Below are 136,090 nucleotides of genomic sequence, written 5' to 3'. Positions count from 1 at the left end.
GGAGGTCAGCCACCAAAACTGGGCCAACAACGATTTCTGAGGGCGAGAGCCGAGTGTCCTTTGAGGGGAGGACCTCGGGTGCAGCATTTAGAGAAAGAGAGAGGCACAGGGAGGTGGTCTGGAAACCCTCTCCCAGGGCCGCCTTGCTGGAGTGGGAGCCCCCGACCCCACCCCCGGCTCCTGTGGAAGCTCTGTGGGGCTGGACTGTGGATGATGTACCTTTTGGGGCACTCGCCTGTCCAGGCCTCAGCAGCGGGTACCATCTCAGGACACGGCCCCATCTGTCTGCAGCCTTCGGAGGCTTTTAGGGACTTGGAAAGACCCTCTAGAGCACCACAAACATACGTGCACCGGAAACGTGGACCCAGAGGTAGACAACCCACACCCACGCTCAGCGGAGCAGGCTGCGTCTGCGTCCACACGAGGAATGACTCAGCATTAAAGCGGGTGGACCTGGAGGGCATTGCGCTGAGTGAAAGAAGCCGATCACAAAAGACCACACATCTATGATCCATATCTATGAAATGTCCAGAACAGGCAGATCCACAGAGATGGAAAGCCGCTCGCGGCTTGGCGGGGCCCGAGGGAGGGGGTTGGGGCGTGCCAGGTAAGACTGCTGCTTGGGCAATGGAAACATCCGAAAATGGATCACACTGCCAGGCACACAACTCAGGCATCGAACACAGGTTCAGTGGCTGGACTGTAGGGTATGTGAACTGTATCTCAATCAAGCCATTGAAAATAGACAAGAACGCCCTGTGCCTGCCCTTTCTGCCCTGTGTGACATGGGTGTTGCCACTTCAGCACAGCTGGAAGTCAGGGGCCACAGCCTGTGGCTTCAGTCAGGACGGTGAGCAGCGGCAGAAGTGCTTGGGCTGGGATCGTCACTCAGTACCTCACTGCTCGCCTGCCCAGGCCTGACTCCTAGACCCCCAGGGACAGGCCAGCAGGACTCTCCTGCCTGGCCAAGCTGACCCACTGAATTTGGTGGGTCACCATTCATTCATTCGTTCACTAATAATTTAGTCACAAGAAGGTCAGGAGGTGGGAGGTGAGCCCCACGACCAAGGTCCCTAAGGGACCTGATTCCTTTAGCTTCTGCTGAGTTTTGAGACCAGGGTGGGGTGTTTCCCTAAGTCTGGGTCCCCTGCTAAGGGCTGGGGGCCTGAGGGAAGGGGGCAGTGGGGAACACACCGAGGCCAGAAGATATGTGGACAACCTCAATGTGACTTGGGGCTCCTTCTCAGCAGAGAGACCTGGCCGGCCATCCACTGCAGTGTCACTTTAGGGGTGCATTTGGAGCTGGGGCGACAATGTGACGCGGCCCAGGGAAAATTCTGCTGGCCCTTGAAAGGCAAAGCAGATGCTGAGGAGAAACTGGCCAGATGGGTTCCAGCTCCCTCCCGGAGGCCCCGGGCGGCTGGGCCTCTCCTGGAACTGCTGGGTCACTGTGGGCCACGTGGCCCAAAGCCGTCAGCCGTCTGAGGAAGGAGGCCCTTTGGCGACAGGGCGCAGGGGCCCAGAAGGCACTGGCCCAGCCCCCACGGCCCTGTCCCTCGCAGACCTCTGGGTCTCAACCTGGGTCTCAACCCTGGCTACAACCTGGGTCTCATTCCCTCTTGCAGAGTGGCCCATGGGGCACATGAACAGCAGAGGATGGGACCCGGGGGCAGTGCCGTGGGCTTTCGCTCTCACCCTCAGCCATTTCCTCTCCTCCTCAAGCTGGGCTGGGAGTGTCCAACAGGAGGTCTCCACAGGGGAAGGGGAGCCCCGGGGGCCCCCAGGGTCAGGCGCCTCTCGCGTCCTGGGCCCCCTGTGAGGGTGTTCAGCAGAGGTGAGTCCACTCGAGTTCCCTCTGCAGAAGCAGACGGGCTGTTTGGATCATGTGGGGGTTTTGCCCAGGCGACCGCGGGGACGCTGTTGCCCAAGTTGGTGGGGGCCCAGGAGACCCTCCTCTGGCCCCCATGCATGGGGGGGTGCACAGTGGGGCAAGGCCAGCTATGCAAGAAAAGGGGAAACTGAGTCTCAGAGAAGCCAACATGTGGGGCCCATGGTCTCAGGGGCAGAAGGACCCCACCCCCCGCCCTGCCCACCAAGGCAATAGTCCTCTCCCTCCCTGAGCCTCAGCTCAAGCCCGGGAGCTCCTGGCTGGGGAACGGGGGTCTTTCTAGCCCCTTCTCAAGCTCTGTGCCTGGGGTGAGCACAGAGCAGCCCCCAACTGACAGTCCTCTTCCTGAATTTCTGTGTCCTGCAAGGCAACCCCCACCCCCGCATTCCCTCCCCTTGCTGTGGGGCCCTGTCCAGACACTTCCATCTCACCCTCATTCCCATAGGGCACTGTGCTGAGCCAGGCAGGAGGGGCTGTGCTGGCCCTGGGCGCCGGGGAGACCTAGGACACTGCAGCTTGGGGCCCCTTCCCCCTCCCGTGGCAGGAAGAGCGGGCAGCAGCCGCCCAGGCCTAGAGGGGCCCCTGGGGTGCGGCAATGGGGAGGGTCTGCAGGCCCAAGCCCTGGGCAGGCGGGGGAGCCGTGTGTGTGTGGGGGCGGATCCTGTTGGAAGCGAAGCCGATGAAGGATGAGATTCCCCCACCGGCCTTGAGTTGGGGTCCTCAGGGCCGCAGGGCCCCATGAATTATTTCTCTAAAGAAAATACCGTTGCCTAGGTCTCCGGTCCACTTCCGGACCTTCCCCGTCACTTTAAATCAACACTGAAGGGCGGAGTTTGCCCGGACCTTCACCCGGCAGGCAGGCGGAGGGGTGCGTGAAGCCGCCATCCTGTCCGGTGTCCCTCCTATCGGGTGTCCCTCGGGGTGGAGGGGCTTGGCTGAGCCAGCTCCTCACTTCCAGCTCCCCTAGCAAGGCCTCAGGGGCAGCCCCCCGTGGAGGGAGGGGGCGGCCCTCACTCAGACCACAGCAGGGCCGCGCTCCAGAATGGGGTTCCAGGACCCAGTGGTCCCCTCCCCCAGGGGCGACGTGGCTGGTTCCCTTGCTTGCTCCCCAGCTCTAGGCCCAGCCTCTCTCTCAGCGTCAAACCTACACACACACACACACACACACTCTCTCTCTCTCTCTCTCTCTCTCTCTCTCTCAGTCCTGGCTTCCATGCGGCCTCATTCCTTTTCCACCATCCAGGGAGCAGCCAGGCTGCCCGATGGGATTTTTAGTGCAGAGCTCAGACTCAGACAAGGAGGGCCGCAGACGGGTCTCAGGAACGGGACAAACAGGGGCCACTCAAACCCCACCGGCTGCAGGTCTCCAGAGCCACTCCTTCCCCGACTCATCTCTCCTCACGGTCCAAGCCCTTGGATAGGGATTATCCCCGATTTGGCCCCCGTTTCCTGTCGCCTCGCTCTGGCTTAGCCTGTTTTTCCCAAACACCACTTCCTTTGAGCCCCTCTGCAGCCCCCTGCCCACTGAACACCCACCAAGCGTACCCAAGTGGGGCTCGGCCTGGACAGGCCCTGGGGGGCACACACGCTGCAGCCCATGCCGACCACGTGCACTCATGGAAGCCCTCCTAACACGCCTGTGGGGGGAGCTTAGATGCAGGTACTCAGAATTGCTTTCTGGGTGCCCTTTCACAGGCACACGTCATACCCACACTGGAGTGAGAGTCCTGGCCTCGTCTCAGGTTCAGGGGACCAGGATTAGACATGTGGCCGTGTAGGCCACAGGTCAGCCCAGGCTCGCCCTCTGTGCAGACAGGCTGCCAGGCTGCTGTGGGTGCACTTGGGGAGCAGGGCACCCCGTGACTCGCAGCTCAGCCTCGGCCTGCTGTGCCCAGACCCAGGGACAGAGGAACGGAGCCTGTGCCCCTTTGTCCACATGCAGCACTTTATTTGAGCTGTCAGTTGGCGGATCACAGGCCGAACCACTCGGGGACCCCCCCCCGCTGGGGGTCGCGGGTCTCCTTGCGCTGCTGGGCCTCCAGGAGCTGGTCCCGGATGTCGTCGTCAGCAGAGCCACCCTCAGGGCTCAGCTTCTTCTCAGGAAACAGGTCTGGGAACGTAAAGGTCTGTCCATGCGCCTGTGGAGAGAAAAGCCGAGCTCTGACAGGGCCGGCTCTGCGGCCGCCAGCGGGGGGAACGCAAGGAGCCCCTGTGGAGCCTGTGGGCCGGCGAGGCCACCGTGCTTTACAGGAACCGTGGCCCGACCCGTCTGCCCAGGGCTCGGCTCCCACGCTGCGCCCCCAGCAATGTCCCTGCCTGGAAAAGAAACACCCTGGGTGGCCGGGCTCCCGCCTTTGTCTGGCACAGAGGCCCTCTGCGTGGCCGTTCTCCTTAGGAGTGCTGTCTGCAGGCAGCCTGGTCAAGCGCGGGCAGGAGAGAAGTGAAGGAACCGGCCCAGCAGCAACTGGTGTGCCTGAAACTTTTTCCACCTAAAAGACCTGAGTGAGGCCCTTTCCCCACATGACAGACCACCCTCTCCCGCTCAGAGCTCGGCAAATAAAAGAAGTGTGTGCGTGCAGCAGTCTACACACCAGGACCGGGCTTCACGTTCACGGCTTTTACGCCTCTCACTAAAGGCTCAGAACGTGCCCATGTCCACCCGGACCCCCAGGCGGAGGCTGGGGTGCCAGCCCCCCAGTGTGGAGGAGGGAGGGAGGGTCCTGGCTGCAAAGATAAGAGCTGGACAAGAGGGAGCCCCACACAGGTAGAGCGGGGCGGGGGCGGCAGGGCCTCTGGGAAGTTCTAGCGGTGAGATCAGCTCAGCGTGCTGGGCTCTTGCAGACCCTTGTTTTGTGAAGAGATTTGGATGTGGGCAGGCAGCCAAGTGCGAGCGGACACGGCCCCATGCGCCCCCCGAGAATGTGAGGTTTATACATTCGGGTCACGTGGTGCACAGAGCAGGCCTGGGGCGACGAGAAGCAGCCGCGGGCGCTCGGTAGCCAGCCCACGGGAGGGTTATCTTACACATTTCAAAACTTTTTTTCCCTTTTTTAAAATACCAAAGGGCAATAGTTTACATGCGGGGCTGGCTGCCCAGAACGGGGGTTTATGTTTAATATATCGAGGTGATTCTGCTAGTTTTCTGAGGTGGGGGAAACCCAAAATGACATTTTAAATATAAACACAGAGATGGCAATTTGCAATCGCTTGGGAGAAAAGCGGAGGAAACGGTGAAAGGAATTGTCCGTTCCTTACAGGCGGGCGATAGCACAGGGTGGGAGCCGACGGAGGCCCCCGTTCTGGAGAAATTCACCTTGTACTTTCAAAGTAAACCCCTCAACGCTTCCAAACAGGAAAGCAAGCTGACCATGGAAAAGTACAGGGAAGCAGGAAAATGTCATAAAAGTGAAGAAACCGGCCCAGGCAGCAACCCCAGGGCCCCCGAGCCATTGTCTGCGGACGTGCTCCTGCTGGGCCCGCGAGGCCCGGCCGCTTCATTCCTACGCGCTGTGTAAACACCAGGCTTCACGCAGCAGGTCAACGCTCTGTTTGTTGTGTGGGCCATGGAGGCCCTTGCTGGATCTGGACTTTGGGCCAAAGAGATGTTTATCAGGTTGTCAGAGGGGGGGAAAATGTGGGACTCCCACCGGGTGAGACCGGCTTTTCCGAAGCAGCCAACTCAAAATAAATCTGGTGATTTAATTTGTCTTTCTGGTTGACCCTCTGTGTGCTTTACAATTAGCTCTGTTTTTAGAAGCCCCGGAGCGGGCCCAAAGGGACACTCCGGCAGAGGACGCCGGCCTCGGCCTCAGCAGACAGGGGACAGAGGACGGACCCCTGCACAGGGTGTGGGCCCAACCTCCCGGCCGTGTGCTTGCAGGCCGGGCAAAGAGCTGCTGGAGCTGAGGGGATGGAGGCGGGGGGCGTTACAAATTTAATTTTGGAGTGGCAGGAACTGTGCCCAGCAGGGACACCCTGTGCTCCCACTGGGGCGGCCTGTCTCTCGCTGCCTGGGGTTCACAGAGGAAGAAAGGCGGCCGAGCGGCAGCTGCAGACAGCAGATCTAAGCGCTGCTCAGTTCGGTTTTCATGAGCAAGGGGGGGCCCGGGCAAAAATGTGTGAGGCTCGGATGACTTGTAACTATAGCTCTCCTGTGAAGGGCCTCGTGGCGAATGCGGACATATGGGATGTCAACCGGCGTGCCATGACAAAGACGGATGGCCGGGCCCAACTCAGAGGACACAGGCGTCTTTCTTTAGAAGGCCAGCGGTGCTGTCTCCCCCTGTACTGGCTGATTTTATGCACGGCAAATATTAGGCCAAATAATTACGGGGCCCCTGTTTAGGACAACAGCTGTGACTGTTTTTCAGAAAGGCTGCCATGTTGACTCGCTCTCTTAACAAAATGCCTCCTGAAGCCCGAAATAGGCCCGCGGGGCTGGAGGGTTTTCACCATAGCGCTACTGCCATCTAGCGGCAGGCCGCCCGTGGGCTCCCGCACGCGGGCTGTTTACACAGAAACTGGAGAAATCGGAGGAAGACCCCCCAGGTTTCAAACAGCAGGGGGGCAGTTAATAGAGCCTGCGAGCAGGGCCGTCCCTGGCAGGTTCCCACGGAGCCCGTGGCGGGCCAAGGCTGCCCGCCCAGGTGAGAGAAGACCCTGCCTGGAGAACACAGGGCCTGGTGTCCGTGCAAAGCATATCTGAGGAAAGTCGCATTTCTCGGGGCAGCTCGCACTTGGAAGAGCCCGAAAAGGGGGCTTTCAAAATGTGCATCTTACTCTCCACAGCTCTGGGTTTGGGTCGGTAAAGGCCGCAGACGGGCCAGACCCTTCCCCCAGAGCCGCTGGCCAGGCAGGAGACAGTGAAGACAGAACCTGCAGGAATGTGCTGGGGGCCACAACCCGGACGGGAGGGGGTCACACCAACCGGGTCTGGGATCTAAGCCCAGGCGCCCGCAGCAACTTGTACCCGTGGCATCAACAGCAATTAGCTGCCTCCTGGCCTGGGGACAGTCCACGGACAAGCTCTCCAGAGGAAGGCGGCCTCTGCCGCTCAGCTCAGCATGATCTGGTTTCTTTCTGTCAGAGCCCAAATCCCCTAGGCCTGGGTGGGCCTGCTTTTGCCCACAGCACGTTCAAAGTTCAAAGGCTCGACAAGGGTGGCCCCTGAGAAGTTCCGAAGTGCCCCAGCCCGTCTCCTCCCACTGGCTTAACTGTGCTTTGAACCCCAGCTCCTCACGGGCTTCACTGCGGGCTTCACTGCGGATTAGAACTAAGGCAGTGGACCTTGAGATCCTGCCCCCAAAGGCCTCCCTGGCCCCCCAGGCTGGGCCGTGGTGGAGGCTGCACAAACACAGCCCCCATCAAGGTCACTGCCGGTCAGGACGAGCTCCCAGGACGCTGCCCCTGCCGCCCGACCCCACGCCCTCGTGCGCTCACCAGCTGTACGTAGGCCACCTTGTAGTCTGGTTTCTTCAGCCTGACATTTCTGTGATCCCTCTTCCTGTTGGAACCTGTTGGGGGGAGAGAAACTTTACTGCCGGCACCACATTTTCAGTCCAACCAATCCAGGAACCCACTTTCTAGAAAAAGACAAACACGGTAAGAATTAGTTTGTCTACAGATGACAGCACAGCACACCCTCGAGGGGGCTGCTTCAGAAGTCCTGCCTGTGCTCACGCTGGAAGACCCAGACCTCGCATGTCTGCTCTCTGCAAAAACCCAAAGGTGTCTGAAATCACTCGAGGAACCGACTTCTCCCATTGGCACAGCGTTCTCGCTGGCTGTCCTCACCTTAGACTTAGGTCTTCAGATTCACAGCGCAGGGACACAGGTGGCGAGGGAGGAAGGGGAAAGGGTTAAGGGGATAAAGGCAGCGCTTTGTGGCTGGGCCTCTGGGGCTGGCAGCCGCCGCGTGCTCATGGCGGCCGCAGCCGCGGGGCCAGACTCCCGGCTCTGCTGTCCCACACCCAGCTCTGCTCCGTGTGAAGTGTGACCCCAGAAGTCACCTCAACACCCCGTGCCTCAGTTTCCTCCTGTGCCAAGAACCAGAGTCTGCGAGGACGGTGCAGGCCAGTGGCTCAGAGAAGCATGGCCCAAGTGAGCCAGGGGAGGGGGACCCACATACACGGCAGGGCACCAGCCCGGCAAGGCACCCACCGTGCTGCACTCTTGTCCTCACGGTGCTCACGGGCACGTTGTAAATGCGCTCCAGGTAATTCCTCAGGTCCACCCTGGTCATCCTGGGGAAGAGCACGGAAAGGGGAGTCTGACCAGGCTGAGGGCAGAAGCAGCCCAACCTCCGGGGCGAGGGCACAGCCTCACAGGTGACGTCAGGGAAAAGCCAGGGCCCAGGCCAGGCTGAACAGACCCCAGGGATCCAGCACTTGGTCCCCACCCAGCGCTCTCCCGTTGACACGCCAGCATGAGGGTGTCGGAGGGACCGGGCCCCCAGGTGCCCTGAACTCGGTCAGTCCCATTCACCCGCCCGCTGGTCCACGCTTGTGAAGGCCAAGAGGCCAAACTCCCAGGAAACTCCCGGGGAAGTGACAGTCTGCGAGTGCCCCCTGGCTGCCGGGAGCCCAGCCCGGTCTGTCTGCAGCTGCCACCCCACTACGCGGTCCTAACAGGCACGTCCCAGAAATGACGGTCTTTGGCAGCTTAGGCCCCGTTCCCTTTTCACCTTAAATGCATCACAAACTCAGGCCCTTGGCCTCTCCTGCTCCTACCCCTGCCCCTGAGAGCTGACAGGACCCTGGGCTCATACAGAAGCTCAAACCACCCCTGGGCCCACGCCTGCGGTGGTCACATCCTAAGGTCCAGGGCAGTACCCTGAAGCTTGTGTGACAGGGAGGCTGTGCCCCTTCGGTCCACACACGGCCCCATAAAGGAACCATCTGGAACACGAAGGTTTTGGCGGCTGTGGGGAGCACATCTGGGGACATGGCCTCCTGGGAAGAGCGGTGATACTCCATTCAACAAGAGAGGGAGCAAGCAAGGAAGCCCGTCTCAGGCTGGCCACAGCTTCTCCAGGGGGAGGGAGCCCAGCGTGGCCTCTACAAACACCAGGCCTCGGTCAATATTTGCAGAGCCCCGTGGAGCTGCCTGCAGTGTTTTCCGTAGCAGGAAGACGCCGGCCAGGCCTGCGTCCCCCCCACTCACTCCATGGGGATCCGGAACTGCACGGTGTCGTCGGGCTGGGCCGTGCCGGGCCGCACGAGCTGGATGAAGAAGTTGGTGCGGAAGACGCGGAGCTGGGGGTTGCCCAGCTGGTACAGAGGGTACCTGTGAGGGAGAGGTTCGTGTCCACATCAAACGCCCGGAGCATGGCACTCCAGGAACACCCCCCGCAGGCCCCCATCGCCCCGTGCTCCCCAGGTGGTGCTGCCCAGTCCCCGGGCCCCTGCACCAACTCGGGGTAGCGTGAGCAGTTGACCCCAAGGCCAGCCTTTGAAAAGGGCCAATGGATGATTCAAGAAAACAAACAGAAGCCACAGAGAGCATGTCCCCACACCCCCTACGCGCTTGTGCAAAGCGATAGTCCCATAGGCACACAGCCCCAGCGTGGCTGTCACCATCCTAGAAGTGGGCCTCACGCGGGCAAGGCCACGGATGTGCAAATCACCCACCAACTTCTTCTGCCCAGGTGATGGGGAATGGACAGAACGGCCGCCTGACACGGGTTCTGCCCTCACAGCGCGGATGGGGGCCGAGTCCACCCCCCCCCGTAGGAGTGCCAGCTCCCCCAGGATAAGAGGCTGAGGGTAGGGGGGGCAGTGTTTGCAGCTCACCAACTTCGAGTTCACCGCACCACCTCCTCACCCCGAAAACCCCCCGAGCAGAAGCAGCGGGAAGATGCAGCCACCACCTCCAGCTGGACCTGTGCTCCAGGGCGGCTGGCAGGCCAGGAGGACCAACTGCCAACCGGACCCAGCCAGGCCTCGGGGTCCGGGGGTCTGCCGGGAGCCCAGGGGCAGGTCTTGGTGGAGGGTGGGTGTGGGGGTACAAGATGCCGTTGAGGGTCTCAGCCATACAGGTAACCAGTCTGTAGCGGCCAGCACGCAGCACCAAGGAAAGGGCTCATGAGGCAGAATTTCACTCTGTCCTTGCCTCCCAAGCATGGGGAAGGCGAGGAGGGCCAGGGCATCGAAGGTCTGGGTGGGATGCCCTGAAAGGAGCAGGGCTGAGTGGGGGCCGGGGATTTGGACAGTGCTGGTCTGCGTGGCTGGGGCAGGCACGGGGGGGGGGGGGGGGCCCACGGCAAATAAGGGCCGTATAAAATGGCTGGGTACTGCCTACCCTCTACCTGGGGTCTGCGGGTGACCGAGTCAGCACGTGGCAGCTGCCCCAGCAGAAGCTCCTTGATTGACGCACAGCCCTTGTGCAGGGTGAGCACCGGTGAGGGGCTGCAAAGGAAGGGCTTGCCTTCTCAGGGCCCCTGGGGGCCCAGGGCCTGCCTCATTCTACCCTTGTGGGCGTTCAGGATGACAGCTGGCCACCCAAGGGGTTCTTTTTCTCCCCTGGTGACCAGCAGCGGGGCAAAGGCTGGGGCCTATGGGTAACTGTGAATGCTGGATCACTGGCTTAGACCCCTCAATCTCTCCCAACCCCCCAGATTGGGGCCTGAGGGGCACACTCAGCTGCATGTGGATAGAGGCCCAGTGTGAAGGTGGGAGGTGAGAGGCTGCGGAGGACGGCAGGGGGGAGTCTATTCCTTCCCCCACACTGAGTGCCAGGCCCACTCCCAACGCCCTGCCTGAGGCTTGGGACCCCCCAGCTCGAGAACAACCAGTGCTGCTGACCGACCACCCTCCCGCTGGGTCCTGGAACACAGCTCCCTGGGCCTCCTTGAGGCCCGGCTCCCCTGTGGGGCCCATCCCTGGCCTCCGGGTGGTTTCGCCCACCCCCCTGCCTCCCTGACCGCTCCCGCAGTTTCGCAAGCACCTCAACCTAACATCTCTCAAGTGGAGATCTGAATTTCTCCTCCCTCCTCCAAACAACAAGCTGGCTGGCTGCCACCAGCCCTCCCGCCCTGTGGCCCCGAGGGTGACTCATCCATGATCCCACCCTCTCCCTCACCCCACCCGCGTGGCTCCACTGCAAATCTCCCCTCCAGGGCCTCCCTGGCCAGCGAGGGAGCACGTGCACTCACGGCCAGGCCCGCTGTCCTGGTTCCCTTCCAGCCCGCACAGCCCTGGCTTCCAGGGTGGCCTTCAGGGCCTGGCCTGGCTTGGCGTTTCCACTCCTCGAGGCCCCTGCCCTTCCCGGGCTGCTGAGAAGGAAGCAGTGTCTCCTCCTCGGAGAGCCCTGCGGCCTTCACCCCAAATCCACACCCTGGCAGGTCCACCGAGTCCGCACCGGCGCCTGCACCACAGGTACCGCTCAGTTGGGCCACAACGCGCTCACCGCCGCAGCCGCACCCGGCCAACTTGGGTGCGCGCATGCACTCATTCATTCGTTCACGCATGCATGCATTCATTCACGGGGGCCTTCGTGTTTACAGGGCCATGAGTGTGACCTGCTTAAATTTCGGGTGGTCGAGGACCAGGGGTCACTGCGGGGGAAGGGGGTGCTGATAAGCCCAGCACGGCCCCGCCCCCTCCGGCTGCGCGGGCGGGGCGGGCCCTCGGGGGCGGGGGCTCCGGGGGGGTCGGCGCTCCGGCCCGGACCCCGGAGGGGTGCGCAGAAGGGGCTGCGGGGGGTGGGGCGGTGCCGGCTGCCGAGCCCGGGCTCGGACCACTCCCCGGCCGGCTGCGCCCGTCCCCTTCCGGGCCGGGGTCCCCGGCCCCCTGATCATGCCCGCGACCGCGCGCCCCGCCACGCCCCGCGCGGGCCTCCCTACTCACAGCACGTTCCGCGCCATCGCCGGCTTCCGGTCCGCGGGCGGAAGGAGCGGCGCGCGCGGCCCGAGTGGCCCCCAGCACAGCGTCCCCTGGTGTCGGGAGGGCGCGCGCCACCGCCCCGCGCTGCCCGGCCCGCAGCCCGCTGGACCTGGGCCTCAGCCTGCCCGCAGCTGAGCCCACTCTCCAACCCTTTAGCCGCCACTGCCCCACCAGACTGGCCTGTGCCTCTCTGCGCCCCACAGCTCCTTACAGGCTCTGCAGAGCGGGGAGAACATTGGAGGGGGGTGTCCAGCAAGCTGCAGGGAGAGAAGGGCCCCAGGAAGCAGGGTTAGGGTCTGGCTGCTGGGGGGTGGCAGAGGACTAGGCCTCCAGGGTGGGGGTGGGACCCCGGGAGGGTGGCGGGAGGCTGGACCTGGTGGAACATGCAGGCGGCAAGTGCTGTGCCTCTCTGAAAGGCGAGCGTGGGGAGGGGCTGCAGTGCCCCCCACCCCCCTTGGCCTCTATGTTGATGGAAATGACATAAGTGGGTTCACCTAGGGTGCAGGTACTGCCCTGAGGAGGGGTAGCGGTGACAGTGGCCTCTAGCCTGCCTGCTGGGGAGGATCAGGGAAGGGCAGAGCTGTCCCCTGCTGTTCTCCAGCTCTCCCTCCCCCCCCACACACACACATACACACTGTGGGATGCAGGGGGCCAGGTTCTTGTGGACCCTTGCTGGAGGAAACTGTGCTGTAAGGGCCACTGTGCCTAGGGAGGTGGGAAGATGGATGGAGCCGGACAGGGGGCCCCCCGGGGCCAGAATTCTGGGGCCATGTTCTACCTGGGAGGTGAGATGTTACCCTCAGAGATGTGGTCGAAAGTTGGGTTCCAAGTTGTGTGTGGCTGATGAGAGGGGCGGTCGCAGACGCTGAGCTGGGTTTGGTGGCACTGCTGCTCCCTGGAGAGCGGGTAGAGTCTGAGGGGGATGGAGGTCCTCGATGCAGCTGGCGGCAGTGATGGCGTGTCCGTGGTGCAGACCTCACAGCACTCAGGCCCTGCTTCTCTGATTATATGCCACCGAGTCCTCCTCATAAGGCCGGGGGTTTCTGCCCCTTCATTCTTCCCCTTTCCCTTTTGCCAGACCCGTCCCCTCAATGCATAGCTGGCCTCCTTCCCAAATTCTGCAGCATGGCTCCTCCAGGTGAGGCTTGCCAGATAAACACCGGACACCCAGTTCAGTGTGAAGCTGGGCTAAACAACAGTGGTTCTCACCATCAGTCAGGTATGCTCTTCCTTCAGGGCAGGGGCGGGGGGGACGTGCCCGGGTTTCTTCTCTAGGGGCCTCAGGCAGTAAGCCAGACAGCAGGGCCTGGGTCCCTGTGACCCTGAGTTTCACTGATGGCAGTTCTGCCTCAGTGCCTCCCTCGTGGGTGGGGTGGTTCCCTTCTGATACGAAGGCACAATGGATGTCAGGTGACCCTGTGTGTGGCTGGTGGTCAGACTGGTGAGGCTGGCACGGGTACAGGCAAGACAACACCGGCGAAGGAGGAAAGCTCACTCCAGTACTTCACTGGAGTGGCTTTGGGACTCTGAGCAGACCACACCCCCAGAGCCCAGGTCACCTGGACAGCCCAACAGGTCCAAATTGACTGGACATGCTGAAGGAGTATTTGCCGTCCATGTCCAGACCGAGCCCCACGGGGTCTGCCCACTGTCATGGCCCGGCTGAGGACGCCGCCCGTGAGCCCTGTGGTGCTGTCCCAGGGGCTCCTGGCACCTGCTTGGCACCCGAGCCTGGCTTCCCGGAGGCATTCTGGTTGCTGGAGGGTCTGGCACACAATGACAGATGGCTGTCACCACTGTGAGCAGCCTTTGGACACCCAGGGATAAGATGTGATGTGTCATTTGTTTGCGGAGATACTTATGTGGTTACAAGGTTTGTGCTTTTTTGTACATTTATTGCCTTTGTTTTCCTGAATCTGTGACTTGTCTAGTTATGTCTTTTGCTCTTTTTTTTTTCCCCAGGGCGGGTATGGTACGGGCCGAGTTGTGCTCCCCGAATTCATTACTGAAGTCCTAAGCCCCAGCACCTCAGAATGTGACTGTCTGAAGAGATGGGGTCTTTCAGGAGGTGATTAAGGTAAATGGAGGTCGTACGGGTGGGGCCCTCATCCACTGTGACCGGCGTCCTCATCAGAAGAGGTCAGGACACAGACACGCACAGAGGGACGACCGTGTGGGGACACGGGGAGGAGACGGCCGTCTGCACGCGGAGGAGAGAGGCCTCAGAGAACCAGCCCTGTGACACCTGGGCCTCGGACTCCAGCCTCCAGGACTGGGGACAGCGAGTGTCTGTGCTTTAAGATATCATCTGCGGGGCTTGGTTGTGGCCGCCCTGGTCCACCTACCAGGGTGTCCATGTTTTCCTGTGGATTTCCGAGTGCATTTAATGTATTGATTACATTTCCCTTTGTCTGTCATATTTGAGTCAAAATGTTCTCCCAGTGTATCATTTGATTTTTAATATTTTTAAAACATCTCTATTGATGTGTAATTAACATACAATAAACTGCACACATCGAAAGCACCGTTTGCTAAGTTCTGGTGTACGTGAGGGTGAACACATCTGTCACCCCCAGAAGTGTCCTCAGGCCCTCCTGGTCCCTTCTGCCATCCCTCCCCCATCTCCAAGCACCAGTGTGACGTGGTTAGCTTGCATTTTATAGAGTTTTCCATAAATGGAAGCATCGTATGTACTCTTTTTTGTTTGGCTTCTTTCTCTCAGCATAACTATTGTGAGACTTGTTCGTGCCTTGCGTGCGTTGGGCCTGCATTCCTTCTGGCTGCCATGGTATATGGACACACCACAGCTTGTTTATCCATTCACTGTTGACGGACATTTGGGTTGTTTCCAGTTTTTGACGATTAAAAACAAAGCAGTATTTACATTCATGTGAAAGTCTTTACAAGGACAAACATTTCCTTTTCTCATGGGTAAATGCTTCGAAGGAGAATGACTAGATCACATGGGAGGTTTATGTTTAACTGTTTAAGAAAAAGGACATTGCCAGCTGAAGCATTTTACATTTCCGCCAGTGAGGTGGGGTTCCTCCACAATCTGGCCGACATTTGCTGTGCTTGGCGTTTGCAAGCCATTCTTATAGAGCGGCATCCTGTGGTTTTATTTTGCATTTCCCCAGTGACTAAGGGTGTCGTGCAGTTTTCACGTGCGTAGTTGCCATTCATTTGTCTTGTTTAATGAGGTGTCAGCTCTAATCTTTTGCCCATTTTTAAAAATCGGGTTGTTTGTTTTCTTATTATTAAGGTCTGCACTTTTTTGTACACTTATTGTTCATTTGAACTGCCCCCCCCTTTTTTTATTCTTTTTTTTTAGAGTTCTTTATATCTTCTGGATCGGGTCTTTATGAAATATTAGCTTGGCAAAGATTTTCTTCCAGCAGCTGTCTTATACTTTCATTCCTCTTTCCAGTGTCTTTTAGAGACCAAATTATAAGAGTTTTTCATGCATTTTAAGGCTCTGATTTGCTTTCTCAGGTATTGTGCTTTTGGTATTGTGTCGAGGAAGTCTCGGCCTAGTCCACGTTCACCAAGATTTTCTCCTGTGTTTTTGTACTTCTGGTTTTACATGCAGGCCTACGATCCAGCTGGAGTTAATTTTTGTATATAGTGTGAGCTGTAGACCCGTTCTCCTCCTCCTCCCCTTCCTGCTCCTTCCTTCTTCTGCACGGGGACATGCAAACATCCCAGCCCAGGCCACTGGAAAAGCTATCATTCCTGCACATGTGTACGTTTATTTCTGGACCTCGTTATTTTATTCTCTTGATGTGTTTGAATATCTTTACACCAATACCAGCCTGTCTGGGTTACTGGAGTCTTACACTAATTCTTCAGATGTCAGTTCCACTTTATTCTTCTTTCTCGGGGTCCTTTTGACGGCTGTAGATTCTCTGCATTTTCACACACGTTGTAGAATCAGCATGTAAATTGCTACATTAAAATACCTGCTTGGGTGGCGTTCACTCTATGGGTTAAACTTAGGGACAGCTGACGTCAGAACAGTATCGAAGGAGTCTTCCCATCCATGGCTACCATGTCCCTCGTCCTTCGTTCTGGTCTCTTTTCATTTCTCTCACCAACATTTGATATTTTTCAGTGTGTAGCTCTGTCACACCCTTTGTCACATCGGTCCCTATTTTCTGGTACTGTTCGTTAGGAAGTGGCCTTTTCTAAAATGTCCATATCCGACCGTTCATTGCTATTTTACAGACATGCAGCTGACTTTGTATATCAACCTTGGGTCCTGAAAACCTTGCTAAACTCACGGGTGAGTTCTTGGAGCGTTTCCTGTGGGTTCCGTCGGATTAGACGGCGAGGTTGTCCATGACTGAAGCCACCCCCCTTCTTCCTCCCCAGTCTGTCTGACTTTTTTCTTGCCTAGTTGCACTCGCAGGCACCCCTGGTACCGTGCTAGGTGGAGGTGGGGAGCGCAGACGTCCGTGGGTTGGCGCTGACCTTAGCGGGAATACTCTCAGTCTTTCCCCACGAGGCACCCTGTACTACGGATAGAAGGTTTGCCGAGAGCTGTCTTTAAATTAGAAATGAGTGTTGAATTTTGTCGAATGCTTTTTCTGCACCTATTGAGATGATCATATGGACTTTCTTTTTCGGTTTAATAGAGTGAATCACTCCGATTGGCTGTCCTGTGTTAGGCCAGCCCTGCCTTCCTGGGACAAAGCACACTTAGTCTGATGTGGTATCCGTTGCACGTGGTGCTGGGTTCTGTTTGCTCCTGTTCTGTTTAGACTTTTTGCCCCTGTGTGTATGGGGGAGGCTGGCCTGTGCTTCTCTTTCCTTGTACTGTCTTCGGCTTTGGTCCCTGGGGAGTGCCGGCCTCAGACACTGTGTTGGAAAGTCGTCCTCCTCTTCAATTTCTTTGCAGAATTTGTATGTAGTTGCTATTATTTCTTTAAATATGCCAATGAAGCTGTCTGGGCCCGGAGTTTTCTTTGTGGGAAACTTTTGAACTACCCTTTCAGTCCTTTGGTAGATAACAGGCTTACTCAGGCTATCTTTTTCTTTTTGAGTGAGCTTTGGTATTTTGTGTTTTTCAAGACATTTGGCCGTTCCATCTACCCTGTCAAATTTACTGGCCGAAAGTTGTTCGTGATACTCCCTTATTACTCTTTTAATATTTGTACGATCTGTAGTGATCCCTGGTAAATCCCTCATTCCTGGTAATTGTTAATTTCCATGCTCTTTTCCTGATCAGATTAGTTAGAGGTTTATCAGTTTTTATCGATATTTTCAAAGAACTTAGTTGTGGTTTGATTTTTAAAAATTTTCCTGTTGTTTTTCTGTTTTCCATTTCATCAACTTCCACTTGATCTGTAGTACTTCCTTTCTTGTGCTTACTCAGGATTCATTTGCATTTCTTTTTCTATTTTCCTTCAGGTGCAAACTGAGGTCACTGGCTGAGCCCTTTCTGTAGGCACGTTCTCAGCTAGGCACCGTGGTGTGAATTTCGCCCTAAGTACTGCTTTCCACACAGTTCCCATGTGCTGAGTTTCCATCTTCATCCTGTTGAGAACACTTCCCAGTTTCCTTTTTCATTTTCCTTTGACTCAAGGGTTATTTAGAAGTGTGTTATTTAGATTCCAAATATTTGAGCATTTTCCAAGGCTCTTTCTGTTACTGATTTATAATTTAATTCCTTATGGTCAAAGAACATAATTTGTGTGACTTGAATCCTTCTCAACTTATTAAGTCTTGTTTTATGGCCCAGAACATGCTCTATATTGGTAAATGTTCCATGTGCTCTGGGAAAGAATGTGTGTTTAAGTGGAGTGTTCCATAAACATCAGTCAAGCCGTGCTGGTTGGCAGAGTGCTTCGAGTCTCCTACACCCTTGCAGAGTTTCTGCCTACTTGTCCCGTTTACTGTGGAGAGGGGTCTTGATACCTGCCTACAATTGGGGATTTGTCTGTTTCTCCTTTCAGTTCTGTCATTTTTCGCTGTGTGATATTTCCAAGGTCTGTTGTTCCTTTTTAACCCATTCGTGTCTTTCTGTGTCACATGTCTTCCTGGCAGGCAGCATCGAGACCTTGTCACAGGCCTTTGGGTGCAGCAGACCAGTGGTCCCCTTCCCAGCCTTGGACGGGTCCCTGCCCGACGTGTGTTCATTGCACCCTGCTGGGTGCCGGAGGGGCCCCCCGTGCGTCCCCAGGGCTCTCTCCCTGTGCTCTATCTTCACCTTTCAGACCCTTGGTCCTATGAGATTTCATTGCCTGGGCCTTCCTAGATCCTCAGCTCTCTCTCTTCCCCTCAGGGATCCTGCTGGGCTTCCCCTCAATTCCTCCTTCCTGCACGGAGGCTGCAAACGGGCAAGGAAACGAGCTGGGCAGTTATAGGACTCAACCTGACCCATTCCCGTTTCCCGGGAGTCCACCGCCTGATGGCCACTATCTTGGCAAACACGTTCTTTCGTGTATTTGTATGGTTTACTTTCGTTGTTGTTTGTTTCTCGGGTTGTTTCAGGCAGCAGGATAAATGTGGTCCTGTGGTTCCATCTTGGCTGGAAGTGATGAACGTTTATTGATGTGCAGAAACTTAACCGTTTTAAGCAATGAGATTAACTGAGTTTATCTTTTTCTTTCACGGTGCTTCCTTTGTGTGTAAGCTCAGAAAAGTGTTCCCCACCCAGCACGAAAGCAGAAAAAGATGCCCCTACTTTTTCCTCTAGTTTTATTTTCAGCAAACTTTTTTTTTTTTTTTTTCACTTTGAACTCTAATCCTCCTGGCTCATCTTTTCCTGTTTGGTGTGGAGGGACACCGTCCTTGCCTTTTTCTCCCCCCTCATCCTCCCCACCCACGTGTCTGACTTTCTCAACCTCCTTTGTTAAACATCCCACTCCACCCCCTCCCTGAGGGAGATGCCCCCAACTCTTATGTACACATGCTATCAGCTGAGAGCTCCTGGAGAATTGGAAAACACTTCACAGCCTGCAAAAGTAGAGGCGCTGGGCTTTTGTGTCACGGCCGGTCGCTGCCGCCACAGCCCCGTGACCTTGGGACTCTGCATAACCCACTCTTAGCCTCAGTTTGCTCTGCTGGGAAACTTTTATCTCCTTGGGCCACTGTGCAGACCAGGACGGCCTGGCCGGCCGCTGGTTTGCAGGGACCACTCGACATGACACGCGGCAGCTCTCTCACCTGGACACTTGGAGTCAGCTCGTGACTTTCAAAATCTTCTTCTCTCTTCCTGCCCATTTTTCCTCCTGGACGAATTTGACATTCATCTTGGCCAACTCCCTCCCCACCCTCGGTGCACCCCTCACCCCCAAATAAACCCTGTTGGAATTTTGGTTGAAAATCTGGCAGACCTGTACATTCATTTGGGAAGAATGGATTCCCATAAACGTCCTGCCCAGAACATGGTGTGTTTTTTCCTTTCTTTCTTGCTTTTTCCCTTCACATTTTGTTTATACATTTCTCATTAAAGTGCGTCGTTTTCTTCCTGCCGACCCTGAGCGTTTCTTATGAGGGCCGTTGCTAACGGTTTTTATGGTCTCTGCAGTCATGTTTTCTTTTGTTTGAGAATGGAATGTTTTTTATTCTGCTTTATCTCCTCACCGGCCGTTGCTGGAAAATAGTAAGCAATATTGATTTGAAATATGTGTTTTGCGTCTGGCGACTTTCCTGAACTCTCTCATCATTCTAAAGGCCTTCCCCTGGCTCTCGGGGCCCGAGGAAGGGCTGTGCGCTCTCCTTCCCAGAGTTATTCATCTTATTTCCGTGTCACATCTCCCACATTGTCCTTGGTTTCCAGAGCCGGCTGAATGGTAATGGTAAAAGCAGGCGTCCTCGCCCGCTTCCGGCTTTGGCCTGGAATGCTGCGTGTCCCATCACGCGGGCACAGAAAGGAAGTGCATGTTTATCGTTTGCTATAGTTTCTGGAGGCTTTGTTTGGGTCTCAGCAATAAGAATTGACTCTCAGCAAATGTCCTTTCCCGATGTTTTACAGTGGTGAACAATTTCAGAAGGCGAAAATAAAAATAGGAAGAGCCTGCACTGACCCCTCCCCACCTCTTTGGCTTAAGAAACAAGCTGTGATGAACCCATGTCCGTGCTCAGGTGACCCCTCAACGTGGACCCCCGCCCCTCAGGGGACCGTTCACCTGAAGTGTGTGTCCCTCTATCCAGGCGTATGTAATTCACTGGCGTATTTCAAACAGCGTGTGGAAATAATGTGCTGTATTGTTCCTTTGGCAGCTCACTCGCCACCCGCCGTGCTGCGTTTGCAAAATTCTGGCCGTGACAGCGTGTTGCTGCAGGTCCTTTGTTCTAGGTGTGGAGACTCCATTTGGGGACACACCGCCGAAGAAGGTCTGCGGCTGCTCTGACCTTTGCACTTACCATCGGTTACAGCTGTCCAGCGGAGGCCTGCCAGGCCTCCCGGAGCCGACCAGACACGGCCACTTGCTCTCCCAGGACACCAGCTCCGTGTGCCTTGTCCCCTGCACGTGTGAGCACCTGGCCTCAGGGCTCGCCACCTCCAGACTTGATCTGGCACATCTGCTTCCCACGTCCCTCCCCTCCTGAGCCTGGACAGTAAGTCGAGGCTGAGTCTTGTAAGAACAGGCACCTCCCGCCCCGGCTTCCCTGGTCCGTGATATCACACCCCTGAACAGGCCGCAGAACGTTCTGATGGCTTCTGTTTCAGGGTGGTATGCGCCCCAGGCTGGGGCAGTGTACGGAAGTGCTGTGCCCCTTTCGCCTCTTTTAATCTAGAGCAGTCCACCACTGTGTCGTGCGTGTGTGTGGCTCTTTTAGGTCCGTGACAGTCCTGAAGTGTCGTGCCGGTCATCTTGAACAGGATCCCGCAGGGGGACTGGTCAGGCTGTCTCTTCCTTGTGAGTGGGAGGCTGAACGATGGGGCTTGGACGTGCTCAGAGGATGTCGCGTCCTCCGTGTGACTCATGCTCAGGCAGGGCTGCCTGTCGGTGTCATTGCAGTGATGCTAAGATGAAACCCATTTCCTCCATTCTCTAGGTGCCCTGTAACTTTCTAAGAAATGGGCCAGTGTCACCTGCAGCCTGCCTCTCCTGCCCTCCCCTCACGCTCCCCTGGTCCCGCTCGCAGCACGTGTCACAGCCAGCCTCCCATTCAAGGGCTGCAGGGCTTCGGTGGGCTTCCCATCAGCTGGCCTGCTTCTGGGAGGAGAGCCTTCCCAACTGACACCTACTCTGTTCTTCTGATTTCTGTGACCAGGCATCCCTTGGTGCTCGACTCTGCCTGTGACACGCGTACTGACCTTCAGGTTCTCCCCTGAACTGCTCGCTCGGTCCTTTGGCCCCGTTTTCTGTGCGGTGGTGGCCTGTCTCCTAACGGGACCCTGGTGTCCCTTACATACACGGAGCGGATTCTTCATCCGGGAGGTAAGGCATCTTACCTCCTCCCAGGGCCTAGCCTGCATTCTCACGTGGCTTGTGGTGCCTTTTGATGCAAAGAGGGCCTTTTTCTTAACCCTGTTCTTGTTGACTCCGTCCGTCTCTTGACGTGTGGCTTGTGGATTTCATGCCTTGTTGAAGAAGCTGAGCCTCCTGGTACTCTCCGGGAGTGTTTCCCTAAAGGGTTGATGTTTTCTTTTTCCAACTTAGGGCTTTAAATGACCAGAGCTTGGTTTTTGGTGGATGATACGAAGGAGGGCAACACTTTTATTTATTCTCTGTGGCAGGCAGTTGTCCCAGAACTCTCTTTCCCCCAGTTATTCCAGGCAACACATGGCCACCCATCACGTCCCTCCACGTCCATCCATAGCACTTTCTGTTCTGTGTCCCTTTGGGGGCCATCCCGGGGCCAGTTCCTTCTATAGGACCTTTAGAATCCCTGTCGATTTACATGTGACTCTATTGGAATGCGGCTGACTCGCCCTGAATTCATAGATTCATTTGGGGAGAATTAACATTTTTAAGATGTTCTATCTTGCTCTCTGGAAGGTCCTAACAGGCTCCTGTCATTTAGGTCTTTGTTTAACACTCCCTATAAATGTATTTTATCGTGTCTGTAATTGTCTGGCACGTGTTTTGTTAGATTCACTCTTATAATCATATGCTTTTTTACCTTTCCGCTGTAAGTGACGTCTTAAACATTGGCTTCTAACTCTCCGTTTTTCTGCATGTGCCCACACGAACCTGTATGGAATCTTCTTAATTCTCATAATTTAGATTTTCTTGGGTTTCCTTGTAGACAATTATTTGGTTGTGAATAAGGGTAGCTGGGTGTGTTTTTTTTCCAAGGGATTAATAGGCTAGAAAAGATAGTTTTTTCTTACCTGCTAGTTTTTTCTCTCTCTCTCTGTTTTTTAAGTTTCTTTTCCTTGTCCTACAGCTCTGGTGGTGACGCCTGGATGACGGGGAGTGGAGTTTGTCACCCCGAAATATGCTTGTTAGGGGGTATTGGTTGTTTTCAGCTGGTTCGTTTTAAGAAACAGCAGACGTGAGAGAATCTGGGAAGACCAGGCAGCAGTTGCCCTTTGTGAAAGGTCATATACTTTTGTGAGGAAAATCTCCACTTGTAAAAGGCGTCTCCCGCCCTGTACCAGGAAGAGGAGGATATCTAAATCTCCAGAAACTGTTGTCGCAGGAGAAGGCACAGACGCAAATCTGCATACCCTTGTTTCCGGTGCTTTTCCTGGTCAGTCCCCTCCACTCCCGCCCCCATCTTCTTCTGTCTTTAGCTGAACGTGGTGGCCTCTGCCATTTTGGCCAGTTGCTCAGTGTTTCTGGGTCTGTCCCGTGTGTACAGACATGCACATGCTATTAAACGTTAATTTGTTTTTCTCCTGCGAATCTATCTCGTGTCAGTTTGATTATTAGAGCAGCCGGAAGAACCTAGAAGGGTAGGGGATAGCTTTTCCTCCCCGACAGGGACGGTGAAGGGAGCTGGCTGCCGGTCCTGGTTTAGTCTTGGTTTCCAAGGGAAGCTCCTACCGTTGCACTATTAGGATGTGTGCTGTAGGTTTTGGAAATTGACCTCTCAGTTGGCTAGGCATTTTCTTCTCTGTGTTCTGTTTCATCCCATTTCCGCTCGAGCCTTTGAGCCCCCACGTCCGTCTGTTTGCCCAGAGAAAGCTATCTTAGCGTTAGAGAGGACCCTCTTGGTCAGGATGTGATTCCAAAAATGTCTTGGGATTTTCTAGTGGGAGATAGTTAACTGCTGGTTCAAGTCCTTTAAAGTGAAATCAGCCTATTCAAGTTTTCTCCTTCCGTTTGAATCAACACAGTAAGTCACTTTTCCCCTGGAAATTGGCCATTTTATCTAGTTTTCAAACAGATGGTCACAAAGTTGTTTATGGTGTTTTTTTGTGACTAACTCCATCTCTACACTGTCTCATTATGTCCCTCTCTTCATCCTCACAGTGTTTATTTGCATCTTCTCTTTTTAATTAATAGCTGTCATGTTAGTTCTTTGTCAGAACCAATTTTGACTTTGTTATTCTTGTCCATTAATTTTGGTTTTTATTTTATCTTCTTTTCCTTACTGTTTCCATGCTTCTCTTTTGCTTTAGTTTAGATTTTTTAAAATTCATTTTCTACTTTCTTGAATTAGATGTTTAACTTATTAAAATTTGGGGTCTTTGCCCACCTTTTGGTAACACAGCGTTCAGACCGCACCCCAGAATTTTCTTATGCGATCTTGTATTATCATTCAGATCTAAAGTGCTTCCTACTTTCCATTTCGATTTCCTCTTTGATCCAAGAACTATCGGCACATGTTTCTGCATTTCTAAACATCTGGGTTCTGACTCAGCGGGGGAACAGTGACAGTGGGCTGGGACCTTCCTGTTAGAGCCCTAAGTCCCCTCTCCCTAAGTTCAGAGGCAGGCACTCTACCTGAGCCCGTGGTCAGGCCCAGTTGTTTTGTTCCGATCCTGCACACCCACCACGATGGCCTTAGACCGTCCTGACCTCTCAGGGACTAGGAGGGACTCCCAAGTCCCCCACCTAGATCCCGGCCTGCTCACTGTCCCTGTTGTTCTGCCGTTCCCCATGAAACTCACCGCTTGGAGCCGACACGGCTCCTGGTGGGTGAGCCGACTATCACGCTGTAGGTGCTGACGCCCCAGCACACCGGGGCAGCTTTGCCTCCACCAATTGTGTGCTCCTCAGTCGCCTTGTCGGAGCCACGTGGTGGAACAAGGCGGTGCGTGCCCTCGGACGGTGCCCCAGGGGCAGGGGGGCCGCCATTTATTAAACTCCTTTGTGTGTCTTTGCATCACCGCAGTAAAGCATGTTGGTCACTCCGTGTGTTTACACCTCCTGCATGCAGTCTAGTGTGTGGGGGCAGGGGTGTATGTGCGGGGTACGGGGGCACGTGTGTGCTTGTGTATTATGAGTGTGTGTGGGGGTGTCCGCATGCAGGAAGCTGTGTTCGGAGGGAGCATGGCTGTGTGTGTGTGTGTGCGCGCGCGCACATGTGCAGGTGCTCTCTGGGGTTCGACTCGGTTGTGGGGGCCTGGGCCCCTGTTCCCCATTCCCCCTTCCCCCTCTCCGCAGAGCCTTCCCGGAGGGGCGGTTCCGGAAATCTCCCCCCGTGAATACCTGGCTGTGCGAGGCTGTGCGTCTTGATCCAATTTTTCTGATTTATATTTTCCATAATTCCATTTAGTCAGGACTTTCAAATTTATTACACAGTGTGCACTGTGTTCTCGTATAATATAGAAAGAGCGGTCTGTGTCTGCGTGTCTGCTCTCACCGAAACGTGCTTTTCCGCTGCTTTCCTCCGGAGGGGGGCCCTCAGAGCCTCAGGCTGTGCCCCCCCCCATCCTTGGCTCCCTTCTGCTCCTGCATTTCTGGGGGAACTGTGTGAAGACTCCCACTGTGAGGGGGCCCCCCTCCCAGACTCCCTCCAAAGGCAAAGCACGTCTGCCCCAAACCGGTTTCAGAGCTGACCCAGGCAGCAAAGGGGGGGCTTCCCATGGGGAGCGAAGACCCCAGCTGCGGTGGAGAAGAGGGCCATATGGGCCCCAGGGGCAGTGACTGAGGGGGCTTCTAGGGGCAGAAGCCACTGGCAGGGCTGGGTGGGGTGTCCTGGCCCCAGCCCCTGAGGCAGAGTCCGGCCACAGCGTGGTGGCCTCTTGAGAAGAGCACCCGGTGTCTCTTGGGCCCCCAATGCTTCCGCCCTCCCTGCCCTCTGGCTCAGTCCCTCCTCAACCCCGCCGCCCCCCAAGGCTCCTATCCATGAGCCAGCACACAGCTGGTAGAGGGGAGTCTTATAGCTTTATTCACAGACCCCAGGGGGTAGGGACATTGAGGACAGAGATGTGAGGGGTTCTCTGGAGTGGGCCCTCTGCCCCCAGGCCTGGGGGCCAGACACCAGCATGTGGGCTGCACGTGCCCAGGGTCTCTGCCTCGGGGGGCCTTTCCAGCTGCTTTACTTCCAGCGCCCGCCGACTTTGCCCTTGGCCCCGGCCCCAGCCTTCTTGCTGCTGCAAACGGGAAGCAAGTTGGTGCTGAGTGTCAGGGTGTCCTGGACCCTGGCCGAGGCCCCTCCCCGGCCCCCGGCAGACCCCCAGTCCTGACAGCTCTGCCCACCCAGGCTGCTAGCAGGGCGATGGGCCCGGCCTGGCCCCCCAAGCCCCCGGCACACACTCCTCGCTCTGTCCATCTGTCCACGCAGCAGCAACTCACCTGTGCCTGGCCCTGCTGGCCCTGGGCGGCATTGTCCTGAGGCGGTTAGTGTGGTTAGGACAGGGACCCCACTGAAGGCTGACGCCAGGCCCGCCCCGGAAGCTGTCTCTCTACATGCTTTCATCTCCCCAGTGACTTTGGCCGGGGCATAGTGTGCCCCCTGGGTCACAGCCTCCTGGGCCCAGGAGCCTGGAGCAGTGGGCTATTCTGGTCCGTCACTCTGGGTTGCCAGTTCAGGCCTGATGGACTTGGGACCTGTGAGGCCCCTGTCTCATTCCAGAGTCTCAGCCTCTCGGCCACCAGTTAGAGCGGGACTTTGGGGACAAGAGGTCACCACCTGGGGATGGTGGTCCTCAGGAGTTTGCCCCTTCTGTCTGAGGCCCTTTGCACACCAGTGAGAGGGGTGGGAGAGCAGCCCCAGTGTGTGAGCCCCAAGGCTGGCCTTCGTGGACAACTGGCTGGAGAGAGCCGAGGCTGACTTCAGGAGAAGGCCTGGCAATGGTGGCCTGTGGCCCGTGTCCTGCAGAAGCCAGCCTGAGGGCTCTTACATGCATGCATATACGTGCACACACACACACACACACACACATCGTGCCAAATGTCCCCCTCTCAGGGACCTGCATCACCCCCTGCCCCATACAACAGAGCCAGGGAGGAGGGGTGTCACCTTCTCCAGCCCCCAGGGAGGAAGAGCCCATCCCTGGGAGCAGCAAGGAGGCAGAGAAAAACCTCCTTAAACTTCCCAACTCCAAGCTATCCTGGGCACACTGCAGTCCCTAGAGTGTGGCTGGCTCAGCCCAAGCTTGGAGATAAAACCCCAGAGGGGAGACCGCCGAGCACAGGCCCCCACCCAAGTGAGCTGCAACGGCCTTCTGGGCCTCTCCAGCAGTTGTTGCCATGGATCCCCCAGAACCTGGGCCAATTGGGCAGACAGGTTCACCGTCCCGAAGAACCCGGGTCGCAGAGGGACTGGTGACAAGTGCAGGTCTCCTCATTCCCTGTCCCATGTCACCTTTGAGGTGACATGCCACCAGGATGTCCTGGAGCCCAATCTGGCTTTCCAGGCCCCTCTGAAGGCTGCCCAGAACCACCCACACGTCCTGTCGGCCCCTCTCCAAGCTGCCGTCCTCCTGGGCTCAGGGCAGGGCCTGCACATGCTGGCTCCAGGGGCCACCTTGGTTAGTCTTGTCACTGCTCTGCTGAGGGACAGCTACCACGGGGACTGGCTTAAATCGCCGGGCCCTGGGTGGGGCAGTGGCAGCGGTCCCTAAGGGCCGTGTGCCTGGTGCAGAGCGAGGGATGGGCGGGACTACTCACTGCTTCTGGGCCTGGTCAATACGGCTCCTGAGGTTGGTGATCTGTGAACAACACGGACAACTTACCGTGACGTCCTCGTGGGGCCAGGCAGGGCGTGGGTGCACACACCCTTCCTCACCGCAGGCTTCCTCCAGTGGCCCTGGCAAGACCTTGGTGCCACCCGAGGGCCACTCGCTCCCTTACTGTGTCCTGCCTCCTCTGGCTGGAGCACACTGTCCGATGGCCCTCAGGCTTGTACCTCTGACTTACTGTCGGTGGCGTGCCCTGGAGACCTGGGCTGGACACACAGCAGCTCCGGAGCCCGCCACTTACCTTCCCGCCTGCGGGGGGACGTGGGGCAGGGGGCATGGGTCGGGGGCAAAGGCTCTGCCTGCTGAGTTCAGAGCCACCTTCTCCTTGCCCCAGCTGCTCCCTCCTCCTGACTGCCCAGAGGGGAGGCTTGGCGAAAGGCAAGGCCCTTCCCGCCTGCTGCCAAAGACAGCAGGCCAGTCTCAGAAGCCACTTGGTTGCAGGCAGGAGGGAGCAGGCAGGGGCAGGAGGAGGAGAAGGCCTCCGTCATCGCCATGCCTACTGCCACCAACATCCCCTACGACCCTGGGTTCTGCCATGCGAGAGGTTCACCGTGCACTACACACCATGAGCCTGGTCCAGGCTGGACCCGGCTACTTACAACTTGGCCAGCATCTCCACTCTGGCCCGGATGTTCATGATCTGGAAAGGCCAAATGGTTACCGGGCTGGGTGGGTAGCTGAGGCCCCGGCCGGGCCGGGACCTCGTGCTTCCTCCAGTCCCCGGGTCCCTCTATGTGGGCCACACATGGGTGTGCCAGGAGGCAGTGGAGCCGGTCTGGCTCCGCACGGTGAAGCCCACTTCTGCAGGCCAGCCCGCCCAGGGGACCACTGAGAGAGGACAGCGCTGTGCCCCGAGACTGGACCCTCCTTGCTTGAAGTGTGTGCTCCTTGGCGGCCAGCGAGGGGAATGATTGTCCCCACGCGGACTCAGGGGCAGCGTCTGCACAGGCTTCTGCTCTGTCATGAGCCCCTGTCAGAGGACTCGGCCACCCTCCAGAGGGGCACGGTTTGTGCCCCCCAGTCCCAGCTGCCCGGTGGGGTGCGTGACACCCCTAGGGGCTCTGAGGAAACAGATATCTTGATGGCAGTGTGTCTGGGACTTAGGGTTGCAGAGAAGGTTGTAGGAAGAGGACACCCCAGTGCCAGAGGGACATAATGCCACCCTGGGGACTTTCTACAAGCCCCAGGCGATTCAGAAACTGGACCCAACGCCTCTGTTCGCTGCTCCTTCATGTCACCCTCAGAGCAGTGGCTGATTGCCCAGAGCACGAAGGACACCTGGGGGAGCAGGAGACCAGGGTCCATGTGTGGGGACACACTGTATCGGCTTCTCGGGGGCCAGGTCCTTGGGGACTCAGGCAGGTGGGTGGCAGGTGAGATCCAGGGGCCCGTGGCCCACAGGCGCCTGCACTCACGTCGTATTTCTGGCGTTTCAGCTTCTCCCCAAACTCAAACTTCTCGGTCTCCAGTTGGTACAGGGTGTCCCACAGCTCCTTGGCCTTGTCCCTGGGGAGTGACAAAGGTCAGGCGTGGCCAGATAAGCCCTGGAAGGCAGGGCCCAGGCCACCCGTTGTCCTCCTCCGGCCCCAGCAGCCTCACAGAAACCCCAAGGCTGGTGGGTTCAGGGAGGCCTCTGCCACCAGCAGCCCTCGTCTGGGCCACAGACGAGGGCCCTTACCTCAGCTTGTCTTCACTGAGATGGTCGATGTTGAGTGGCTTGCGCCTCTCAGCCAGAATCTTCTTCTTCATCTCCCGGGCTGTCTGCTTCTTGCCTCTCTTCTGGTCGGCCTGATGGGGCAGAGCAGAGGGGCCTGACCTCGGGTGGGGAACGCTGCACTGCCCAGCCCGCAGGCGGGAGGTGGGGCGGCCGCGGGCTCTGAGCACCTGCGCTCACCTTGGCCAGGTAGCTGCTGTAGGTTGCACCCATGGAGGACAGAGCCTTCTTCTTCTTGAGGTCGTCCTCAGCTCTCCTCTTAGCATCTTCCTCCTCCCGCCGGGCTTTCTCCTCCTGTGGAGACCCCAGCCCCACGACTTTGAGAGCTGGGCCAGGGCTGCCCTCTCCGGGCAGGCTTCCACACTGCGCCCTGGGCTTGGAACTTTCTAGAAGCTCCAGGCCCTGATCAGGGTATGCCCTCTTACAGGGATTCTGCAGGGCAAAGGAAACTTAGCCAGTGGCTGTGGTCACTGGCCAATGTCGGGGGAACCTCAGGAGCAGAAAGGACAGAGACCCTGGCGTTTCTCTAGGCCTGTGGTCAGTGGCTCAGGGTCCGGGTCGGGGAGGGGGCACCCGGCCTCACCGCCAGTCTGTTCTGGCGCTCCCGCTCCTTCTCCGCCCGGATCCTCTGCTGTTCAGCTCTCTCTGCTCGGCGCTTCTCCTGCAGCCAGATTTGCTGATCAGCTCGGCCCGGCCAACCCGGGTCCCTCCACCCCCGGGACTGGCCCCACTCACGATTCTCTCCTTGAGCGCAATCAGCTCCTCTTCCTCTTTCTTCCGAGCCTCAAAGTGGCTGTCGATGAGAGCCTGTAGCTCCATGAGGTCCTTGTTCTGGCGCTTCTTCTGGATGTCCTGTGGACGGGACACGCCCGTCAGTCCCACCCCTCCTCCCGCAGCTCGGCCCTGCTCGGCCACCCATGCTCCAGCGGAGAAGCCCTGACTCCTCCGGCCACTACGTACGAAAGCTGGGAGCAGCAAGCGATCTCTGCCCTCGCCACTTCCCCATGGCCCTGCCCTGCCGGGGGCTCAGAGCTTGCTGATTCCTGAGCCACAGGGTAGGGACAGTACCCACCCCACCGTGGCTGAGTCCGGGCCCTGCATGGCTATGAGGTCCTCAGAACCCCTCGACCTACCCCGATGGACGAACTCTGACTAAGCCTTATCACCCTCCTCAGATGTGTCCTGCATGGACCAGGCAGAGAGGAAACTAGTGAGCAAGGTAGTTTGTTGAAGAGACATATGGACGGGCGGATGAGTGGGTGAGTGATAAAAGGATAGGCAAAGATAAGGATGGATGGACGAGTGGATGGAAGGATGAATATGGGCAGATGGATGGATGATGGTGGATGAAGTGGGTGGGTGGAGGGAGGATGAAAGAGGACGAGAGGGATGATGGATGGATGATGAATGAGTGGAGAGGTGGAGAAATGGGTGAGTGCATGGCCTGGTGACTAGATGAATGGATGGATGGAGGAGAGAAGAATGGTGGGGGGAGATGTCTATTGCTGGAAAGTTTCCTCCGGTCCATGAATCAATTAAAGCAGAATTGCCTGGGACCAGGAAGGCCTAGCTGTGACTGCTGCAGAGATGATCTTCTTGGGCCTGGAGCCTGACCACTGGGGTGAGGGGTAGAGCGTGTGTTGACTGGGTTCCAGAAACTTACATCGAAGTCTACTTTCTCCCCTTCTGGGATCTTAGGCGCAGTGAGTCTGAAGAGGAGAGAGAAGCTCGTGAGCAGGGACAAGTGGGCACCCCACAAGGACAGTTGGTCTGACCCAACGTGGCCTGGCCCCAGGCTGACCCTCCGCTCCTGTCGCCCTGGCACCAGGCTGAGGGTACATTGCCTGACCTTTGTTCTTATCAGATGAATAACCCACTGTCCCCAGGGTGGCTTGACCCCCTTCAAGAAGATTTCAACCTCTTTCTGTCCCTCTGTTTTGCCAGGTTCTGGACATCGAGGGCTGTTTCACCCCCAACTGTCTAGGAAAGGCACCCTCAGTTTCTTTCTCAAACAAATAAACGGATGCCACTGGGTCAGACAAGAAGGCAGGGTGGTCACCGCAGGTCCTCCGGAGTGGGAGTGGGGAGGGCATTGGCTTCTGTGGTCAGGAAGGGCTGTCTCACCCCTTTGCGTTTCTGTGGCCCCTCTTTAATCTTTCTTTCTGGGGACCCAAAAGGGGGACTAGGCAGAAAGCAGTTTGAAGAAGAAAGGAGCCCCCCCTCCCCTCGCCCCAGTCCGGGCTGTAAGCAGCCATCAGTCCTGCTCCTTCCCCCAATGCATTCCAGATGGAGCAAAGAGTTAAAACGACAACAACAATTTTTTAAAACAAGCCCTAGAAGAAAGTGGAGCTGAATATCGATCAAACTGCTGGACCGGGAAAGGATTTTCTAAGCTCAGAGGTCCCGCTGAGGAAAAGATGGCCAGATGATTCCATGCAAATGAAAAACTTATGTATGTGAAAAAAGGCAAAAATTGAAAAGGGGAGGGGGAAACCCAGACTAGAAAAATATTTTCAGCAAATACAGAGAAGACTTATATCGTTATGCAAACGGATGATTAAGAAAACATAGGGCTGTCTGTGTTAGATGAATGGGCAGAGGGCATAAGCCACGATTCTCAAAGAAGAAAGAGGACCAGTTAACAAACAGGGGAAGGTTTGCCTGCAGTAATCAAAGGAATGCAACGGAAACAGCCCTGAGAGGCCCTTTCCCGTCCATCAGTGGCTCCTTGGGCCCAGCGGTGTGGGGCGCAGGCCCGCTCACGTCCACGTAGGAGACCGCGCTGGCAAGCCCCTCGTGGAAAGCCATTTGGCAGGGATGTCAAAAGCCTTAAGAGCGTTCATACTCTGACCCATTAATTCCAGTTCTGGGAACGTGGCCTAGGGAAATAACCCAAAAGACAGAAAATGCTTTCCACCCAGCGTTATTTATGATAGTAAAATATTGGGGAAAGCCTGAACCTCCTGCACCGGGGGAATGGTTAGGAAAATTATGGTTTGTCCAATTGATGGAATATTATGTGGCCATTCAAAATATTTAAGAAGACTATGTAAAAACATGGAAAAATACTTATGAATAGTGCTACATTTTAAAAAAAGCAGAATTCAAGGTTGTATAGACAGTACGGTGTTTGAAAAACAGCTCAGAGTTTAAATCTTTTTTTCCAAGCCCGACGCATGGAAAAAGAGTAGGAAGAAATAAGCCTTTTTATTTCTTTCTCCTCTTTTCCGCAGTCTGGCTGGCTGGGTGGGAGTTATAGATGATTTTTTTTTCTTCGTTGGACTTTTATGTATTTTCCAAATTTTCTTTAATGAGGTGTTTTATTTTCATAATGAAAACACAAACATTTTTTTAAAACTAGAAAATATCTTGGGATCCGGCAGCTTTATTTAAAATTGCTGAAAAATAAAGTGCAACGGATGGAAACGTGCTGGCTGCGTGCTTCTGCTGGGAGCCCCAAACACCTCCCCCGGCGGGGAGCCCGGCGGTGCCAGGACTCAAGTCCCATGTCCCATCTCATGCGAGCAAACGCAGGCACGGATATGCATGGGGATAAAAGAGCTGAACCGCTACAAAGCGCTGGCTTGAAACCAAATCTCTGAAATACTCACAAGTGGGTGAAATGTGGGAAAGACCCTCCCAAGCAGGATGATGTTTCCCCAGGGGCTCAGAGGCCCCAGGGCAGTGAAAGGTCGGGGGGAGGGGGATGGGCCTGGGCTAGGTGTTGTTCTGAAGGGGGTTTCAGGGGCAAGGCCCTCCCTCCCACCCACGCTGCTTTCGTGTCTGTTGCACATCTGGGGCCCTGTGAGACCCACAGCACGGCGTGGCGTGGCAGGGTCCAAAGAGGGCAAGGAGAGCTCCGTGGGGGCCCTCTCTGTCTTTCTCCCCCAACTACTGTGTCCCTGCTTCCTTGGCCCATAGCCTTCTCCTACAGGAAGTCCTTCTTGCCTACACGGGTGGCCCAGGCCAGAGCCACAGCCTGCTGCGCCCCCTCCCAGTCCACCTCTGCTCTCCCTGGAGGAGTCTGGCCCCCACCTATGGGGGACAACAGGGCTGCCCCAAGTAATCCCACCCTCCCAAAGCACCCTCATCAGATAGGTACATAGAATTTTAAACTCCAAATTGAGGGGCAAAGAAAGAAGTGACCAGCTTCTCTCAGAGTTTTAGGTGCCAACTCGGCCCCCACAGAGCCTAAATGTCTGTCTTCCTCTGGGGCAGCCAGGCCCCAGCCCCGGTGACGTGGCCCCCATCCAGCCGGCACAGTTTCCCTCCAGGTGTGGCCCACCCAGGTTCAGTCTGCCCGCGCCCTGTACTCACTTGGGTCTTGGCTTCTCCTCTGATCACCGCAGTGACGGCAGGCATGGAAAGAGGGGAGAGAGAGGCCACGTGAGACTGGGGGCCCATTCCTGACCACGGGCCCCTGGGGGTCACCTAGCTGGGCGCTTGCTGGGCTCAGGCCTGTAGGGCTGCCTGCTCTTCAGCTGAGCCCACCACCCACCCACCTGACCCACCAGGACAAGAGAGTCTTGTCCCCACTGAGGGCCAGCAAAAGTCCCTGTGGAATCCGAGGAGAGCTTGGGGTGGAGACCCAGGATGTGGGGAGGGAGAGGGCTAAAGGGAAGAAGGAAGAAATGGAGACGAGGGAAGGCAAGAGAGACTGGAGAGAAGGAAGGGAGAGGCCAGGTGAAGGGGAGGTGGTCCCATGGGAGGGGGTGAAGACGGGAGAAGAGGGGAGGAAGCATGCCCCTGGCCAGGCTCCTGGTCTGCTGGCCCTCCCACCGACCACCCCACCTCCGTGCTGGGCAGAAGCTCAGCGGGCGACAGCGCCTGCAAGACCCCTCCGTGGAGCCCATGGCGGTAGCCATGCGAAGCAGCCTGGCCTGGCCCTCGGAGGGAGGGAGATGGATGGAGAGCCAGCAAGACAGATGCCAGGCTGGCGGGCAGGTCCTGGCCCTCTCAGGGTCACCGAAGCCTGGGACACGGCCCTTACCTTCCTCTTCCTCCCGTTCTTCCTCTGCAGCTTCTTCTGGGCATAAGCATACATGCAAGAGAAAAGCCGGCGAGGCTGCGGGGAGCGTCCGTGCGAGCTGCAGCGCGGGCATGGAGCAGCTCCTGGACCCTCGTCCCCTTGGGCACGTTGGCCTGGACCCCATTAGTGTCCCCAGTGGGGGTCAGAGAATGACTGTTTGGGGCGTGGGTGCAGGAGCTGGGTGCGGCCAAGCTGTGGGTGGCCCAGAGACCCCCACCCACCAGGGAGGGTTGGCAGGGAGTGGAGGCCTTAGCGGCCTGAGGGTGCTGGCTGCTGGCTTCTCTGAGTCTTTCCACGGAGGCTGAAGGGGCCCATGTTGGAAAGCCGAGACACGCCCCCCCCAACATGGTAGCCTTGGAGCTGGGGGTGGATAGTTCTGGGGGCCTGTCTGCTGGGTCTTGTTGGGTTGAAACCCAGCAGGTCCAGAACAATTAGGTGAAGCTAGCCTGTTGGTGCCTCGGGCCTGCAGAAGCCTTGCTGGTTTGAGCCCAAGGGGGCCAAGGGAGCCCTCAGGCCAAGCCGGCTGTCCACTATTCCCCCCTAGGGGCCCTAGGGGCCCAGGCCTGCTCTCCCTGCCTCCCCAGGGAGCCTGCCCCTGACCTGGAAGAGGCTTCTCTGCCCTCCCACCTCTGCTGGGTCACCTCTGGGGCCGGCCATGTGGCAGGTGGCTGGTTGTCCAGGCTGGAGCCTGCAGACCCTAGACGAGACCCCCAGCTGCCTGTGTGGACCTGGCCACCCGCACGAAGGGACTGCTTCCCTTGACCATCTCCACCCCCAGGGCCCTGGGGAGATCCTGGCTCTCCTGGCCATCGCTGGGGTCTGTAGCTGGTCTGGCAGCGTCTGACCCAGCCCCCCAGTCGCTGCTCTGGCCCTTTGGTGGTGCTGACAGAGCAGGAAGGCCCAGCTGAGAAGCCGTCCTTGACCACTTCTGCTCCTTCCTCTGCTCCTGGCTGTGGCCAGCAGACCTGTCGGGGGATGGGCTGGGGGTTCCGGCCTCACCAGGCCCTGGCCTGTGTGTGCACTTTGCAGATCCTCCCCTAGTGTCCCCGGAGCTGTGCCTCACGGGGGTTGCTTAGGAGCTGGCACATGGCCCTTTGCAGGTGGGCCTGACGTCACTGTCAGCCAGCACCCTGGGGCGAGGGTGTTTTGGGAGCAGAAGGCTGGTCAAGGGGTGGGAGGGAGGGCTTGGTGAGGGAAGGAAAAGGGGTGCTGGGGCCTGGCCTTCTGCAGGGGCCTGGCTGGGCCCGGGGATCTGGGAGGCTGGGGGCCAGACCAAGAGCTGGAGGGAAGAGCGGCCATGCAGCCAAGCCCCCCCGCAGACGGCCTGGAAACCCCACCTCCTGTCTGTCTGTCTATCTGCTTTGGGGCCGGTTCAGGTGACCCGGTGACCTTGCAGCCCCTACAGACCTATTCCCTGGACATTTTCTGCCTGCTCGGCCACCACTTAATGTCCCTCTGAGGCTAGGGAAGGGAAGACAGCTTTGAGGACGTGCTTGGGGTTTGAGCCCAACTGGGAGGCCTTCTACAGCCCCACTGAGGCACCCCCTGACTTGAGCCTGCAGCTCCCTCACCCCCACCTGCTGTTGGGAGGGCGGGCCTAGCAGGGGCTCCTCACTCCTGGGCCCAGCTGGCCCAGACCCAGGCCCTGGGTGGGTCACTGGGACCTGACTGCTTACCTTTTTGCACCCAAGGCCCCTGGTGGTCTGGGGCTCAGCCTGACTTTACGCTCCACCTCACTCGGCCCCCTGCCCTCCTGCCAGCCTCACCTCTCCTCACTTGCCCTCTGGTTTGCTACCTGGGGCAGGGTGTAAGCACAGGCCCTATTTCTCCTTCTCTGCTCTTCCTCCACTCCATTCTGCTGGATCCAGAGGGTCCAAGTGGATCCCAGGGCCGTCCTCCCAAGGCCTGCACCCCTCTCGGGACCTGTACTCAGCTTGACCTGGAGGATGGCTGCTCCCACCTTCCTGCTGGTGGCTAGGAAGGGCCTCAGTCCCCCACCCCTGAATGCTGTCTGCCAGGGAGGCCAGGAGAAAGCCTGCACCCCGTCAGCAAGCCCTGCCTGAGCCAGCACTCCAGGCGCAACCTGTCCCCACTCTGACAGTCATGCAGGCAGGGAGGGACGGGGGAAGAGAGGACTGGAGGATGAAGCGGGGCTCCCGCCTCGTGGGGAGAATGTACCTTCTTGGACCTCCTCTGCGGAAGCAGCACCATGTGGGGAGAGAGAGAGGGAAGAGAATCAGCCGTGACCTTGGGGCAGCGACAGGGGTAGGGGTGGGGAGGGGGCACACAGGCAGAGGCAGGGGGTCAGACGGCCACGCTGTGAGTAGGTTACGTGGCCTCTTGTTCCTTCTGGGCCAGGTGCCTACTCCCCCCACGCATGGCCACGTGTGTGCACACGCGCCACATGGGACTGACGTCATGGCACATACCTGGTTCAGGAGCTTCGAGGGGTGAGGAGGGCCACAGAACAAGAGGCAAGGCCACAGGTCAGAGGTCAAAGGAGAAAGGATCCGAGGTTAATGTGCACAGCCGGTCGCCACTCAGGAGGGTCAGTGGTGGCCAAGGCCGGGGGGGGGGGGGGCATGCGGGAAGCGAGCAGGACACGGTCAGTGTTGGCCCTGGGGTGCCGTCACACCCCAATCCTGTCCTCGCCTCAAAGACGGGGAAACCAAGGCTCAAAGGCAGAGTTTCGACCTCTGGCTCTTGCTTCTGTCGGGACAACACTGCTTTGGTCATGGGGACACTGGTGTTCCCGCCTGTCCTCAGGCCCCTGGCGGGACTTCCACTCGAGGATGCAGAGGCCCATGCTCGGGGTTGTGGCTGGGGGTAGCTCAGCACCCCCAGCAAGGGCAGGGCCTGCAGCCCAGGGCAGTGTGCCTAGAGGGCACCCACTTCCTGCCCCCTGGAGAGAGGGGCACTGACGCCCTTTCTTTCCCAGCCTCTGAGGGTGTGTGGACATCGGGCACAGGCCTCAGCTGCTTTGTCCACTCATATCCCAAGGAGGAGGCCCCCTGGGGCAGGTCGGAGGGGTGGCTAGGGAGTGATGGGGGCCCTGCTAGGGGCTGACGGGCCTGGGCTGGGGCTGCAGCCCTCGCCCCAAGGCCAGGCTGCAGGGGTTACCCTCTGTTTCCCTCTGCTCACCTGGGAACCGGTCTGGGGCCCTGACCTGGCTGAGGGCTGTCAGTTACCCAGCCTAGGACCAAGGGTTCATGTACGGGATGGAGGGTCCAGGCCACCCTGCATCTGGTCCAGCAGTCCCCTACTGACCCACACTCCCTGGGCTTGGGATGACCTCTGCACAGCATAGCCCATATCGGGGAGTGTGCCGTTCTCGGGGTCCCCCCAGTTGGTCAAGCACTGATCATGGTTAGTGGGTTATTTTGGAGCCACATGTGGGGGCCCCTTGGCTGGCTGGTGCCTGGATGGGTCCTGGCTCTCTCCCCGACCCCTGCGTGGGCTCCAGCCAGAACTTGGGCCCCACATGGGGACCAGAAGTCCTGTGTGTTCATACCTTCCTCATGGACTTCTGCAGACGGAGGGGTGCCAGGTGCGGGCAGCAGGGGGAGAGAGAGAGGGTCAGACCAGGTGCACAATGCACGTCCGTAGGAATGGGGGTCATGACAGAGCGGAGGGGTGGAGCTCACAGGGTCACTGAGAGGGTGAAAGTCGGTGGGATGGGTGAGCTGGAGGGTCATGTGGGCTGGGTCCTGGTCCCTGCTTACCTTCTTCCTGGGCTTCTTCTGAGGCGGGAGCAGCAGGGAGCAGGAGGGAAAGAAGGAACAAGGACAGTCATTAGGGGGGCATGCTGGAGTGGCTGAAAACGGAGGCTGGCCCCATGAGAAGGGGCAGTGGGCACGCCAGGTTGGAGCAGGAAAACTCCAGTCCCGCATTGGTGGCCCTCAGCAGACCACCCCATAACACAGCGATCCTTGGGGGGCCCACTCAGAGGCCGAGGGCCGGGGCCCTGCCTCTGCAGTACCACCTCCTCCTAGGCGTTGGGGGACCCTGAAACCCTCAGCCCTTCCCCGGGGCCTGCTGCCTGCCCGAGCACTGAGGTGTCTGTGCACGGGACCGTCTGGCTCGGTCTTATTCTGGGGGTGTCTGAAGTGAGGACTAGATGAAATCCACACGCTATAAGAGAATGCCAATGCCCAGGAGAACGTCCGAGTGGGCAGGGCGGCTTCTGAGTGGGCCCGAAGGCGATGGTGGTGCTGCGAGGGTCTTGAAAGAAACAGATGCTGGGACCCTGCCCACCGGCCACAGTGTCCCCCCAGGAAAGGGGTGGCTCCCCAGGACCACGTTTCCCACTCAGAAGGAGTCTTTCCACCTTTTCAGCAGAAAAAGAAATATTTGCTCACGTTGTTAGGGGAGCCAAGTGTTTTCAAAATATTTTCAAAACATAGCGCCCAGAAACGCCTCACAGGAGAGTCCTGCTGGGAAGGGTGCGTGAAAACGCTCCCAAGGTTGAGTGTGTGCCAGGGGGTTGGGAGGACCTCCCATCCGAGCCTGAGAACGGCCTCTCCGCGTAGTTCCCAGGTGCACTGCCCGGGCACGACCGAGAGGTTCCCACAGTGCCAGGTGGGCCTGAGGGAGGGGGCTCCAGATTACGCCCGAAGGTTACACACAGAGGGACAAGATGCTGAGAGAGACAGAGCCATGCAGACAGGGAGGGAGAGACACAGAGAGACAGGGAGAGACGGAGAGAGAGAGAGAGACAGAGCTACAGACACAGAGCCAGAGCGGCAGCCCCAGAGCTGTCGGGAGGCGGCCGGGCCTGCGCAACCAGAGGCTTGATATTAATGAGAGTCGGTCTTAACGACCAAATCCCAGCTGACAGCACCACCACCGACATGGGGAGGACGGAGGATTGATGAGTGATTGATTCATGAACGTTTGTCTATTAATTGGTACAGAGATGCGCGGTTAGCGCTGACGGCCAGCGGGAGTGAGTGGTGAGGCAGGTGGACGGTTGACCGCGGAGCCCGCGGAGGCCCCCTGATGCGCCGTGGGGCCGAGGCTGAGCATGCGGCGGACGCGAAGGGTTGAGTTCATGGGGCAGGACTGGGTGGGGGACTCCAGGGGTTGCTGCAGTTACCTTCCTCCTCGCACTGTTCTGTAATGGGGTAGGAGAAAGGAGAGGAACATGTTAGCAGGGCAACCCAAGCCGGTCCTCAGGCCCAAAGGAGGCCACCTGGTGCCACAGGAGGAAGAGGCTCTGGTGACGACAGTGGCGTTCGGGTGGAGGTCTGGGCCCCGGATGCCCGTGTCTTAATGGGGGAGCCTGGTGGAGCGTGTCCAGGCCTGGAGGCCGCCAGGGACAACCTTGCAGTGCAGGCTGGGTGGTGTGCAGGGCAAGGCTCACGTGGGACCACATCTCAGGGATGTGACCTTTGAGACAGAAGAGGCCTCGGGTGCAGGGCTAAGAGTGAGGAGCCCGTTTTCAGAGGGGTGGGGTCTGCTAAATGGGGCAAACCTAGACTTCCACCAGGGGTCCCCAAGGAGAGACATACTGTCAACCAGCGGTGGATCGCTTCCCCAAGGGGCCATGCAGAGAGAGAAAGTAGCTTTGACACTTACCCTCCACCTGTTCACTGTGGTGGGGGACAGAGAGAGAGAGAGAGAGAGAAGGAGAGCGTGAGGGGCTTTTGCTCAGCTCAGCGGGTTCTCACACACACCAAGTCCTCAACTCTGAACACAGTCCAGGGGTCCTGAGGTGGGTGGGGGACGTGGCTACTCAGGTGGTACTCACACTTCCTCGTCAGACATGGTGGTGGGTTGTTTCTGTAGGGGGAGGGGGAGACCAAGACCACAGTTAGGAGCCGCCTTGGACCAGAGGTGCTGGAAGGGGTGGGGTGTGGGTGTGTGAGGGGACATCCACGGGCAGGGGTGGAGGGGTCCCCGGCCTGGTGTGGCCTCTCATGAGGCCCTTCACTTTCTCCAAGGACCCGGCCCCAGATCCCACACCCCCTTCCTGCCCTGGCTCCAGCCTGCAATGTGCAGTCCCGGATGGACTGTTGGAAAGTCATGACGTCCACCCCCCACCCCAGGACAGACATGTCCTCTACAGCATCCCCGAGGAGGCCTGTCCAGGTTGCTCTGGACACTGCGCAAGACTTGCTGATGCTGATTCAAGCCAGCCCTTGGGCAGAGCTGGGGGTTCCCCGGGAACCCCTAGGTTACAGAGCCCAGCAATCTGAAATGGGTATACTGGACTTCCCTGGTCTGCCCACGGCACCGTCCCCACGAGAACCCCTCTTACGGATGTGAGCTCAAAGCTCCCTTCTCTGACCGATGCTTTCCTTTCAGGACCGTGTCCTCTTACAGGTCGCTCAGGGTCCTTTGTGTATCCACATAACCCTCTAGGGACTCGTCTTCCAAAATCACAAGACTGTACAAGCTGTTCTCCTTGTCTCTCCCTCACCCAACCAGGCAGGAGACTTGAGCCCCAAGCTCACGGGGATGGGTGGCGGCTGTTTCCCTGTGTGTCCCCCCATGCATGTGAGTTGCAAAACTGAGGGGACAGTCCCATCCCCCCAGCCCCGGTCCTGCTCTCCCGCCTGCTTTCCTGGGTCTGTGGGTGCTCTTGAATTTGTCAACGTGTCTGTGCCCCGGCCTGGCTGCACATGTCCAGGTGCGGCCGGCGCTGGGCCAGCACACTCGAGGACCGTGTTCCGGTGAGCTGGCCCCATGCGCTCCTGAGGCAGCCGGGGCCCTGGGAACGGTCCGAGCAGCTGCATCAGAACATTGGCCGGGGTTTTAAACAACCGAGTTTATGACAACACATTGCAGCTCACTTGAAGACAATAGTTATGGCCCCCCCAGGGAGCTTTGTATAAGAAAAACACAAGTTCATCATCTAAAAATGCATTTACGTCGCATTGCTAAGGTGGGAGCAGTTTTCCGAAGCCTCAGTCAAGAATGTTAATTTTCCCAGAGCAATTTCAGCTTCATGCAAAATTAACGAGCAGATCTCTGCTAACCCCTCCAGGAAGCTGGGCAGCCCTTCCCATCCCAGAGTTCCTCCCGGACTCGGCTGCCCCCCCAAGTTACAGCCTCCTGCCTTGTCTGCAGATGGGGTCTCACTGCTCCCCTGGCAGCCCAGCCCCCGCCTCCCAGCCTCCTCCAGGGCCACTCTCTGGAAGGTGGGGGGAGGGTCAGTGAGAGCCCAGGTCTCCCCCTGCTGCGCCCACCTCACCCTGGCAGTGCCTGCCACCTGTCTGCCTCCTCAAGAGGGAACAGTCATGGCCCATGCCCAGGGAGGGGTTATTTTTAAGGATCCAGTGGCAGCTGAGGTGTCCAGAAATAGGTGCCCAAATCGGCCAAGGCTCCTCTGCCCAGAAACCCAAGACGGTGGGAGGGGGGCTGTGAGAGCAGCTGTCGGCTCAGGTCTTGGCCTTGGCCAGGCCACCTCCTCTCCACGTCCCCTTCCAGTTCTCCCAGACCGGTCTGAGTCTGAGGGCACCCAGGAGGGCTCCTGAACCTCAGGCAGGGTGCCCATAGGGACCCCTTGCAACATGAGGCAGCAAAGGCCTACTCTCCAAGTGGGGAAACTGAGGCCTCTCCAGGCTCCTGCTCCTTTGCCCAGTGAGACCCAGAGGGTGACCTCATGGGCTGCTCCATCGGGGAGGGGCAGAGGGTGAGCATAGCCTCTGAGGGCAGTGTTCCTCGGGGGACACACACCCGCCTTCCCAGGTGACAAGATGTGCTGGGGGTGGGGAGGCAGGAGGCCCTGCCCCTCACTCGCTGTGAGCCCCTGACCACGTCCCATCTGATGGTGGCTGCTTGCCCATCTGTCTCCTCCCGGGACGGCCGTAAAGAAGGAAAAGGAGCTACCAGTGAGGGAGCTTGGTCTGGGTGACGTCAGGAGGGACAGCTGAGTCCTGATCTGATGGGGACACCAAGAAGGGTGGAAGGGGTGCCAGGGCAAGGAGCAGGGGGCAGCTCTCAGGAGCAGCCCTCCTCCCGCCTTGGGCAGAGGTGGGACGTGTCTTCTGGGCAAGCAGGACACGTCCAGCTCCACACTCCTCCCTCTGTCCTGCCTCAGCTCTGGCCCTGTCCACTCCTGTCCTAGCCACTCTGCCCTGGGGTGACTGAGAGAATCCCCTGCCTTAGTTGTCAACGCGATGGCCATTTGGGGCCCAGAGGCCCCGGCTCCTAGGAGGAGTTGGCTGGCGCCCTCAGCTGAGTGGAGCCGGTGGGAAGGCCAGGATGGGCCTGGGGGTGAGCCAGGGCTTGGCAGCCGCACTGCGGCAGGCGGCCCTCGGAGCTCCGGGCAGCGCCCTTCCTGGCTGCATGGTCTCCAATCCCCCTCCTCTCCCCAGCTCGCCTGGGAGCCCCCCCACCCTCCTTTGGGGGCGGGGGCCGCATTCTGGTGTGGAGCGGCTGCTCTCACACTGTTCTGAGAGCTCAGCACACAATGCTAGCCCCCCAGCCCCTAGGGGTCCCGGGGCGTTGAGCCTCTTGGAAGCATGGCATCCTGGAACCTCAGCATCCTGGGACCCCAGCGTCCTGGGACCCCAGCACGTGCCTCAAACGCCGGGCAGGCCTCGCCCAGCCCCAGGCCAGCTGCTCTCGGCCATACCCACCTGTGGCCGAGTCTGGAGGAAGGGCTGGAGCTCCCTGTGGACAGGACCGTCTCAGGCAGTGCACACACGGCCTTATGCCCTCATGTTATAGTGACACTTGATCTTTCCCAGCAGCGATTGGCCAGGGGCTGGGTGGCTGGGGCGCGTGGGGCGGGCGGGAAAGGGGCTGTGGCCATGCAGGCCCCTGACCAAGTATAGGAATAGCTGAGGAGGAGGCTCGAGGAGGTGAGGATGGGGACGTGTGTGCAGAAGGAGGCAAGGTCCACCCTCCTCCCCCAGGAAGTGTCAGCTTCTATTTTTACTCCCCCGACAGCAGGCACATTCTTGATGGCTGAGGAGGATGCAGGAAGGTGTTGGGTGGCCCCAAGGACCCAGCAAAGGTTCTCCTTGGGGCAGGCTGGTGTGGGGGTCCCCAGATCTGGGGCCCCCAAGTTCCTCACCCAGCTGTCTCCTCCGTCCGAGGTGACGGTGGCAGCGAACTTTGCCCAGGAAAGGGGTCTGCACGGGCCAGGTCACGTCACACGTCAGCCCCAGCCCACTCTGCCTCCCCCATCAGAGGAAGTGACTGGGGCCCAGAAACCTCCGTGGAACGGAGGACTCTGTGTCATCGGCCAAGCCCCCATCATGTCCGAGTCGCACTTCGCGGCTAGACCTGGTCCCCTGGGTGGATACCATTGGTGCACGCAGAATACATGGGCAAGAGAAATAAGTCCAACTGCAGGGGGCTGGCATGTTCCCAGGAGCTGGAGACGGGGACCACCGCTCTGTTGTCAGCCTGGAGCTGGACCCCCCGTTAGGGGGTCCAGACCCCGCAGGCCTCTCTCCCACAGGCCGGGCTCTGTGTGCCACTCCCAGTGGGCTTGGCCGGTGCCCATGGGGCTTGGCTTTTCTTGTCTCAGGACTCCAGGTGGCACCATCCAACCGGCAGACATCTCGCTCGAGCCTCTAGTGGTCCCCACATTCGCCAGTGAGGCCATGAGGTCCCACAGCCCTGTCCTTTGGCTTAGGGAAACTGAGAGCAGCCCGACACCTCCTTCCAGACGCCCCTGGGCACAGGCGAGGGCTAGCCGATCATGGATGATGAGGTCCATGGAATCACTGATCCACGGCAACAGCTGGTGGGCTGGCACCCAGGACAGGGGGTTCCAGAAGATGCTGGCGAGGTCCCTGCTCTCTGGAGGCTTAGAATCAGGGGCCTCAGGGTGACCTCTAGCAAGAGACTCACACCCCAGCCCCAGCTCCAACCACTCCACGCCAAGTCTGGGTTCTCAGAGGCTTTTGGAAGACTTTCGTGGGCACCTCATTCAATCCCTATAAGTTGGAGATAAGGCCAGAGGGTCCCTAGACAGGCAGAGATGTGCCCACGGTCACAGAGTGGGGTGGGGGGGAGATGGAGACCTTCTCCAGCCTTATCCCCCAGCGCCTGGCAGTCGGAAGCCCTGAGACCGGGGCTGCTGGGGACGTCCAGGCCCTCCTGGTCAGAAGTCTGAATTCCTCCGGCCGCATGCCTTCTCCTTCACCTGTCCAGGTCTTTGATGGGCGAGGGAGTGGCGGCCACACACAGCCCTGACCCTTGGACAACTTGGGCCCACTTTCTGCCCAGTGGGATCAATGTGGAGCCCCTGAGCAGCTCCTGGGGCTTCCCTGCCTGTCTCCTCCTCCCTGGTGGGGGCCGACGTCCCTTCTCAGGCTGGGGCCTCTCGCCCTGCGAACAGAGACCTGAGGACCCCCCATCCTGCCCCCCAAGCACACAGATGCAGGTACACACATGGGGACGGCACATCAGGGAGCAGCTCGCCTCGTCTGCAGGCTGTGCTGGAGCTTGGCCTGGGCAGCCCTGGGAAGCACCCACTCCACTCAGACTGCGAAGGCCTCACGCCCAGGAGCTGCTGGCTGCATCCCGCCCCCGGCCCAGGGTGGTCTTAGGGACTGCATCTGCCGCTGGGCCTGCCACGGCCCCTGCAGTGGCCCTGCTCAGCCAGCAGAGGAGAGTGGCTACCCACTCAGCGGCCTTGGTCTCTGGCAGGTGCTGTGCCATGAGCTGGCTGAGATAGGGCGTTGAGGTCAGAGGGACAGGGCAGATTTTATTTTGGGTATCGGTGGCCTCCCCTCAGGGTGCCAGGCCCCTGTACAGCAGGACAGTGCTCGCGGGCACTGCTGGAGGGGCCACCGGCTGCCGAGGGCCTGCACAGGTAATCCACACCCCATCCACCGGCCTGGCCCGGCTTGGGTGGGAGGAGGGGGCAGGGCAGGGGCCTTGGCTGGGGTCCGCAGGGAAACTGGAGACCTGGGGGGAGCCAGGGGATGGGGTGGCCCAGCCAGGTGTGCTGGGGGTGGTCTCAACCCCAAGAAGAGTATAAGGATTGTGTAGGGCCTGGGCCCGGGGACAGTGTGGGGTGGGCTTCCAAAGTCAGCGAGGCTGGCAGAGACAGGGAGGGGCATCCTCCACGCGTCTTGGCTCCAGCTGTCCTTGCGGAACGACCCCCAGAGTAGTGAAGGAGGGCAGGGATCCCTCGATCGGGGCCTGACCCCCCAGTGTGCATGGTTGGGGGTGGTAGGGCCCAAGGGACCTTGAACGTCTCTTGGGAGCCCTGAGCTGAACTGGGCCCCGCCTGGTGCCAGCTGGAGCTCCAGTCCACCCAGCCTCATGGGCTCCGGCTCTGCCAGTCTCCAGGTGGAAGCTGCTGACACAGCACTGTCCCAGCCCCACGCAGCTGCTGCCCCACACATCCTGGGTGCTTCTATGCGATCTGTAGGTCACGGTTCTTCTATCTCCTGTGTATGGGACTCTGGTTCCCAGAGCTGGGGAGCAGGGGCTGTCGGGAAGGGCCTCCCAGGCAGAGGAAAGATAGTGAGGGGAGTCCCCTAGCAAGGCACCCTTTGAGCAGTGGTCTCTCTGAGCCTCTCGTCCTCTGTGGTGGACAGGCACTGGCCCCCAGGTCCTGATCACTGCACAGTGGGCATTAGCGGTACTCAGAGAAGAGAGAGCATGGGTCCTTGTCCCCGAGGCTGGGCTCGATGTGGATGGTTCCTAGAGGGGCTGGGCGGTCAGGGCAGCGCCTACGGTGCCTCCATGACACCATCCACCCCACCTGCCTCTTGCAGCTTGGGTTGTCCACTCTGGTCCTGGCTAATTGCCCAGCTGTGGACCTTAAGACTGCCTCCACCCACTGCCCTCAGCTGACGTCCCATCCAGCTTGAGAAGGGAGACAGCACTGTCACCTGGATGCTGCCTCAGAGCTGGGCCAGAGTGAGAAAAGGTGGCCGTGACTTTTTTGAGTTTTAATACTTCTGAACTGCCATATTTACTCTGTCTTTTGGGATGTTGGCCTCTACCTATCCATCCATCCATCCATCCATCCATCCATCCATCCATCCATCCATCCATCATCCATCCATCCATCATCCATCATCCATCCATCCATCCATCATCCATCATCCATCCATCCATCCATCCATCCATCATCCATCCATCATCAATCCATCCATCCATCCATCCATCCATCCATCCATCCATCCATCATCCATCCATCCATCCATCATCCATCCATCCATCCATCCATCCATCCATCCATCCATCCATCATCCATCCATCATCTGCCCATCTGTCCATCCCCCAAACCTTCACTGAGCACCTCTTGGGTGCTGGGATGCGGGATGACCTCAAGGCAGATCTTGTCCCTAGAGTGCTCACTATTTTAGGTGCTGTAAAGTTTCTATCAGGCCAGTCATGTGTGCCCTGACTAGGCCACCACACACCTCAGCTCCCAGAAGCCGTGGGACAGGACAGAGTGTCTGAATCCAGAAGCCACAGGCCTGGGTCCCACCGCCCTATGGGAGGGATGGATGCAACTCAGCCAGTCCTGCTCCCGTGTCACTCCCCCAGTTAGCGAGCACTGAAGGGCCAGAGCACGGTCAGGATGAGCTTTATTGCACAACATGGAGGGGGCTGCAAGCGGGGGGCAGGGAGGGCACAGGGCCTGAACATCCAGTGCAGGCATTGGTGGCTCTTGACTGGGAGGTCCCTCGGAAGGTGCCCTGTCTCTACACAGGCTGTGCCTCCCTCCTGAGCTCTTGGCCTCTGTGGGGACAGTGCCTTTTGCCAAGCATCAGTGAGAGTCCCTTTCCTCCCTGGGCTGTGAGAGGCAGAGACCAGGGGGTCAGGGAGCAGGAGTGGGGAGAGGTTGGAGGCTCCACGGATAGAGGTTGCATCAGTGGCAGGTGTTGGAGGGGCGTGGGCTGCCAGGTGGGCAACGGGAAGCAGCTTCTTCAGCAGAGCTGGGGGTGGGCATGTGGCCGGACTCTCCCCTGGGAGCCTGGATGGGGAGTGTGGAGGGAGCCGCCAGTTTGTATCAGGAGAGCTGCAACACAGGTGGGAGGGGGCTCAGGCCGCAGTCCCAGGAGGGCGGTCCTGCCTCTCCCAGCCTCCAGCCTCTCTCTGGTGGCCACCCTGGCCCTGCCCACACACCCCCTCCCACTACCTGGAGCCACCCGCCTCCATCTTGGAGGCCAGCTTCCCCAGGCTGAGCTCTGGTGCCCTGTGCCCTGCTGGGGACTCAAGGCTGAGGGAATGCTTCCCATCACCTGTTAGTCTGCTAGCCTGGCAGCCCCCAGAGCTAGCCCTGGAGTTCCTGGGGGCCTGGACCCCCAGAGGTGGGCAGCCCAAAATGAGCCTGGGGCATACCCCTCTGGCGCCTCCCCAGGCCGACCCCTCCTACCTGGCAGAGCCCGTGGCGCCCAGGCCTCCCTCCTCCCCCACACCAGCGGCCTCTGGCTTGGCCCAGACAGCATTTGTCAACGTCCTTGCAAGCACGTGGCGCCCAGAAACCAGGGCGGGCGGCTTGGCCGGGATTGCTCCAGCTAGGAGGTCTGCGGGAAGACCCCATTTAGCGTAGCTCAGCGAAATTGCTCCCACATCCAGGCCAATCTACCTCTGATGATGCAGCCTCAGCTCTCTGAGCCTCTGGCCGCCACCTCACCACTGGCTCACAGCGGACGCGCCTGTGGTCGGGCCGGCGACGGCCCGGCGCCCCCTCACGCGTTTGCGGACGGGCGCTCTTCCTGCCCTCGTGAGTGCCTGGCCCAACACGTGCCCCCCACTTGGAGCTGGCCCATGGGCCTCCCGGCACTGGCGGTGCACACAGGCGGCACCTGGAGGCAGGCTCCAGCCCTCGTCTATCACCCACCAGTGACTCAGGCCTCTGTGGGCTCATTTCTAACCCGGGGTGACGGCATAGCCACCCCACAGAGTTGCTGCGGCCGACAGATGTGTCTGGAATGCACCTGGCAGGTGCCCCGTGCTCAGGAAACAGGGCTGTGCTGGCCAGGCAGTAACTCCTCTGGGCCTCGGGTCCTTCGGCACAACAGGGGGACCACGTGCCCACCCTGCCAGCTGACGGCTGTCCCTCCCCACCCCAGGGTGCAGCAATGCTTATCTCCACTGCCTCGATGCCCCCTGAGCCGGCTGGCCCCTGTCCTCAGGGGCCCCCTGGGGCCCCACCGCCCTTGATGCCCAAGCCTGGGAAGGACAACGTGCGTCTGCAGAGACTACTGAGGAAGGAGGCCCGGAAGAAGATGGTGGGGGGCGGGCTCTCTGCCCCGCAGGGAGCTTTCCGCACCTCCCTGTCCCCTGTGAGCGAGGCCAGCCACGACCAGGAGACCACGGCCCCACGCCCCTCCGAGGCCCAGCATGTGGTGGCCACCCTGGCCCGTGCCCCCCCCACGCCCGTCATCCAGCATGTGGTATTACCCGTGCAGAAGCCCTCCTTCTCCCTCAGCTTCACGCAGTGCAGGAGTCTGGCAGCTCACTTCCAGGCCCCGGGGCCCCAGCCCACAGCCCCAGCCCCAGAAGACCCCTGGCCCCACAGTGGCTTTGCCCAAGTCTCGGCCACCGCAGTGGGGGGCACCCACGTCAGCCAGGTGCACATCCAGCTGGTGTCGTCCCCACAGGCTGGGACCCCTGAGCCCCCTCGGACGGCCCCAGATGGGGGGCCTGGTGGCCACGACCAAGACACAGTCCCCTGCCCTCCTGGGACCCAGCCCTCGATCCCGGTTGCCCACATCCGCCCGCTTCCTACCAGGGCCCCAGCTGCCAGGCCCCGGCCTGAGGTGCCCCCTGTGCCCAAGCCGCCCCCCGGCTTCCAGGCCTCGGGGCCCAGAGAGGGCAGCAGCCGGGTTGTGGTACCTGTAGTCCCCACCTACTGCTCGCCGGTGCCCTCACCTTGCGGGCCAGCGCCTGCAGCCCCTGATGCTGAGCACCTGCAGGACACCCCCACGGCTGTCCCTGCCGCCGAGGCCAAGCAGGTCTCCAGCCTCCATGGGGCCTCAGCCTCCACCCCGCCGGCAGGCCCCCACCCCTGCCCTATCCCCAAAGTCGCGCCCAAGCCTCGTATCAGTGGCTGGACGCGCCTCAAGAAGCAGCTGATGCAGGAGGCAGAGGAGCCCCCGTTCCTGGGCCCGGAACAGAAGCCCAAGCTCACGGAGCAGGAAGTGACAGCCCCTGCCCACTGGGTGCCCCGGCCCCCCGCCTCCCGGGCGTCAAGGCTGTGGGACGCGGTGCTGTACCGTGTGTCGGTGGCCGAGTCCCGCGGAAGCTCAGAGGGACCCAGGGACGAGGGGCGCCCCCTGGCTGGCCTCAGCCGCCTGCCCTTCCTGTGCCGCCCCCACTTCAACGCCCGGAAGCTGCAGGAAGTGGCCACCCGGCCTCCCCCGACCATCCACTCAGTCCTGGAGTTGAGCCCCCAGCCCAAGAACTTCAACCGGACCGCGACCGGGTGGAGGCTCCAGTGAATGGCCAGCGGGGCGGCCCCAGGGCCCAGTACTATGGAGTGGACAGAGGGGACTGAAGGTCCAGTTGGGAGCCGCAGCCACTGAAGAGGGCCGCAGGACCAGATGGACCTGGGAGGGGCCGACTGGGGGCTAAGGGAACCTGGGGGTGGCTGGGCGGTCAGGGGGGACAGGTCCAGTGGATGGAGCATGGAGGAACAGGGAGGGGGGTGGGGCAAGGCTGGCAGCAGGTGGGGGCAGAGAGGGGTCGGTTTCTGTGTGCGGAGCGTGGGGGCTTTCAGTGTGAATGAAGCCCAGTGGGAAACGCCCACATCTACTGTGAGGCACACAGCTGGACAGACTGACCGGTGTGGAGGGTCTGCCCCAGTCTCCAGGGAAGCCTGGCAGGGAAGGAGGGAGGCCAGACTCAGCCTCTGGACACTCTGGGCTGTGAACTGTGAGGCTGATGGGAGAGGGGCACGGAGGTCCTTGGGGAGGTCTCTGGACTCAGGAGGGAAGCAGCGTAGAAAGGGGGCTGGCTGACCCACCCCCCCAGGACGTAATGGGTGCTGTGAACGGATCCTGGGACCCAGGCCACTAATAAAGTGTGTCACGCCATGGCAGTGGGTCACCTTTCTGACTACACCAGATGAGGGGGACGGTGCTGGAAACTGGAGCAGCCCCATTGGGGCAGGAGGCTGACACCCAGGTTCGGGCCCCTTTCAGACCCCCAGCGGGACCTGAGCTCCCAGGGCTTCATCCCATGGACTTCCTACGATGTCAGCCCTTCAGTGGCGGGGGACACCTCACCTGCCTACGGAGCCCAGTGCGGGTGTTGTGGCCTCTTCCCACAAGGGAGTTTGAGCTCCCCCCTCGGAGAAGGGCTGAGTGGGGTGGAGGCCTCGAAAGGAACAGGGTAGGGTCCGATGTCAGATGGGGTGGGGGCAAATCCCCAGGGGCTGGGAGACTGAGCAGTCCGGGTCCTGGCCAGCTCTGAGGCTGGGCATTTGGCCCTCCCAGGCTCCCTTGTAGCCTGTGACACGGGCAAGCAGGCCTTGTCCATGCTGCCACGTTCCCAGAATGGCCCACTTTACCCACAGCAAGTGGCCACTGCCCGAACTCACCAAGGGGGCAGCCTAGGGCACTGAGCCCTCATCCATGAGCACCTTCTCGTACTTCCCATGTCCGGTGGCCACAAATTTGTACCTCTTCCCAGACGGGGTGCTCTGTTGGGGAAGGAGACCAAGAGCAAAGGTGAGCACAGCAGAAGGGAGAAGACGTGCCTCCAGGAAGCCCTCCCAGATGTACCGAGGATGGTACCGCGTTGCTCTCAGCTGTCGGACCCACCCTCCCTGCATCAACCACGTTTAGGCGACCTTAATTGTGGACGAAGTCTTGGAGCCTCCTTTCTGCTCCCAGAGGTTTTTCTTGCTCATGTCTCCAGCTACAATATCCTGGGGACAAAATGGAGGGACATGTGACAGATGCAGACTGCTGACGAGGGGGCACTGGAAGGCCTGGGCCTTTCTCTCCTGCCTGGCCTCACCTGGCCAGGGGCCCAGGGCCTGCCTACCTGCCTCCCTGTATGAGAGCCCAATGGAGAGGAGGGAACCAGCCTTCTCCACGTGACTTTCCATGCTCGCGGCCAGTTCCCCTACAGGCCCCAGTGCTCCGTCTGCCCACCCTCTGCCCAGCCAGGTGATCTCGCCAAAGGAGCCCAGCCTTTCCCGGAAGGGGTCCTACCTTGCAGGAGGGGCCCTTGGAGGAAGACTGAGCCTGCACCTCTCCTGTCTCCCATCGGCTCTTGGTGCTTGCCACGGCCATGCTGGGCAATTCGATGGAGGGCTGGCGAGCGAGCTTGGGGTTCCGGCCAGCAGTCTGCGGAGAAGACAGAGCCCAGGACTGCTTAAGTGGAGAGTCACCTGGGACCATCAGAGAGGCTCAGTGAGCCCTTTTCCCACACAGACATTATCCTCTGTATCTCTGTATTTCCCCAGGAATGCTTTCCCAACGCAGGGTGGGAGCAAAGCACGCTGACAAGATGTGCGTCCCTCCATTCGATGCACCTGTGAAACACCCCTTATTCTGTAGAGCACAAGTGACATGGTGGGTTATGAGACAGATGGGGGCTGTCCTCATACTGCACGTGGCATAGGGCTGGGGGTGCATGGGATGAACAGAGGGGTGTTGGTTAGATGGAGGGGTGTTGTTGGATGGAGGGGTGTTGGTTGGATGGAGGGGTGTTGGTTGGATGGAGGGGGGTTGGTTGGATGGAGGGAGGTTGGTTGGATAGAGGGCGGTTGGTTGGATGGAGGGCGGTTGGTTGGATGGAAGGGTGTTGTTTGGACAAAAGGGTGTGGGTTGGATGGAGGGGTGTTGGTTGGATGGAGGGGTGTTGGTTGGATGGAGGGGTGTTGGTTTGATGGAGGGGGGTTGGTTGGATGGAGGGCGGTTGGTTGGACGGAAGGGTGTTGTTTGGACGAAAAGGTGTTGGTTGGATGGAGGGATGTTGGTTGGATGAGGAATAACTGCATGAATGGAGGAGAGACCCAGCAGAAGCAGGGTCCCAAGCATACCTCAATGGCCTGGGTGTACTGCTCTAGCCGCTCATCAATCTTGGAGATAGGCAGGGCTGGCTGGGACTTCTTCACACTGTTACTGGAGGGTAGGAGAAAGCTCATGCCCCAGGACTCCTTGCTTCACTTTTACACTCCACCCTGAGCCTCTGCCAGAGCTCCCTCAGCCTCCCAGAGCTCCACCCTCTGGGTTCCTCTCTTATCCCGCTCTTGGAAAACCCTGAGTCCTCGTCTGGAAAACAGTCAGACGTACCTCTTCTTGATGGAGCGGTTCAGGGACTCGGTTCTGTCAATGAGCTGTGGAGGGTGGGCAGAGATGTGAGCCTCCGGGGCCAGAGCAAGGCCTACACTCCACCCCCACCCCCCGCCCCAGTGTTTCTCCTGTCTGGATGCTGGGGAGGGGAAGGGAGGGCAGTGTGGGGCTGGGGCCACTGGCAGAGAATGAACAGGACTGCTCCCTATTCCGGGGCTGACGTGGAGCTGCTTCTCGGCTGGCAGAGAGGGAAAGGTGGCGGGCTTTGGGGTTGACCTACTTTGGTGCTGGGGCTCAGGGGGGGTGAGCCCTGTTCGGTGGTCTCCTCCAAGACCAAAGGGCTGGGTGTCCTGGGCTGCTGACATTTCTGGTGCTGGGAAGAGAACATCTGAGGTTATGGGACCTAGATGACCACCCCCTTTGTACCCCACCTGCCCCACCTGGGACCTGTTGGAGCCAACACTCTCCCCTCCTTGGGCCTCAGTTCCTTCCCAGTCCTGACATGCTTCGGTTCTGGAATTCTCTGCAGTAGGGGCTGACCATGTAAGATCACTCTGAGTGTGGGGGCTACATGGTCTACCGGTGGGGTGCTGGCTCCCTCTGGGCCAGTCCCACGAGGTCCACAGAGCGTGCAGGGAGCAGAAACAGACCGAGCCCAGACCCCAAGGGACGCCACCGTCACCTGCTCATCTGCCTCCTCAGCCTCCACTATTGCCAGACTGTCCTGGACGGTCACCTCTGGTTCTGGCCCCTCCTGGGGCTCTGAGCCAGGCTGCAGATGCAACCCCTCCAGGCAGGCTGTGGCTGGGTTCACCTCGTCGGCGTCCCGGTGACCGATGGGCCTATGGAGGAAGAGGGTGATCTGACTGAGGGCTATTGCTTGGTTTGAATCCCTTCCTGTTCCTAAGCCTCAGTTTCCCATCTGTAACATGGGGAGAGTCAGACTCCCTGAGCACCAAGGTGTCCTGAGACCCCAGCTTCTTTGAGGAAGTGAGTGCAAAGAACTAAGAGCCGGCCCCTCTCCCTGGGCCCCTTGGGGAACAGTGCCCACTGCCCCAGCCCCACTGGGCAGGTCACCCCCGTGCCGAGGCTGGACTTGGCCTCTAGGCTCTCTGGACAGGCCGCAGCCTCGTGTCTTGCTAGTCTTTGTCCACCCTGTGGCCTGGGCTGGCCAGCCCCTGGAGCCTGGGCTGCCCTGCTCTGTGTGGGGCGAGTGAGCCTCAGTGAGAAGGCTGCCAGGTGGGGGCCAGGTGGGGTCTGTGAGTGCTTTGGGGGCTGGTCAGCTGGGGGACAGGCAAGGGCAGGGGTCACTGCTAGGGCCACATCCCTGAGGAGAGGGGCCGACGGTGCTGGCTGCAGGGGAAGGGAGGCCAGCCCGCTGGCAGCCGGCAGCTCTGCATTTGAGCGGGACTGAACCTGGAGAAGAAGGTGGGAAATTCTCGCATTTTCCATGATTTCAGGCCTCTTGGTGTTTGTGCCAACCAAGACCCAGACCCACCGCCCAGGGTGGGCCGGGGTCCAGCCAACGGCAGGCACACAGAGGGCCCATTCAGCTGTGGCGGGATGTAGGGCCAGGCAGGTGGGGGTGCGGGGACAGGGAGGAGAGCAGGAGGTTCCACTGAAGAGGCAAAGCGCCCCCTGCTGTTGAGGAAAGGCTGCCGCTGGAGGGGGAGGGAGGAGCAGGCCTGGCCCACCAGCGGTGGACAGGCCACCCTGCGTACCCAGCCCCACTTGAGAAATGCAGAGTGTACACCAACTCCCAGAGGCAGATGGGGGAAACTGAGGCCTGGAGGGGTTGGGGGGCCGAAGGCCAAGCCAGAACCAGGGTCTCATCTAGGCAGATAGCTCGTGGGGTGTGGGAGTCGGCTTGTTGGATGGCTGTGCCACGGAAGGGTTCTTAGCTGTAGCTCAAGGCTGCCTGGAGGGGCTCGGAGGTGGCCCAGAGTGGGAGCAACACGGGTCTGGTGACATTCAAGGGAGCGGGGGACCCTGTCCCCCAGCTGGAGCTCCTGAGCAGAACTGGGACCCTGGGTACATGGGGGCACTTGACTGCAGAGAGCAGCTTGGACCCCAAAACTTGGGTGGGAGCAAGGCTGCAAGAGCAGCCCCCATCCTGGGCCCAGGGGCACTTTGGCCCCCACTCCCCGCCCGCCCCTGTTCAGACCGGCAAACACGTTTGCACATCTGGAAAGCTTGTCCCCCAGGCTGACTCTCGGGCCCGCACATCTGGAAATACCTGCTCCCCTCCGTGGGAATGGAGGCCAGCCAGCCCCGAGGGAGGAAGGGGCGGGCGGCGGGGGCCAGAGCCTCCGTTACGTAAGCCGGCCGCAGCTGGTCTGGACGGGGCCCAGGGCCCTGGGGAGCCCAGGGATGAGATCTCCTCACCGCCTCCCCCACAGCCCCTTGCCGGCCGCCCGTCTCGCTCTCTTCCTCCCTTCTCCCCTCTCACAGCCACGGGGGGCCTTTAGGGGGGCTGGCTGGGAAGGGGAGCAGCGGCCATTGCTCAGGCCCAGTTTGGGAGGCTTGGAGAGAACCCCCGCCTGGCAGCCCCATCTCCAGGCTCGACCCCACTTGCCTGGCCTCCTCCTGGTCCCCTTCTGTGCTCTCGCCCTCGGGGGGCTCCTCAGCCCTGCTGTGCCGTGGCTGCTGCTCTGGCTTCTGGCTCCAATCGCTGAAGCCCTCGTCCTCGTCCAGCTCAGGGGCCTCCGTGGTCTTCAGGCTGCGGCCGGGGGAACGGCACAGGGGCTGGGGCTGGGCCAGCGTGCCAGGCAGGGGCCCCCTCCCGTTCACCCCTCCCGTCTCAGACCCTGAGTGCCACACAGGCAGCACACGCGAGGATCCCTGAGGGCAGGCCTGTGTCCCCTCCATAGTCTGGAGCTTTCTGAGACCAAGGCTGTGTCTCACCCCATTAAGGCAGGGCTCCGCACCAACAGGGCTGTGTCTCCCCCATGAGCTTAAGGTTCCCCAAGAGTTGGGCTGTCTCCCCATTAGTTTACGGCCCCCAGAGACCTGGGCTGTGTCTCCGCAATAGGTCTAGGGCTTCCCCGAGAGCTGGGCCATGTCTCCTCCATTGATCTAGGGCCCCCCGAGAGCTGGGCCATGTCTCCTCCATTGATCTAGGGCCCCCCGAGAACTGGGCTGTGTCTCCCCCATCGGTCTAGGGCCCCCCGAGAACTGGGCTGTGTCTCCCCCATCGGTCTAGGGCCCCCCGAGAGCTGGGCAGTGTCTCCCCCATCGGTCTAGGGCCTCCCCGAGAGCTGGGCCATGTCTCCTCCATTGATCTAGGGCCCCCCGAGAGCTGGGCTGTGTCTCCCCCATCGGTCTAGGGCCCCCCGAGAACTGGGCTGTGTCTCCCCCATCGGTCTAGGGCCCCCCGAGAACTGGGCTGTGTCTCCCCCATCGGTCTAGGGCCCCCCGAGAGCTGGGCAGTGTCTCCCCCATCGGTCTAGGGCCTCCCCGAGAGCTGGGCCATGTCTCCTCCATTGATCTAGGGCCCCCCGAGAGCTGGGCTGTGTCTCCCCCATCGGTCTAGGGTCCCCCGAGAGCTGGGCTGTGTCTCCCCCATCAGTCTAGGGCCCCCCGAGAGCTGGGCTGTGTCTCCCCCATCGGTCTAGGGCCCCCCGAGAGCTGGGCCATGTCTCCTCCATTGATCTAGGGCCCCCCGAGAGCTGGGCTGTGTCTCCCCCATCGGTCTAGGGTCCCCCGAGAGCTGGGCTGTGTCTCCCCCATCAGTCTAGGGCCCCCCGAGAGCTGGGCTGTGTCTCCCCCATCGGTCTAGGGTCCCCCGAGAGCTGGGCTGTGTCTCCCCCATAGGTCTAGGGCCCCCCGAGAGCTGGGCTGTGTCTCCCCCATCGGTCTAGGGCCCCCCGAGAGCTGGGCTGTGTCTCCCCCATCGGTCTAGGGCCCCCCGAGAGCTGGGCTGTGTCTCCCCCGTAGGTCTAGGGACCCCGAGAGCTGGGCTGTGTCTCCCAGCAGCCCATGTCCCTGAGTGTGAGTGACCTGTCTCTCTGTGCTCTCCCAGCTGAGCTCCCAGGGCCCTGCCTTCAGGCTCCTTTCCTGGGCAGCAGGGTAAGTAAGCCCCTGCACCCTGTCCTCCACCTCAGGCCTCTGGTCCTGGTGTGGTGGGCGCTCCCCCACCCCTTAGCCTCTGCCTATTTCTTCAAGGACCTGGTCTGAAGGGCCGTGACCGCTGCAACACCCCACCCCGCCCAGAGCTGCTGACTCGGAGAAAATGGAACAAAACGGGGCCGGGAAGGGGGCAATATTGGAAAAACAGCCCAGCCCAGCCGTGGAGGCCTCCTGGGCCTGGGAGGAAGCGAGCCGGCTGGAGCCTGCCAAGTTGGACATGGCCTCCATGAGTCACCGGCAGCAGGGAGCATGGGCGGGGGGCTCAGGGGCCAGGGCCACGCAGCTGGGGTCAGAGTTGGTCCAAGCAAAGGCTGGGACCCCTTGAGGCAGCCAGAGCCTGAGCAGCCTGGAGCCTGGCCTGGAAGGGTTGCGTGTGTCTCTGGCCAGGCATCTGGCACAGTCCACAGACACGCGGGGCTGTGACGACCCTCACCCAGGAGCACTCCCCAGTCCTGCCCCTACTCCTGGCCAACCCCTCTCCAGTCTCCATTGCTCTGGGACCCCCAGTGTGAGGCCTGACCACCACAGCCCCCCTCTCTCAGGGTGCAGGACCCGGTGACCTGCTGTGGTGGCTTACAGCTTCTCCTGCTCTGGAGGCTCTGGAGACTGGTTGCCTCCGTCCTCGTCCTGGGCCCGTAGCTGCCTGTCCCTCTCCCGCCGGCGTCGCTCCCGGGTGGCCTCCTCATCGTCCTCCAGACTCCACTGTGTGGCGAGCCTGGGGACACAGAGAAACGGTCACACCTCGGCCCAGACCCTCCTTCTCCCACCCAAACAGGCCTTGCTGAGCTGTGGGCTGAGGGGCTGGACCGCCCGGCCCTCTCTAGGCCTCAGTTTTCCCATCTTTAAGGCAGAGGTCATGTGACATGGTGGTGAAGGTGCCCTTGGCTGGGGGGAGGGCCCAAGGTTCTGTAGGCATCTGATATCCATGTGCCTCCTGGTGAAAGAGGGCCCCAGTGTACAGGATGGGAGAAGACCCTCGACCAGCTACACCCCTGGACCTGATCAGAGCCAGGGTACAGGCCAGTGAGGCTCTGGCCCCAGGCAAGGCCCCGGAAGACCTGGGAAGGTGTTGATGAAGGTACGGAGAGCTGTGGCCACCAGACAGCTGGTGCCACAGGCCCTACCTGAGTCAAGTGGCTGCAGCCTTGGCCAAGCAGGCACTGCCAGGCCAGGCTGGGGTCAGGCCAGGGGCAGATCCAGCCAGGCAGCCACCCCTACACTGACCAACCTGGCTGGAGTGCTCTTTCCTGTTCCCCACGAATATGGTACCTCGGGATAAGGTGCCCCACGAGGACCCCAGGCCCAGAGAAGGGGCTGCCTCCAGTCTGAGCCTGACCCCACATCTGAGGACCCTGCAGGGTCCGCGTATCCAGCACCATCCCCACCCTCTCAGAGCCCCCCATGGAGTCTCTCTAGGCTGTTCCTAAGATGGGGAAACTAAGGCTCACTGCAGAGTCAGGCTCAAGACAGCCTCCTCCCTCAGGGTGTGCTAACACCCACAGCTTCTCGGGGTCCCTCAGGGCCACGCAAGGTTGGCCTGTGACTGGGGGTCCACAGCCTGGCCGCCCCCGCCCCAGTCCAGCAGATCCCTGGCCCTTGGTGTCCAGCCAGCATGGCCCTGCCTCCTCCCCCAGCCCCCCTACAGCCCGAGAGGGGCGCCCCGGGTCCCCACTGCTGCAGGGCTCACTGCCCCACACCGGGGTCTCAGCCCCTTCCTGCCGGTGTCCGCTGAATGACCCCGCAGCGCTATCTCTGGGCCTCCGCCCTGAGGCCTCAGCCGCCAGCTCGTGATCTAATCTCTCTTAAGACTCCTTGGAGCCTCTCAGACAAAAACCAGGCCCCCCCACAGGCTCAGCTCAGGCCCACTCCCCCCGCCGCGCCTGTGGGACCCAGGCCTCCGCATCCCAGGCTGCCCACCCCCGACGCCTGCCCCCACGGGCCCCCGGGAGCCCTTGATCCCCACACCTGGTCCCGTCACGTGGCACATGAAGCCCTGCCTCCCACTCCAAGCCCTCGGCTGGGGGCTGCGGGGCCCCATTCTGTGTGGGAGGTAGAGCTTGGGGTGCTCATGGAGCTGCTGGGGTTTGGAGTCCCTCCCCACCGTGTGCACCAGCAGCCCCTCCAAACGGTGGGTGGGCGCGCAGAGCTAGGTCCCACGCTGTGGGGTGGAAGGAAGGTGCCTACCCCTCTTCTGAGGTGGCCCCAGGGGCATCCCGAGAGGGTTCCTTGGAGGGGTGAGGCAGCCATTTTGTTCCCCTCGCTCCATGTCTCAGCGGCACAAGCCTACAGACGTGTTTGTGTTGGGGTGTTTGGGCCAATGTGTGATGCATGGGTGTGTGTGAGCCCACGTGGGATGTGTGCCTGGGCCTGAGGCCTGGGGCTGAGCCTGAGCTCCTCCTCTACCTGGTCTCAGGTTCCGGGGGCCTTTCCTACACAGGACAATACTCCCCAGACCCTCCAACAAACCCTGGGGACACTGCACCAGCCAGCACAGAGCCCACACGGTGTCTCATGTTTAGACGTGTGCAAATGCCCTGGGCTCACCCTCTGGTCCTGTGTCCAGGCCACAGGAACCCCCACGCAGGCCTGTGCATGGCTCCTGTACCAAGCAGAACACCAACACACAGCACGCAGCTGGGCCTCCCTTGCACACACAGACATGTACACTTTCTCACGAGCCCCACGCTCAGGCCCACGTAGGCACATAGACCCACACTCCACGTGTGGGCACAGACACCCCACACCATGCACACACATGAACACACACGGATGTGCACGTGCAGCTGAGACGTGGGACGGAGGTGAGGGCCAAAGGCAGGGCCAGCCCCCCAGCACACTGTTTACTGTTTTCCCGGCCATCGCCCCGGCAACGGCCCTGGGAGAGGCCAAGAAGTATTTTCTGAGAACATCCTCCCTGAGGCCCCTTTGAGGGTCACCCCCTGCTCTTGCCACTGCATGGGACACCCCCCCGCCCCCAGCCCTGCTGGTCAGGGAGTCGGGGGGTGGGGGCAGAGTGGGAGTGCAGGGTAGGGGTCTCCCAGTGTCTCCCCAAAGCCCCAAGCTGCGAGCAGCCACCCTGCGAGCAGCCCCTGACCGAGCAGCAGCCCCAGGACAGGAGCCAGCTAGGCCCCTTGCCTCCCGCCCCCTCCCTTCTCTCACTGCTGCCCCAGGATGTGAGTAATGCGGCCCCTCCTGGCCCCTCCCATGACCTCAGCCCCTCACTGCTCCACAGCTGGGCTCTGTTCTGGGAACTGAGGTGGGGGTGGCTCTCTTGGGGTGGGGTGGGGGCCTCTGGCCTGGGAAAGGCGCCCCCGGCCAGAGGCCCAGACCCCTTGGCACGCTCAGCAGAGCTGTCAGGACGCTGGCGACAGCCGGCCGCCTGTGGCCCCAGCTCAGCCGGCTGCAGCTGCAAGGGATTTGCTGTTCCTAAGCAAACGCAATTACGCGATTTCCTGTGTCTGTTCTGGCTCCAGGCTTGAGGCCCAGGGCTCAGCCCGAGGGGCGCGGAGTGGGGCTCCACACCCCCGTGTCAGGCTCCACCGCGGGGCCCTGCCCCACCCAGGGGCAAGAGCGTGCCAGACCCCAACAGGCCGGGCAGGCTTGGGACTCCCCATACTCAGTGGGGCTCCCTGAGTTCAGGGGCTGCCCCCACCCCCGCTGGCGGGGTCCATCACCTCCAGGCTCCTGACTCAAGACGCCGGCCCCCCTCCTCTGCTTCCTCTGCAGCCCCAGTCCCCGCTGAGGACCAAGGATGCCCGTCCTGGGCCAGGCCTGGCCCTCCCAGCTGTGCCCCCTCCCTCTTCCCCTGCCAGCGTGGCTGGCTCCAGAAGGGGCTCCAGACCTTGCTCTCATCTCTACTTTGCCCCCTGCAGGCAGCAGGTGGGCTGCCCCACTTGCCGCTCTGAGGCTCCTGAATGTCAGCTTAGAGTCATGGGGAGGGCTTGGGGCTCGGCGGGGGCAGGGGCCAAAGGGAGGACAGCCAGGCCAGGCCTGTCACCCGGAACTTTCTCTTTAGGCCCACAGGGGACCCTCCTAACCACAAGTCCCCTGAACACCATGGGCAGGAGTTGGCCGGGAAGCCTGGGGAGCTGCACTAGTCCTCCACCCCCGTCCCCAGCCTCCCTCGGGCCTCGTACACCATGCACCAGGGTGGACACTTGCAAAGTACTGGCTGCTCAAGTGACTGTAGTGGCCACAGTGGCCAGAGAGTGGAGGGAAATGACCCACGGAGAGGTCTTAGTGCTGGCTTCCCTTCCGGGGATGGAGGGAAGCCCACGCGCCCACCACCTCGGTCACAGACCAGGCCTCCAGGGCAGAGGTCTGGCCCTCTCGGGGGCGTGGGAGAGTTCAGCACCCCCACCCCACAACTTGGGGTGTCTCTCACCGGTTGGGCAATGCAGAGTCCTGCCCCAGGCAGCCTGGGGAGGGTCTGCGGGTACAGTGCTGCCAGGGTGCTGGCTGTCACTAGTCCTTGCCAGGGCAGCTGGGGGTGCAGCTGTGAGAGGGGAGGACGAGCCGGGAGCACAAAGAACCCTGAGCCAGCTAGCAAGCAGGTGGTGGTGGGTGGGGCGGCCGGAGAGCACCAGACGCCCCAGGCAGGGGTGCGGGCACTTGGCTGCAGCTACAGGGACCTGCTCCGCACAAACCTGGAGCTGGTCCAGCCCGCCCTCCCTCTAGGGGCACCTTTCTGGGTGTGCCCATGACTTGCTGGGCCTAGGGAGAGGCAACCCCTGTCCTGGTGGTCACAGCCTCAGGGGCCAGGCAGACACACAGACACGCCGCCAGGCACCCCACTGCTTAGGGGAGCTCAGGAAGAAACGCTGAACTTAGGTCTGAAAAATGAGCAGGAGTTTGTGGGCCAGGGAGAGGGTGAGGGCAAACACACAGGCGAGAATGTGGGTGGCCGCAGACCCCGTGTGGCCAGGCCAGGGGGGGATGGCTGTGGGGACATGGGGAGGCAGCTCTGTCAGGTCCACGCCAGCACAGGCACCATGAAACTGGCATTCCAAAGAGGCCCAGGTGGCATGTGAAGGGGAGGGGAGGCAGGACATTCGGAGGAAGAAGTGACAGGCTGGGACTGTGGGGTGATCAAAGGGACAGAGTCCCCCCAGAACCCCAGGGCATTCGTCCTGTGCCTGTGGGGAGTGGGAGAGATGGGGAGCTCCACAGGGTAGGTATGGGGGAGGTACCAAGTGGAGCTTGGGCATGCAGAGTGCGGGGTAAGTGGGGACCCCCAGAGATGGTCAGTGGGGAGGGACTGCAGGTGAGGGTCGCAGGCTAACGGGGGAGAGCCCCGGGGGTACCAGGCCTGAGGCCCCTTCTGCCTCCCTGCATGACCTCTCTCCTCCCACAGGGCACCGTGTGCACGTCAGAGCTGAGGCCCAGAGCACCAGGCTCCTAGACTGGCAGGCCACGCTGTTGCCAGGGGCCTCAGTGTCCCCACATGTGAGGCTGATGGCGCTGACCTCTGCCCAGCGTTCAGCTCTGTGCTGGCTCCTTCTGACTCCCCCCCATGGTCCTCACTCCCAGGCAGGACCCAGGGGCCTGGGGCAGCTGTGGTCTCAGGAGGAATCAGGGCGCAGCAGCTAAGCTGGAGGCCCCAGGGTTACAGAAGGTTCTGAGCAGGGAGGATGTGGAGGGGATGGTTATTGGAAGGGGACATGAGGTGGGGAGCCTGCTGCCAGCCTCAGGGTCACAGGCGGAGGCCCAAGGGGCAGGGGCGTAGGGTGGGAGGGAGGCCTGAGTGGAGGAGACAGCGGCCAGTGTCTGTCAGTCACCCCAAGGAGGAGGGGCTGGGGGAGGTCTGGCAACAGCTCCGCCCCTCCAGGGAGGACAGGGGCTGGGTCGGACAGGGCTCTGGTCTCTCTGAGCCCTCTTCTCTGTGAGACCCCAGGCCTAGCCTCTAACTCCCCAGCGATAAAAGGAGCACTGACCCTCCCCAGCAGGGTGAGAACCGAGACCCTCCCTGGCCAGGTTGAGCTCCCACTCCCCATGCCCTTTGCCCACGCCACACACCACTTTTCTCTTGGCCCTTGTGGGCCCGCCCTGGGCAGGCTCCCCGGAGGAGGGGACATGTGCCTGCAAGGCTGGCTTCTCCCACAACCAGAGAGGCGATGACACCCCAAAGGGCTCAGGCTGGGGGTACAGACCCCTGAGAGCCCAAAACTGGCAGGAGAGAGACCCGCTTGCAATGTGCACTAAGTGCCCCCTCCTCAGGCAGGGCATCCTGGGGTGGCCCCACGAGGGGACGCAGGGGCACCCTGCCCAGCCCATGACTGCAGTCCCTTCCCAGCCCCCAGAGGAGGAGGACGGCTCTGCAACCCCAGCAGTCAGCTTCTCCTCTCTGAGCCCTGCCTTGGGAAGAAGCCAGGGCAGCCTGCTCATGGGCCTGTTTGCATGACAGTGACATTCGCCCAGAGCCACCCACCCGCGGACGGCACGGGCCTCACCCCTTCTCCCAGCCCAGGTGCACCTCTCATATCCTACCCAGTGCGGTCTGTGCGGGACCCTGCTAGGGCTCTCTGCCTGACACTCCCTCATCTTCCCAGTGGGGCAGCACTTGGGGATTCTTGTTTGGGGGGACCCCCACCTGCCCCATCCAGAGCCCCTAAAGCCAAGGAACCCCCTTCTGTACATCTTTCCCAGCTGGCCCCAAAGGCAGGTCAGGGAGAAGTGGCCTTGGTCTTGGCCTCTGGTCACTGAGGACTCTTCAGGTCAAGCTCTGGCCCTCATCTCATGGTGCCACTAGTTTCTGAAAAGTGGGGCCGGACACCACAGACACACATGCCACGGTCCCCCCAAATTCCTCCCTGGGCCGGGCTCTCTGCTTCCCCCTGCTAATACCCAGTGTCCTCCATCATCTCCTATCCAGCCCAGGTTTTCGGTCCTCATAATTCTTCCCTCCCCACACCTCAGTCTAACCCTGCCGGCTCCCTCTTTCCCCCTCCCGTCCTCCCTTCTCCCGCCAGGTGCTAGGGGCCCAAAGCTGGGTGGGATTTCCTCTGACTCCAACACCCACCCCTGGCACCACGGACACCACCGTGGTGTGGCCCAAGGGCCACGGAGGAGGCTCCTTATTCCAAGTTTTTATTTGGGGAGGGGAGTAGCTGGCAGGAGGCCCCCTCAGGAGAGGGGCTCCTGTGCCTGGGCCCAGCCCTGAGGGACAAGGGCACGTGGTGGTGGAGAGGAAGGGGCCACAGACGGATGTGTGTGTGTCTGGGAGGCATTGTGAGGGGCACATCCGCCAAGGAGGCACAGGGACCCTCACACAGCTCCGTTCTCTCCCCGTCCTGCCCGGACCCCAGATTCAAAGCCCTCACGACCCAAGTTCCAGTACTGTGCCCCGCCAGTGCCCCTGGGGGACAGTGCTGTGGGAGGGAGGTCTTCCCTATGGCGTTGCTGGCTCCCACACCCCGCTCCATGGCCCAGCTGCGGCCGCTCTGCTGGTCCCCAGCACTGCCTGCCCACTACTCCCGAGTGAGCCACCCATGCGGGAGGAGCGCGACCTCAGCCCGGATTCCGATGTGGAAGGCTGTCCCCGAGCCCACATGATACACCTGGCCCTTGGGTTCCTGCGGCAACCTTCACCCCACACCTGTGACGTGGTGGCTGTCTCGGGCCCCACGTGGCTCCTGGGGGGACCAGGGTCTGAAAGCCTGTGGGGGCAACCGCAGCCCAAGCCCGCCCGTCACACCACCTGGCCCCTAAAGCCATCCAGGTGGCCAGTGGACCGCCGTCATCCACCCAGACAGCCCGATGGAAGGATGCCGCGGCAAAGCCTCTGTCACCCAGCTGCCCACGCACAGGCGGGCGGGTCTAGCCTCAGGGAGTCTGTGACCCCGAAACCTTCCTGACAGGAGCTTCGCCCACTCTCAGGTCTCCCTTTACAACTTGGCTCCACAAAGCTGAGCCTTGAGCTCTTAAGACCCTGTCAAGACTGGAAAATGGGCACCGGGACCCCTAACTCCTCTAGCCCAGGCTTCCCCTGGGTCCTCAGAAGCTAGGTCCGGCTCCGTCCACCTCTGCCCCAGAGTGGGGTCCAGAACCGAGCTTGACGTCCCGCTGACCGGCTGGTCACCTCCCTCTGGCTGAGTATCCTACCTTTTGTGATGTGCTCCGTGGACAGCCGCTTCCACACCTCAGCTCTCATCTGCTCTGACCAGCTGCCCGTCTGGGCTTCGGGTTGGAGGTCAAGGCCTCACCCTCCTTGGGCTCGTTCTGCCCTTGGGTCCAGCATGACTGTGGCTGGACTGGCCTGTGCTTGCATTCCTCCCGCCGCCCTGTGCTTGCAGGTCTTCCTGTTCTCCTCCGAGTCACTGACCACAGCACTGCAGGGCCTGCGCCAAGTGCCACACAGCCCCAGAGACCTCCCCGGGCGCCCCGCCCCTCCGCACTCAGCATCCTTTGCTTCAGTCGGTCATCCGCCTACACACTGCATCCCTTGGTCCGACCTCCCAGGGACTGGACAAGGGGGCTGACCACACGGCGCCCCAGCTGACCGGCAGCCCGGCTGCATCTCCAGGTCCAGCCCAGTCTCCTCTTGGCGCCGGACGGCCCTCCAGGAGAGCCAGTCGCTCGCGAGCCGGGCTGGGACTGCCTGGCACAGCTCTCGGAGTGCTCACGAGGCCAGGCCTTGGCACGTTCCATGACACGCGACTGGTGGCTGGCACCGGCTGGGGCTTCTGCCATCCCTCTCCCCTTTCTTCCTGCCCAGAACCCGGATCCACCTCACACCCCTGAGTGCCCCACGCAGGGTTCTACCCACAGCCGTCGCCGAAATGGCTTCGTGTCAGCCCAGCCCCCGGGTCTCTGGCTGCCCACCTGGGCGGGAGACGCAGTAGCCTGGCATGCGACCACCTGTCCATCAGCCCCGGTGCCGCCTTCACAGGGAGTCCTCGACCCCAAGTGCCCAGAGCAGCCAGACCCTCTGGCTGGTGCCTCCACACCAGGCCTCCAGCCCCTCCTCTGAAGCCACCTTGCTCCCCAGTGCCTCGGCACCGATCATTCCAGGGGTGCAGGGCCATGGCAGAACAGGAAGCCCGGATTCTGACACGGGACTGGCCCCAGTTCAGTCTCCATCACGTCACGCCCTGGCTGTGTGTCCTCATTCTGCAGACCCCCATGCCTGCCCCCCCGGAGCAGGTCTTGCCGACCCCTAACCTTCCTGGACCTCAGCTTCCTCATGGGCACAAACAGGGAGATGGGGCCAGGCTCAGTGGCCCCATGAGACTCCCATGTACTTGGGATGTCCCACCAGCCGAGGTCAGAGGGACATGCCCCGGTCCTCTGCCCCGGAAGTTACAGCCAGGAACTGGGGGCTCAGCTGGAGCAGACCCTCCATAACCAGCATGTGGTTCCTCATGGCCGTCCTCCCACCAGCGCATTACACACGAGGAAACACGGCTTAGCTTAGCGGTGCAACGTCTCCCCGGGGCTACGGCACACGGGGGTTCCAACCCCACAGCTCCTGAGAACAGGTGTGGGAGACCAGGCAGTGATGGAGCCGGGTCCCCATTCAGGGGTGCCAGTCCAGGCGCAGAAATCGCAGGCTCAGCAACGCCCCCCCCAGTGGGTTCTGTTATTCCCTTCACTCCCCTCACCCTCTTCCCGGCCTCATGGGACCTTCCTTTCTTTCCTTTCGTTCCACCTTCCTGCCCGCTCCCGTCTTCCCCGGAGACGCAGGGACAGGCACGAGATGAGACGGGGCTGCCCAGCTTCCCTGCTCGGCCTCGGCTTTGCCGGCCCTGGGCTCCTTCCCTCTGCTGCATGGGGACAGCGTGGGGGCCCTGAGGATCCTCGGCAGCACCGTGGCCCCTGAGCACCCCCGTCTCCTGCCTCGTCCACCCCTTCTCTTCGCTGCTTTCACTTGGCGTCTCCTTCCTCTTGACCACGGTCCGGTCCCATCCAGCCCTGCCTGTCCCCACACTTCCTCTTTCTGCCTTCGTGGTGGTCCCCAGCCCCACCTTTCCCATTCTGGCTTTTCCTACCTTCTCTCCTTTGTCTCTCAGGCCTTCTTCACTCTCTCTCACTTCCTTTTCTCTCTTTTCCTCTCCGTCCTCCGTGTGCCCCCTGGGCACATCCGGGCAGCCCTAAGCGCATGTGGCCTGCTGGCCCCCAACCTCACCTCAGGACTTCCCCTGCCCGCTGTGGGCAACAGCCGTCCCTCACAGCCAGGCTCTCGCCTTCTGGGCTCGGCCGGGGTCTGATCCCACTCAGTGCCCGGGTCCAGGTGCCAGGGTGCTGCACCCTTCTTCCTGCCCCTCTCACCCCTGAGCTCTCGCCTGTAGCCTGGTGCCCACCTGCCCCCTCAACACCTGTGTGGGCCAACCCCTGGCCACCCACCTGTACTGAGCTGCTCTGAGCGTGATGAGGTGTTTCTGGGGGCCGTGCCTCCTCCAGCCATCCCATGGGGGCCAGGAGTCACGGGGTGCCCTCTTGTGGCTCTGGTAGGGGTTCGGGGGTCCAGCGCCCAGGTGCCGGGTACACCCTGGCCGCTGCTGGCTTGCGGCTCTGCCCTCTTTTGCTCCCCAGCTGGAGCCTGGCCTGAACCTCAGCACTCTGAGCTCCTGCCCTGACACCCTGCCCAGGAGGCTGGGCCATTAGGTTCCTGTACCCTAGGCTCCCAGGGCAGCACCCGCTCTGGTCGACAGACCACCCAGTCCCGAGGTGGCGCCGCCCACCAGACGCCAGGCCCTGCCAGGGCTGGGGCCACCCCGCCCCCAGATCTGGGCCTTGGGTGGGCCTGAGGCAGCCACGCCCCTTTGGACACTGTGGTTTGGAGGCCTGGCTTCCCCCAGCCCCCTCGGGCCAACCCAGCAGGCTGCCGGCCCCAGTCCTTGCCCTGTTGGCCATTGGGGTCCCCAGAGGTCTCCTGGGACTGGCTGCCGCAGGTGGGACAGCCAGGCACAGAGATCGCTGTCATGTCCATGGTGGACGGGTGCCTAGAGCAATGGCAGAGGGGCCCACACAGAGCTGCTTCAGCCTCCAGAGTCTCCCCTACTGGGAATCCGAATGACACAAGGACGCCAGCCAGGGTCACTCAGCCAGCCCCCTTGCTCTGTGCCAGCCCAGCCTCCACCTCACAAAGCCAGGTGCCCAGGGATTGTGGGACCAGGCAGGCAGCCCAGGGCGTAGGGTCCCCTTGCTGCCTGTTCCCTGTCGCTGCCACTGGCCTGGCCTGATGTGCTCAGAGGCAGCAGGCCAGGCGCAGGGGCACAGCTTGGCATGGGGCGACTCTGGGGGGGCAGTGCTGGGGGTCCGGCCTGCCAGCCTGAAGCGTCCTCCTGGGCAGAGATAGCAGGGGACGATCCTGCCTCTGGGTGGCCACACAAGCGGCCACAGCCCCGGAATAAGCCAGATTTAGAGGAGGAAGACGCGTCACATCGGGCAAGGAAGGTGGTACCCCCTGGCCCACAGCGTCATGTGTAATCTGCTTAAACTGGATTCAACGTACGCCATGGCTGCTGATGGCGCCCCGCTTGTCACAGAAACAGGCCGTGTGGTGTCCCCCTTCCCATTTTACGCCCAGGCATGTGGGTGCTGGGAGAGCCCAGGCAGTCCGCGGTGAAGGACCGGGGTGAAGTGGCAGGTGAGGGAGGAGGGCTCCCCAACTCCCCCAGTGACCTTGGACAAGTCATCAGCCTCTGTCATCTGTCAGATGGGACAGGGGCCTGTCTGCCGGGCCTGGGAGTTAAATCCCTTAGATACGGAGAAATGCAAACCACAGGACGGGTGGCAGAATGTCACCAGCCTGGCAGGTGTCATAGGTCCCTGTGGGTGTCGCCAGGACGGAGACCGGGAGGGTGTACGGGTTAGTGTACGTCCCGTATGTCCGTGAGCACGTCCACCTGCCGCTCGTGGGGTCGCTCACAGCAGCGGGACAGACACACTTCAGCCTTTCTTTACAAGGGACTGTCCCCTGCTCCCCACCCACCATCCTTCAGCAGAAGTACCCAGGGAGTTCAAAGAGACACTTCCTTCGGCCCAGACCCAATGGCCAGCCACCTGCACGCCCACCTGCCCTGCCCAGGTGCTCAGGGGCTCGAGCCCAAGTCTGGTCTCATCCTCAGCCGAGCTGTATCCTCCACACCTGTCTGTGCCTCACTTAGGACAGCAGCCTGGCACTGGGTTGGGAATGGAGGCAAAGCCACAGCTAGACGGATGCTTGTGGCCCATGTCCTCCTGTGATGAAGGGAGTGTGCCTAGCCAGACCCTGGGTCTCTTCCTGTCCTTCTCCATAGGTCTGTGCTCTTCCTCTCTTGGGCCTCAGTTTCCCCATTTGTTAAGTGGACTGGTTAGCTCTGAACACCGACCCCAGGCACACCTCAGTCCCTGGGCCACAGAGCGCCCTGGAAGGTTACTGCTGACTCCTGGGAGGGCAATCCCAGCCACACAGAGCCTGGAGAGGACAGGTGTGAAGCCCAGGCGATGACACTCGGGGGTCTGCCTTAGGAGCATGCCCAGTGGGTCCCAACCCTTGGTGGCAGCCCTTGGGCCATACTGGGGTGGGGCTGGGAAGGAGCACGAGCTAGAAGGGCCTGGGGCTGCTCTCAGCTCCGTTCAGACGCTGCTGAGCCCACCTGCACACCTCTTTGTCCCTCCTCCCTACCAGAGCCAGGGTTTGGGGGGGTCCTGGCAATGCCAAGAGATGCCCATCCAGGAGCTTGCCCAGCATGCTCCATGCCATCAAAGGAGGCAGGAGCAGGCTCACAGGCCTGGCAGAGGACAGTCCTCCCAGCTCAGGAGAAGCCGCGGCAGGCTGCATGGAGGCAACATTTCAGCGGGGCCTCAGATGCCTGGAAGGGTAGAAGAGGAGAAGGAAGGGCATTGCAGGTGGCTCAGAGGGATGTGGTGAGTGGCCCCTGGCGAGAAGCAACAGCTCTGAGCCTACCTACGGCTGAGCTCTGCAGAGCTCCTGGCCGTTTGCCTCTGCTCTCTCTCCACGACACAGCAAGGCAGGTGACATCACATCACTACTTTACAGAGGAGGAAACTGAGGCCCGGAGAGGATAGGGCACTGGCCCAAGGCCCGAGGAGGCAGGAACCAAGACAATGGTCCAGAGAAAACCTGAGTCTGAGGCCCGAGTACTCGATATGGCCCAAGGTGCCTCCCACTCAGGGCTGGTGCACAGAGGGCAGTGGGTCCATGGGCTGCAGAGTCCAGTTTCATCATGTGTAAAGTAAGGATGACTGGACGGTCCCCAAGGGTCAGTGGGACAACAGGTGTTGCCTCAGAAGCCTTGTGCAAATGTGCTCTCCATCCTGAGAGCACTGAGCCAGGGCAGACCGGCCATACAGGTGGAAGAGGAGGAGACGTGGCTCGTGTGCACGCACCTGCACGCATGTGCATGTACCCAGCCGGCCTGGCACACCCCTCACCCTGCCCACAGTGTGGGGGCCACTCCTGCCGGGCTGGGCCAGGCTCCTGGAAAGAACTGAGGGAGCCCCACGCCCGGGGCTGGCCTGGCACAGCCACCCCGGCCAAGGCTCAGCAAGTGCCAATCGTCCGTGGGTAGCACCGGCGTGGGCATCCTGCCCTGCCCTCGGTGCCCCGGCTGGGCCAGCAGCGACCTACCTCAGGAGGTGCTCCAGGCCCTGTTTGCTAGAATTCCTCCTCAGGATTGCCGGGCTGCTCATGCTGCTGGCGGCCGCCCGCCTGGCCAGCGACCTGGCCTGACCCCAGCCCTGGGGACGTGCGGCTCCTTCTTCAAAGGCTCCTGTCCGTACGCCCTCTGTCTGCTGCCCTCTGTCTGCTGCTCATCCTGTGACTGGGACCCCTCTCTCCCCCTTCTCTTGTTTTTTTCTCCTTTTCTTTCTTTTCTTTTCTTTTTCTCTTCACTTTTCTTTCCTTCCCTGCTCCTCCTTCACACCCTCTGTCTGTCCCTCTATCTCGGGCTGTCATTCACTCTGTCTGACACCCCCTCCCTTGTCTCTTCTCTCTGTCTGCTGGTCTGTCCTGGCCCCTCTGGCCCCTGGGGGGGGTCTCCTGGGCTGGCTCCCTGCAGGCTGCCCCCCGCTGCCTAAGTGCCCCTCTGTCCCCCGTCTCTGGGCCTCTGGACTCTGTGGGTCTCTGGACCCCCTCCTCCTCAGACTTAGCAGCTGCTTCCCTTTCGTTCCCCCCAGCCCCCTACTCCGCCCCCCTTGGTCTCCTCCACCTCCACTGCTCCCTCCTTCCCAGACTAGTAAAAATGTCAGAGCGAAAGCCTCCCAGCCCAGCAGAGGGGCTCAGTGGGACCTGGTGGCCTGTGACGGGCAGGAGCTGTCACCTCTCCCCTCCAGCACCTTCACAGCTGCTTCCTGCCTCACTCACTCGCCCTTCTCCTTCCTCTCTTCTCATGAGCTTGCAGGGTGCCTGGTCCCCCATACCTGTCTCTCCATCCCTTCACGCCTCTCTCCTCGCCCTGGCCTGGCCTGGCCTGGCCCACTCTCTGGCCCTCCTCTTTTTCTCTCCTGCATCTGTCTTTTAGGTTCAAGTGCCCTGCCCTGCCCTCTCACCCCCTGCCCTGCCCGGCCCTCCCCTGCCCTGCCTGGTCCTGGGCACTGAGCCCCTTCCTCTCCCGTCCCTTGCCTCCCTGGTCCCAAAGCCAGCCCCTCTCTCCTCTCTTTTCCCTCTGGTGTCTCTCTGTCCCTATCTCTGTCTCCCTCCCTCCCTTCCCTCCCCCTCCCTTCCCTCCCCCTCCCTTCCTCTCCCCTCCCTTCCTCTTCTCCCTCCTTCTCCCTCCCCCCTCTCCCCCTCCCTCCTGGTGCTCCATTTTTCCTTTGTTTATTCCCAGCCCTTTGCTCCTGTTATCACCTCTAGGGGGAGGCCGGGCACCCCAGGAATCCTCTCTGCTCCCCAAATGGAGAAACTGCTGCCCTCCCCAGCTACCCACCCCCAGACTGCACTGGGAGGTCAGAGCAGCGAGACCCCAAGAGGCAGACACCAACACAGCCTCTGTGGTTTGGTATCCATCCTCCCAAGAAGTGGCAAATGGGCACAAGGTCAGGCGGTGCCCTGGCCAGCCGCGCCCCCTTGCCCCTGGTCCTTTGGCCAAGGCCCCAGAGAAGCAGCCCAGCCCATTGTTTCCCTGGTTGGGCTTAGTCACTCACCGTGACTCACTTGAGAAGACTCGAGGCTAGTGGCTGGACAAGGGGAGGGACTGGACTCCCTTTCTGGGGGAGTCACTGAGGACCAGCCATCTTCCATCTAGGAGCTCGCCCTCCTGGCTAATGCTCACACCGCCCATGGACACTATGTACCCATGTCCCGGGTGGGGAAACTGAGGCTCAGGCTGGTGTCCAGGGTCTCAGAGCCAGGGCCTGTGAGCCAGACCACGAGCCAGGTCTGAGGCCGGCTGGCCACCCAAGCACTGGCCCGGAGAGGCTGTCTCTGTGCACATGGCCCAGCCTGAGCCCTCCAGCCCCCCTGCCACAGAGGAATGGCCGCTCTCGTTTCCTCCACTAGGGGCCATGTGCGTGGACAAAGGGCAAGGTTATGCTCACACGGGCAAGCGGTGGACACGCCAGTGAGTCACTGTGTGAAGACAGTGTGTGTTGGAAGTGGCGGCAACAGTCGGAAAACTTCCACGTGGGCCCACAGCTCCAGTCTGCAGTGACTCAGGTGGTGGCCGGCTGGTGGAGGCTTTGTGGGGGTCAGGAAGTCTGGCTCAGAGCCCCCCGCCCACACATCAGGCTGGGTCCCGTGACCGGTCCTGGAGGGGAGCCCAAGCGTCTTCCCTTCCCTCGCACAACCCAGGAGGAGCCGAGAATGTGGGGAGTGCCGAAAGGCAGCTGTGCCCATCGCCCAGCCCCAGCGCCCGGCCCAGCGTCCAACACAGACCTCAGGATTCTGGCAGAATGAGGAGGAGGGCAGGGCAGCAGGGCCAGGACGCAGCAGACCAGCCAGGGACGAGAGAGCCTGCACTGTGTGTCCGTGTCAGCCTGCCCATCACCCCCGCACGCCTTGCTCCTAGTCCTGGAATCCCAGTCACAGCCAGGAATGGAATGTGCCAGGGCATATTTTGGTTCAAAAGAAGGAAAAATATTCGTACCTGGGATTGAGCAAAGTCCCTGACACGAAGAGCTTAGAATTACACAGCTTTCTACCAGAAATACTAACAGGTGGGAAGTGACAAGAACAGGTCTTTAAAGGCAGTGACCAGGATTCATGGTTTACAACTAGGAACAATAGGGCACCATATTTGACCTCAACTCTACTATTATTTGTCCATCTGTTCATCCATCTTCCATCCATCATTCATCCATGCTCCCACTCATCACCATCCATTCATCCATCCATCCACCCACCCACTCACCAATCCATCTGTTTATCTGTTCACCCATCCAGCCATCATCCATCCATCCATTCATCCATCCATCCACCCACCCACTCACCTATCCATCCGTTTATCTGTTCACCCATCCAGCCATCATCCATCCATCCATTCATCCGTCCATCCACCCAGCCACTCACCTATCCTTCCATTTATCTGTTCACCCATCCAGCCATCATCTATCCATCCATTCATCCATCCATTCACCCACCCGCTCACCTATCCATCCGTTTATCTGTTCACCCATCCAGCCATCATCCATCCATCCATTCATCCGTCCATCCACCCAGCCACTCACCTATCCATCCATTTATCTGTTCACCCATCCAGCCATCATCTATCCATCCATTCATCCGTCCCTTTTACATAGTTATATTTATCGTATCATTCACCAATCTATCAATTTCTAGATACATCTACACCTTCAATTATCCGCATAAACACAATATATCCTTCCATCAATCCATTCAATCCATTCAAGCATTCGTCAATACATATATACCAATGTCCATCCGTCTCTCATCTCTCTTTACGTTTCTTCACTGAGCAAGTATCCATCCATCTAGCCAATCACCCGTGCACCCATCCAACCATCTACCTAAATGTCTTATGAGACACTTAGAAGCAGCATTCAGCTAGCCACCCATCCATTTGGAACATAATAACCACTCAATATATGTCAATTACTGTGCTGTGTATGTTCACCCACCGATTTGTGTACCTGCTTGCCCAGCTAACCAACCAGCAAGCTGTGGTCAATACGTCTTTCTATCTCTTTAAATATTCTGCTGTCCTTATACATACATATTTTAGTATTTACCCATCCCATTCATACATCCATCATGTATGTCTGTTCATCCATCCATCCATCCATCCGTATGTCCATCAACCGGTTACCTTTCCATCCAGCAAGTCATGCATCCAACTGTGCATATATATGTGTATATATACATATATATATATATGTTTCCCCAAACACGGTATATAATATACATATTCTATTCCTGTCTTATATTAATTTTTGCTCCAAAAGACGCATTAGGGCGTATTTTCAGGGGATGTCTTATTCTTCATGTACAACAATCTAGATTTATTCAAATGCAGTCCTGTCCTCTTCTGGAACGTTGTCATAACGTACTAAACGTGTCCATCTGGCTGACGATCTTAACGGGGGCTTGTTTTCGGGGAAACACGGTACACATATATTTGTCCTTTCATATACACATCTGCCCACCACGCTGACCATCACGTCATCCCAACGAGTTAGTCCTTAAAGCAGTTGCTAATACGTGGTAAACCTTCAATAAATGTTAGTTCCTGTTATTCTCATCCATCCATTCACTAATCCATCTCTCATTCGACCAACTATTCACTCATTCATCTCTCCATTTATCTTCATGTAATTGTCCATCTATCCATATATTTTTCAACAAATCTATTGAACATTTACTATATTTATTTTTTAGGTGCTGGGGATTCTGCATTTCTCTCCTCTGACATTTTTGTGGGAACAAAAAATGTAAATATTTGTATTTACATTAAGTAAATATTTACTGTATCATATCAGATGATGGTAAATACTATAGAAAGTGTAATTCAAGGTAGGAGGACATGGAGTTTTGGAAGGGATTGATATTTTATGTATAATAATCAAAGACAGCCTCACGGGAAAGACTCAGCCTTTCCTTATTTCAAAAGCAACTTGAAAAAAATGAGAGCTAGCATTATACGTTGGGGGGAGAAAGTGTTCTAGGAAGAGAGAACTGAGTGCACATTTTCGGATTTAGCCACGTCTGTTCATCAGCCTGTGTCTTCAGTAGTTCACCCAGCATCAAGCCGTGTCTACTTACTCACTACCTGTCGTCTTTCCCACTTATCTATCTCTTTCTGTATTTGCCCATCTATCCATCTAAGAATCTATCCATTATGCATATCCATCCCGTGTCTACCTTGCCTTATCACCTTCTATTCATCCGCCCAGTCATTTATCCGCCTGCCTTCCGTCCATCGACCCATCCTCCCATTTATACGTCCATTCCATGTGTCCATCTACGTCCATTCCATGTGTCCATCTGCGTCCATTCCATGTGTCCATCTGCGTCCATTCCATGTGTCCATCTGCGTCCATTCCATGTGTCCATCTGCGTCCATTCCATGTGTCCATCTGCGTCCATTCCATGTGTCCATCTGCGTCCATTCCATGTGTCCATCTGCGTCCATTCCATGTGTCCATCTGCCAATCCATCCGAAGTCCATTCATCTCCTGCACAAAAATCTGTCCGAGTTGGTGACCAGCTTGATGTACACAGGTTCAAAATAGTGAAACACGTGAACAGAATCACTAAACGATTAGAGTCAGCGCCCATTTGACAGGCCAATGCTTGTGTCATGCCTGTTGGTACATATTCTAAACATCAGGTCTGCACGTATCCATCCGTACGTCCATGTGTCTGAGGCCGGAAGCCCGGCCAGTCTCCAGGCCTCCAGTCTCCAGGAAGCCTTTTGGAAGCTCCTGGAAAGGACATTTCTGGTGCCAAAAGCTAGAGGCGGGCATTTGGGAAGGGCTGCGCTGGAAAGGGCTGAGGCTCCTTTCTAGACACCTCTGGAAAGAACCACCTTGTTCTGGCAGGGCCAGTCCTATTTCTGCTTTCTGGACAGGTCACTGGGGTGCTTCCTCACTGTGCCCCATGCTGGGTGGATCTCAGAAGCCCCTCCCTCACCCCCACGGGAACTTCCAGGGGCAAAACTTCCGGCGGTGCTACGTGGGGTTATTGAGCACCTACAAGGGGCAGTCCAGCCATTCCTGGCTTCCCCCAGGCCTTCCCGGGTCCCTGGAACCCCGACCTTGAGCCCACAGGGGGCACCGGCTCCCCAGAGTCCCTGCAGAGAAGGGAGCTTCCGCTCCCAGCCAAGGCCATGCGGGGTCCGTCTGCTGCTGGACAGAGGCCTTCGGGCAGTGCCTCGGCCCCTTAAGCCAATGTTTCTACCTGTGAAATAGGAGGTCCCGGGACCACCTCCCTGGGTCCATGAGGACAACCTTGGTTTGAAGCGTTGGGTGAAGTCTGGCAGGGGAGCGAGCTTGCAGTCTGAGCAGCTACGACTCCAGATGGGGAAACTGAGGCCTCGGGGGGTGGGGCTTATTTGCCCAGAAAGCGCTAGTCCAGGCATCAGCTGGCTGATGCTACATATATATCCATCATTCTATTTACCCACCCACCTTGCCGAACATCTATCCATTTGCCCATCCAATATTGCTACCACTTCTACCACCACCGCCACTAGCTAACATGTATGAGAAGTTATGTGCCAGAGAGTTTTCTAAGTGCTTTCCTTCTATATAACCCCCAGAAAGTCCCTATGGGGCAGATAGTATAGTATGTTAGTGAGGAAACTGAGATACAGAGAATTAAGTAACTTGTTCAAAGTCATGTCTACCTATTTTCACTACTTGTATAAGTCAATCGTGTATATTTCATCATTCCTGTCCTCCAGCAATTTATCTGTCTGCTTATCTATATGGTCAATCGACCATGCACACATTGATCTGTCCATTCATCCATCCACCCATGCATTCATTCATCCAAACGTACATACATATGTTCTTCTCTCCCTTCATTTATTCTTTATCCATCCATCCACCCATTCATCCATCCATCCATTTATCCATCCACCATCCATCTATCCATTCATCCATTATCTATCCATCCATCCATCCATTCATCCTTTATCTATCCATCCATCCATCCTTCCATATACGCATCCATCCATCTCTTCTTCCATCCATCCATCTCTCCATCCACCCATCTACCCTCCATACATTTATCCATCAATTCATTTTTTCTTACTTCCTACTTTTCTTCATCTATCTTTCCTTTAAGTCACACTTTTCTCCATCATTGAGTCTTTCATTTTCTCTTTTTCTTCTTGTGTGTCTAAGACATGGTTCATAAGCGTGGGGCCCGAGCAGGGAAGAGAGCAGACCTTCATGGCCCAGTAGGCTGAGTGCCACAGTGGAACCGAAGCAGCGGCTGGAGAGGTAGGGACTTGTCCTCTTGTTCAAACATTGTCACACCACACACACCATACCCACTCACAAAGATATGCTCACAGAGTGGTGTCCCTGTGGAAGGTGAGAGCCCGTGGCGGGGAGGACGGTGGGTCAGGGCGGGTGGCCTCAGTGGCTCCTGGGTGACTCCAGGCAGAGAGCAGTCTCTGACTTACAGAGGATGCAGCCCCAAATGGCACTAATCTGTCGTCTGTGTTCCTCAGTCCGGTAAAGGGAAAGGGGCCGGGGTGGTAGGAGGTGGATGGAGTGGCACTGGGTTTGGGTTAGGGCTGGCGGGGAGAAAGGCTGAGGCTTCTCTCTACATTCTTCTGGAATCAACTGGCTAGATTCACCTGCCCCAAGTGCCATTTCCTTTGAAGGGGAGGCAGCTGGGGGATGAGGAAGTGAGGGAGGAGGCAGCCTTGGGTTACCTCAGAGGCGAAGCCAGCAAAAGGGCAGGTACGTCTAGGAAGGAGGGGCCCAGATACCTGGCGTGAGGGGCTGAGTTCTTCCCTGCAGTGGGAAGGGGCAGGTCTGAGATGCCCCCTGCCATGGGTGGGACAGGGCAGTGACGCGCTTACTGCCCTCACTCACAGCCCATGTGGCAGCTGGGGACGCCAAGGCTCTGGGAGGGATGGGAAGTGGGTGTCCCCTCCACCACTACCCCACTGTCACTGTCACAGCCCCACAGGCCTAGTGTCCTGTGTGTGCATGTGTGTGTGTGTGTAGGGTGTCCTCCCTTGCAGAAGCACCCACAGTACCTGGCAACCAGGAAAACGGGGACCCCAGAAGGGCAGGTAGCTGTAGTGTTGTTTGGGTGTCCATGGGGGGCTGCCCCCGACCCTGTTCCAGGAGGCCTGAGCCCCTCCCATTCCTGCAGGAGGTGGGTGCCTGCAAGGGGACACAGGCACTCCCTGGGGCTCGGACGACCCCTCCCTGCCAGCCCGTGAGACCAGATAGCACTTTCTCCCACCCCAGCGACTCCCAATGTCCCAGCTTAGAGGCTGTTAGCAAATGGAGTCTGGCCTCAGGAGAGGACAAGGGACTTTCCTCCCCCTGACCCCATCTGTCTGTGTCTGGCACCGCAGTGCTGTGCTGGCAGAGCAGAGCAACGAGGCCTGGTTTTCTCAATCCCCTAACCTCCTCTAAAGCCCACACAGGCCCCCCAGCCCCTCTCTCCAAGTGGGGGTCCTGGCACATGCACCTCCAGATAACTTTCTCTAAATCTCAGCTCACTCCCGGTAGAGAGGCCCTGATTCTAACTGCCTCCGGGGAACTTGGGGGTAGGGGAGTTTGGGGGACCCCTCTGCTGGATGCCTTGTGGTCTCAGCCCCCAGTCTCCAAGAAGCCTTTCGGAAGCTCCTGGAAAGGACGTTTCTGGTGCCAAAAGCTAGAGGCGGGCATTTGGGAAGGGCTGCGCTGGAAAGGGCTGAGGCTCCTTTCTAGACACCTCTGGAAAGAACTATCTCGTTCTGGCAGGGCCAGTCCTATTTCTGCTTTCTGGACAGGTCGCTGGGGTGCTTCCTCACTGCGCCCCATGCTGGGTGGACCTCAGAAGCCCCTCCCTCACCCACACAGGAACTTCCAGGGGCAAAACTTCCGGCGGTGCTACGTGGGGTTATTGAGCACCTACAAGGGGCAGTCCAGCCATTCCTGGCTTCCCCCAGGCCTTGCCGGGTTCCTGGAACCCCGACCTTGACCCCACAGGGGGCACCGGCTCCCCAGAGTCCCTGCAGAGAAGGGAGCTTCCACTCCCAGCCAAGACCATGCGGGGTCTGTCTGCTGCTGGACAGAGGCCTTCGGGCAGTGCCTCAGCCCCTTAAGCCAATGTTTCTACCTGTGAAATAGGAGGTCCCGGGACCACCTCTGTGGGTCCACGAGGACAACCTTGGTTTGAAGCGTTGGGTGAAGTCTGGCAGGGGAGCGAGCTTGCAGTCTGAGTAGCTACAACTCCAGATGGGGAAACTGAGGCCTCGGGGGGTGGGGCTTATTTGCCCAGAAAGCGCTAGTCCAGGCATCAGCGGCTGATGCTGGTCACGACCCCAGGACCCAGCCCGTCCTCCTCCTCCTGCTGGACCTTGGGACTTGGAGCCCAGGAGAGCAGAGTGGATGCTCCCGGCCCCACCCCTGCTGGTGAGGACTCCAAGGGCCTCTTCCAGCTGACACCCACAGGCCCATCACTCTGGTACCCTACGAGGGAAACCAAGGCACAGGCAAGCCAGCAGGGTCGTAGAGGGGAGGGCAGCTGCTATGCCAGCTCACGGTGGCACCGTGGCGGGGCCTTACCCTGTCTGGTCCCCGAGACCCTCGCAGCACTGCCCCGTGTGACTCCAGGGATGTTTTATGAGACAGATAAAGCCCTAGAAGGTGGTGGGGGTGCAGAGAAGGAGTTCCGGCTTCCCAAATCAGCAGGGGGCCCGCCCCCAGCTCAAGGAGGGAAAGTGCAGGCCCTCATGGAAGGTGGGAGGAAGCCGGGACCTCCACCAGCCTCGCCAGGGATAAGGCAGCCAGATCAGCCTTCCCCTCCCCTGGGAAATTTCCGGGTGCCCAAGACCCCTGACCTGGGTGTCCTAAGGCCTGACGCAGCTCTGACGCGGAAATGACCCAAGACTCAGCTCCCCAGTTCTTCCACCCCAGAAGCCTGAGTGGCCTTTGGCACTGCCCACTGCTCCGGGGCCACGTGCCCTGGCTGTAGCAGATGGTGTCTCCCCTACTGGGAGCGCAAGTGGGAAGGAGGGCCACCTGGGGACCTGGCTGCACGGGGGTTTCTGACCCATGGGGTCCCACCACACCCTCCCACCCTTGGCTCCCTCACGGGAATGGGACCATCCTAGGGCCGTCTGAGGGGGAGGCTCTGTCCTGGGGCAGGCTGAGCGGGCTGCCCAATTGTCCCACTGGAGAGGCATGGCCTGCCCTGGGCTGGGATGCAGGTTGATGTCTGAGGCCCGACAACCTCTCTGACAGCATGCAGCATGTGTAGGTTTGGGGGCAGGTCTTGCTGGCTCCACTCCAGTCCAGCAGACCCAGCAGACCTCCTGGGGGCTCCCAGCTGGGGCTTCCCAAGACACAAATCCCCTGCCTGGGTGTGGGGACTTCTCAACCCCAAAGGAAAATTCCCCGTTTCCTCAGTCACCTTATGAAATGAGAACCCGCCCTGCCTCTCGGTTTCATTCTGAAAGGTCGGTGTCGCACACCACATGGGGGGGAGGCGGGGGCTCGCCACAGGCAGCCCAGGTTCAGGGACCAGGGGTGCATCCGGCTGGCTCTCCAGCCCAAAATCCCACACAGACGAAGCCCAAGTCCCCAGGACAGGCACCAAGACACCTTGGGGTCGGCCACGCCGAGCCCCTCCTCCTGCTGCCTTGGTCTCCTCTCCTCAGCTTTCACGACAGCTGGGAGGGGCTGGTCAAGGAGGGAGGCAGGATGCCCGGCCAGGCAGCTCGAGCTGTGTCCTTCTACGGGCATGAGGTGGCTGAGAGCACAGGGAGCTGAGGGTGCAGACGGTGCTGACGTGAGGAGCCGTTTCGGAGCGGGACACAGCTGTCCTCAGTCACCTGCTGTATGCTCAGAGCACCTACCTCCTCTAAGGACGCAGCGATCCCCCTGGGCACACAGCCCGGGCCCAGCCTCCCACCCCGGGGTGCTGTGAGGGGCAGTGTACCCCGGCAGCCCCGCCTGGCACACACACCCTGACCCAGACCCAGGCTGCCCGGCTCACCCCAGGCCTCACCTAGGATTCAGCAAGTAGAAGGTGACCTGCCACCTCCCTCGCATGCACACGCACACACGCGCGTGCACACACACACGGGCTCACACTCATTTCCCTCGTCAGTAAAGGTATCATCTCAGCATCAGCCATTGCTGTCACCAGCCTCCAGCCGAAGACCTGGGGTCAGAATCCACTTTGCAAGCCAGCCCGGAGGCTGTGGGGACCCTGCCCATACCTGCTTAGGAGGCCCTGGGCTTCACCCCGTTTCCTCTCTTCCCCTCCCGAGCAACAGCTCAGGAGCAGGTGAAAGAAAGTCGGCCCTGGGCAGCGCCATCTCCGTCCTTGTGGCTCTGGACTCTCCCCCTTCCCTTCCCACTGACCCGAGCTGCAGTCCCACTGCGCTCCTCCTGGCTGGTGGTCTCCACCGCATACGCTCCCCATCCCATCAGACATCCTCCTGCCCTCCAGCAGCCCTTCTCCTGGGCCTGGTCCCTCGTCCTCCGCTTCTGCACAGGCCGGGCCCCAGCGGGTCCTCCTGAACAGCCTGGGGACAAGGGCTATCTCTACGCAGTTCTGGCAGCCACGGCCACACAGGTGGCCCTTTCTGCCCGCAACCCACACACAGCCTTTGCCCATAACCCCAACCAACAGTCCCTGCCTGGCACTCGGAACAAGCATCTGCTGGCACCCTCCGCCTCACCACTAGAGGGAGGGGTCTCAGCTGGGCCCCAAGTATGGGTCCTAAGGGTCCCAAAGCTGAGCAAGCTCTCTTGATCAGGTTCAGCCCTCCCCACCTCACACCCACCTCCAGCCCTTGCAGCTTCGGCCCTGCCTCCCCAGGCCCAGTCTCTGCCCCAGCTGTCCAGGCTTCGTCCTGGGTCCCTGCATTGGGCACCCAGCCCTCCTTGTCCTGGGTCAGCATCCCACTCGCTCGTAGGGAGAACTTGGCCTCTCCCAGGAAGGCCCAGCCGCAGAGGCAGGAGCCACCGTGGGGTGACGCAGGGTCCCGGGAAGGTGGCCTGCAGCCTGCGTGCGGCCCGGGTGCCCCACGGCGCCCTGGACCTAGTGTTGAGCGTTACCCCTGCGTACGTAAGTGCTCGGAACAGAACACCGGCCCTGTGGCCTCCCGATGCACAATGCACGGCCGCCCCACAGGCCCTTACCCGGCACCTTCTTCCACCAGCAGCTCTTCCTGCTCTTCGGAGCCTGGGGGGCTCGGAGCCTCCGCCATGGGCCTGGCGTCTGTCTGTTCAGAGATGTGGGCTGCGGGCTGTGTGTGCTGAGGCTCTGGGTGCTTCCTGGGGCGGTGGCCGGATCCCCCACCCCCCGCCGGCTTTCACTTCCCCTTTCCGGCTGCAGGTTGAGGTTTGGGCTGGGGTTGGGGTGTTGTTTTTAATCTGTTGTTGCAAGAGAACAGAGAGAGAAAACCCCAACCACCAGGAAGCATTAAGCAAGTTGCAGGGACCTGGGGTGAGAAGCCCCAGGAAGGCAGAGGGGTGGTATAGGGACCGGGACACGGTGACACACAGAAGCCCCACCGGCAGCCGAGGCCTCGAAAGGCCTTTCGCGTGGCGGGCTGTCCCCAGCGCCAGGGCAGGTTCTGGCCCCTGGGACCTCCATTCTCAGCCCCTATCCTCTCTGGAAGGAATCTTCTGGGTGCGCGCTGAGCAGGGCACACCTCTTCTCCACCTGTCTCGACGCCCCTGACAGGCCTGCGCTGTCCAGGTGACCTGTGGGGTCCTGCCCGAAAGCCCCCACGCACCACAGTGCCCCTGTCTTGTCCTTATACTTTCTTTACTTGCCCATCTGTTGGACTGTGGGTCTCTCTGTGGCCCCTGCCCTTGCCCCTCAACTCTGCCTCACTCCCCCACCCCCCAGTCTGTGCCCAGGGAGCAGAACTGATGGGCCAGGTCCTGGGGTAGGGTGGGGTTGCCAGCAGGACTGAGTCCGTTCCCCCCTTTACTGTTCTCAGCTGTTGAGAGTGGCCAGAGCAGGGGCTTGGAAATCAGGGAGGGATGGTGGCAGCTGTGGGGCCAGACCCCAAAGCTGGGTGTCTCGGGCTGTGTGCCATCCGGCCATGCTGGAGCTACACAGGTGATGGACACTTCCCTACAAGACCTGGGCTGACTCCTGGGCCCATGAGATGGGAAAAGCGAGCCCAGGGCCATCTTGCCAAGCCCTGGCCAACAGTGGACCTGGCCAACAATGGAAGGAAGTGAGGTCCCGGCCCCTACATGCACCAAGGTGGCTTCTCATTCACCTGTGTGGCGAGGTGGGAAGTGGCCCCATACCTGCAAATACAGGGCAGGCCTGAGCCAAGCCCCAGGCTGCAGAGAGACCACCAGGGTCCTGGTAGCTCTCGGGTCCCCTCTGTGGTTTCCAGAGCCACTTCCTGTCCAACCGCGGACATGGTAGTTAGTCGTCCACCTGGGCAGGGCCCAGACCCCAGTGTCCTGGCCAGAACCCCCAGGGCACAAGCCCCTTTTGCCCTCTTGGCACCTTGCTGGTGTGTGTGACCCGGGTTGACTGCTGTTTGTGTCCTTCCTCTGGCCTGTGGTGAGGTCGGCTTCAACGTCACCGTTGAGATGTTTAGGAGCCTTGGCAGGATTGGGGGGCAGATACAGGCTGGGTGCCCTCAACATATGTTCCCCCACCCCACCATGCGCTGCTCAAAGAGCTGGGCTGGCTCCCTTATTTGTGGGGCTCAGGGCAAAATGAAAACGTGGTGCTTTTGTTCACATACTACTAAGAATTTCAAGGAGTGTGAAACCAAGTGTGGGTCTTTGGGTGCCTACTGGACCAGCTCTGCAGAGAGTGGGAGCTCTAGGGGCTTGGCCTGCTCTGCCCCAACCCGCCTCGTTAACCACGTCTGAGACAGAGGGCACCTATGACCCCCACGTGTTTGCCAGACTCCAGTGCCCTCCAGAGCGGGCTCCTCCGTCTGTCCCCCCCGCCAAAGGCCCAGAGGCAGCCTGGTCCCTCCTACTCTGTATTGAGCTGTGTCACCCCAGTTTCACAGGTTGGAGTCCTGAGAATGGACCTTACTTACCAATGGGGTCATTGCTGATGTACCTGGTTAAGATGAGGTCACTGGGTGGGTCTTCACACAATATGACTGTGTCCTTATGAAAAGGGGAAATGCAGTGACAGACCTGCACGCAGGAGGAACACCGCACGAACACAAAGGCAGAGATGGGCTGATGCGTCTACAGCCCAGGAGCCCCCAGGAGCTGGGGAGGGGCCTGGACTAGAGGATTCTTCCTGTGGCTGCAGGAGGGACCAGCCTTGCCGGGCACAGTGGGTGGGGTCAGAGGGGCACAGCGGATGCACTGACTGCTGCCTGGGGACATCAGGGGGACCCTCCAGGGGCAGCTGGGTACGTGGGCAAGGTGGCCTCAAAGGCCCAGGAAGGCAGTGTTCGGACCACACGCTCAAGTGACATCAGGTGACAAGACAAGGGGGTGAGGAGTGGGGGTGGGGAGGGGGACGGGAGAGAGTAGGTGGAGTCAGCAAGGAGAAGTCAAGAATGGGGAAGTGGTCAGGCCAGGAAAGGACAGGGCATGTCTGGTGTGGAGACCTGGCCGGAGCTCTGAGGGCTTCAATCAGCTAGCAGAGATCTGCGGGAGGACCGAGGGTCACTGCCTGTCGGCACGTGGACCCGTTGGGCCCCGGGCTTGGCGTCCCAGGGCCAGAGGAGTGCCAGAAGCTTCCCGGGGGCTGGGAGGCAGAAGGCTGGGCAGTGTGACGTGGGCATAACCGGAAGGCTCAGCAGGGTGGAGAACCTTCGGGATGATGACAGAGGCAGATAGACATGGGGAAAGTGTTTTGAGAACCCAGGATAGAAACGGTGGGCCAGAGAAAGAGGCTGGCTCGGGGAGTGTCACGGGTTGAATGGTGTCCCCTAAAAATTGACATGGGCAGGCCCTAACCCTCAGTACCTGTGAGCGTGACATTGTTAGGGAATAGTGTCTCTGCAGATGATTATGGTGAAATGAAGTCACTGGGTGGGCCCTCATCCACTGTGACCGGGGTCCTCATAAGCAGAGGTCAGGACACAGACACACAGAGGGACGACCGTGTGGGGACACAGGGAGGAGACGGCCGTCTACACACCGAGGACAGAGGCCTCAGAACCAGCCCTGCCGACACCTGGCTCTCGGACTCCAGCCTCAGGACTGGGGACAGCGAGTGTCTGTGCTTTAAGTCGCTAGTTGTGGTCCTTTCTTCCTGGTGACTCAGGACACTGATACAGAGGTCCTGTTAGTCAGGGAAGGAAGGCCAGCTGCTGTAACTAAGAGCCCCACACCTCAAGGACTCCATTCTCACTCCAGTCCAGTGCTCAGGCCAGCGTGAAAAGGGAGAGGGACCCCGGCTCCTGCTCCCCAAGGACCTCAGCGTCCCTGCTGGTCCTCTGTATCCAGCTGGCAGGGGAGGGGAAGGAGACCTGAGATAGCAGGAGGTCCAGGGCCCAACCCTGGACACATGTGCCATCAGGACTCAGTGTTACGGCCTCACTGTCGGCAAGGTGCATGTGCAGGAGGAAAAGGGCAGTCAGCCAGCTCCTGCCACAGCAGGCATGAGACCTGGGGGCAAGGGAGTGAGAAGTCGGGGTGCCCAGGATGCTCTGGGGTCCAGGTGGTGCCACCTGCAAGTACAGGCATGAAGCAGAAGGGGAGTGGGGTGGGAGAGGACTCTGGACGTGGATGCGTGGCCGGAGGCACTGTGGGACCCAGGAGGAGGCGTCCAGGGGCCTGTGTGCACGCAGCCCACTCTGAGGCCATGGCAGAGCTGGCCAGAGTGCCAGCCGGTCAGGGTGGAGTGGACGGGGCCCCCGCAGGAACTTCTCCCTGTCCTCGCTCAGGCTTCCAGGGGTGAATCACCCCATGGGCACAAGCAGAGTTCAAGGCTTTGCCAGGGGAAGAAGGCTGTGGGGTTCCCTGGGCTAGCTCTGAGCCCCACCCCCCACCCCCCCATCACAGCGGGCTGAGTCTTGGTGCCCTGGCCTGTGTCCGAGGAGGAGCCTGGGGACAGATGGGGGCAGGGAGTCCACAAGGTGGGGGAATGAACAGTTAAGAGGGACGCCAGGAGAGGACAAACAGATGGGTAGCTGGGGAACGAGCCACCGGAGTGGACATGCTGACAGGTCAGGTAAGCTGAGAGCCGTGGGGCTGCCACTGGGGGACAGGTGAGGGCAGAGCAGATGACAGGGCACTGCTGGGAAGGGTCCCCATACAGCACATGTCCCCCGGAAGTGTGTGGCCAGTGTTGATAGGCGTTCAGGGGCCCAGGTTGTTGTTGGGGGTGTGAGACGTCCTGGTGGGGACCTGGTGGGGTGCGGTGGGGGCCGGACCGGCCTGTACCGGGCCCATCTCCCTGCAAAGGGAGCAGCCACGGTGAGCTAAGCCTGGAATTGCCAGAACTTCCCTAGGGAGTCAAGTCAGGACGAGCTGCAAGGGCTCGGGGTGCAGGCAAGAGGCCCCCTCCCTGAGGCCGGACGGAGCCAGAATCAGGGGTGGAGGGTTCTGTGTGCCTGTGGGTGGGCACAGCGGGAAACGCAGTCTGAGAGTCTGCCCTTGGCCGGGCTCCTCCCAGGGCAACGGCAGGAGGAGCACTTCGGTGATGGGGGTGCTTAGCACGGGGGACAGAGACAGGGAGAGGGGGGCAGGTGGCTGGAATGTGGTCGTCAGGGGTCTGGGAGCTCATAGGGCAGCAGGCGGCCCGGGAGCAAGGAGGGCTGTGTGAGGCCCAGCAGAGCACAGCTCCTGGGGTGCTGGCCCCCATAGATGGTCATCAAGGTCCAGACATGCCAGGCCTTTGGGGCTAAGGGCCATCGTGGGCAGCTGAGGACTCATGGAAGGCTTCTCGGAGAAAGTGACCCTGAGGGAACCTGAAGGTGGGGAAGAGGTGGCTGTGGGAGAGCCCTGTGCTGAGGTGGCATGGCGTGCCCAAGAGGGCTGGGAAGGGCTGGGCTGATTCCCAGAAGGTGCCAGTGGTCCCTCCTCACCTGTCTGTCCTGTGATGCAGGTGAGCTCATCTGCACACCCATTTTATAGTTGGGGAAACTGAGGCCCAGCAGCCCATCGGGAGGCCGCAAGGAGTGAGTGGGAGTTGGGGAAGAGGGAACATGACAGCAGGGTGACTGTAGGTTGTTGGTCACTGAGGGTCTGGGCCCAGACAGCTGGTGCTGGGGGTCCAAAGAGGGGACAGGGCGGAACCAGGTGCGGTTCGGTCACCTGACCACATCTCATCTGTACATTTCACATGAAACACTTTTAGCTCGTTGACCACTCTGTGTCCTTGTGACTTGCTCCCATAGGGTTTATTTAATTTATTTTTCGGTTTTGCCCACTTCTCTGCTTTCTGGCACACAGGACGTTTGGGTTCATCTGTGTACTGACTGCCCAGCTCTGTGCTCAGCCACCTCCCCACCCCCGGGTCCCCACGTGTGTGCAGCGCCCGCTCCTGCCCTCCCCTCCTCACTCTCCATGATTCCAGGGCCACCCTCCATGCCCCCCACGTCACCCACCCCCTCTGCCCCTGCACTCTGGCTGTCCTGACCCTTCCCTGGGCCCTCCTGGGGCTGTTTCCCCTCCTCCAGCTCCCTTTGGGGTCCTTCCTGAGCAGAGGGTGCAACTCAGGCCCTCCAGGAATTGTCTTCTCCCTCTTGTGCCCTGCTCACCACTCACTTCTGAGGACGCCACCTGCAGCCTGGACGCCTGCTCCAAGCTGCTTGTGCCTGTATCCCCCGGGGATTTCCACAGCTCCCCCCAAACCCACAGCCCAAAGCCAGCCCCTCAGCCACTCTGGGCTCTGCCCCTGGATGAGTCGCCCACCCCTTCTTGTTCCCCTCGGCATAAGCCTGGTGCCCTGTCTCCCACCACCAGCAAGTCCTGGGGGCTCTGCCTCTTACCTGGCCCTCCCTTCCTGGCCCACTGGCTGTCCTCCCTCCCAGGGTTGACTGGCTCCTTCTCCTCCCCCACCTCCAGCCTCACCTCCTAGCGCCTATTCTCCACCCTGCAGAGAGATCTCACTGGAATCCTCACCATGTGCCAGGTGCTGGGCTACACGCTTCCCCACACTCTACCCTCAGGATGCCCCGTGGCTGTGTGGACACAGACCCTTCCAGCAGGGACACCAGACCGAGCCAGCCAGCGACAGAGAGAAGCAAAGGGGCGTGGAGCCGGCCACGGCTTTGCTGTTAGTTTGCATGGCCCTCCTCTACTTCATTCATTCATTCATTCATTCATTCATTCATTCATTCATTGAAAAACGTGAGAAACATCACCCAAGAATTACAACAGCCCCTAAACCTACATCTACTCAGATGCTTCCAGCCCCTCAACCATGCCCTGCACTAAATTATTATCTGGACTTTTGTGTTTCACATTTTCTTGCCTTTACAAACAAGTTCGTTTCCCCTGTAATGTGTCTGTCCAAACCCACCAGCATTGAGTCCTGCATGTGGGAGCCACATCCCAGCGTCCTGGCCTCCCCACTGCTCTGGAAGCAATTCACGTCCCCTTTCCTAGCGGGCATGGCCCCCGAGAGCTGCCCGGTTCACTCTGTCAGGTCCACGGAGGGAGACGGCTGTGTCGCTGGGCGATCTGGCCCCCAGAACCCGTTCCTTGAAGCCCCTGTCCGCCCCACCCGCCCTGGCTCCACACCGGATGTGCTTCTGCCTGGAATATCTCTGGGTGCCCTACACCCTGCCTCCCTCTCTGCTCGTCCTCCTCCTCCAGCCCGATCTGAGAGCTCACCTTGCACAGTACCCCACCCCAGGCCAGGCCTGGGCCTCGCTTCCGAGCCCCAAGGGCCCCTAAGCCCTGGACGGGCTCCCTGCCTCTCACTGCCTGGCTGCACCCATCAGGCAGTGACACTGTGGTCATCTGTGCTTGCCCGGCCCAGGGGTGAGCGAGGGACTTTCCCCGGAGGCCTGGTCTTCCTCTACGGGAGCTGGAGCCGGCGGCCCAGGCAGCAAGCAGCAGGCCTGGGAACGGGGGTTGACAAGTCTGGGCCTGGGCTTCAGGGCCACCTGGTTGGAGGGGCTGTGGGGAGCTATTCAAAGGACAGAGCTGGATCCCGGGCTGCAGTGGGGCTGGGAGCGGTGCTCGGTGAAAGCCGTCAGGGCGCCAGCTGACATCGGCGTCTTGGTCCTCGAGGCAGCCAAGGCTGAAGGCAGCTGCCCTTCCCATCTCTGGCCCCGCACATCAATCGCTGGGACCTCCAGAGGGCAAGGGCAGGACAGACAGCTTCTCCATCACAAACCGCAGCCTGGCCTCCCCAGGCTCCCCACCAAAGATCTGAGCACAGGGACCTTGGCAGGCGGGCCACTGCGCCATCCATCACCAGGGAGGCTGACAGCAGCGGCCTTGCTGTGACAGTCCTTATCCGTCCCTTGATGTGTGAGGTGGGCTAGGGCCTTGGGGTGGAGCACAGAGGAGACCCAAGCCCTCCCGCTGGCCTGTGTGGGGCCAGTTTGGCCAATCGTCAGTCCCTGGGTGTGGGCACAGACCCCAGCCCAGGCGAGCCCCTGCCCCCTCGGCACAAGCCGCCTTGGGAGGGCCGCCAACACTGTCCAGTGTGTCCCCTGTGGGAGGGTGTGGGGTCTTAGACGGGCAGCCTGACAGGAATGGGGGTCTGCCCACATTGTGCATACCTGCCGTGGCCCCTCGCCGGGACTTGTCTCTTACGGAGGGGGTCTCTGTGTGGGTGGGGGCCTCTCATGATGACTGTGCAAACGGACAAATGACCTCATTCTGAGAATTCCTGCTCAGACACGACTTGGGCCATCTATCTCTAGAGAAAGCTCTGGAGAGCACCCTGGAAATGACCACCGACCATCCCACGCAACCGCAGGGTGCAGGCCGGGTGGATTCCAGTATAAGGGCCTTCCCAACCCGGCCTGAAATTCCCGGAGCCCGTGCATGTCTCCCCCATGCCCTCATCCCGGGCTTCCCCAGCACGTGGCTGACAGCTCTGGCACACCACCGTCTGATGGGGCCTTCCCAGAGCGTGGCGGGCACCCAGAGGCTCCAGGCACCCGGCAGGCAGAGGCTGGGGCAGAACCACAGCAAACCAGTCTCGGGTTGGAAGCCTTTATTGACAGCTGACGTGAGCCTGGTCGTCCGGCCAGCTCTGTCGGCCTGCCCTCCTGCACTCTGTGCTGGGAGCCCAGAGCGCCCCACCGACCACCAGGCGGCGGGGATCCTAGGACTCAGACTCGAACATCTTCTTCCGGCCCTCCATGCCAGACTTCTCCTCGATGTTCTTCCGCCAGTCACCCACGTCACGCAGGTCCCGTTCCTGGGCGTGGGGCCAGGAAAAGTCTCAGGCCCACGCAGCCCACCAGGAAGCTGGAGACCACCCTCAGCCTCCGTTCCCCCTCTGTGAATGGGCTCCCCGGGAGGGAGCTGGGGGAGTCAGCCCTGCAGGGATGGCGGAGTGGCCTACCTTCTCGGTGTCCTCCTTCTTGACCTGCTTCAGGTTGGCCCGCAGGTCCATGCACACCTTGTGCTTGGAGCCCAGCAGAGCCTTAAGCATGGCGTCGGCCGACATGCGCACCCTTCTCAGCGGCGGCCTCTTGAACTTGCCTCTCAGGTCGAATAGCTTCTGGTTCATGTCCTCCAGCTGTAGGGATGGGGAGGGCTGTGTAGGAGCTGGCGGGGCCGGACCCCACCGGGTCGGGGCGCCCTGCCCCCCCACCCCCCTCCCCCCGTGTCCCCTGCCCGTCCACCTCTCACCTCCTTGGTGCTCTTCTGGACCTTCATCTCCATGTCATACTTCTCCTCCTCGGCCTTGTCAATCTTGGCATGCAGCTGTTTACAGAGCTCCTGGGGGTGGACATGCAGGTGGGCGGCCGTCCCGACACTCGGCCCCCCTTGCCCTGACCACCCTACTAGTCCTCTTGCCCAATGGGGAAACTGAGGCGAGAGGCAGGAGCTCGACTCGAGGCTTGGGGTACCTGCACCTCGGCCGTGGAGCCAGGGATGTGCAGCGGGGGGCAGTTCTCTGCCAGGTAGTTCTGCTTCTCAGACTCGCGGCGACTTTCCTCCTTCTCTAGCTCCGTGGCGGCAATCTGGAGCATGACGCTCTGTGGGGGGCAGGGGGGGCGGGTGAGGGGCTGTGGCTCAGCCTGGGAGACCCCCAGCGGCCCTCCCCCAGCCATACCTACCTTCAGGTGTTGTCTGCGGGCCGTGAGGGCCCTGTTTCGCTTCTGCAGGGCGGGAAGAAGAGGCAGAGTCAGGACCAGCCTGGAGCCCCCAGAACCCCACATCCTTTTCACACTCCCCGCCCAGGCCAGGGGGTCCTGCTCAGGAGGCAGCTGGGTCTAGGAAGCCCCGAGGCCCTGGTTGGGGGCTCGGCCCAGGATACTACCCTGCATGGTGTGGAGAAGAGGCTCCAGCTCAGAGGCAGTGGGGAGGGCGGGGGTGCAGGGCCGGGTGAGGGGGTGCAGTAATCAGAAAGAAGAAGCAATCCCCCTGGTGACCAGGCCACAGTCCCACTTCCCCTGCCCCAGGAGGCGCCGGGCAGCCACTTCCTCTGTTGCATCAATGTCTGGGGGTGGGGTGTCTCCTTGGGGCTTGAAACTCTGACCCCTGACCTATCCCAAGTGGGGGTTCGAGTCCCTGGGCTTCACCCCAAGAAGGTACTCACCTCATCACTGTCCCAGGAGGGCAGGCGGAGGTGGAGGAGAAAAGGCAGAGGTTAGGGCCATGTGCTGGGGCGGGTGGGGACAGGAGGTGGCCAGGGTGGGCAGGGGTCACTGCTGGGGAGACGCAGAGACCCCTGCCTGGGGGGAGGGGGACGGGGGGGACGGGGCACCAGGGGTGGGGACTCCACTTACTCCCCCATCTTGAGGTCCTGGGCTTAGAGCCTGTAGGAGAGAAAGGCAGGGGTGTCAGGGCCACAGACCCGTTCTGCCACGGACATTAGCTGCTCGTGGTTGTGGGTGGCTTGTGCAGCACCTCACATGAACCCAGCCCTTTGTCCCCAACTCTGACCTCCTTGGGCAGTGGGGACGATGTCTTGGAATTCCCTGGGGTGAGAAGTAAGAGGAGAAAGTGTTCCAGAAATGTCCCAGGCAGGGCCTGGGGTTCGGCAGCTGTCCTCAAGGGAGGGGGGAGATGGCCCAGCACAGGTGGCTGCCAGAGCCACTGGCTACTTTTAGCTCTGCTCCTTCGGCTTTGGGCCCAAGTGCATGCGAGAAGCTGCTCCCCAGTTTGACCTGGGGTCCCTCAACCCTAAAGCCCCCTTCCCGTGTCCCAGACATGAGGCCTGGTCACCAGGGGCTGTCCAGGACCCCTGCCCGACTTCAGCCCTCCTGCTCCTAGCTCCATGGAAGCCCCCCAGACAGGGTTGCTGGAGGCCCCCAGCCCCCAGCCCCCCACCCAGGGAAGTCCTCCTGCTAGCTGTCTCGAGTGGTGCCTGTCCCCAGCCTCAGCTGGCCCGGCCGGCCTCACCTAACGTCTGGGCAGCGGTGCTGGGAGCGAGGTCAGGCTGGCAGTGGCAAGTCGGGCTGGTGGGCCCAGGGGGAGGGGTATAAATGGCTTCCCCCAGGCTGGGCCCCTGCTCAGAAAGGGCATGGAGCCCTTCTCAGACCAATGGGGGCACAGGGACCTCACCACCTGCCCAGGCTGCCTGGCCCGGCCCAGCCTCGTGCCGCCGTCTAGTCCAAGAAGTCTTGGAGGGGGGTACTGAGGTTGGATTGCTCTATTTAGGGATCTCTGACGAGTTCAGGAAGACTCCTGGTTCTCACTCACAAGGAGCCTGAGGCCACTATGCACAGCCTGGCTGGACTGTGGGGGGGGGGTTGTGGGGGGGCCGCGGTGCAGGGCTCAGGGGTCTCTGAGGGGACCCTGGGAGCCTGGCCCCATCTGGTGCTACACCAGGGTCCACACTGCAGCCACCTCTTCTGCAGCTCACAGTCCCCCTTCAGCCCAGCAGGCGCCTCAGCCACGAGCTGGCTGCGCCTCCCCTTCTCCAAGCCGGCTGGGGCCTGCAGCAGTGGCGGGGGTCTCTGGGGTGGGGCTGCCCTCCCCTGGGTGGGATCCTGCCTTCCCGCGCCTGCTGGGGAACAGGAACGGGGGTGCCCTGGACGTGCTGCCTGCCAGGGACGCCCTGCCTGAGGGACGTTCCTGCACAGCTCGGAACACGTCCCTCAGCGAGGATGGTGACACCACCCTCATGAAACCCTCCCTGACCTGAGGGGCTTGGGGCCCAGGCAGGCCCGGCATTGCCCTTCTCACCCTGGTTGGGGCCTGTGTCCCCCGCCCGGGGCCCCCACCCAGGAGAGGCATCTGGAGAACCATGACTTGGCACCCTCTGAGCTGGGGTGCGGGCCCCAGCCCTGCCCGTGTCTCGGCCGTGGGGAGGGTCAGGGAGAGCTGAGGCCTCCAGATGTGTGGGGGATTAGAGCTGCGTTCTTTCCCGGCCACGCTGAGCCCCCAGAGGCCCCAGCAGCTTCCAAAGGCATCTGCTGCCCCCTGCTGCTCACACAGAGGAGGCCCTGCAGCCACTGTCCTGCAGGTTTTGGGGCTCTGCGAGGAGCCGGGGCAGTCCCTGGAGTTGGGGTTCCTTCCATCGACCATCACCAGCTCCCCGCAATGCTTCCCAATCGCCCACCCTGTGCCCGTGGGGACGTCTCCCCTCCCCCCACGCCATCCCTGATGCTCCAACCCCCACAGACAGGAGGGCTCCCCCCCTCCTGGTATTGTCCCTGTTGGGCTTGGAGGAGCCCATCCACCCCACCCGGGGTCAGGCGTTGGTCAGAAGCCTCAGGACCTGGCTGAGTCTGGAGAAGAAACCCTCTCCTTGTCCTTGGGAGGGGCTCCTGACCCTACTGTGTCCCCTGAGGGCTCAGAAAGGACACGTAGCGGTGGTAGGAGGAGGAATTTATTGCCGTGGGCCCCACAGAGGGGCCTGGACGGGTACCCCCAGCCCAGTCCAGGGAGATTGAGGCACAGAGACGCTTTCAGGAGCCAGGTAAGGGCAGATGCAGGCGGGGCTGCAGGGCCAAGGCCCGGTCCACCTCCCTGGGGGGCCGCAGGCGGTGCCACTGGGTGACGGGCCGCCGGGCATGGGCCAGCATGTCTGCCCAGTGCTGCAGGGGCTGACCAGAGGCCCGGGCGCCAAGCACCAGCTTACCCACCGGCTCGGCCCGGAGCCGCAGGCCCCGGGCCCAGACTGCCAGCACCAGATCCACACTCTGGGAAGAGAAAGACAGTGGTCAGTTTGTCCCCCAGTGAAGACCCGCCTTTCCCTTGCCTCCAGGCAGGCCTACCTGGATCTGGCTGAAGGGCACGAGGAAAGTGAAGGCCTCATTGAAGTAGGGGCTGGCCGTGCTCTTCCTGGCAGATGTCTTTCTCCTCTTCCATTTCCTCTGGTTCAACATGAGCTGGACCTTCACGTAGGGCTCTGGGCAGGCAAAAGAGGTTGGAGGGTGATGCAGATCTGACAGCCAAGCCCTCAGGCCCCCCTCTGTCCACTCGATGTGGGCAGGTACGGTCCTCACCTGCCAGCCCTGAGCTCAGGCCTCGGGCCTCCAGCACAACCACGGTCAGCCGGCCTGAGCCAGGCACGTACTGGAGCGAGAAGCACAGCTCCCCGGTCTGCTCAGCCTGTGGGTGGCGAGAGGGGGCCTCAGCCTCCCTGCTGGCACCAGACAGAGCCAGGCTGGAGCCTGGTGGTCAGTGGCCTCACCTCGGTGGTGCCCGGGGGGCCCAGCTGGTGCCAGAGCTCCAGGACGTGCCGCAGGTCAATGGCACCCAGTGGCAGACTGAGCTCGCCCAGGGGCTCATGCTGGGAGAAGCACCTGGAGTCGAGAAGCCGCACCTGCAGGGTGGTCTGGGGCAGCTCTGCTGGCGGGACCTGCGGGCAGGAGTGTGAGCCAGCCCTTGCCACCCGGCCCAGGCTCCCCACCCATCAGGCCCGGACTTACATGGAAGCAGCAGGTCTCATCAAACACGGGATTGAGTGTGCCACGGTGTGCCTTTGTCTCATGTCTGTGCCTGGGCTGGGTGGAGAGGCTGACGGAGGCGTAGGGGTCTGCTGTGTCCCCCGGGCCCCTGGCCCTCAGGTCCACTGCCTGCTTGAGGCCCACCCTGATCTGGGAGCCAGGATGTGGCTCAGCCAGGGCTTTCCCTGGTCAGCCCCGCACCCAGCACCCAGCATCCAGTGCCCAGTGCCCAGCACCTAGCAGCCAGCACCCAGCACCCAGCACCTAGCAATCACCCTTCAGCCACCACAAACCCACAGACCCTCTGGGCCCGCAAAGTGGGGCCCTCACCTGCTGGCTTCCTGAGTCGTACTGCAGGGATAGCTGCAGGCGCCCCCACTGCTGGGGTGGGGGCTCCACATTACCCACCTCCGGCTGCACCTGAGTGGGTAGGGACTGCTGACAGGTGCTGCTGGAACCGTGCCCCCATGGGAGCCCTGGGCCTACCAGGCATTCGTTCCGGGACTCGGGTCAAACCACCCACCTCCAGCCAGGCCACCGGAAGGGCTCACACCCTCAGCTCAGCTCTGAGACCGGCCAGAATTGAGGGACCTTCCCCGAATCCATCTCTGGCACCACTGCTTCCCTCAAGAAACTGCTGTGGCACCCCGTGGCACACGGCCCAATCCCTGGGGCTGGCACTCCCGGCCCTCAGGCCCTGGTCCCACCTGCCTCTCTTTGTCACTGTTTCCCTCCCCACTTTGCTCATGGCTCCCCTGCCAAGGGGGCCCCCCGGCCCCTGCATCTGGGCAGACCAGCCGGCCCTGGAGCTGAGCTCAGCCTTGGGCTCACTGGGCCACCCTGAGCCCCGGAGCCTGGACCTTGAGCTGCCCTCTGGGACGGCCCCAGCTGGGAGCTGGGCACTGACGAGCACTGGCAGCCACTCCTCACCAGGTGGGTGGTGGTGCTGCTGCGGGCACTGCCCAGGCCCACGGCCACCTTGTCCCTGGGCTTCTTCCTGCGGTGTCGGCGGCAGCAACAGCAGAGAACACAGAGGAGGCAGGAAACCACGAGGACACCGGCGGCGGCAGCAACGGTGATGAGTGCCCAGCGGGGCCCTGGGTGGGCACACAGAAGGGCCTGAGGTGCCTCTGTGTCCAGTGGCTGCCCCCCAACTGGGCCGGACCATCCCCATGCCCCCCCCGGGATCCCACAACTCACAGGGGATCCTGGCCATGAGGTCTGGTATGAGCCCAGCTTCAGCTGTGGTGCCCACTGGGGCTGGTGTGCTGTCGGGGTCTGTGGGGCGCCCCATTTTCCCACCCTGCTGGCTTGGAGGAGATGGGAGACAGCCGGGGCAGCCGGGTCACCTGTGGGGATAGCCCCTCGGGTCCCCTGTCCACCGCTCCATCAGCCCAGCAGCAGCCAGCTTGGGTTTGCCTGGGCCAGGAGGCAGCCTGGGGTGGCCAGGGGTGATGGTTCTGAGTGGAGCCCAGGAGAGGGAGGCCCTGGGCTTTGGCCAAAGTGCCGGCTCAGCCGCCACAGGCCCGGCCTCCTGGCCACCTCCCCAGCCCCCAGCCCTAGCCAAGCACGCCAGGCCTGGGCAGCCTGGGCCCTGCCCTCGCTGGTCCTCCCTGCAGAGCCTTCCGCCCTCACTGCAGGGCCTTCTCCTTCAGGAAACCCCCTCATTCCCCTGGCCCAGGGCCCTGCCTGTTGGTCGTTGTTGGGGTCCCATCTCATCTCTGCCTTGGCCTCAGGCCCACCGTGGTTTGCCCACCACACAGGTGGGCCATGTTCACACATGTGACCCCCGAACCATGAGTAACCTGGGAGCACGATGACGGGGGCTCAGAGGCATCAGGGACCTGCTGGGGTCATGGGGGGAGCAGCAGGGTGAGGAGTGGGGTTGGCTGCCGATGGGAGCTGGTCTAAGCAAGCTCGGCATGAAGGTGCGTTCCTGGCACGGGCGGGCCGGGGCGAGCAGCACCTGGGGAGGAGGGCGAGGTGGGGGCAGGCAGGGGCAGGGTGTAGCTGGGAGCGGCCAGAACATTCCTTGCAAACTGACTCAGCAGCCCGCCGGCCCAGACCTGCCTATCTGCCACGCTTAGGCGAGGGGGTAGGAAGGAGGGCGGGCCAGCACAGCCGCCTGCCTGGGGCCTAGGGAGGGAGAACACCTGGCCAGGCTGGCCCCTCCCATCCATGGCAGGGACCCAGAATTTCAAGCTGGGGGCCCAATGCCACAGTGGGGTACACTGTGATCCCCATGCCCCCAGGCAACTCTGGCTCAGCGCCTCCTGGACTCTCCCTCCCCTGGGAAGCACTGGCAGCCAAGAGGCACAGTTCCTCCAACCTGGGGCTCTCCCTCTTTGTCCAAAAGAGCCTGTCACCCCTCTCTTGACTTAGGGACCCAGCCCAGGCCACCCCCTCCAGCAATGACCAAACATCGGGGCCAGACGCCCTCGCCTCTGCAGCCCCACCCAGCATGGTGCTGAGCACACAAAGGGACAGAGAAGGGTCCCCCACAAACATGGCATCAATGCCCCGCTCCCAGGAGCGACCCACCCCTCAGGGTGAGGAGAGAGCTGCAGCTCCAAGACCGGAGAGAGGCGCCGAGGCCCCTTCGTCCTGCCTCCCAGGACTGGCTCTGTCGCCCCTCGAGGGGCTGGTCCCCGTGGGTCACAGCATAGAGAAGGGATATGGAGGGCCCCATGCTTGGTTTACTGTCTGCCGTTGCCGTCTTGAAATTCTAACCGTTTCTGAACAAGAGGCTGCATGTTTTTGGCATGGGCCCTGTACGTTATGGAGCCGGTCCTGGTCAGGGGCTCCTTGGGCGAGGCCCCCGCGACGGAGTGTGTGGTGCTCGGCAAAGCTCCCAAGCCTTGGCAGCCCCTCGGTGCACTGCCCACTCTCCTGCCTCCACGTTCTCACCTGGCTCCGTGTCCAGCAGGGACACTAAGCCGCACCCTGGAGGCCAGACTCGGACAGGTCGCAGGGCCTTGGGTGGAATTGGAAGTCAGCCTTTCCCTTTTGAACTGCCAGAACCCATGTCGTGTATTCTGGAATTAAAAGAGCTGCATTCAAGATTGTGATGGCCCAGAAGTCAGGGTCAGTGGTCAGCAGAGAAGCTCCATCTGCACGTGCCGTGTGCGTGTGCATATGTGCGCCTCTCTCCTGGCCCTATTTTGCTGGTGTCCTCACCTGGGTCAGGGCAGGGGCCGGGTGGGCACTGAGTCACAGGGATTAAGTGCTGCTGGTCCGGCAGGATTCCTGGGCCAGTTTGGGGAAGGTTGTCCCCCCAGAACCACAAGGGATGTCTGGAAGCTGGCCAGAGAGGCTTCTGGAAACCTGGGGAGACTGGTCACGAGCACAGAGGGGCCTTGAGGCCTGGGGAGGCACAGGGTCCCTCAGGACCGCCGGGTCCTCATGGTGGTGAAGGTTCAGGCCGGCACACAGCCACCAGGTGGCGCCATCTGCTCCGCGGGACCCCGCCAGCCGGCCATGTTCCTGCCTCCCGGCCTGAGGCTTCTGGGGAAAGCTTGCATGAGCCCAGGCAGACACATAGCCCAGGGGCGACCCTCCCAGGCCCACGAGGGCTGCCTGGTTCTCCGCTCCCACACCAGTGCCTCCTGCAGCCCTCCTGGTCTGAGGCTCCCTCTGGGAGGGAACTTCCCAGCCCACCACCCAAAAGGCAGCAAAGCCGTTCTTGTGGTCTAACCCTGGTTGTCTATCTTCTGTAGCCTGGCTGCGAAAACCTTCTCCAGGTGTTCAGGCCGATTTTCCCAGGAAAGGGAGGCAGGCATCCTTCCTAAATCCAGCCGCTCTTCCCTCCAGGAAGCCCCCTTCTACCACTGTTGATCCAGCTCTGCTCTCTCCTTCTGGACACAGGCTTGTTCGCTCCTGTTGCTCCATGCCTTAACTGTCCCTCCCAATCCTCATCTCTGTCCTACTTGACTTTCAAGAGCTGTGTAAGTCCCACCTCCTCCAGGAAGCCCTCCCTGGTCACTCCTGGCCCTCAGATCTGCCCTGCTTTTTGTGCTGGATTCCCCGCTGAGTCCTCTCCCAGCTCAGCATCCCAGCTCACCCAGGCGGTGGAGCAGCTGCGTCCCTGCCTGTGGACTTCCCTGTCAGCCTGGGCAGACCCTATTAAAGCTGTGCTGACTAACCTTTCCACCTTTGGGCCGACTGGAATTCTTTGTGCTTTGATGGAAGCAAGTTTCTGTGGGCCTTCCTTGGGAAAAGCAAGGTTCCCCCTAATGTTGGGGGTGGCAACCCCCCAGGTGTAGCGCGTTCTCACCTGACGCCTGACTCTGTGGCCTGCCCAGCCTCCAGGCCTTCCTCTGGGACCCAGGCACCTGCGGGTAGTGCTCAGAGGCTGTGGCCAGAGCCCAGCACTCAGGGCCTCTAGTGACTGGAAAGTTCTTGGTGGGTGAGAGGCTGTGGGAGGCAGGACTTCGGAGAGCCCCACCTCAGGGCCGGAACTGCTGGCCCTCAGGGCCGGGGAACTCCCTTGGGAGGAGGGTGCCTCCCTTGAGAGACCCAGGCACCAGGCATCGGGGCCCGACCCACCTCCGGGGTCCCCTGGGCTGGGGCATCTTGACGGGCCTTTTGGGCTGAACTTCGGGTCGGGCAGGGAGAGGGAAGTCAGCCTGGACTGCACCTCAAGCAGGGTGTCCTAAGTCAGGAGGGCATCTGGGTTGGAAGGAGAATGGCTTTCTGGTGGCTCTGGAGCCAAGCAAATGGAGTCCCAGTGCCCAGCAAGGTGAGCTGTGTGTGCTGCTTTCCTGGGGCTGTCCTGGGTGTGCGGGGCAGGGCCGGCGGGCGGCACCCTCCCCAGGTGACCATCTGGGCCTGCTTGGCCCTGCTTGGCCCTGCTGCTGCCCAGGCTTCCAGAGCACAGAGAATCTTCTGGAGGTTTCTTGGGTCCAAGCCTATGCCTCTGGCTGGGCTGGCCCCGCCCCCAGGGTTCCCACTGAGCCGGAAGTCCTTTCTCCTGCTGCCCCAGCACCTCTGGCTACAGTGGGCTCAGCAGGGCCGGTAATCTGAGTTCCCGCTCTTGGCTCTGGCCGGTTTTTCCGGTTCAGTCACTCTGGGTCAGGTCCCTCTCCTGGGCCCATCACTGAGTGGCCCTCATGTCTCTTGGAAGCCATTATCGGCTGGTGGCCAGACGTGGGACTGGTTAATGCTTAACAGGGAGCCTGCTGCACCAGGGCCGCCTGTAGGGCTGGTGGGGCAGGACTTCCGGAAGACGCTGCCCAAGCTCTGAGGCTGCTCTGGGGACACAGCAGGTGGGGTGGGTGTGTGTGTGCACGCGTGTGCCCATGCTGGTCACGAGATGCTCAGGGTGCACATGGCACGTGGGGAACATGCATGTCCCTCCGGCACAATGTTCCCCTGGGCAGGCTGGGCCTCCCTCCAAGTCCCACCCAGTGGTGTGGTTTGGAAGGAGCGTGTAACAACACAGGGGCCAGGAGCCATCCAGCACAGCTCTGGGGCCACAGAGGAGGCCTGTTGGGGGCAGCGAGGCACACTGGCAGGCTGGCGCCCTACTCTGGGGGAGACACATGGGCAGGGCGCCATGCCAGCCCCACGTGCTGTGGGGGCTTAGAGCGCAGCTGAGCACGTGTGCCCTGTGTGCCGCCCAGCCGGCTGTGTAGGGCCTTTGTGCCTTTCCCAGGATACGGGCGCCCCCGTGGCGAGACGGCGTCTGAGGTTCCCGGGCAGGAAGGAAAACCAAACAGAGCTGGCAGCCCCAGGCCACGTGGAGACCCTGGCGGGTGGGGCTCCTGGACCGGGGCTTTCTCTGGGGTGGCCTGGGGGATGTTTGAGGTTGGAACGCAGGGAAAGTGCTGGCTCGCGGAGACGGGAGCTGCTGGCGTGCAACTGTGGGACGTGCAGGCACGGCACGTGTGCACCCTGCCCACGCTGACCCCGGCCACCGACATCCTATTCATGGGCCCAGGACAACCGAGGATGGGCACTCAGCTCCCCACAGTCCTCTGTGGACAGGAAGCCCTGTGCCCACTCCCTGGGCCTCAGCCTGTGTGCCCCAGTCATCCTTGATTCAGGCTGTCTACGTTCTCTTCATCTGGGAAGACTGCACCCCGTCATCCAAACATCTGGGGGACATGCACCCCATCATCCAAACATCTGGGGGACCTGCACCCCATCATCCAAACATCTGGGGAGCCTGTACCCCATCATTTGAGCACTTTTGGAGCCTGTACCCCATTCCAAACATCTAGAGGACATGCACCCCATCACCCAAACATCTGGGGAGACTGTACCCCATCATTCGAGCACTTGGGGAGACTGTACCCCACTCTTCTGGATATTGGCATCGTGGTGCTGGTTCCTGGGCTTAATTCACCATCTTCTGAGTCTGTGTGCTTGTCTGTGAGTCTGGACTTCTGGGGATGTGAACCCCTTTTGGGGGTTTCTGGGTGAGTTATATGCCATTCACCTGGAAATCAAGGGAACACACCCCACTATCTGACTGCATGTGCTAACCCACTCACTGAACGGTTCCAGTCCTCATGTCAGAGAACCGGGGTCCCCTGTAATCCAGGCACCGGGGTCCCTCCTGGGGCTCCTGGCACCTCTCCCCATTACTGCATCTCCAAGGGCCTCTGGGACTCCAGCAGCCAGGGCCTGGGTCCTCTGCAGCTTTGGGGGACTTCATTCATCCAGGGCACCCCTGCCGTCAAAGCGCCTTTTCCCCACTTCTGCGAATACCTGGGGACACACCTGAGCCCCTGAACTTCCATGCAGGCTTCTCCCTTCATATACAAGGTTTGGGCACTGAGACTGCTGTGTGGTCACCAGGGTGCCTGGACAGCCTGTACCCACTCGCTGGGCCCCTGGGTGCCTGAATCCCCCACCAACACGTCTCGCTTGGCCTGTGTGCCAGGCCAGGCTGGTGGCCTCCATCCTGTGGTTTAGACGCCCGTGCTCCATCCGCCTCTCTGCCTGTGTGGGTCCCATTCATCCCTGTCTCCGGTCCTCTATGTACTATTCATTCGTGTGCTGGGCTGACTGCCTGCCCCGCCACCCAGGTGTCTAGGACGCCCTACCTATGTCTCCAAAGGGGGATCCCCACCCCAAACATGTCTGAGGCCTGTACCCCATTAGTCTGAGCATCTGAAGTCCTGCATTCCATCAGCCTGAGTGTGGTGTCTTTGCCCTACTCGTCAGAGTGTCTGGGGTCCTGTACCCCAGCAGCCTGAATGTGAGGGCCTGTACCCCACTACTCAGTATCTGGGGTACCATAGCCCACTCTGCTGAAGAGCTGCACTGTGCATGCCACATCGCCTTGGGAACCTATAGCTTGACCTGTCTCGGTCACCCAGTACTTGCGGATTCTGCTCTTGGGGCCCTAGGTTCTGAACACCATTCTCTAGATAATTGGGGTGACTTATATGTCATCCAGTCTGCTTAGACTTTCTGTAGAACAGATAATGTAACTCCGCTAGACTCAGAAACTGGGGAGCTGGAGTCCCACCTATGTGGGCATCGGGTCAACACGGACCCCGCACTGTAAGCGTCTGGGCGCCTGGCTCCGCAGGTGTGGGAACACCTGGGGACTCGGCTGGCTCTTGCTCCTCCATCCGAGGGTCTCATCATGTCAGCATGGTGCCGCTGGGACCCCGCCACCTGAATCCTGAGAGCGTCTGGATGGCCTCGCACCTCCTTGCACCCTGCATGTCAAGGTCAACAGACCCTGACTCATTCACCTGAGCACATGGGGGCCAGGTGCCTGTCACCCTGAGCTAGTGGATTCCACCACCTTCCTCTGAGCATGGGTCTGGACCACTGTCCCCATTCCCTCGGTCTAACTGCAGCCTGGATCCTCTTCCCGTGCAGGCTCAGGCCTCAGGGCCCCGTGGCTCAGAGTCTCACATTCTGGTCCTCGGTTTTCTGAGTATCTGGGCAGCCTGTGCCCCACTCCTCCACATGGATCGGTAACAAGGAAGGATCAACTTGAACTTGACAGGCGTTCTGCCCCCCACCCCAGGTTCCAGGGTCCCTGGGGAGTCCCACCCCTATCATCTGAGCATTACAGCGTCGTCCCTGTTTCCCTCGAGCTGCCTGAACCCCCTCCACTGAGGTCTCGGGCAGCCTAATCCCCCACTGCCTGCCTCTCACGCAGGCCCACACCCAGTTCTCGGCCCACTGGCCGGTTCTAAGTTCCACGGCGTCTTTGGACGCCTGGTGCCCTCTCATGATGTCCCGGCCTGTGTGAGCGCATTCGTGCCATCCTGCGTCTCTGCAGGGTTCGTGCGTGACTCCAGGCAGGCAGCTCCTCACCATCCAAACACCTGGGGGTCTGTGCCCTCCCTCTGGGGGTCTGAAGCCTCCACAGCCCCTGCAGCATTTGAAGGGTGTGAGCCCCTCATGCAGGGCCCCCATGACCCCACTCATGACCGTGAAGTCCTATCCTAGAACCCCACGGGTCCATGGACTGGTGACAGGTCCTCTGACGGTAAATGTCCAGACGCACATCTGCACGTCCTGGTTCTGTGGTATGCACCCCACTCCTGAGTGCCTGAATCACATGTAGTCTGAGTTTTGGGGTGCTCTGTTCCCCATTCACCAGGGACTTTAGCATTGTACCCTCAGCATCCTGCATCCACACCTCATACAGGCCCATGTCCCAGGTTTCGGGCCGCCGGTGGCCAGCTCCAAGTCCCACGGCGTCTTTGGACGCCCGGCGCCCATTCAAGGGTGTCCCGGCCTGTGTGAGCCCATTCATCCCATCCCCCATCTCTGCCGGGTTCATGCGTGACTCCAGGCAGGCTGCACCCTGTCCGCCCACATCTCAAAGACAGTCTGTGCTTTGTCGTCCCTGTTCCAGGAACAGCCGCCGTGCAGCCAGCAGGCACATTCCGGGGTTTGGCTGAAAGCCAACGCAAACCTGGTGTTGCTGGCGCTAGCAGCAAACGGGGGGCGGGGGCGGGAGTGACCGAGGAGGGAAGAGTGGGACCCTCGGGTGGGGCGCGTGCGATCAAAGACTTCCCTCCACGGTGCATGTCCCGGACAGGCTGCCAGCGGGAGCGGCGTGTGCACATTCCAGACCCCTCCACCTCCTGCCATTGCCTGCCCAGCCCGCCCCGCCTCCCGCCCGCTGGCCTCTTGGCCGGGAATGGTGAGGACAGCCTGCCTGTAAGACGTCAGGTCCTGGGTCCCAGGCCAGGGGTGGGGGGCAGAGGTGGGCAGTGGGGGGATTCTACGTCTGGGGGCCATAGACCCCTGCCCCCTGCTGCCATCCTGGCTGGGAGTGGCAGGCCACCTCCCTGTTCTGACCCCCACTGCCAGCCCTGCTCCTCCCTGGGCACCTCTGGGCTTTTGCAAGATGCACACGAGCCCCTTTCAAGCAGGCATGTGGGGTCGGTGGGCATGGCCGAGCTGTGCCTTCACCTTGTTGGTTAAACAGGCCGCACGGAACCAGGCCCAGTGGGCCCTGGGACTCAGGCCACCCTTGCTAGGGTGATGGGCAGTGAGTGCTGACAGGGCCGCAGAGCGTATGGAAACATCACTTTCAGGACTGGTCCTGCAGTTGGTGGCCCCCTTTCTTGGTCACCTCTTGGGTTTCTGGGCTGCTGCAAGGCACCTGTCAGGTAGGGACAGTGGACAGGGCCCTGAGCCTGCAGTGACTAGATGTCTCACTATTTGCAAGGACCGCAGTGTGTGTAGGCCCTGAGCAAACATGGTGACGGCCCACAACAGAGAATTAGGAAGCCCCACCCCACCCCCACCATTATGGCCAAAGGGTCTCGGAAGCTCCAGAGACGCATCCACTCCAGGCCCGCAGCGTCTGCCTCCCTGAAGCCTGCAGCTCTCCCATTCCGTCCCTCGCTCAGGTTTTGGGGTGTCCATGAGGCCAGTCAGGGACTCCCTGGCTGGTCTCTGCAGGTCCCTGACTGGGTCCCCTGCGCTGTTTTGCTGGTGGTCTGCAGGTGACTAAGTTGAGTGCTGGATGGCCGGGAGCGTTCCCCACAGGTGCGCTCTCCGGGGGTTTCCTCAACTTCCCCGTGGTCGCCCCCAGGGCAGCCCCCATCAGCACGCCTTGGCGTAGGACCCGAGCGGCAAAGCCAGGACCCAGGCGGCTAGGGGTCCAGGGCAGGGCCAAGATCAGTCAGGTTCCAAGCTCCCCCTGCTGCCCGCTGCCTGCTGCTGACGGCAGCCTGACCTCCGGCTCCCGACCGACCCCCGCTGCCTCCCAGCGGCCCCGCCCCGCCCCGCCCACCGGCCCAGCCTGGCCCCGCCCACCAGCCCAGCCTCCGCCCAGCCCGGCAGCCCTGGAAGGCGTTTTGGCGCCCCCTTCCGTACACAGGCCTCTCGCTGGTCCCCCTTCAGCGCCGTTTGCAGCCTGACTCTCCTTCTCCCAGACAGCGGGTCCTGGGACCCCCTGACTGTCCCAATCTCTCCGACCTGGAGCCCCTCTCCACGGAATCGCCATGCTGGGACCCCCTTCCTGGATAAGAGGTCCCTTCCTGGGGGCCTGGTGTGCACAGTACCCTCTGAAAGGAGGCGCCTGCCGGGCAGCCCTCCACCAGGGAACCCTCCCCAGGCCAAACAGCTCCTGGTGGGTGCCCTGGGGTCCTGGGAAGTCCAGAATCATCATGAAAGAGCTATAGCATCCTGACTTCAGATCTTACCCCCAGGCCGTCACGCAACCCAGAGGGTCACCTTGAATCCTGGCCATCAAGGCATGAAAGGCCACTGATGGAGTCATGCATGTGGCTGGGAGAAAGGGAGGCCTGGGGACATTACCTGGTGCCCAGGCCCCAGTACAGGCCGGAGACATGGGGGGTACAATGGCTCACAGATGAAGGGAGAAATGAAGAGACTTTCTAGGGTGACAGCACCTGGGGAAAACAGGGTGGGATGGAGGGATGGAGAGCGACAGGTGGGGCTGGAGGAACTGTGAGTCAAGGGTGTGGCAAGGGGGGAGGTGGAGGGGGGAAGGCAGGGGAGGGCTGAGTGGAGCAGCTCTCGGGGCAGGTCGCTGGGCCGTAGGCGGCTGGGAGCCAGGCCTGAGGGTGCCCAGAGGGCCTCCCTTCCCAGCCGGGGCCTCAGAGCCCTCAGCTCCTCCCAGGAGGTCCAGGCAACTCACACACACACACACACACACACACATGCACACGCATGCACATACCCACACATGCAGGCACACACGTGAGCTCAAGGGGAGCCGACTCTCGGGAGGCCACCGCAGCCCCCAGGTGACCCTGCGCTCCGGGGCAGCCGTCCTACTGCCCTCGCCCGGTGTCTCGGCCACAAAACCTGCCCTGGGAGGAAGGCATCTCAGTCGTACAACGGCCACTGTCCCCTGCACACCCACTGTGCGCCTGGACAGTTACATGCTGACCACTGCGGTGCTGAGCCAGACCTGTGTGTAGACAGATTCGGGCCAGGGCATGAGTGGGCACTGGCGGGGCTGCCCGCCGTTTCTGGCAGGGCTCAGGCTAGAACCCAGGACCTGGTCACCTCCATCCCTGCTGCTAACCGCTGGCCATGGCCCTGGGTCCCAAGTGGGGCACAAGGGGATGGATGTGTCTAGTGCCTGGTCCAGAACCACCCTCATCCTGAGGTGTGGGGGAGAGGCCGGGCTCCTCCGGACACCTGCTGTTCAGCTCCATCCGGTCCAGCCGGCCTGGCTGGCCTGGCACTCCTGCCTTTCTCTCCTCTGGCCGTCAGGGCATGTCCAGCAGGTCCGAGCTGGATCCACAGGCTGAGGGCCTGGAGCCACCCCAGCCCTGCGGGGGCCACTCGCTCTCACGTCAGCCACCACTCCCAGGCCCCCAACCTTGGGCTCTCCGTCCTCGCTGTCTCCCCTGAACTGGACCCGGCCAGGGGCAAGGGACCCCCACACTGACCCTGACCTTGGGGAAAGGGCCCCTAGGGTCTGAGCAGGCCCACCCCACGGTGCAGCCTGTCCTTTCCTGGGAGTGTAAATAGAAGGGGAGCTCGGGGCCACCAGGCCACACTGCAGCAGAGGAGGGGTGCAGACTATCTGTGGGAGAGGCCTGCCCTGCACTAGGCAGAGCCTTGAAGGAGGAATGGGAAAGAAGAGGAGGTACAGTCGGCGGGCATCCCAGGATCTGAGAAGGTGAGTGTCCCAGGGAGGGAGAGGGTGGACATCCCAGGCAGAGGGAGCAGCCCCTCTCAGCACTGTGGCAGGAAGTGCAAAGCCACTGGTGTGTCTGGCACAGGAGGCGTGCTGTGGGGTTGAGGGAGCCCTTTCTTCATCTGGGGACCCTGAGAGATACCCGGCTGCCCTCCCCCATCTATCCATCTCCTTGTCCCCGGTCCCAACAGTGCAGGGGCATTGGTACAGGAAAGCTAAGAGCAGGCAAATAAAGGGAAGGGTCCCGGTCAGGCTGTGGCTTTCGGGGGCGGCGTCTCCAAACACAGGGAACCCTAGAGGGTCCAGACCTTGGACCCCTGCCCGCCTTGCAGGGTGCTCAGGCCTGTGATTCCCGGCCTGGGAGGGGTGGCAGTGGGGGCTGTCTGCTGCTGCCTTCAGAGGCTTCTTCATGCCCGAGTCACCCCATGGTGACACTGTCACCTGCTGCTTCTGCTCAGTCCTGCTGCCTGTAGGTGGCCAGAAGCCAGCACTGCCCTGGTCATTCTCAGCTACCTCCCACTAGCCTAGGTGTCGGCAGAGCTGGACACTGTGGGATGTGTGGCCGGGAGGGTCCCTCCCTGAGCACCTCCCCCAATTCACTCAGTCACTGCCCTGGGAAAAGCTCATCTGGAGCCTGGGGTCTGTGCGACTGCGCGTGTGGGTCCTCCCTTGTGGGTCCCTCCTGCTCTGAGAACCGTCCTCTGGGCTCGCCTGGGTGCTCCTGCCTGCGTTGACCCACTGTGTACTTATGGGAGTGTCCCTGGCCAACTTCATCCCCTTGTCTCTGGGTCCGTCTGACCTCTGGGGGCCTGTGTGACCACTGCATTTCCGTGGGTCTCAGCTTGGTGCATGGAGACCCTTGGTACGGGTCCTTCCCCCTTGCAGTGGTGCCACACTGAGCAAACTGGGTACCATTCCCCACCTCACTTTCCTCCTCTGTACCCGGGACTCACAGCAGTGCCCACCTGCAAGGGCTGCTGGGAACTAAAGGGGTAACACATGGAAAGTCCTGAGAATGATGGCTGGCGGTGAGTGGTTATTCCTCTCAGTACCTTAGCTGTTCACCTGCACATCCATGGGCTGTGTGTGTTCCTGTGTGCTCAGGTAACCTCCTGCCAAACAATCAATCAACCAATCCTCTCTCTATGCACGCATGCCTTTATCCATCCATCCCCCACCCATCCAGCCACACAGCCATCTACCCATCCAACCACCCATCCAGCCACTTACCCTCCCACCATCCGTCATTCATCCATCCCTCACCCTTCCCTCCATCCATCCTCCATACGTACATACATTCACCACCCCTCCGTTCAGCCACCCATTTGCCATCCTTCCTCCTTCCCTCCCCACTTCCCTGCTCTGTCTCTCTTCCTCCCTCCCTTCCATGTCTGGCTCCATGTTGCCCTGACTCAGGGCTCATGATGGCACATGTCCTGAAGCCAGGGAGCTTGTTGGGCCCAAAGGACAAGCCAGGTGGACATGCCCGAGCTCAGCTTGGCATGAGGCACGGGAGGCTGTGCACAGGGCCCCTGCGGGCCCCCGTGGGAGTGACCGTTGCCAGGTAGCTGTCCCAGGAGCCTTCGGTCACCTGAAATGGGGCCCCTGCAGCATCGGTTCCCCCACAACTTTGTTGGGTAAAGAGACGGAAGGGGCCAGCTGCGGGGCTCACACACAAGGCCCCCCTGGAGTGCCGAGGCTGGAGCACGCAGAGCCCTGGAGTGCCCCCACCCCTAGAGGCAGAGTGGGGCTGGTGGGGGTGAGGTACGTGGGCCTGAGGGCCAGGCAGGAGGTTTGAGAGCACCACTGGCCAGCCTGACCTCCTGAGCTGCACAGCAAGAGACAAGGCAGGGGAAGTGCCAAGCCTCTGTCTCTGGAAGGGACAGCATGGCTCAGGGGACATGGGACCTGAAATCTGTGGGCCACAGCTGCTCTGCTCACAGGCCGGGTTTTAAAGCCAAGCTGGGCTAGGGCTCTGCATCCCTGGGGACCAGGTAAAAGGTGATAAGACCCCAGGAGCGTTCAGGTCAACCCCTGGGAGACCCAGAATGTGGTCTTGACTTTTCCTGCCTCCCGCCCCAAGGCCGAGCCAGCTCCTGCTGAGAGAGGCCCCAGGCCAGCGATGGAGGGGGATGTCAGCCACATCAGCCCTCTGATAAGTGATGGTCACTGACTGTCCTGGCCTGGGGTCTGCCTGTTCCCGCCAGCTGCCCCCGCTGTAGGTGTGGGGCCAGCTGTCACCCCTTGCCCTGTTCCCCTGTGTTCTGGCTGTCTGTGTCGAGCTCCAGGACCTATTGGGTGTCCCTGGGAAGGTGGGCCACGTGGAGGGGAGGGGATCCCACAGCTGCTGGGGATCCCACAGACACGCTGCCCCAGCTCACAAACCCACAGCTAAACCTGCAAGGGGATCCGGGGGCTCCAGCCGCCCAGCCCAGCACCTGGCTCCTGTTTGTCTAGAGCCCTTTGCTGACAGCTCCGAGGGGCTCCCCACCAGGCCCTCCACCGACCCACCTTCCATCTGAGACCTTGCAGTGTGATTAGCAGGCAGGTGTTTCTAACCCTTAGTTGGGAGAGTTTCACACACATACAAACGCACGAGAATATCACTCTCTTACCCAGATTCAACAGTCCCCACCAGACGGCCAGTCGTGTCCCCTGAGCCGTCCCTACTCCCTCTCCACCTTCCTCGCCACGTTGTTCCATCCTAAATACTTCAGCCTTCATTGGCCGTGGGCCCTTATCTCTTCTCATGTGTCAAAGAAAAAGTTTAAAAAACAAAAAAGACATCGCACTAAAAAATGCATCACCTTCTCGAATAGCATCACATTCCCCCACTATTTCTAAAAGGGGTTTTATAGGTGGTTTCTTCAAGTCAAAATCCACACGGAACTCACACGGGCACCTGTTATGTCTCCGAAGCCCCTTTTTATCAATAAGCGCACACACACCCCTTCACTATTGCCACTTGTTTATTGAAGGGATGGGGTCATCTGTCTGGGGGAATTCCCACACTCTGGATTTCACGGGCTGCACCATCCAGTGTTTTCCCACACTCTGTATTTCCCGTTGGACCTGATCGCTTTGAGGTCAAGTCTTTGGGTAACACTCCTGCAGGGGTGGGAACGGTGCTTCCTGTTGCACCACAGTGGACGGCATGCAACGCCGGTGTGTCATCTTACGTGAACTTGACCAGCAGACAGGTGGTGCTGTGCTCAGCTGCAGCCATCTGCCACCAAGCTCCCCACCAGCTGTCCACGTGGTTTTAGCAGCCACTGGTGACATTTGCTAGACCAGGGGTCTGTCTGGAAACTACAGTAGCCACAGGCAAATCCGGCCCACCGTCTGCTTTTCTTAATAAAGCTTTATTGGCACACGGTCCTGCTTTTTTGTTCACAGGCCATGGATGCTTCTTTCACGGCCCAATGGCACTGCTGGGTTGCATTCTCAGATGCATCCACATTTCCTGCCCTAATTCCCAGAACTGTGATGCCCTAAGACAGCCTGTGCTTGTGTTATGCGATAATCTCTTTAAAATAGAAATTATCCAGGTGGGCAGACTCCAATGACACAAGCCTTTTACAAGCACAGTTTTCTTCCTCAGCTGGTGTCTGACAAGGAAGAGTCAGAGAGAGTCAAAGTGGGAGGGATTTGACCTGAGGGATGTTTCTCCCTGGCTGACATGGAGGGACCAGAGACAGAGAACCAGGAAACGTGGTTCTCAAGCCGACCACCACAAGGAACTGTATCCTGCCACAACAGCCCGAATGGGCTGGGAGGGGACTCTTCCCAGAGCCTGCAGGGAGGACCCACCTTCACCAGTGAGGCCCTAAGCAGAGACCAGCAGAAGTGGCCTGGACGCTGTCCTTCGAAGTGTGGGTATCATTTGGCTCAGGTGTCACACGGTAATAGAAAACTGATGCAGTGACAGAGCCCAGTAGTTGCCACAGAGACCATAGGCCTGCAAAGCTTAAAAAGACTAGAAACAGTTCTAGTCTTTGTTCTCTGGCTCTTTACAGGAAAAACAACCTCCCTGGGTCAGGATTTCTTGACCTTGGCACCACTGGCATTTGGGACCAGTGTGTTTGTTCGTTTTCTAAGCTGTGTAACAAATTGCCACACACTTAGTGGCTTAAGACAACACACATTTATTCTTATCTTCCAGTTTTTGTGGGTCAGCAGTCCTGGTGCAGCCCGGCTGGTTCCCTGCCATCTGGGGGTTGGGTCATCAGGGCTGTGTGCTCACCTGAAGACTAGACTGGGAAAGAAGGGTCCCCCTTCCAGCTCACTCAGGCTGAGGGCAGAAGTCAGTTCTTTGTGGCTGTAGAACCGAGGTCCTCACCTCTTCCAGGCCACACGGTCCCCTCAGAGCAGCCCCTCCTTAGGCAGTTCACACGTGGCGCCTTGCTTCTTCAAGTCCAGCAGGAGAGACTGAATGACTTTAGCATCTTCAGTGACGTGACCTAATCACAGGAAGCGCCCCGCCCCCTTTGCCACAGAGTCTGTCCGAAGCAGGACACAGGTGCCATTCACACTGGAGGGGACAGGACTGTACACAGGTGCGAACGACGGTGGGGGACCCTGGGCTCACCTGGGGTTCAGTCCAGCACAGTCACGTAATCCTTGCTGGGGGGCCGCCCCGCGCTCCACCCACCAGATGCCAGGAGCAACCCCTCCAACAGGATCATCCAAAGCATTGCCACCTGGCCTCTGGGGGACAAAATCACCCCTGACTCAGAACAGCTGCCCTGGACCCACGGTTTCATCAGGGGTTACACGATGGCAATGTTCTAAATCTAGCACTTCTTCAGCATTCACCTGTAAGACTTCTGCCGTGAAGATGCTTTTCCCACCACACGTATTCGGAGCAAGAAAGGAAGGGAAGACGCCGACTGCTCCCAATGCAGACGTACCAGTATGGACTCAGGAATTTAAACATTTACCTAAACACATTTCTGAGGCTCACAAGTCCTCTTGGGACCGGGCCGAGGGTGGGCCCTGCCACCAGGCTGAGGTCAGGGGTGTGCTGGGCTGTGTGCTCAGAACCAGCGAGAGGGTCATCTGCACCCCAAGTCTCTAACTGCGGGGAGGCCCAGACCTCTCCTGAAGGGTCTGCCTGTCAGGTCAAGTGCACCTGGGGCGAGGGACCTCGATGACCTCTCCACCCCACCCTCGTCTAAGTCACAGGGGCCACCCACACTCAAGGGGAGGGTGTTGGTCACTTACGGGCGTGACTCCCAGGGCCACTTTCGGGTGTGTCTGCCCCCGAGTATTTCAGGTCCTGTCCTCGTTACCCTGACTGGTGACCACACTGTGGTGTCTGACCAATGGGGACACGCTCACGTTGACTAGTGTGCCACTTTGAAGTGACACCACACCTGGGCGAGAGTTCCTGTGCGTTCAGATTCCACCAGTGGTTCTAGGCTCAGCTTGTCTGAGCTAGGTCCCAGTGCGGGGGCAGTCGCTGCCCTGAGAACCCTGGGTCTTCTTCGTGGAACTTTCCTGGGTGTTCAGAGGTCCCCCTGTGGGTACCAGGGTGCTTGAAGCTGCTGGTTTGGTCACTGTTTCTAGTCTTTTTCAGTGGGCAGATTTATATTCTTTACAAGTGTTTATTGTGGCAAAATACACAGAGCGTAAAGCTTCCCATCATAACCGCTTCTAAGCACACAGCTCAGGGGCGTCAGACACACTCACACTGTGTGTGGCCATCATGACCGTCACCTCCAGAACTTTCTCATCTTCCCAGACTGAGACCCTGTCCCACGAAACACGAACTCCCCACCCCAGCCCCCAGCACCCACATTCGGTCTCTGAACCTGACTCAAGGGACCTGACTCGCGTGGAATCATACAGTGTTTGTCCTTCTGTGTCTGGTTTAGAAAATTCACATTTTTGGAAATAAACTATATCCTGGAATCATGCTATCTCCAATTTGAGTGCAGGATTTCACGTTGTTTTCTTGATTACGTATTTATATCTGACTTAGGCTGAAAATCTTGTTTCCTAGTGGATTTAGCACAATTGTACACACACACACACACACACACACTCACACACACTCACACACGTACACACACCCACACCGACACACTCACATGCTCACACATACACAATCCACCACATTTAACAGATGTCCCCAAATGACTGTTTTAAAGTGACATGAATTCTTTCTGGGTGGCATAACCACCAACCTGATATACAGTCAGGCCCACTTTTTTCATTTTCTCTTGCTTGGGGGCTTGTCTGTGTCCTTCTGATCTCACTATGTCATACACACCTATGACTTTGAAGTCACAGCTGTAACTCACAGAAAGGCCACCCTCCCTTCCTGGGCCCTGGGGCGGCTCCTCTCTTCCTCGAGGGTGTCCTTTCCTTTGGCTTTGATTTCTTGGCCCATGTTCAAAATGTCTTCATTCCCATCCCAGACCTTTTCTTACTCAAAGGACACCTGTTGCCCGCCTATGCCCTCCTCGTTCTGACGTCAGGTCCGAGAGCCCAGCCGGGGCGCGCCTGTGGGTGCCTCACCATTCTCCGCTGCTCAGTCAGGTGGCTGTCCCATGGTTTATTCTCCCAGGCCCCACGAGGGACCCATGAGTCACGCCCGGTTCGTGTTCTCTGAGAGCGCCACGTGCGTGACGAATGTGGGCTCCCCCTTGCATATTTGGAGGCCCGTGGGGTGGTCCTCGGCTGTCCTTGCCCTGGTCCTGGACGACACCTGCCTGTATCCTGAGGCTGGTCCTGAACCAACCATCGGAGCAGCACACTGTGCCAGGAGTGCCCACAGACTCCATGGTCACTTTCCAGACAGCAGTGGTTGGTCCCCACACGGGGTCCCATAAGGTCCCGAGGTCACATCGCCAAGGAGTGACGCTCCTACCAGTCTGCAACTCCCGCCTTCCAGACATGGTTGTCTTGGACGCATCTAGGGAAGGCCCGGGGTCACCGGCCCCGGCAGCAGACAGGGTGGTGTCCGGGCCTCACTGTGGCCTCCTCTGTCTTTGGAGCCGTCACTGCACAGCCCCCGAGGTGGAGGCCGTCCTGAAGGCCACACGGCTCACTGAGGCCAGGTCCACTGCCCCCCACGCCTGCCAGGCTGGCCGCTCCTGCCCCACTGCCATCAGGAAAGGCCCCCGCACCCATTGCAGAACCTGGGTAAGGATCTCCAAGTAACATGCCAGCGCTGGCTGACCAGAGCCGGAGAGGAAAGAAAAGGAGGACTTTACTGCAGGAGGGGCAGAGGTCGGAACCAAAGAAAGCCAAAGGGCCGGGCTGGACTGAGTGACTCGGCCTCCTGGGCAGGGGACGGAGGGACAGTCCCTTGGAGGTCGCTGCCTTCCTTCAAGATCCACATTAGAGGTGGGGAGCAGGGCCAGCAGAGTGACCGAAAGACCCACTGAGATGACCGCAGAGGGGGAGGGTCCGATTCTTGAAGGGAAAGGAGGCCTCTGCTCCCAGAAGCTGGAGAGCGGGTGTCAGCAGGGGCACACAGAGCCTACCCCTCACCTTCTGTGGGCCGACTCGTCTCATCCCCACAATCTTGCCCCTTGGGGTCACTCTCCACGCCTCCCTGGTTCCGCTCAGCAACAATACGTGTTCTTTGCAGTCTCCTATTCCCGGGGCGGCCAGTGCTGGGGGGCAGTGTTGGGGAGGGGTGGTGCCAAACAGCCTGAGCTCGGCCCCTCCCTGCCGTCCTGGTGTCTCCGCCCACAGAAGGCTGTCCCAGGAGCCTTTCCCACCAGAGCCCTTGTGCCCTGGGCGGTAGAGGACACGTGGGTGTGGCCCCGATTTGGGGCACAGGAATCCCCTCACTACTGCAGCCCCCAAATGTGTGTTGAGCAGCCGTGTGTCTGGCTGAATTGTGTCCCCCAATTCATATACTGAAGTCCTAACTCCCAGGACCTCAGAACGTGACTGGATGTGGAGATGGGTCTTGAAAGAGGTTATTAAGGTAAAATGAGGTCACTGGCGTGGGCCGTTATCCCGTAGGGCTGGCGTCCTCATCAGAAGAGGAGATCAGGACAGAGACACGCATAGAAGGACGACCGTGCGGGGACACAGGGAGAAGACGGCTGTCTACACACCAAGGAGAGAGGCCTCAGAGAACCAGCCCTGTGACACCTGGGCCTCGGACTCCAGCCTCCAGGGCTGGGGACAGAGGATGTCTGTGGTTCTGGCTGCTTGTCTGTGGCACAAAGTCACGGCAGCCTAAGCTGACTACTGCAAGTGCTTTGCTGGCTCTAGCTCCTGCACCTTTGATGGGCTGGCACCAGGCCATGACCCAGGTGCAGGTATTGGTTCCGTGTGGACGTGAGTGGTGCCAACATGAGGGAGCGTCTGTGTGGGGGGTGAAGGTCTTCCTTTGCACCCCCTCCTGCCTGTCCGTCCTCACTCCTGACCTCTTTGTCTCTGATCGTCCAGCCCTTCAGCTTCCCGGACCCTGACCTTTGGTCCCTCCCCAGGAATCTGTATAAATTCTCAGCTTGGGCCACTTGCTGCATCGCTCTCAGCCTATCATTGGAAAGACTTTCTTCTCCTCTGTCTTTCACGGTCACCTGTGACTGTGGACGCACCGTGGCTGCCACGCTTTTCTGCCGTGCATTTACCTGTGGTGCCGACCTATCTTTCCTTCTCTCACCTGGTCATAAGGGACCCTGCTGGCTGTAGGCTTGGGCTGGGGGAGGGCCCTGTGACAGGTGACCTGGTGGCCTGGATGTGTGCTCGAGGGGCTCACGTGGGAGTTGCGGTCCTGCTTTGGGCTTCACCTCTAATGTCATTTCCAAGCTCCCAGGAGTGCTACTGGGCCTATGATGACGTGTCCAACGGAACCTAGCTCATAGCGTGTCCATCGGGGCCCGGGACGTGCAGGAGCTGTCGCTCAAAAGGTACCCAGTTCTGGGCCTCGGGTGGCATGGCCTCACGCCCTAATCCCAGGAGCTGCATGGGGCTCACCGCCACCGCTCACCACCAGCTCCCCGTGGCGCCTTGTCCCCTAGCTGACTCGTCACCACACAGCGTCCGTGGGCCGGTGCGCTTCACCAGCCATGACGTCTCACGTCACAGCCGAGGCCTGCTGCAGAGCCTGTCCTGCTCAGGGTGCCCTCAGCTGGCAGCCTCCGTGGGCTAGAGCAGAACACCTAAGTGCACCAGGTTCCATACAGACCCTCACAGAGGGGCAGGGGTCAAGAGGAAAGAGAGGATTTTACTTTTAGCGGTTCTGGGCACCTGGTCCGCGTGCCGGCCAACAACACGACTCACCCACCGCCTCTCCGTGACTGCTGTTTCCCAATAGGATCCAGGATGCTTCTGGGATGCTTAAGAAAATAAGCAGACGCATAATTTATAGCAACATGGAGAACTGGAAAGCTTAACTATCTTCCCCACACAGAACAGCCAGACATGTGACAGTGATCCTGTTTAAAAGTACTCTGAGCTTTTCAGAAAACGATAGTATCCCAGAGTATAACAAAGGCAGGAGTAACTTGGCTTCTGGGAACGGCTGACTCAATTGTTTTGACCAATTCTCCTGCTGAGAACAACTAGAAAAACGGGAGAAAACACACACACACACACACGCACACACACACACACACACACACACACACACTTTCTGAAGACGCTGGAAGGCTCACCATGGCGGTGAGCATTTATTTGCCCAAGAGACAGCAGAAGACAGAAGATGGAGTCGGGCGTCAGAATGTGAGACCACATTTTCCCTTTGGGAGACGATACATTCCTAAAGCAATTTCTGCAGCTGGAAGTTGGAGAAGGTGAGGAGAGCTTGAGCCTCCCACCGCTGCAGGGACAGAGCTTATCTAGCAGGTCCTGGTGGGAAAACAAGTTTGGGTTGGGACCCTGGCATGTCACAGAGAAACAATGAGCTGAAAGTGGACCTGTCCCGTAAAGACTGAAATCCGCTTTGAATGAGCTCAATTCATGACAGAATCAGTGACCTTCTTCAGCATGATCACCAGACAGTTGCAGAAGCAAACTCTTTCTGGAAGTTGCCAATTCTATCCAGAACTTTTCATTACTTCTTGGATGTTTTCTGCAGCCGATCTTGTCTTCAATCGGCACGCAAGCACAGAAAACCATGAGAACTGATTGAAAACAGAGAAAAACATAAATCGAGAGGAGTAGACCGACAAAAGTTCAGATTCTGGAGCCATCAGGCATCTCTTTAATATAACTCTGACTACAACACTCAAGCAATTAAATAAATGGAGGGAAAAATGTGGCAGAAAACTAGAAATTATGAAAAGGAATCAAATGGAAATTCTAGAATTTAAAAAAAAAATCTCAGTGGAGGTTATAGCTTAATAGATTAGATGCAGCTTAAAGGAGAATTATTGAACTGGAAGAAATATGAAAGGATGAGAAATGCAGAACAGAACATGAGAGAGATATGGGACATCATGAAAGTATCCGGCATGCGATTGGAGCCCTAGAAGGAGAGCGTGAACCGAATGCAAACAATATATTGAAGTGATACTGAGAGTTTTGCAAAAATGACAAAACACCCAAGCCACAGCTTTAAGAAGCACCATAAACTCCAAGTAGAATAAAGTTAAAAAAATCAACCACTAGACACATTATGGTAATCTAGGACAGAGAAAATCTTCAAAGGAGCCAAATGAGAAAGACAAATGATCTGAACGGAAGCAACACCTGAACTGTCAGCTGACTGCTCAACAGAAGATAATGGCGGGAAAAACAGAAAACAAAACCTACTGACCTAGAATTGTATCCTTGTTGAAAACATCCTTCCAAAAGCCTGCAAACACTCACTAGCAAGAAAACGAGTAACCCAGCTGAAAAATGGGCAAAAGACCTGAGTAGACATTTCTCAAAAGAGGGCAGGCAGATGGCCAACAGATGAGGAAACGATGCTGAGCCTCCTGCACCATGAGGGAAATGCAAATCAAAACCACAGGGAGAGGAATGAGGGAAATGAAACCAGGATCTAAAAGAGGTATCTGCTTCTCCTCATGCCCGTGGCAGCCCGAGTGCGCGCGCCAAGACATGGAAACAACCCGAGTGCCAGTCAACAGATGAACGGATAAGGAGGGTGCGGTATAAACACAATGGAACATTATTCAGCCATAAGAAAGAAGGAAATCCTGCCATTATGACAACACAGAGGGACCTGGAGGGCATTATGCCGAGTGAGGGAAGCCAGACAGAGAAAGAGAGGTACTGTATGAGGTCATTTCTATGAGGCATCTAAAAAATGCCAAACTCATAGAAACAGAGAGTAGAAGGGCGGATGCCAGGGCCTGAGGTGGGGGATGGGGAGAGTTGGTCAAAGGGTGCAAAGGTAGGTAGGGCACAGTTACAGGGGTGAGGAAGTCTAGATGGCTAATGTACGGGCATGGCAACTGCAATTATTGATCCTGCACCACACACTGGAGATGTGCTGACAGTGGTTTCAGGTACAGCCATCACACACAAAAATGGCAACTCTGTGTGGGGATGTGGGGATTAACTTGGCTGCAGGAATCCTTTCACTGGGCATACGCATACCAAGTCCTCATGTTGTACCCTTTAAGTACACATAATTTTTATTTAAAACTATATAAATCAATGAAAAAAATAACGCAAAAAATATAGACATTTCTAATCAAGACCTGGACAGGATTTTTCAAGAGCAGATGGCAGTTTTCGGACACTGGACAGCAGCAGCAAAGCTGTCCTAAGGAAGGAGGTAGACCCCTTGGTCGGCCTGGGGACAAGCCCCCAAACGCTGTGCAAAGAAGAGGAGCCCAGGCAGGTGAGGCAGTCCTGCCAAGATGAAAAGGTGGAGGTCAGAGTCTGGGGCTGCTGGAGTGACAGGGACCCGCAGGGCAGGGGACCTCCAGGGTCCGTGTGTGGGGCCCCCCACTGTCCATCACTGAGGACTGGGCTGGACATGTGGACGGAGAGGCTGCATGAGGCTTGCAGAGAAGACGCGCTGGGTCAGGAATAAAGTGGACGTACTAGCAGCTGAGAGGTGCTGAGCTGCGTTGGGGTTCAGCCCCGTCAGAGCCCGTGGACCAGGCACCTGTTCTGTAAACACACTGCTGCTGCTGACAGGGGCCAACCGAGGAACCCGCCTTCCCCCTGCCCCACTGAAAAACTTGAAGTTTTAAAATTAATCTGGGGAACGTAATTTAGTGGTTACCAGAGGATAAGGGGGTTGGGGGTGGGAGATGAGGGTAAGGGGGATCAAATATGTGGTGATGGAAGGAGAACTGACTCTGGATGGTGAACACATAATGTAATTTATAGATGATGTGATACAGAATTGCACACCTGAAATCTATGTAATTTTACTAACAATTGTCACCCCAATAAATTTAATTAAAAATAAAATAAAATAAAATAAAAGATGATATAAGAAAAAAAAATAAAATTAAAAAAAAACTTGAAGTTTTCTTTCCTATAGGAGTTTTAGGTTTCCTTTTCCTTAAGTTTCCTTTCCCCCAGTTTCTTAGCTCCTACCTCCCTGGTTCTTAATTCTTTTGTAAATCAGTTTCTTAATGTTAGACAACAGATTGTTTTAGCCTGAATCATAAGAAGTGTTTTTACCCCCTGCTTTAGATAATTACCCTGAAACTTGTGATTATACTTGTTGATCGTAATCATTGAAGCCTAATGTTCTTTCCAACCCATTCCATTCTGGGCCCAGCTCCTGGACAATTAACGCCACCTGAGGGACCGGTTCAATGCTCACAGACTCCACTAGCGCTGACGGACTTTCTATCACATGACCACCGCGCATCAATAGTTTTAAGCTCTGCTCTTTAAGCCAACACTTTTAATTTATTAATTAAGACCTATTTTTCCTCATTCAGGGGCCTTAGGGATACAGAGGATACCCCAGCAAGATTACCAGTCCCAACCAAAGAACCAACACGGTCTTCCAGGCGGATCTCGAGACCCCTTCCTCTCTTCTGAGATCAGACAGGGCGAGAGTGCCGTGAATCACCAATAGGTAGGGACAGCTCCACGCCCCTGCCCCGCAGGAAGCAGATACAGAAGAAAACACCCCCTGTCCCTCAACTTCCCATAGAGATGTTATGGGGATCCTGTCTCTCACGGGGAAACCAAGGCAGGCAGTTAGACAGGCATCGAGCCTCTGCATTCCTGCACGTCCCACACAACCCACAAGATGCAACCTCCCAGAAGACCTCCCTTCTCCGCCCAAAACTTCCCCTTTTCACTATAAAAATTTCCCCTATGAGGAAACAAATGGGTGCAAAATACCCAACTAGAGTAAACCGGCCACTCACACCTGCACGGTAAAGGCCACAACGACCTTCATTTCACCTGGGCCTCATTATACTGTCGTTATAACATCATGCATATGCCTGGAAGTTCTTTAATGTCATCATAACAGGCTGAATTCTGGGAAGGAACATGCGCAGTCTGAAAAGATGAGGTAATAGCCCCTTGTCAATCACAGGTGTCAATCAAGTGGTCCAGCACCTGGAGGGGAACAGCCCGTCCTAGAAAAGAAAGAAAATAAAAACTACCAAAGCCTTGTTAGTTGGGGCCCCTTTGAGCCACTGCCTTCTGCTCGGGCCCACTCCTAACTCTTTGGAATGTACTTTCTCTTCTAACAAGCTGCTCTTTCACCACTTCACCTTTGTGTCTCATTCAATTCTCTGCTCAAGACACCAAGAACCTGGACACCGCGCTGAGGAGGGCCCACCCTCCGGCAACGTAGCGGCTACGATTCACAGTTTTCATCCAGGAGGCCCGGCTAGGAACCTAGCCTGGGTATTGCGCTGAAGGGCCCACTCTCTGATAACACTGGGGACTCGGCCATGTGTTTGTGTACATTCTGTCTATGCCTGAGATGGTGAGGCCATGTGGCCAGCAGAACCTGACATGTTCCTGCCTGGTCTATTCCAGAGAAAGTTGGATGGCCTCCTCCTAGATTGTGGGCTTGTCTGGAGTGGCCCTAACGAAGCCTGAAAGCAAACCCTGTTAAGAACCATGGTGGGGACAGTGTGAAGATGAAGAGGCTTGATAAAACCCAGATCTGTGCTAACGGCACATGTGAAGCCCACGCAAACTCAGAGAAAGCCTCTGGTACTGAAAAAAAGCCCACTGGGACAAAAATCGACACTCTTCAGAGAAAGACCACAGACTCTGGCCTCTACCATGCATCGTCCAGTAGTCAAAACTACAATAGAAATTATTATTAACCGTGCAAAGAAACAAACAAATATGACCCGTAGTCAATAAAAATAGCAGCTAATTGAAATAGAGCCCCAGATGATTCGGATGTTGGATTCAGCAGCTGTAACACAGACTTTAAAGAAAACACGGTCTTAGTAAGGGAGCATCAAGGAAAACGCAGAGAAATGAAAACTATAAAGAGCCACGTGGAAATTCTAGACCTCAAAAGAACAGTAATCTGGAATAAAAAAAAAAGAAACGTCCTGAATGACCTTGCTCACACTTAGGAGAGAGGTCAGGGTCTGTAAATGCGAAAAAAGACCAAACCAATAACGGATGTAACCCGAAGAACAGGGAGAAACGGCTAAAAACAGCAACAGACGAGAGACACTCGGTGACCTGCAGAAGCATATCAAATAGTCCAGCGTCAGTGTAATCAGAAACCCAAAAAGCAGACAGGGTGAGGATGCCACAGAAAAAACGTTTAATGAAGAGTGGATGGCAGTTTCCCTACTGGATGAAAAATGCAGGTCGGATGTTGCTGAAAGGTGGGTTGAGAGGAAGAAGGGGGTTGGAAAAGGGTGTGAGGAAATTTGGGGGGTGGATAAGTTTCCCATCTTGATTGTGAGTATAGCAAAAGTCATCAGATGTAAATATTTGTCGTTTATGGAAAGATCCAAAATGGCAGATTAGGTAACCGCTCTCTCTGCCTGCTGCCTGCCGGGAGCACGTGACAGTACAACTAAATTACAGAACAATCTGCCTCAAGAATCCCCTGAAATCTAGGCAAACAGAATCCCTGTGACTCAGCATCTAAAGAAGAAGCCACATTGAGACTGAAAGTGCTTAGTAATGTTAATAAATAAATACTGGTTGTCGTTTATAGTATGTCCATTATGCATTAGTAAAGCTCTCTTTAGGGAAAAGCTAGGGCAGTTTTATCATGTTGAGTTTGAGAAGTTTTGTGAACATGCTTTCTGGCCCTGAAATTATAGTTGGGACTTGACTGGCGAAAATAAATAAGTCAGTAAATAAATAAGTCAATAAATAAACAAACAATTAATTAAAAGGCATAAGCAGGTTGGAGAATGGTTCTGTAGTTTCCGACGGCCCGTCTGTGTGAGAGTTTATGGCAGAGACACGTAAACATGTCTTCAAAGAGGTCGGGACACCGAAGGTCGACAGAACAAACAAACTGCAGTGTCCACACTCAGCGATGAGATAAGCAGCCGGTTGCGGAGACCATAAAACGAGGGGCAGTTCTGTGGACACCACTCTGAGTGAAGGAAGCCAGATGAAAGTTAATACACGTGAAATTCTAGAGCCAACAGAGCTCATTCATAATTGATAAGGATCAAATCAGCATTGCCTGCAGCGGGCCAGCGGGGGCGTGGGGGCAGGTGGCAGGGCGGCAGCCGCAAAGGGACAAGAGGGGGAAATGGGAATGGCTTATATGCGGATACTGTCACACCTTAGCAACTAATCGTACTACACACCTGAACTCGGGTTGCGTTTAATCATATCTCAACAAAGTTGACAAATGCCCATAAACAGCGAAAAAATGATCTACAGATGTGGAGAAGATATTTGCTGCACGTGTGACGAAAAAGGACCGGTATCCAGAATTCTAGGGCTCATGAAAGTCAATGAAGAAATGGCAGATAATTCTACGGGAAGTCAGCAAACTGCCCGAACAGGCACGTGATGAGACCACGTCCCCGATTCCCGGTAAGTAAGGAAAGGCGCTGCTTGGCGGGTGGGGAAATGCAGATTGCAGGTACAGTGACACCTTAGGACCCCATCAGGGGGGCAGCAACTTGAGCGTCTGAAACCCCACGTGGGGGATGGTGTGGAGCCTCCAAAGCTCAAAGCTGTTGGCCACGTGTTACTTGTTAATGTGTTAATGCAACCGCTTTGCAGGACAGCGACACTGTTGGAACTGCCACTTATGGACATGAAAATTTGTCAGATATTGACCATTTCATATATATGTGTATATACATACACACACGTACATACTGTGTTTCCCCGAAAATAAGACCTAGCCGGGCAATCGGCTCTAATGCGCCTTTTGGAGCAAAAATTAATATGAGTCTTATTTTACTATAAGACTGGATCTCATATAATATAATATAATATAATATAATATAATATAATACAATACAATACAATATAATATAATATAATACTGGGTCTTATATTAATTTTTGCTCCAAAAGGCGCATTAGAGCTGATTGTCCACCTAGGTCTTATTTTCGGGGAAACATGGTACCTACATATGCATCCCTATATGTGCACACCTACACCCACACTTATATGTGTTCATGTCTATACACACGTACACACACACACACACACGTGGGCATGCAGACTGTCACAGACTCTCAGCTGTGCATTTGCAGGGCAAACTGGGGCAACTCCTTGCAAACAGCTCGGCGTCATCCGGGAACATGAGGTACAGACTCCCGGGGCTCACCCCACAGCCTCACTCCTGGTGTAAGACCCAGAGTGAGTCACACAAATGTGCGTCACCACACGTGGTCGTGAGCCGGCATCACGGCCATGTTCACCATGCCCGAACTAGAAAAGACACAAATGTGCACTGAGGTGGCTGTAACGACACAGTGAGTGAGAACGGGCTGTAGGTGTCCCAGCACTGGGGGACCTGCCACCGTGACGTGCAGCCAAAGAAGCAAGGACAAAAGGATGCAGGCAGTGTGGTGCCAGCGCCACGAAGCTGAAAACACGAGCAATGAAACTGTCCGGGTTAGGGATGCATTCATAAGTGGTGACCGTAAGGAAAGCCCAGAAGACTATGTCCACTCCATCTGGACAGCAGTTGTCAGTCACCGAGCAGGAGTGGCCGCTGCACTGACACGAGGGCTCTTAGTGGAAACAGAAAAACAGGGAACAAGATGCTCGGGAGGGTTCCTGCCTGCACGGAAACCTAGTGATGCCTCAGGACCCGGGACAGAAGAAAGGCGTTTCGTCTACACATTAAATCGAACGTACCCCCAACACACAGTTCACTAAAGAAACTGCTGATGGGATGATTTGGGGAAGAAAGACATTCTAAGCAGAAGGAACGATTAAATAAATGCAGGGAAGAAAAGGGGAGTAAATGAGCTGGTCAACATTTAGGTAAAACTAAACAAATATTAAGTAATAAAAGAATTTGTCGGGATGAAAAGAAAAAACAACCAAAGTAGAAATAGCTTGCAGATAACCCATAAGGTAGGAGAGAGAGACTGGAGTCCAAGGCTGCTGAGAAATTTACAACGTAAACATTATGAATAATACATATTGTACTTTTAACGCATTTTGAATTTTACATACATCACATTTCACTGTTTAGTGTACAGGTCTGGGAATTTTGACAAATATAGAAACTTACATAACCAACCATTACCGAAATCAGGATCTAGAACAATTCTGCCCCCAGTTTCCTTTTTTTGGTCAACCCTTGAACCCTTAATCCCCGGCAACCACCGATCTGTTTTCAGTCCCTATAGTGTGTCACTTCCAGAATGACCCGTGGACGGATCAGACAGGACACAACCTTCTGAATCTGGCTTCTCTCACTCAGCACAGTGCACATGGCCCTCACCCAACGGCCGCATCAGAGGTTTGTTCCTTTTCATCTCTGCGTATTGGTTGGCTATATTTCAGTATATTTATCTGTGCATGCGTTGAAGGACCCTGGGGTTATCACAGTACTTGGTGGTTGTGAATAATGCTGCTGTAAACACTGACACGCAGGTTTTTGTGTGAACTTGAGCTTTCATTTCATGCTGAACACCTTGGAGCCTACGGGCTGTGTCCGACCTAAAGACACATCAAACTTGATAAGCTGCCAGACTGTTTCCAGGAACGGCAAGACCATTCTGCATTCCCATCAGTGACGGCCAGCAAATTCATATAAAAAGATAACATCACACTGACTCAAGAGGAAACAGAAAACCTCAATGTATCCACAGCAGTGAAACATTTAAATCAGAAGTTACAATATAACCGTAAGTATGCTGTGTTGGGGTGGGGGAGGGGATCGTGAGATGGTTGGATGGTTTTTCTTCCTGGTTTTGTGAATGGATTTTCTGGAAACATGTTTAAAATTTAACTTATTGTTTTTGACTAATAAATCCCCCTCCACCCCCAGAAGACACCTGTGTTTCCAGGTTCACTTGTGTCCATTCTGAGATACTCTGTACATGAAAAATGAAAATACATTGTTTTAATTTCCTTTTCTATGCATATTGTACCACAGTATACAATTACACTGTGCCACGTTTTGAGGGTTTTTTTTACTTAACACCGTGTTTCAGAGTTCGTTCCCAGCCAGCACGGCCTCATTCCTGCTTTGACTGTACCCCACGGCATGATACCACACTGCACGGACAGTCCCCAATGTGTCCCCCCAGTCCCCTGGGGAGGGACAGCTAGGTCTTGCCAACCTTGCTGTTGTGAGCTGAGCTGCAGTGATGACACTTTACACATGAATGAGTATGTCTGCACCACAATATCCTAGAGTGACAACCGCTGCGTCACAGGTCACGTGCACCTGAAATTGTCAGGTCCTCTCCACAGAGATTGTTTCCAGGTGCATTTCCCACCAGGATGCACCTAGGACCACCCTTCCCACACTTGTGTGCGTTTGTTAGAGGGCGTGTTGCGATGTTTGCTTGTCTGATAGGTGACTAGTGGTACCTCCGTGTCGTCAGCTGCATTTCTGTTCTTGGAGGGGACTTTGAACGTGTCTCCATCTCTGAGAGGCCATTGTGTCTCTTTTCCTCTGAGTGCTTGCTTATCTCAGTTGGCAATATTTCTGTTGGGCTCTAAAAATAGCACTTATCAGAGTTCCTCATATATTGAGGAAATGAACCTTTTTCAGAGTTTGTCAGTGGCCTTTTGAATTTGTCTATCAAGGTTTTGCCTGGCAGGACATTTTAAAAAACATTTTTTATGTAACCAAATTCCTCAATCTTCCAGATTTCTGGCTCCAGGTTTAGTGTCACACTTAGAAAAGCCTTCCCCACTCGGAGATGCTGAAACAACAATAGCAAAAGCAATAATAATAATAGTGAACCATGGTAAGTGCTTCACACACATCCCTCATTTATTCTACAAGCTGCGTCTGCCTTGTTCCATCTCACACATGAGGAACAGGCGACACAGAGGCCAAGTGGCCTTCCCAAGGTCACAAAGGTCACACCCAGACCTGGAACCCCAAACCTCTGGCTCCAGAACCCGGCTCTCCCCCACCTGCTGTAACGCCTCCCACCACCAGCTATGTCTTTTTATTGTTCCACTTTTATTGTTAAATCATTGATCTACCCCCAACGATTTTGTGTGGAGCGTGAGATAGACTCATCTCCCCAGCTGTGAAGTCATTTTTCTCAAGACTCCCTCTCTCCCTGATTTGAAATGCCACATTCATGCAGCCCCCACCTATTCGCTAGGCACGCTCGGTCCCCAGGGAACAAATCTGTTCCCATAGCTTTGAATTCCATGTACACACTGGCTCCTAAATCCTTAAGTCCAGCCCGGACCCCTTGCCAGAACTTGACTCCAGTCCAGCTCTCTGTTCAACTTCACAACATGGTGTCCCGATCGCAGCCTGTTCTGTCCTCACGTGTCCCCATCCGTCCTCAGATGTCCCCCGCTCTGGCAATGGAGGCTCCATTCTTCCACTCACTCAGGCCCATGTGCCACACACCCAATCCATCTGCAAATTCTGCTAGTTCTCACTCAAAACACACAAAATACATCCAGAGTGTGATGGTTCCCCCCAGAAGCTGTTCATCCCCTGAGATCCCCTCAGATCTCTGACAGCGGGAAGTTGTCATCCCCAGCGCACTGCAGGCCAGGCTGAGTTGATGCCCCGTCTCTTTCCAGGAGGCCCACTGTGCATACTGAATGCCGTGGCAGACACAGTCGGGACTCTTTGACCCAGGTGAGGCTTGTGCCCATCTCCCAATGTCACCTGGCTTGGGGACAGATGCACAAGCCCAGTCCGGTGGCCCCCGGGGTCAGGGCCCTTAAATTCTGGGTCTGGTTCTGGGCATTTCAAACTCGTTCAGGTCTAGTGCTCCCCATACTTCTCTCAGGCACAGGTGTGACCCAGGGTGCATATTGGGGGGTGTGGCCATGCAGGACATGTCAGGAGGTGAACTTAGGGCCCGGACAGGCAACTCTGCACCTGGGGCCCCCACTGGCAGATCGGTCCTGCCCGAACACCAAGGGAATGTGTGGGTGCGCTTTCTGCTCTTCTCAGAAGCATGTGTCTGCCTATGGGGGCCATCACCCCTCTACTTCACCTGTAAAATGGCATCTCTGTGTTCTTTCACTGCAAACCTCACTTAGATGCAGAGACAGAACCCATCAAAAGCTGGCTTCTTCGTTTCCAAAAGTGCTGTGGCCATAACTTCGAAACCTTCCAAGGAAGCAAAACATGGGAAGAGAAACAAACCAGGCTGGCAGACGGCTGCTTCCTGTGGACGTGAAGCCGCAGGGACCAGACTCACCCTCCATCGGAAACAAATGAAAATAGAAAAATAGATGAAAAGAACGTTTCTCAGATGTTGGGCTTGCGGCGATGCAGGGCAGAGGTCCCCAAGACGGGGACAAATGATGAGGGAACGTTTGCACCAGCCACTCGCCTGGCTCTACAGGTTGGGATGTTTCTGACGTCCACAACGTTAGCACTTAATAACGGTGCTTTAAATTATGTAAAGTGGAGATTAATAACACTGAAAAGAGAACTAGACAAACGCACAATTACATTAGGGGAATTCAGCCACTCTGCATTAATGACTGAGAAGGACGTCAGGGAGGCTGTCAATCGAACGCGCACACTGACTCTGATAGGACGCTCTGCCCTCCAGCTGCAGGACTCGCATTGTTTTCAACAGCACAGGAAGCACCAAGATGCACCTTGTGTAGAACTGGACCTCTGAGTGTGGTGGGCTGCGATGGCCTCAGAACCTGGGGTTCACGCCCCCTGGGGATCCTCCAGTGAATGTTGTTCAGAAAGGGAGATTTGCACTTGTAATCAGCTGGTCTTAAAATCAGGGGAGCATCTGGGTGGGCCTGCCCTAATTAGATGAGCTCTTCAAAAGCAGAGACATCTCCCTGCTGGGGGCGGAGTGGGAAGTCAGTGATTCAGAGCATGAGAAGACAAAGGGACCTTCCATCGAGCAGTGGCCTCAGGCACTGAGACTGTCCCCACACCAACAGCCTCAAGAAACCAGACTTCATTTCTGAGATTGCAAGGAACTGAGTTCTGCCAACAGCAGGAGCGACCCTGGAGGAGGACCCTCCCCTCCAGATGAGGACGCAGCCAACTGGTGCCTTGATTTCAGCCTCAGCAGAGAACCCCGTCTCGGCCACTGGGCTTCTGAGCCTCAGAACTGTGTGACGATATATCAGTGTTGTTTTAAGCTGCTTCATTGGTTCTGCAACAATGGAAAACTAATTCAACATGGAAACAAAAGAGCAGCGTCCTTTAAAATAAAACACAAGCCAGAGAACTCAAAAGGAAAACGAGAAAGCATTTTGAACTGAATGCAAATGAAAGCACAACATAAAAATTCGCTGGGTTTCACTTAAGTTGTGAAACTTAAGTTTAAGTTGTGAAAGTTAGAAAAGAAGAAAATTCTCAAATCAATGACCACAGCTTCCACCTTAAGAAATCAGAAAAACACACGAAATCTAAAGTAGGCAGAAGAAGGGAAGTCATACATATAAGAGCAGAAATCTATAAAATAGGAAACAAAAAAATCAATGAAACCAAAGCTTTTTTTTTTGAGCAGATAAAAAAAAAATCGGATGCAAGTCTGTCTAGCCAGATTGATCCAAACAAACAAATGAGAGAAGACACAAATTATCAATACCAGGAATGAGGTCATGGTGACCATAACAGACCCTACGGAAATACAAAGAACAATAAGAGAGCACAGTGAACAAGGTTATGCCAACTACGATAATGTAAGTGACGTACCGAAGCTCGCAGAAGGAGCTGGACAAGCCAGTCACCTCATACACAGAAATTGACATCGTGATTCAAAACTGTTAAAGAAACAAAACCCAGCTGAGTAAACTGGAAGATGTAAGGGGTTCTACGAAGAGATTCCTGGATCAGGCAGCATCCCGCCTAGCAGCTAGGAAAAGTCCTACAAGATGGAAGGTTCATGGACGGAAGGAGGGTGAGACCGAGAAGTGAAGGGTGGATTATTTCAGGCCAGGTCACCTTAGGGGAAGGAACAGGTCTTATCAGGCAGGTGACCAGGAAAATCCAGAATGATGGGTTTAAAATTCCACTCCTGGGAAAGGCTGCAGCTGATGTGGGTGATTATGAAGCCTAGTTTGGTCCTCGGACTTGTATCACAAGGAATACCTTTTTTGGCCTGTGGTTTGTTTTTTTTAACAAAACTTTCCCTCAAAGAAAATTCCAGGACCAGATACCTTCACCGGTGGATTCTACCCAACTTTTAAAGGAGAAACAATACGTATCCTACACAGAGTATACCAGAGGGTTGAAGAGGATTGAAAATACTCCAGTCCACTGTCCGAGGCCAGTGGTGACCTGACGCCACAACCAGGCAACGCTATTCGAAGAAAAGAAAACCACAAGTCATGAGCTCGGATGTCACGTTCCTAAGATAGTTAAGCAAATCAGATCCCAGGCTATATAAAAAGGATACTGCATCAAGACCCAGTGGAGTTTATCCCACAAATGCCAGGTTATCCCAACACGCAAAAATCAATGAATTTCATTCACCACATGAACAGACTAAAAAAGGAAAAACATATCATCATCTCCAACAGTGCAGAAAAGGCAGCTCACCAAACCCAACACCCACCCCTGATAAAAGCTCCCAGAAGACAGAATAAAAAGGGATTTCCACCACCTGACGAGAGGCACCTATGAAAAGCCTGCTGTGAGGTTATCGTCAGGGTGGGAGGACTGAAAGCTTCTCTCTGATGAGGGAAAGGAAAGAACACATCCATACTGGAGAGGGAATAAAACTGGCCTCACCTGCGTAGAAATCTTGCAAAGTCTGTGAAAGCGTTACTGGCGCAGGTGTGTGTGGAGCAGGTTTGTAGGATTAAAGGTCAACACACAGAGATCAGCCTTATTTCTACCAGTGACGAACATTTGGAAGCTGAGGTTTAAAAATGCCATTCATCAGAGAATAAAAAGTAGGAACTATCCAGAGATACATCTGAGAAAAGAGATCCAAGACTCGGACTCTGAAAACTAGAAAATATTACAAGAGAAAGTGAAAAAACTGAACACATGGAGTGTTTATGGATTGGGAAAGTCAATGCTGTAAAGATGCCAGTTCTTCCCAAACTGACCTATAGATCCAACCCAATCTGAACCAAAACCTCAGGAGAAATCTTTTTATAGCAATGGATGCGCTGATTCAAAACTTTATATGAAAGTGCAAAGGACAGAACGTAACTGAAATACTGAAAAAGAAGAATGACGTTGGACCGTTTCCTCTACCTGACTCCAAGATGTGTTATGAAGCTGCAGCCAAAGCTATTGGCATAAAAACGGATGAGTGGATGGGTAAGCAGAACGGGCCCAGACATGTGGTCCACTGATGTGCAACCACGTCATCACGGCGATTCGGTGGAGGAAGGATCACCTGTCACATAGAAGGTGTTGGAACAATTGAGTCGCCATAAAAGTCACCATCGACGCTTACTTCACATCAGCAACAAAAATGAATTCAAAATGCATCAGACACCTAATGGAAGAGGGAAAGCTCACGCTTCTAGAGAAAAACATAGGTGAAAACCCCACTGACCTTGAGGTTAGCAAAGATTTATTAAACATAACGTTTGAAAAAACCGGAGTATGAAAGAAAAAATATCAATAAATTTGACTTCGTCAAACATTTTTTTTGTAATTTCTTTTTGAAAGACACTGTCAAAAGAATGAAAAGACAAGCCACAGACTGGGAGAAAATATTTGCAAAACGTATTTTTTTGCAAAAAACGGAGGACGTATATCCAGAATTACACAAAGAACTCTTTCCATTCAATAATGAGACAAACAGCCTGATAAAGAAGTGGGGGAAAGAACTGAGGGAATACTTCACAAAGAAGATGGACAAACGGTCCATAAGCACATGGAAAGAGGCCTAAGCTCATAAGTCACCAGAGAAATGCAAGTTAAAAGCACAGCGTGGAAAGGGGGTGAGGGTCGGAGGGGTGGGTGAAAGGGGAAAGGATTGAGAAGTACAATTTGGTTGTTACACAGCAGTCGTGGGGATGTCGGGAACAGCATAAGGAATATAGCCAGTAATATTCTAATAACTATGAATGTCAATTTGTTGGTGTGATAGATGGGAGGGGCTTGGGGGTCAGAGTGAGAAAAGGGAAGGTATTAAGAAATACAAATTGGTAATTACAAAATAGTCACGGGAATGTAAAGTACAGCATAGGGAATACAGTCAATGATAAAGTAATAACTATGTATAGTGCCAGGTGGGGACTAGACTAGTCAGGGGGATCACTTCTTAAATTCTATAATGTCTAACCACTGTGCTGTACACCTGAAATTAATACAAAATAGTATTGAATATCAATTGTAATTGAAAAATGTATTGTCATGGGATGTGAAGTACAACCCAGGGAATCCAGTCAGCGGTATGGGAACAGCCGTGTACGGTGTCAGAGGGGGGCACAGAAGGACCCCTCGGAGCTGCACACGTCCCAGTCCCAGAACGGTCGCCGTACGCTGTTCTGTGCCGAGGGGACCTGAGGCAGCCGACGGACCAGGCTACTGGGCCGCCGACCTCACAAGAGGCATCATCCTGGATTCTCCGAGTGGCCGATGTCATCACGAGGGTGTTTAGAAGTGGACAATGGAGGCCGGGGGAGAATCAAGGCACATGTGACCGCCCATGAAGGTCGGACCAGACGGAGGTGACGGCAGGAGGGCTTGGCCACCACTGCTGGCTCTGAAGGTGGAAGTGGGCCAAGAGCCAAGGAAGGAATGGGGGGGGGGAGGGGGGGGCTTCTAGCGACCAGAAGGAACGAGGAACTGGGGCTTCCTCAGGGACCCTGAGGGGGTTGTGTCCTGTGACACCCATTTCCGATGCGACCCCCAGAACTGTCAAACAATATGTCTGTGTTGTTTTAAGCAGTAAGTGTGCGGTGCCCTGTCACAGAGAACCAATACTTGGATGCAGGTGATAACATGGCTGCGTCTCTAACTAACTGTGTGAGGGAAAGAGGCCAGGGGACAAGGAAATTCTGGAAACAATGGGCTCCACGGTGCTGGCCTGGGGGCGGGCGGGGGCGGGAAAGAGGGAGTGATGATGCAAGGTCACGCACGTGGAGACGTTGAGGACACGCTGTGCTTATCACCTCGTCCCAGGAAGTCTGGTCGCTGGTTCAACCTTAGATGGAAACGTGTTAAAGTCTACACTTCAAAGACTTGCCACGTATTGCGTGTCAATTACATGTCAAAGAAAAAGGTGGAAAAGTGTTAGAAGTATTTGAATGTTCACAAGCAGGTGAAAACGGAGTCCGGTGGTTCAAAAGGAATGCCAGCTGTGGGCTTGGCAGGGTGGACCCAGCCGGGGCTGAGGCAGCTACTTGGAGGGCAGCACTGGGGGGCAGGGCCTGAGCACCAGAGGGAATGGGGGGCCCACATTCGGCCAGCGGATGACAGAGGGCAGAGGGCTGCCACCTAAGAGGGCTGAACTGTGTCCCCAAAATTCCTACATTGAGGTCCTGACCCTCAGAACATGACTGAATTTGGAGCTGAACCTTTAAGGAGGTCACTGGGGGGGGCCCTCATCCACTGTGACCGGGGTCCTCATAAGCAGAGGTCAGGACCCAGACACGCACAGAGGGACGACCGTGTGGGGACACGGGGAGGAGACGGCCGTCTGCACGCGGAGGAGAGAGGCCTTAGAACCAGCCCCGCCGACACCTGGCTCTCGGACTCCAGCCTCCAGGACTGGGGACAGCAAGTGTCTGTGGTTCAAGCCACCGTCTGTGGGACTCTGCTATGGCCGCCCTGGACACTGACACACTGCTTTTCTGAACAAATTCTGGGAATCAGTTGCCTCCTTCACTCAGGTGCTGTGAAAGTGACAAAATGGAAGCAGTGGGTCCATCAGAGTTAGGGGCAGGAAGGGCCGGCTGACCTTGGGAGGCTGCGTCGGGTTTGGTGACGGTAGCAGGGGTGGACAGTGTCCTGCCCTTTGTCCCTGGCTTGCGGGGCATGGGGAGGGCAGGAGATGGGCCAGCAGACTGTGGTCGCCACCCTGCAGGTGTCCCTCCTGTGGGGTGGGAGCCAGACCCCAGGGTTACAATCCCGACTCTGCTACTGAACAGCTGCGTGACCTGTCCGTGCCGCTGTCTTGTCACCTGTGAAATGGGATAGAGGTTCCGTCTCTCTCCAAGGCGGACAGGTGGATGGCCCAGCCCCAGCCCCAGCATTCTTCAGGTGACATTCCACTCTGATGTGGTAAACACACTGCGAATGCTGTCATTTCTTGGGCCAATGACAACAAGTCAGGGATTAATAGGTGAGAGGGCAAGGAGGTGCCCAGGGCCCTGCTGGCCTGGGGAGGAGACGTCTCTGAGCACAGGACTTTTGCTTTCAAAACAGGAAAGCCCCTGGCCAACTGGTCACTTGGTCACCCTCACAGGGACAGTTTTTGTTTCCTCCTGCTGTCGGAGCAAGCTCCCACGACGGCGGGGCTTAAGCAGCACAGATTCCCTACCTCACCCTTTGGGAGTTGGGAGTCCAGTGTGGGCCTCACTCACGGGAATCGAGGGTCTTCCTGGAGGCCTGGGAGAGCCTGTTCCCACCTCTTCCAGCTTCTGGGGGCGCCACCCGTGGCTCACGCCCCCCACGCCCACCCAGCTTCCCAGGCAGCGGCGTCTTCTCTCTGACCCTCCTGCTCCTTCATTTGGGGTCCACCCCAATAATCCAGGGTAATCGCCCCGTCTCGAAAGCCTTCACTGATTACATCCTCAAAGTCCCTTTGCCACATGAGGTCATACAGTCCAGGTTCTGGGGACGCGGATAGGGGGGTGGTCAGGGCTCTCCAGAGAGACAGAACCAACAGGGCGTCTATCTGTCTGTCGGTCTGTGTTCCTATCTATCATTTATCTATCATCTATCTTCTACCTTCTATCCATCCATCCACATCTATTCTTTATCTATCAATCATGTATATCTATCTACCCTGTATTAATTACCATCTCTCATCTATGTATTCATCTATCAATCATCTATATATAATTTACCTATTATCTGTGTATGTATCATGTTATCTATCAATCATGTATCTTTATTATCTATCTAATGTTGTAAGGAATTGGATCACGTGACCCCGGGGGCTGACCAGTCCCAAGATGTGCAGTCAGCAGGCTGGAGGCCCAGGAGAGGGACGATGCAGCTCCAGTCTGAAGGCAGGAGAGGACGGACGTCCCAGCTGAGCAGTCAGGCCGGAGGACTCCCTCTTACTCGGACGGTCAGCCTTTGTTCTATCCAGGCCGTCAGCTGATTGGACGAGGCCCACCCACAGGGGGAGGACGGTCTGCTCCAGTCAGTCCACTGATTCAGACGTTACTCTCACCCAGAAACAGCCTCACAGACACACCCAGGGTCACGTTCAACCAAGTGCTGGGGGCCCCCGGGGCCTGTCAGGTTGACACATAAAATTGACCTTCACAGACATGGATATCTCTTGGGGGACATTGTCAACCCAGCACAAGGACAAAGGGACTAGTGGCAGCAAGGGGCAGTGTGCGCAGAGAGCCCCAGAGCCCCAGGGGAAGCACTCGTGCTCTGGCATGGGCCCCGGACTGCCCTCGCTGCCGGGCAGGCCCTGAGAGCTGCCCTGGCTGCCCCAGCTTCGGGGCACCTGTTTCTTCCCTTCTGGGGGGCGGGGGTCACTGTCATGGAGCTGAGGCCTCCGTGATGTGCGGCTGTCTGCAGCTGAGGACTTGGAAGCTGGAGGGGGAGGACTCCTTGGCTCAGATATGAGCCCTTAGGGGAGGGGGTTCTAGCCAGGAGGGCATACTGCCCCTGGGGCAGCTCAGAGTGGGCCCTCGAGCCTTCTGCCCACCAGGGACTCTGCCAGGCCATAGCGGAGAACACAACAAGGGGTGTTCTGACGACTGTAATCCCGTCATGCCTTCTGCAAAAGCAGGATTGGGTGGGGTGCTGCCTGTGTCTTTGAGAGGTTTTCTCTGTGGGAAATCTGGGCATCATGACCTGAGACGTGGGACAATACCCTGTCTCCTCTGGGGCCACGAGGGGTGACAGGGCAGGAGGTGAGAAGGGCTTGGGGTGAAGCCGACTGCACCATGTCAAGGGGCACTCCCCTGGACCCCCGCCCTCCCAGCGTCCTCTCCCAGTTCTGTTGCTGGGACTTCACTCCCAACCCCACTTTGGCCTCCAGACAAGCCGTCCCATCCCCAGGCGCCTGGTTCTCTGCTCGAGTCCCGAGCGCATTCCCACCAGCCACTGGAGCCGCCCTGGGAATCAGCTGTTCAGCCCGCAGCGCCCACCCTGCCCCCTCGGGGAATAATAGCTCCTGATGGGGAGATGCAAAGGGCTGAGGTGGACGACCGGCTAGGCAGGACAGGTGGCATGCGCCAACCTGCGCTGGAGAACCGGGGGTGGGGGGCAGGCCAGGGCAGCAGGACCAATGACTGAGGCCGCTACGAAGGGGCCTTAGGGAGTCTGTGTCTCCTGAGAGGCACAGGCCTGTGTGCAGGGAAGACGAGGGGCTGCCTGGCCCAGGCGGCGCTCAGGGGGCCAGAGGCCAAGCCCAGCCTCACATGACCACCCGACACACAGACAGCAGAAGATGCCTCCAGACAGGGGAGGAGCTGCTGGGGAAGCTGTCGGCCACAGCGAGGGCCTCCCGTCATGTGCTCAGAAGTCAGCAGGGCCTCGGCCCCAGCGGTCACCCACTGCAGAGTCTGGGGCGGGAGTGGCCTTCTGAGCTGCCCCATGGCGAAGGCAGCACAGGGTCCCTGCCCTGGGCCAGGGGCCCAGAGACCTGCAGTCACCTCAGTGGCCTCCTCTGCCTCTGTGCTGCCCTCCCGCTATCTGAGAGTCATCCCCCCCTGCAGGGGTCTCCCTGGGGACACCGCGCTGTGTGTCATGAGCTGCCACCCTCACGTGCATCACTCAGTTCCTGCTCGGCCAGTCCTTCCAGGGCATCAAGCGGGCCTTGTCACCATCCCTCCTCTGCTCCCTTCCCCGCCACTCTGGGGGTGGCCCAGTCCCCTTCCCTCCCTAGCCACATTTCAGCTGAACCATGCGGGCTGCTCCTGGCAAGGTCCCGAGGGTCCCTATCAGTCCCCCACCCTCCCACTCCAGGGACTTCCCGCTCACCACTTGTCCCTTTGCCTGGACACTTGCCCTTGATGGTCAGGAGGTTCACTTCCTCTCGGCACCATCGCCCGAACCTCCTCTGTGAGTTTCTGTGAGTGTCGACGTGCCCCAGCCAGCACTCTGTGCCCCCCTCCTTCGGCTGTCCCCTCTTTGCTGCATCTGTCACTTATATTGCCCATGCTCTGCCCCCAAGTCCATCATCGGGAAGGGCAGGGGTTTGTGTCTGCTCTGCCCATAGCAGCATCTCCAGTGCCCTCAGCCACCAAGCAGCCCAGAAGGGACAGAGAGGGCAGTGGCTTGCACTGTGTACGCCTGCCACTGTGCTCCCTCCTTCACAAGAGTCCATCCACAATCCCACTTTACAGAAAACACATGAGTCTTGGAGAGGCTGAGTGACCGGCCAAGGTCTCGCAGTCGTGGCCGGGGGCCAGTCTGCCTGTCTCCAGAGCCATGCTTCCCGCTAACGGTAAAGAGGGGACATGTAGGGGACAACCCCGGTCACTCGCAGAATGAGATTCCACACCCACAGGTCCCACCTCTGGCCTTGGGGTCTCTCCAGGGCTGAAAG

At 58.6% G+C, this 136,090-nt stretch overlaps 6 protein-coding genes across 31 annotated transcripts; 1 reads left to right on the top strand and 5 right to left on the bottom strand.

Moving 5' to 3' along the window:
* Positions 1–3,812: 3,812 nt before the first annotated feature.
* MRPL23 (mitochondrial ribosomal protein L23) lies at positions 3,813–11,868 on the bottom strand. 2 transcript variants are annotated; one of them, XM_033121653.1, is made up of 6 exons: positions 11,294–11,345; positions 10,194–10,293; positions 9,050–9,172; positions 8,048–8,130; positions 7,328–7,401; positions 3,813–4,026 (listed from the first exon to the last, which is right to left on the bottom strand). In XM_033121653.1, the coding sequence occupies exons 1-6, from the start codon at positions 11,340–11,342 to the stop codon at positions 3,859–3,861; spliced, it is 597 nt and encodes a 198-aa protein (XP_032977544.1). In that variant the 5' UTR covers positions 11,343–11,345; the 3' UTR covers positions 3,813–3,858. The 2 variants fall into 2 exon arrangements, with proteins under 2 accessions (XP_032977544.1, XP_032977545.1); XM_033121654.1 differs by lacking the exons at positions 10,194–10,293; positions 11,294–11,345 and adding an exon at positions 11,734–11,868.
* A 13,117-nt stretch (positions 11,869–24,985) lies between these two features.
* On the bottom strand, positions 24,986–42,264 carry TNNT3 (troponin T3, fast skeletal type). 19 transcript variants are annotated; one of them, XM_033120584.1, is made up of 18 exons: positions 42,132–42,264; positions 39,296–39,327; positions 39,124–39,137; positions 38,642–38,659; positions 37,269–37,286; positions 37,058–37,072; positions 35,976–35,987; positions 35,725–35,739; positions 33,508–33,582; positions 32,835–32,853; positions 30,181–30,226; positions 29,253–29,369; positions 29,101–29,178; positions 28,698–28,811; positions 28,482–28,591; positions 28,219–28,309; positions 27,403–27,443; positions 24,986–25,213 (listed from the first exon to the last, which is right to left on the bottom strand). In XM_033120584.1, exons 2-18 carry the CDS (start codon positions 39,310–39,312, stop codon positions 25,159–25,161), a joined length of 855 nt encoding a protein of 284 aa, XP_032976475.1. In that variant the 5' UTR covers positions 39,313–39,327; positions 42,132–42,264; the 3' UTR covers positions 24,986–25,158. The 19 variants fall into 19 exon arrangements, with proteins under 19 accessions (XP_032976475.1, XP_032976474.1, XP_032976476.1 ...); XM_033120583.1 differs by lacking the exon at positions 27,403–27,443 and adding an exon at positions 26,733–26,773; XM_033120585.1 differs by lacking the exon at positions 27,403–27,443 and adding an exon at positions 26,733–26,773 and having other exon boundaries at positions 37,269–37,283.
* A 1,992-nt stretch (positions 42,265–44,256) lies between these two features.
* PRR33 (proline rich 33) lies at positions 44,257–50,012 on the top strand. The gene is made up of 2 exons (XM_033120125.1): positions 44,257–44,323; positions 47,550–50,012. The coding sequence occupies exon 2, from the start codon at positions 47,559–47,561 to the stop codon at positions 48,918–48,920; it is 1,362 nt and encodes a 453-aa protein (XP_032976016.1). The 5' UTR covers positions 44,257–44,323; positions 47,550–47,558; the 3' UTR covers positions 48,921–50,012.
* LSP1 (lymphocyte specific protein 1) lies at positions 46,042–81,230 on the bottom strand. 3 transcript variants are annotated; one of them, XM_033120126.1, is made up of 11 exons: positions 81,081–81,230; positions 56,431–56,568; positions 54,301–54,444; positions 52,408–52,567; positions 52,006–52,098; positions 51,726–51,769; positions 51,473–51,554; positions 50,640–50,774; positions 50,273–50,350; positions 50,021–50,122; positions 46,042–46,492 (listed from the first exon to the last, which is right to left on the bottom strand). In XM_033120126.1, the coding sequence occupies exons 1-10, from the start codon at positions 81,146–81,148 to the stop codon at positions 50,033–50,035; spliced, it is 1,032 nt and encodes a 343-aa protein (XP_032976017.1). In that variant the 5' UTR covers positions 81,149–81,230; the 3' UTR covers positions 46,042–46,492; positions 50,021–50,032. The 3 variants fall into 3 exon arrangements, with proteins under 3 accessions (XP_032976017.1, XP_032976018.1, XP_032976019.1); XM_033120127.1 differs by lacking the exon at positions 81,081–81,230 and adding an exon at positions 69,427–69,903; XM_033120128.1 differs by lacking the exon at positions 54,301–54,444.
* A 7,768-nt stretch (positions 81,231–88,998) lies between these two features.
* TNNI2 (troponin I2, fast skeletal type) lies at positions 88,999–91,498 on the bottom strand. Its single transcript, XM_033121898.1, has 8 exons — positions 91,377–91,498; positions 90,761–90,790; positions 90,571–90,577; positions 90,089–90,130; positions 89,879–90,007; positions 89,658–89,747; positions 89,368–89,544; positions 88,999–89,220 (listed from the first exon to the last, which is right to left on the bottom strand). The coding sequence occupies exons 2-8, from the start codon at positions 90,766–90,768 to the stop codon at positions 89,125–89,127; spliced, it is 549 nt and encodes a 182-aa protein (XP_032977789.1). The 5' UTR covers positions 90,769–90,790; positions 91,377–91,498; the 3' UTR covers positions 88,999–89,124.
* Positions 91,499–92,790: 1,292 nt separating this feature from the next.
* SYT8 (synaptotagmin 8) lies at positions 92,791–98,244 on the bottom strand. 5 transcript variants are annotated; one of them, XM_033121894.1, is made up of 9 exons: positions 98,145–98,244; positions 95,072–95,181; positions 94,802–94,968; positions 94,202–94,291; positions 93,854–94,021; positions 93,616–93,783; positions 93,428–93,533; positions 93,197–93,330; positions 92,791–93,121 (listed from the first exon to the last, which is right to left on the bottom strand). In XM_033121894.1, exons 2-9 carry the CDS (start codon positions 95,163–95,165, stop codon positions 92,888–92,890), a joined length of 1,161 nt encoding a protein of 386 aa, XP_032977785.1. In that variant the 5' UTR covers positions 95,166–95,181; positions 98,145–98,244; the 3' UTR covers positions 92,791–92,887. The 5 variants fall into 5 exon arrangements, with proteins under 5 accessions (XP_032977785.1, XP_032977786.1, XP_032977787.1 ...); XM_033121895.1 differs by having other exon boundaries at positions 95,072–95,177; positions 98,145–98,223; XM_033121896.1 differs by lacking the exon at positions 98,145–98,244 and having other exon boundaries at positions 94,280–94,291; positions 95,072–96,402.
* Between the last annotated feature and the right edge of the window lie 37,846 nt (positions 98,245–136,090).

Source organism: Rhinolophus ferrumequinum, chromosome 11 (assembly GCF_004115265.2).
Source record: "Rhinolophus ferrumequinum isolate MPI-CBG mRhiFer1 chromosome 11, mRhiFer1_v1.p, whole genome shotgun sequence".
NCBI classification, from domain to species: Eukaryota; Metazoa; Chordata; class Mammalia; order Chiroptera; family Rhinolophidae; genus Rhinolophus; species Rhinolophus ferrumequinum.
This window is presented reverse-complemented; position numbering and strand designations above follow the sequence as displayed.

Coding starts and splice junctions, on each gene's coding strand:
- TNNI2 (XM_033121898.1), bottom strand. Junction 89,748..89,878: donor GCTCCACGGCCGAGGTGCAG/GTACCCCAAGCC, acceptor GTCCACCCCCAG/GAGCTCTGTAAACAGCTGCA. Junction 89,221..89,367: donor AGAAGGAGGACACCGAGAAG/GTAGGCCACTCC, acceptor CCCCACGCCCAG/GAACGGGACCTGCGTGACGT.
- PRR33 (XM_033120125.1), top strand. CDS start 47,559: ATGCTTATCTCCACTGCCTCGATGCCCCCTGAGCCGGCTGGCCCCTGT.
- LSP1 (XM_033120126.1), bottom strand. CDS start 81,148: ATGGCGGAGGCTCCGAGCCCCCCAGGCTCCGAAGAGCAGGAAGAGCTG. Junction 52,568..54,300: donor GGGGACCAGGAGGAGGCCAG/GCAAGTGGGGTC, acceptor CTTCCTCCATAG/GCCCATCGGTCACCGGGACG. Junction 50,775..51,472: donor AGTACACCCAGGCCATTGAG/GTATGCTTGGGA, acceptor TCTTCTCCGCAG/ACTGCTGGCCGGAACCCCAA.
- MRPL23 (XM_033121653.1), bottom strand. CDS start 11,342: ATGAATGAGTGCATGCGCGCACCCAAGTTGGCCGGGTGCGGCTGCGGC. Junction 8,131..9,049: donor CAGTTCCGGATCCCCATGGA/GTGAGTGGGGGG, acceptor GCTCTTCCCCAG/GATGACCAGGGTGGACCTGA. Junction 7,402..8,047: donor GAGGACAAGAGTGCAGCACG/GTGGGTGCCTTG, acceptor TCCCCCCAACAG/GTTCCAACAGGAAGAGGGAT.
- TNNT3 (XM_033120584.1), bottom strand. Junction 28,592..28,697: donor ACAGCAGCTACCTGGCCAAG/GTGAGCGCAGGT, acceptor CTGCCCCATCAG/GCCGACCAGAAGAGAGGCAA. Junction 25,214..27,402: donor GTGGAGATGCTGGCCAAGTT/GTAAGTAGCCGG, acceptor TCCCGTTTGCAG/CAGCAAGAAGGCTGGGGCCG.
- SYT8 (XM_033121894.1), bottom strand. CDS start 95,165: ATGGGGCGCCCCACAGACCCCGACAGCACACCAGCCCCAGTGGGCACC. Junction 94,292..94,801: donor GCAGCACCACCACCCACCTG/GTGAGGAGTGGC, acceptor CTACCCACTCAG/GTGCAGCCGGAGGTGGGTAA. Junction 93,784..93,853: donor ATGAGACCTGCTGCTTCCAT/GTAAGTCCGGGC, acceptor TCCTGCCCGCAG/GTCCCGCCAGCAGAGCTGCC.